The following is a 118,417-nucleotide window of genomic DNA, read 5'->3' as shown; positions in this document are numbered from 1 at the left end:
CAAAATGTTGTAAAGTGCATTTTTTACAAAAACGTAAACATGGACTATTTGATATCTTACTACCTTAATATTGCCCTGAAAACATCCTAAAGGATTTTAAACTTGGAAGTATAATATATTGACTTATTAAAAATGACTAACTGCATTGATGTTTATTTTCTTGCCAAGCAAAAGCGACTTCAATGGCCCTCCTGAACATTTTACGTTTTGTTAGTTGGTCACTTTCTCCTGTACGACTAAGATTTACCAAAAATTACAAAATACAATGAAAAAATCCAATTACACGTTTTACACGTAAAAGTAATCTAAAAAAACTGTCATGTACATAATGCTCACTCCTTTCAACAACGTCATATATAAAAAATCGTCAATTTTCAGTTGTGCATGTTTTCGGAATGCCCAGAAAATGTACTATATCCCAGCAAAAGCGGTATATTTTTTACTTAATATTTACCCGCTACAGGGCAGAAAGTGTTGTTTTTGCATTTTGAAGAAAATGTATTATTTAATTATTTTTTAAATATATTATTTACTTAATATTTTTCAAATGGAGAAAAAAACATTCAGGTTTTACATAAAAAGATCTGTTGCACAGTAAAAAGTTCAATAAGTGACGTGATATTATTTTTTTAATATTTTATTATATTCTTAAACTTTAAAAACGATCTCCTGAAAAATCAAGTTTTTTGATATTTGACATTGTTGAAAGGAGTGAGCGATATGAACTAGAGACTATGGCTCTGACAAAGAGAAATGCAGAAACGCTTAAGTGCACGTCGCGATCCATGGAAAGATCCATGCTTGGTTTAAGCCAATCAACTTCTAACACCTTATCCGCACCCCAATGGTGCATAGGGCACTGTATCATATAAACGCAATGTTATCTTGATCATTAACTCATGAACGAAAGGTGATCAGCCCTCCGTTTCAAGTACCAGTCCAGGGTAATATTAAATAAACAAATATTAGAGTGAAAAAATCACTTATATTTATTTGACCCCCCCTCCTGGGAATCGAACCTGATATCCGAAAAATGAAGATACAAAGAAAAAAACCACAGTAGAGGATATCATGGATCGCGTGGCAAAACTCAAATGGCCATGGGCAGGACATGTTGCACGACAGGACCCCACAAGATGGATGCCAAGAATTCTACGATGAAGAGCTTGGGAGAACAAAAATTAGGAGCGTTGGTCTGTATATTCCCGATAGTAACCTAAGACAGCGTCGACATAGATTGTTTCACATTCCTATACACATGACCAACCTGCCGATGGTTATGCCTGTAGGAAGAGCTACCGCTATGTTGAACAATATCACATTGGATATTGATCTGTTCCATGTGTCCGAAGGAGTCTTTCGAAGCGGGATTCTTCTACACATTTAACAAGAGTCTTCTTGCTTACTTTTTAATTTGTTTTTTTAATGTACCCGCCTTAAATGTTAGTTTGTAATGTATATATTAATTATTGAATAAATTGATATTGAAAATTGAAAAAAATTATGTTGGGAAACCGGGATATTTCGATGTATGATTGATAGATGTTAGAATAGTGAAATAAGGAAGGAATGCAAAGCTGAGATAAGCATTATCGATAAAATTGAGAAAGGTGTTTTGAGATGGTTTGGACATGTAGAACGAATGAGTGAGGCAAGAACGGTAAAACAAATTTATGAGGCGAATGTGAGAAAAACTTGGCACGATCAGGTATGCCAAATACTTGAAAGTGGTCAGGCTAGGAGTCGAAACAATCGGCGGGTATGTATGAGGAGATGCATGAACGTGGAAGAGGCGAAGAATGTTTGCTAGGACAGAGTGGTTTGGCGTTCTATTCTCTCTGCCTACCCCTGCGGAGAAGTGGCGTGATGGTTAGTTAGTTAGTTTTACCTAGATTTTCGGGGAATTCAGAAAAATGGCATTGGCAACGCTGATTACTAGGTTATTTTTTTTAAATCATTTTAAAGCAATTTCTCAAGCAATTTCAGCAAAACTTCAAATATTTGGCAATCAAACATTTCAATAAACTCCCTAAAGAAATAAAAAAAATAGATGATATAAAAATCCTCAAGAAAAAAATTAAAGCTCTATACATTTAAATCTTTAAAAAAATATATTAAAAAAACTATTATATCTTTTATTATATAACATTAAACCACGAGTGTAAGTCCCTTTCCAAGCACAAGAGCACAGACTCTTTTATGGAGAGGCACAGCGAATCGAAATATAAAAGTTCTACATATGTATAAATGATTCAAATGTTATTATGTTATAAATAAAAATGTAAATATATTAAATGAATAAAAAAATAAAAAAAAACATTTATACATATAAATCCCGAGATTTAGTATTTGCCGGGATTCGCCCGCCAAATACCAAAACTCGCATGGAAATGTCAGATTCTTCTTCTTCATATACCGTAGTCATACAGGAGAAAGTGACCAAGTGCATTTCTTACAAAAGCGTGATGATTGACTATTTGATATCTTACTAGCTTAATATTGCCCTAAAAACATCCCAAAGGATTTTAAACTTGGAAGTATAACATATTGACTTGGTAAAAATGACTAACTGCATTCATGTTTATTTTGTTGCCAAGCAAAAGTGACTTGAATGGCCTTCCTGAACATTTTACGTTTTGGTAGTTAGTCACTTTCTCCTGTACGAGTACGATATTTACGTTAATGTTCTGTTAAATTTCACATACTTAAATGAAATAAAATAACGGATGTTGTATTTATTGAATTCTGGCTAGTAAATACTTCAGAGTCTGACGTTATTCGGACGAAATCATTATTTATTTTTAAATGTTTTAGTATGTTATTTCACACGTTATAAAGATAAAGCCGGGATGACTCCAGATAACTTCGTAGCTTTTAAGTTCGCCGATATCAAATTTAGCGTGAGCAAAATGCAAAAAATACATTTTTTTCTTCATTCTATATTATTTCCTAGAACATGAAATTAATGTAAAATTACAATATTTTTCATTATTTTTTTGACATCTCAACATAGATGAAGAAGAGTATGGTTATATTAAATACTTGTATAACCATATTACTTTCTGACATCTCATCAAAGAGGAAGAAGAGTATGGAAGTCTGGGCATTTACGGGGCTTACGACTGTCATAGGCTTGTTTATATGACCTCTTTTTCACACGTGTAACATTCACCGATTCTAAGCATGATTGACAACCACACTACTCAAATCTCAAATCAAAATCAAATCTCAATCTCAACATAGATGAAGAAGGTTTGTGAACAAGTATTTAGACACACTCAGAATGTTGTAAATAAATTAACTCGTCAAATCATAAGCTAAAATAAAAAAAAGAAAAAGATATTTTACAGCGTTTCTTAAGTATGGGATTGTAATCCAGGATTTTGACCTCACATACAAATGAAAGAGTTTCCGCTTAGTAAAAAGCTTACCTCATCTCACCTTGTTGATGGGATGTAGATGGGGAGGTTGCTTTTAGTCTAAACCTTGCTTATTACGTACAAGTTTTATAGGTCATTAAGTGGATTTTTGTTTATTTTAGCAACATGTTTTATTTCAATGTTGGAAATATTAACAATATCGCCAATATTTCAATATATCAGATTATTTCAGATATTAACAAACTAAATAACCATTTCGCCGCTTCCCGCAGGGGTAGGCAGAGAGAATAGAACGCCACATCTGTCTTTGCAACGATCTTCACCTCTTTGACATTCATGCAGCCGTCGATTATTCCAACTCCTCATTTAACCACTTTGAAATACTTGAGCTTCCCTAGGTTTTCTTCTTCTGCTTCTATTACAAACTTCATTCGCCTTGTAATTTTATTTTACTATTCTTTCTTCACTCATTCGATTCATATGCCCAAACATCTCAAAACACCTTTTCTTAATTTTATCGATAATGCTTATCTCAGCCTTGCATTCTTTCCTTATATCACCATTGGGATATCTACCACACATGGTTTTGCGCAGCCGAGAAATCGCATTTCGACTGCATTTAGTCTACTTTCATTCTAGATATCGCTCACTCCTTTCAACAACGTCATATATCAAAAAACTTTATTATTCAGGAGATCGTTTTTAAAGTTTAAAAATATAATAAAATGTATTAAAAATAAATATCAAGCCACTCATTGAACTTCTTACTGTGCAACAGATCTTTTTAGGTAAAACCTGAAGGTTTTTTCTCCATTTGAAAAATATTTAGTGTATTAAAAATAAATTAAAAAATACTTTTTCTTAAAAATGCAAAAATAACACTTTCTGCCATGTAGCGGGTAAATATTTAGTTAAAATTAGTGTGACGATAGTAAAAAACTTAATTTTTAAACATAACGTGGTTTGGAAAACTCAAACAGATTCTGCAAAATAAGGAGATTCCAACCTATCTAAAAAAGTGAACGAATCCTGCCTACTGCCAGTGAACACATCGCTCATTCCTTTCAAGAACGTCATAAATCAAAAAACATTATTTTTCAGGAGAACTTTTTTAAAGTTTAAAAACATAATACAATGTGTTAAAAATAAATATCAAGCCACTAATTGAACTGTTTACTGTGCAACAGATCTATTTAGGTAAAACCTGAAGGTTATTTCTCCATTTGAAAAATATTTAGTATATTTTAAAAAATAATTAAACAATACCTTTTCTTCAAAATGCAAAAACAACATTTTCTGCCCTGTAACCGGTAAATATTAAGTTAAAAATATGCCTCTTTTGCTGGGATATAGAACATTTTCTGGGCATTCCGTACACATGCACAAGTGAAAATTGACAATTTTTTATTTATGACGTTCTTGAAAGGAGTGAGCGATGTGCACTAGCGACTATGGCTCTGACAAAGAGAAATACAGAGATGTTCAAGTGCACACAGCGATCCATGGAAAGATCCATGCTTGGTTTAAGCCTTATGGATAAAATGAAAAATGAAGATCCCAGGAAAAGAACCAAAGCAGAGGATATCAAGGATCGCGTGGCAAAACTCAAATAGCAACGGGCAGGACATGTTGCACGACAGACCCCCACAAGATGGACCGCTAAAGTTTTAAAATGGAGACCTTAGGAAGACAAAAGAGGTGTCAGAAGACCCCAAAAGAGATGGTCCGACGACATAGTCGCTGCGGGGGGTAGAAAGTGGATTTTTTTGGAAAGGAAGAACTTCGCAAAAGGTCTCATGGCCTCTCTTTAGCTGGCAGACTGCTTGGCGCTATGGGAGATAATTTGAAGTATTTTAAAGTAAGTCACTTACCGCGGAAACGCGCCAACAATATGTCCTAAGTGCCATTGTAGAAAAATTTTGATACGCGACACCCCTAATTTGAAAATCTTCACCCAAAAACTACCAGATGGTTGAAAAAATTCACAACACTCTTTGAAATTTTAACACTGAATAAATCACAACTATATCTGCTATTGCCTTTCCACTGTTTCACAATGATTTAAAGCGTGATTTTAAAATACAATTATTATTTAAATCACAGGATAATAGACAGGTAACGTATTTTATCGCACGATTTGGTGGTTTTGTCTATGGTTTTTGACGTCAAAATGGCGGTGGCAAGTGATTTGAATAGCTGTCAAAGTTGTACGGAGTTTCGCGCTTAAATTCGCGTCACAAGATGGCGGCGTTGCTCATGGCAGACTACTGTCACACGGAATGGACGAGCCAGACGGCGCGACAGCCTTATATAACACGCGGACATGTGCTTCGTCCGTGGCGATAAGAGGTAAACTCGGCTTTGAGAGACAAATATGTATGAAGTGTTCGGAATAAAAGCGAAAAAATACAAAATAAGTCAAAATAAATGTGGAGCGAATGGATAACGAGAGAATGACTAAGAAAACATATGTGGTAAATGTGAGAGGGAAAACAGAACGAGAACGGCCGAAAAAGACTTGGCACGATCAGATCAATCTGAACCTAAAATCTGGCGGTGTCAAAAGTCTACGTAATCGGAGGGCATATGTGACTAGATGTATGGGTGTAAAGGAGGCAAGTAGTGTATGTCAGGACAGAAGAGTGTGGCGTTCCATCCTTTCTGCCTACCCCTGCGGGGAAAAGGCGTGATGGTAGTGGTAGTAGTAGTAGTAGTAAAAATACAACCATTTCTTCATCAAACCCTCATTCGCTGGCCACAGCATCATATAATCGTAGTGTTATCTTGATCGTTAACACATGAAGGTGTGGAAAGGTGATCAGCCCTTCGCTTCGGGTGGCAGTCAATGGTTATATTAAATAAATAAAAGAGCGAAAAAAATTACTTCATATAATATATATTATATAGAACTTTTATATATTATATGAACCAATTTCATGAAATCTGTTCATATATATAGAACTTCCAAAAATTTGAGTAGTGTGGTTGTCAATAATGAGTAGAATTGGTGAATGTTACACGTGTGTAAACCAGCCTATGACCGTCGTCAGCCCCGTAAATGCCCAGTTTTCCATATTCTTCTTCATCTTTGATGAGATGTCAAAAAATGATAATAATTTTTTTTTCTCATGTATGTGATTATAATCCAGAATTCGGACCTCACATACTGACATAAGAGTTTCTGCTCAATGAAAAGCTTCTTTTCATCTCAACAATAGATGTCTCTAGTGAAGTTTTAGTGATCCAATAACAGTGTTTCTGAATTGGTTCATACATATAGAACTTCCAAGAATTTGAGTTGTGTGGTTGTCAATAATGGGTAGAATTGGTGAATGTTACACGTGTGTAAAGTGATCACTTAAACCAGCCTAGGACGGTCGTCAGCCCCGTAAATGCCCAGACTTCCATATTCTTCTTCATCTTTGATGAGTTATCTAATAAAAATAAAATGAAAATTAAGTCCTATACTTGGAGATAATCCAGATTCGTGAACAAGTATTTGGACATACTCAAAATGTTGTTAATAAAACTCAATAAAAAAAAACTACTTTAATTTCGGTTTGAAAAATTAAAGGTTTTTAAAAATATATTTTTCACGAAATATTTGTATATGTTGCCAGCTAATTAGCAGGAAGCGAATAGAATGACATTTTACACACTGAACACAATTTAAATTTTATATTTTTACATTTCTTTCACAGAGTTTAATTAAAATAATCCCCTCGAGTGGCATTACAGTGCTGTGTATGTTGAAAATAGCATTTTCACCGCTTTAAAATGAAAACATCTCGGAGCCGATAATTTAACCCATTGATTGCTGAGTACGCGACAGACGCACATACAAAAAATGATAATCATTTGTTTTTTCTCAAAATATGTACTTGACCCGCTTATCTCGTTAGCAGTTTACATGTAGTTAGCTTATTATGCGAAAAAGGAATATAAATAATCCGATGACAAATGACCGACTGTTGTTGTTTTCCCAATTATTATTAATTATTTCAATTAATTATCATATTAATTAGTTCAACCGTCTCGTCTGGAAATACATCCGCTTATCTTATACCTGGATATCCATAAAAAAAACATTATTTTATATCTCTACGTAAATGAAGAAGAATATGGAAGTCTGGGTATCACAGGGTTTTCGACTTCACATAGCGTTTGTGCACTACTCGGAATTTTACCGTACGGCAGTCCGGTTTTTTGAATAAAAGCGACTAGACAGTTCGGCTGTCCAAATTTAAAACACAGTAAGGGACATTTTTTTTTGCATTTTTGGAGTAAGTAGAATCTACTTAGTCCAAAAATGCAAAAAAAAACTACTACAAAAAAATGTCCCTTACTGTGTTTTAAATTTGGACAGCCGAGTTGAGCGTGATTGAATTTACGCGCACCAATCCGAAGAATGACGGCCCAAAGCGCAAGCCAATCCAAGCCAATAAATATGCTTTTTACCTTATGTTTTTTTTATATGCCTATTAGATATACCTGTTTATTGTTTTATATTTTGGCATGTATTAGTTTTGGTAATTTAAAAAAAAAATCTTTTTTGTAACTTTCTCATTTGAGTTCCAGTCTTGTTAACCTTAATCCCATGTCCCAAAATAAGAAATAGAAATTACTCATCGGGAATATTTTCATCTCACCAATAGATGTCTCTAGTGAAGTTCTTATGATTCAAGAACAAAGTTTCGAAATTGGTTCATTATATATATGACTTATGTATGTAATATGGTTTGAAATAAATATATTAATAATTGGCAGAATAGTGAACGTTACACAAGTGTATAAAGTGATCGCTTAAGCCAGCCAAATGCCAGGTCGTAAGCCCTGGGATGCTCAGACTTCTTCTTTCATATAATGAGGAACAGTAGATGTTTCATATCAAGTTAAAACACCTATAATATTGACATCTCATCCGTAGGGTGAATATTTCTGTGTCCGATATAAAAAAAAATAATATCGTAGTCATACAGGAGAAAGTGACCAAGTGCATTTTTTACAAAAACGTGATAATTGACTATTTGATATCTTACTAGCTTAATATTGCCCTGAAAAACTCCCAAAGGATTTTAAACTTTGAAGTATAATATATTGACTTGTTAAAAATGACTAACTGCATGGATTTGGCGTTTAATTTATAGAACTCCATTTTAATTTATGTATTAATTTTAAATCAAACACGGATTTTTTGAGTCTACTAAGTTGTATTTTATTAACAAAAACACATAATTAATTAATATTGTGACAATTGTTTCACCTAGTTATGTCATTTTCAAACGAATGTTAATAATTATTAGAAAATGCCATAACTAGGCGAAACAATTCGCTCACTCCTTTCAAGAACGTCATAAATCAAAAAACTTGATTTTTCAGGAGAACGTTTTTAAGTTTTAAAATATAATTCAATGTATTAAAAATAAATATCAAGCTATTTATTGAACTTTTTACCGTGCAACAGATATTTTTAGGTAAAACCTGAATGTTTTTTCTCCATTTAACGTTATTTCACTTCACTAGAGACATCTATTGGTGAGATGAAAAGAAGTTTTTTTTTTATATTTTCAATATTATTAATATTTAAAGCATTTACTTTGTGGTTTTTAATTTTAAGGTAAAACTTGAAGGTTGTTCCTCCATTGAAAAAATATTTCAAAAATACTTAAACAATGCATTTTCTTTAAAATGCTAAAACAACACTTTCTGCCCTGTAGCGGGTAAATATTAAGTTAAAAATATGCCTCTTTTGCTGGGATATAGTACATTTTCTGGGCATTCCGAAAACATGCACAACTGTATATTGACGATTTTTGATTTATGACGTTCTTGAAAGGAGTGAGCGAATTGTCACAATACTATTTTTTTATGTGTTTTTGGTAATAAAATGCAACTTAGTAGACTCAAAAAACCTGTGTTTGATTTAAAATTAATACATAAACTGCATTGATGTTTATTTTCTTGACAAGCAAAAGTTACAAATAAATTTACTAATTAACATATAAAAACACATAAATTCCAAAATATGATAATAAGGAGGGCAAAGGAAAAAGGGACTTTAAGGAGTTTAATTATCGTAAGAGTAAATGTTTTTGCCTAGAATTTTCACTCATGAATAACAAGAAATTATAGTAATTTCAAATAAAATATGCCACTTTTGCTGGGATATAGTACATTTTCTGGGAAAACATGCAAAACTGAAAATTGTCATTTTTTATATATCGCTCACTCCTTTCAAGAACGTCATAAATCAAAATTCGTCAATTTTCAGTTGTGCATGTTTTCGGAATGCCCAGAAAATGTACTATATCCTAGCAAAAGCGGCATATTTTAAACATAATAACAACCCGCTACAGGGCAGAAAGTATTGTTTTTGCATTTTGAAGAAAAGGTATTGTTTAATCATTTTTTCTAAATATAATAAATATTTTTCAAATGGAGAAAAAACCTTCAGGTTTCATCTCAAAAGATCTGTTGCACATTAAAAAGTTTAATAAGTGGCTTGATATTTATTTTTAATACATTGCATTATATTTTTAAACTTTGAAAACGTTCTCCAGAAAAATCAAGTTTTTTGATTTATGACGTTCTTGAAAGGAGTGAGCGATATGACGATGTTGAAAGGAGTGAGCGATGTAGACAGTGTTTTTGGCTAGAATTTTCACTCATGAATTACATGAAATTATAGTAACTTTAAACATAAAGAGTAAATCCACTCACGAGTAGGCATAGGCTATGAAACTTATGAAGTTGAAGCCTGAGTAGGGTCATGATAAGCGGTGTTGCATAAGCCGTAGCTAGATTTCAGAGTCACTTGTACATTAGGTAATTTAAAAAAAAAATTGTTACTTGGTCTCTTTCTCCTGTACGGCTACGATATTGTCAATCTAAAAATTCTTTGTAACTATTTGAAATATCATTATTATTCAATAGGCTTATTTAATATTTAATTGTTTGCTTATAAACAATTTAAACAATACGTTTATAATCGAAAGTAAATATTTTGAAGTGCGTCTTCAAACACAGGAAATGAATATTGACCGTACATCTCAGGGGTCGATGCGAGAGCGAATCTCATGACCGGTCCATGACCCGACCTGAGCACCCGGTATTTTCAATTGCGACCTGGCAACCATGGATACAGCGAGAATTGCACATCGGACCACATTAAAGGTCGCTTCACCTAGAGACCTCATGATTAAACAAATAATTCTTTTTTAATAAATTTTTTTAATTAGTAAATACCACTATTTCTTAAAAAAATTAATTGCGTTCTGGTGTGGAGACCGAGGAACCAGAGGCCTCAAGGACGTCCACCGATGAGATGGGTAGACGACATCAGGAAGTTTGCTGGAAGACAGTGGATGGGGACGGCGCAGGATCAGGAGGAGTGGAGGTGGAAGGGGGAGGCCTTTGTCCAGCAGTGGACCTCAACAGGCTGATATGATGATGATGACTATTTCTTAAAATCTTTTTTGACACGTTTTTCTATGCGGAATGCGCATCATTTTGTGAAAAGTTATCATTTAACCAAGTCTGTAACGGCTGTTAGCCTTGTAAATGCCTAGATTTTCATATTCTTCTTCATCTATGTTGAGATATAAAAAATTATATGAAAAAATAACTCCTGTAATTGGAGATGATCCAGATTTGAGAACAAGTATTTGGACAAACTCAAAATGTTGTTTATATTATAATGTTGGTATAAATAAAGTCGACAGTTTGAGTGTGTCCAAATACTTGTTCACAAATCTGGATTATCTCCAATTATAGAAGTTATTTTTCATATTATTTTTTGACATCTCATCAAAGATGAAGAAGAATATGGAAGTCTGGGCATTTACGGGGCTGACGACCGTCATAGGCTGGTTCAAGTGATCACTTTACAAACGTGTAACACTCATCAATTCTACCCATTATTGACAACCACACTACTCGAATTCTTGGAAGTTCTATATATGTGAACCAATTTTGAAACATGTTTTGAATCACTAAAACTTCACTAGAGACATCTATTGGTGAGATGAAAGGAAGCTTTTAATTGAGCAGAAACTCTCATATTAGTATGTGAGGTCCGAATCCTGGATTATAATCACACACATCGCTCACTCCTTTCAAGAACGTCATAAAACAAATAACTTGATTTTTCAGGAGAACTTAATAAAGTTTAAAAATATAATACAATGTATTAAAAATAAATATCAAGTCACTTATTGAACGTTTTACTGTGCAACAGATCTTTTTAGGTAAAACCTGATTGATTTTTCTCAATTTGTAAAATATTTAGTATATTTAAAAAAAATAATTAAACAATACCTTTTCTTCATAATGCAAAAACAACACATTCTGCCCTGTAGCGGGTAAATATTAAGTTTAAAAAATGCCTCTTTTGCTGGGATATAGTACATTTTCTAGGCATTCGGAAAACATGCACAACTGAAAATAGACGATTTTTGATATATGTGGAGGTCCTCATGAAAATTTTACATTTCCAATATTGCACAAAAATTCCTTTAAATGAAAATCTGTTCCGTTTGCTGTATTCTATCGAAATCTTAATTAAAGTTGCGACAAAACGTGACCAATCCTGTGTAAAACCAATATGAAACCATTAAATCGCACCAAAACGTAACAATTTTACAAGCCAGAATTCTTGATTACTTAAAATCATTCATAAAGGAAATGTAACGTTTTGTTTAGAACCTCCACATATGAACCTCAGAAGCTGATACACTTCACCTCAAGGTTTGAACCAAGTAAATAAATATACCAAAGTAGGTACATAACACACTATAATTTTAGATAATTTCATATAGTGTGTCATATCCTATATGTCATTATAAATATTAAAATAAAGATAAAAAATAATTAAATATGGTATTCTAATAGCTCCATATCTTGTTGACAGGCAATTAATGAGACGGAAAATTTTAAATCTAACCAACCAATATTCATGAATCTAAATTCATAGCTTTTTGCACAAATCCATAATATTTTAATTATTTATATATGTATTTATTTAAACTTCGTTTACAGAAAATAAATAAGTACCTACATTGGCGGGCTTATTGCTTAAAATAAATATCTTCCAACCAACCAAAAGCAGACTAGTGATACTGGTCAAAACGTTTGATACCATATATAGCTGTTTGCAATCAGAGGGTAGATAGTACTGGAACATTATAAAAACGTAAATTACAAATTGATGATAATAAGGAAGGCAAAGGAAGAAGGGAGTTTAGGGAAGGAGGTAGAGGGAGGAGGTTTGATGGACAGTTAGGATTCTAATGATAGATAGTAATGTCTCAGACGTTTCTTTAAAGTTATTAGAAAAGGTGCATTTGTTTACGCGGAGAGGTAATTCTTTCCATAGTCTGGCCGCTTGGACAGAGAAGGAATTACTGAATAATGATGTGTTATAGCGAGGAATGGAAAGTGTTTACGATGGAATATAATTGTATCGCCTTTTTTATGTTTTTCTGCTATATATATGAGGCGAATATGTTAAGTAGAAGAAGCATAAGAAGACTAGAGAAGACTTGGCATTATCAAGTGCTTAAAATAGGTCAGGAGTCAGAATAATCAGAGGATATGTATGTGGGTAAATAAATATTAGTGATTTTTTCACTCTAATATTTATTCAATATCACCCTGGACTGGTATTTGAAGCGGAGGGCTGATCACCTTTCTTTCATTTAATTGAAAATCTATAGGCAATCTGTAAGAATCGGCTCTCCAAAATTGATTGCACTACGGTGGAAAAGCTCATTTTGTCCATAATTCAAGTTTGGTTTCGAGACGAAAAAATGGTATCCACGCGCCAAAACCTTATAAAATAGACGCCAAGAAGAGTAAAATCTTTGATTGAGCTCAAATGAGATCATATTAAATATTAATTTGTGATATAACCAATGAACAAAAGATTTTACATAACTTTTTTACTAAAATACAACAACAAAAAGTTTTGTTTCAATTTATCTGTTCAATACTGTATATCGATTACTCCTTTCAAGAACGTCATAAATCAAAAATCGTCAATTTTCAGTTGTGCATGTTTTCGGAATGCTTAGAAAATGTACTATATCCCAGCAAAAGAGACATAATTTTAACTTAATATTTATCCGCTACAGGACAGAAAATATTGTTTTTGCATTTTGAAGAAAAGGCATTGTTGAATTTTTTTTTTAAATGTACCAAATATTTTTCAAATGGAGAAAAAACCTTCAGGCTTTACCTAAAAAAATCTGTTGCATTGTAAAAAGTTCAATAAGTGGCTTGATATTTATTTTTAATACATTGTGTTATACTTTTAAACTTTAAAAACGTTCTCCTGAAAAATCGAGTTTTTTTTATTTATGACGTTCTTGAAAGGAGTGAGCGATATATAACATAAAATAAATATTATTTTTTCAAAGCATAGATTATTATTTGAATAAGTACACGAAGTGCTCCAATCTTCTTTCATAAATATGAAAATAAAATATTTATTATAATTTGAAGAGAAAGATAACCTGTGGTACATTCGAGGTAATAAAAAAATGAGAAATATCTAGAAATACGAGTTGTGTTCTCATTAGCGTTAATTAAGATATTAAATTGGTTTTATCTTTCTTTTTATGTTAAACCAAGCCGGATCCAATGGGGGGATTTAAACTCCCCATATCATACATGATAAAACTAGTGAAGGACATTGGCACCATAAACGAAGGACCATCATCCACCATCGTCCTAGGACACAAAATGCCGAACCCTCTTCTAGTGGAATGCAAGACCTGTTGACGACAGTCAGCAGTCCGGCTTCTCCTGAGGAGTGCAACGTGGTTTCCTCCCAGCAATGAGCAAATGCTGACAAGTTCCTGACTGACCCACACTAGATTATCCCTCCTGTTCCCAACACAGATTCAAATAAAAACATATTTAATTAGCTAGAAGAAACAAAAACCCACTAAATGATCTATAAACCTTGTACTTAATAAATAAGCAAGGTATATAATAAATGCAATTCCCATCTAAGAAGAGAAGAAAAAAAACATGAATTTTAATTGAAAAATTTTAGTATGAGCTACTTACTCTTTATTTTTTGTAATCTTAAAGAAAATATCAAAGAAAATTTTCCAGTATTTAAAAAAAAATGTTAAATGTTGCAAAATATTGTTTTTTGTTAATATTAAAAGCACAATCAGTCTGTGCCGCGAGATCTACATACGTCCAAATACATATGTTATTTCGACTTGTTATTTCCAACATTTTAAATGTGTGTCCAAATACAATAGAAACCAGACCTCAACAAATAGAGCCGCCAATAATTTAGCAATATTACCAATATGAAAATAACTCCATCGTTTCTATGACGTCATTCATTACCAACTTACGAAAACAACGTATTTACGAAGTAATACGAATTTTCCACAAGAAAATGATGAATTAAAATATTGATTATATCGGCTGTTACAAATTCAAAACGAGTCTAATACAATCCTTTATAGGTTGAGTATGTTAAATTGGATATTCCAACATCTTGGTCAAGCTCCAGCCAAGAAGACGGCGGCTCCACATTCCTGCCTTCAGACTCAGCCGATTGATGACGTTTTTCATTCATATATATTTTAAATTTTCTCTTATTATCATTTTCATATCATAATCCATACCTGTATAAGCGCACTTGAGGTATTTTTTTTACGAAAATGGCGCTATATCAAAGATTATTATTATTATTCCTCGCGTCTGATAATGATCCATTGGCGCCGAGTTGGTACTGCGTACTACGATTTCCATACATGAACTGGGGTATTTTGTTACCCCTTCGGTTCACATGTAATTATTGGATGACAAGTTCAGGAAGGGTTAGGTGCTGTCGGATGAGGCGATCTCGCTAAAAAATATATGCAAAAGTGGAATTTGCTAAACAAAATAATGAAATATTTATTTTATCAAAAATTGCGTAATAGGCGATATTTAAAAATATTATTGTCACATGTTTTTTTCTGTTTTTATAGCTTCGTTTGTATGTTTTGCGCTATTTCGGCAGTTTTTGTATTATCTTGTGATTTTTTGTATTATCTTTTGAACTTTTTGTATTATCTGACATATTACATAGTTCTGAATCTTATTCATGTTTGAAAAACAAGTAAAGATCTTCTTAACACATTCATTTAAAGTTGTTTATTTTGAAGAAATTTTCGTATGGTCATATCGCTCACTCCTTTCAACAACGTCATATTTTAAAAATCGTCAATTTTCAGTTGTGTATGTTTTCGGAATGCCCAGAAAATGTACTATATCCCAGCAAAAGTGGCATATTTTAAACTTAATATTTACCCGCTTCAGGGCAGAAAGTGTTGTTTTTGCATTTTGAAGAAAACGTATTGCTTAATTATTTTTTTAAATAAACTAAATATTTTTTAAATGAAGAAAAAACATTCAGGTTTTTCCTAAAAAGATCTGTTGCACAGTAAAAAGTACAAAAAGTGGCTTGATATTTATTTTTAATACATTTTATTATATTTTTAAACTTTAAAAACTATCTCCTGAAAAATCAAGTTTTTTTTTATATATGACGTTGTTGAAAGGAGTGAGCGATATACATAATTATGCTGAATCTTTTACATTTTAAGATACAATCGAAGATCGTTTGACCGCTATTTGAATTATCATGTGATTTTAAAGTAATTTTTTTTGTCGTCATTAAAATCATTTTTCTGATTTTTTTATGTTAAGAAACGATCGAATATCGCTTGACTGATATTTGAATTATCGTATTACTAACGTTTTTTTTGTATTATCATAAACATTATTTTGCTGAATCTTTTTTATTTTGAGGAACAATGAAAAATATTTCTACGGCTGTTTGAATTATCGTGCGATTTTAAATAATTTATTGCATTATCATATTATATGTTCATGATTTATTTGAATCTTTTCCTGTAATTGTCATCAAAACTATAGTCGAAACGATTGTCCTGTAATCATCATCTAAATGAATGTCCCGTTATTATCATCGAAACCAATGTCCGATTATTATCATCGAAAAAATAATCCTGTAATAATCAATCTCTGCCTCCGTAGTGTAATGGTCAGCCTGCTCGGCTACCGTTCTGGAGGTCCCGGGTTCGATTCCCAGGGGGGGATCAAATAAATAAAAATGATTTTTTCACTCTAATATTTATTCGATATTACCCTGGACTGGTACCTGAGGCGGAGGGCTGATCACCTTTCCTTCATGTGTAAACGATTAAGATAATACTGCGTTTATATGACGCAGTGCCCTATGCACCATTGGGGTGCGGATAAGGGTTTTATTATATTATTAATAATCATTGAAACGATTGTCCTGTAATTATTATCAAAACGATTATCCTGTCATAATCTTCGAAATGAATGTCCCGTTATTATCATCGAAACGAATGTCCGGTATTTGTAGAATTATTCTGTAAAATTAATGTATTTGTGTATTTATATTAATAAATATTTAACAAATAAATAAAATACTTAAAAAATCATATCTATGTTTTTTTATTATTCACCTTAATTGACTTTAAATAGACCATCTCGTATAAGCGATACACATAAGTAAAGATTTGTCTCCCGTCACGCTGGCTAGAGACAAACCACGCCATATTGGCATGCACACATTCCAAAAATGGACTTTGGCATGGTAATTATTTACATTTTACTATATTTATTTATAAACTTGTTTGTAATATATCGCTTCATCTGCGCTCCCGGCAAAGATTTGTTAGCTTGTCAACAAATATGTACATCTAACTAATATTTCAGATGCAAACTCAACCTTCGTCTGACAGAACTTTAAATTGCAACTCGAGAGCTTGATGGGGTCTTTTCTTTCTTCTTCCCCAAACTTCAGTTCTTCACTGTTGGATATAGGACTCATCCGTATCCTTCCATTTTCTTCAGTCGATTGCTGCTTGCACCCAGTTTCTACCGCCCACAGCGACTATGTCGTCGGACCATCTCTTTTGGGGTCTTCCGACACCTTTTTTGTTCTCCCAAGGTCTCCATCGTAAAATTCTTAGGGTTCATATTATTGGGTCCTGTCTTGCAATATGTCCTGCACATTGCCACTTGAGTCTTCTTGCCACATGACCCATGATATCCTCTATTTTGGTTCTATTCCTGATTTCTTCATTTCTTACTTTATCCCTCAGGTTTAAATCAAGCATTAATCTTTTCATGAATGGCTGTATGCATTTGAGTGTCCGAAATGAAGACTTTAAAGAGCATTTCTGGCAAGAGTCTACGAGATAGAACAAGGAATACCAGGATAAGAGATATATGCGAGATCCAAGATGTCGTTAGGTGGGGAAGGCAACGAAGGAGACAATGGTATGCACATGTGAGGAGAATGGAACCATCCAGATTCCCCCACATTGTACTCCAAGGCAGAACACCAAAAAGATGGATTGACAGCTGGGAATCGACATCTCAGGAAGCTAATCCTTCTTAAAAACAGACCACAAGGCCTACACCAAGAAGAAAAAGAATTTTCACATAGCCATTTTCTAATTCTGAATTGATAAAATCACCAATAAATACAAATATCCGTTGTGTACTGCTTGTTTAGTTTTTGCTGTTAGGTTTTCATTTGCTACAATTGATTTTACTGCACCGTTCACTCTGTTCCCAGCATCCAATCTCTTTTCTATATCTTTATCAATCTCACCAGGATAGAATTTGATAACACACAAAAATACCCCTCTTAAGCCAACACTTGTTGAATCATATAATACGACACTAATGTTTAGTCTTCAACAAGATTAATCATTTTATTATTATTAGACATGGGGTCGTGCAAAAATGAAAGGTGATCAGTGCTTTGTTATTGGTAATCAGTCATGCACATCAGAAACTCAATTTCAAAGCAATACAATGGCCAGATTTACAATCCAAATAATATTTTACATATGTGGTATCGCAAAATATTGAAAATATATGATACTAATAAATAACTTATATACTTATAACTATATATATACATATATATATATATATATATATATATATATATATATATATATATATATATATATATATATATATATATATATATATATATATATATATATATATATATATATATATATATATATATATATATATATATATATATATATATATATACGAAACTACGAATGAGGGAGGAGAGAATGGTAAAACAAATTGATTTAAACGGTAGTCGAATGTAATTTGAAAAAAGAACAGAGGGAGACCGTGAAAAACTTGGCAAGATCAGGTATGCCAAACACTTGAAAGCGGTCAGGTTAGGAGTCGAAATAATCAGCGGGTATGTATGAGGAGATGCAATCACTTCTTAACATAGATGAAAATAATATAAAAGTCTGGGTATTTACAGGTATTAAGACCTTTCAAAGGCTGGTTTAATTGATTACTTTATACACGTCACATTCATCGTTCCACCCATGATTGAGAACCATACTTAGATTCTGGAACATTTTTTTTTTTTTTTTACAATGTAATTTTTTTTATCCTAAAATAAATTAATCTATATACTTATACTACAATTGATACGTTCTTTCATGTTTGTGTTCTAAGTTTCTGTTTGGGTAAGGGTTTTATTATTTATTAGTTATAAGTATATATATATATATATATATATATATATATATATATATATATATATATATATATATATATATATGTATATATATATATATATATATATATATATATATATATATATATATATATATATATATATATATGTATATGTATATATATATATATATATATATATATATATATATATATATATATATATATATATATATGTATATATATATATATATATATATATATATATATATATATATATATATATATATATATATATATATATATATATATATATATGTGTGTGTGTGTGTGTGTAAATCGGCCAAAAAACTTATTAGCCCATCACGCATATTCAAATAATCGATTAGGAATTAATCGCAATCACATCATCACCTCGCCAGAATCAAAATCAATAGAGAATTGTCAAAATATGATATCTTGTTTACGAAATCCGAAATAGTTTTATTACATGTTTAGTTTTAAAAGATAATATTGAAACCTTGACCGGTCGATAGGGGCGACCTCTTTACATTCTGAGTTTACGTAAATTATCCGAATAATCAACTTTTAATAGTACGTAACACATTTCCGTGTTTTTCGAAAACAATACCGGCTGATAGGGTAGATGAACTGCTCTCTGACATGTCCCTCTTGTCAAAATTAAACCATTCTCCGTCATATTTTCTAAATAAGATACCATTAGCAAGTACAGCAAAGTTTTAAAATACAAATAAATACAGAATAGAACAAATTAATTGAAACAAAACATTTTTTGTTGTATTATCGTAAATAAAAAATATATGAAATCTTTTGTTTATTAGTTACATCACAAATTAACATTTAATATAATGTCATGTAACGCTTTCCGGTCCCCCAAAATTAAAAAAAAATCTAGGTAGACAGTTACATTCATATTGGATTTTTTTGTCCTCTGCTCCACATACTGTTGTAATAGATACGAGTGACAAAAATGTAAGCTTGGAATTTAAATAAATAATACTAATGATGAAAAAAAGGTCGAATAACATCCGACATGGGACCTGAGAGCAAAAAATCTATGTCGAATGAGATTCGACATTGGACCAGTAAGGGTTAAGCTCAATCAAAGAAAAAGCTTAACCCTTACTGGTCCAATGTCGAATCTCATTCGACATCGATTTTTTGCTCTTAGGTCCCATGTCGGATGTTATACGACATTTTTTTCATCAAAAGTATTATTTATTTAAATTCCAAGCTTACATTTGTACTCTTACAAGAAGAGTAAAAACTCTTCTTGGCATCTATTTTGTAAGGTTTTGGCACGTAGATGCCATTTTTTCGTCTCGAATAATTCTCCATAATTCAAGTATGGTACCTGAATTATGTAGTGCATTAATTTCGGAGAGCCGTCTTACAGATTGCCTATAGATTTTCAATTATGGTTTATGTCTGGTAAAATTCTCAACCAATCCAAAATTTTCATAATTTTTTTGGATTTGTGACAAATCCTACTGAAATATTCTATTATTCCAAATATTCCATTCCACCTTCGTTTTTGTATCTCTGGTAGTATCTTTTCCAGTAGAATTGGGTGACACTTTTCGTTATTCATCATCTCAGTCACTGAAAGAAGCAGCCCTGGTCCATAATACGAGGAACATCCGAAAACATTTTTTAAGGTGTATTGAACATACGAAAAAAAAGTTTTGTTTCAATTATTCTGTTCGATAATGTACATTTATTTACTTATTATAACTGCAGACAGTTGGTAGAATTACACTTTGATTTTTTGGGTAATATATCCAAAATACACACTCAGATCGGCTGTCCAAACTCAAAACACAGTAAGGGACATTTTTTTTGTAGTACGTTTTTTTGCATTTTTGGACTAAGTAGATTCTAAGTCCAAAAATGCAACAACAAAAAAAGTACTACAATAAAATTGTCCTTTACTGTGTTTTAAATTTGGACAGCCGAGATGTGTTTGATAATGTCTAAATAAGACGGATCGCGTCACATATTATTATATATACATGTAAAAAAAAAGGAGAATTCAATTCAATAACCGCGTTTAATTTTGGATATATTACACAACATTTATTTGCATCTAAAACATGTATTCTTCTTAGAATTTTAACCTACCAATGGTTATGCAGATTGGGAGGACGAAATCTTTACTCGACAGCATCTCCTTAATCTCGCATTCATAGTTTATTCCAATAGATCTCTATAAAAACAATAGATAGAGGTTTTACTGAAGTAAGCTTTGCAAACACCCAGACTTCCATATTCTTCTTCATCTATGTTTTAAAAAAATATTTAGTAGTCGCCTAAGAACGTTCTCCTCGCCTATTATGTACAAGGATTTATAGCATATTCAGTTTATATATCCTAAAAATGATAGCGGATGTGTATTGTTCATAATAAATTAATAAAATTGATCCCTAAAAACAATACAATATAATATTCAACATCTTATATCAATCAAGATTTATCCCATAGTTCATTTATTTATATAATTCGGTCCGAATCCTGGCCCATATTCACATACTCGAGAAACGCTAGAAAATACCATTTTCATTTTTATTATTTAAGCTTATAATTTGACCAGTTAATTTATTTTCAGGTTTTATAATTAGTTTCGTTTACTTAATAATTAATTAATTTAATAACAATAAAACCCTTATCCGCACCCAATGGTGCATAGGGCACTGCATCATATAAACGCGGTGTTATCTTGATCGTTTACACATGAAGGAAAGGTGATCAGCCCTCCGCTTCAGGTACCAGTCCAGGGTACTATTGAATAAATATTACAGTGAAAAAAATCACTTGTATTTATTTTACCCCCCTTGGAAATCGAACCCGGGACCTCCAGAACGTGGTAGTCGAGCGTGCTGACCATTACACTACGGAGGCGGAATCTTTAATTTGACTGAACAATATCCGTTTAAATGCAGTCCATAAAATATCTTACTATAAATTGGTCATAGAGTGTCCAAAACTGGTTCATCTACACTACTCATTTCGCAAACGTATCAATTAATTGTTTTTTTTAGTTGTTGTTTTCTTCTGTCCTTCTAACAGACAGTACAGATAAGGAAAGCGGTAGTTAGTTTGAAATGTCTATCAAAATAACATCAAGATTTGACATTCAAAATGTATGTTGAAATTGGTAAACAATCTGTAAGTGTTCTGCGTATTACAGAGAATTGAATATTATACTAATATGTAAAGGCAACTAGCCGTAACTCAAGTTGCGGCTGTTCGGCGTAACATGGCTCAGAGCATTCTTATAACTGGCCTCTATCATATACAATCAAAGATTTTGCTCTATCTCTTACCTTTACCGAGATATTCTTTATCCAAATAGCCGCAAAATTGTATTAATTTGATACATGTTTTGACAAAAAGCATCATTTTAAGTAAACTATATTCTCGTTCAACTCAGAACTACTGTTTTTAACTTGCGGCTATTTAAGTAACTAACTAACCATCACGCCACTTCCCCACAGGGGTAGGCAGAGAGAATAGAGCGCCACACCACTCTGTCCTTGCAAACATTCTTCACCTCTTCAACGTTCATGCATCTATCTCCTCATACATACCCGCCGATTGTTACGACTCCTAACCTGACCACATTCAAGTATTTGGCATACCTGGTCGTGCCATGTTTTTCTCGGTCTTCCTCTGCTTCTTTTCCCACTAACATTCGCCTCATAAATTTGTTTTACCGTTCTTTCCTCACTCATTCGTTCTACATGTCCAAACCATCTCAACACACCTTTCTTAATTTTATCGATAATGCTTATCTCAGCATTGCATTCCTTCCTTATTTCACTATTCGCACATCTATCATACATCGTTTTGTCGCACATTCATGCAGCTATTTGCCTTTGCATATTAGTTTGTGAAAAGTTCAGATTGGGATGAATGGTCCTTTATAGGACGAAAGTCCTCATCGTCGAATGATTCGGGACTCTTACGAGAAACTCTTTAAAAGACTACAAGAAACTCTTTCAAAGTTTACGAGAAACTCTTTGAGAGTTTACACGAAACTGTTTAAGAGGTCACGACGAACTATTTAAAGGGACATTTAGGAAACTCGAAAAACTGATCTAAGCCGTAGATGTTCGGGAAATTAAAAAAACTAAGGCACTTTTACTGTGGTCATATTTTAATTTTTGGTGAGTCATAAGCTGGCCTTACACCCCTTAAAATGAATACGTTGGATTATGCGACACTGCATACTTATATACATATCGTTCACTCCTTTCAATAACGTCATAAATCCAAAAACTTGATTTTTTTTTATCGTTTTTAATGTTTAAAAATGTAATACAATGTTTTAAAAATAAATATCAAGCCACTTATTGAACTTTATACTGTGCAACAGATCTTTTAAGGTAAAACCTGAAGGTTTTTTCTCCATTCGAAAAAAAAATTGTACATTTAAAAAAATAATTAAACAATACCTTTTCTTAAAAACGCAAAAACAACACTTTCTGCCCTGTAGCGGGTATATATTAAGTTTAAAATATGTCGCTTTTGCTGGGATATAGTACATTTTCTGGGCATGACGAAAACATGCACAACTGAAATTTGACGATATTTGATATATCGCTCACTCCTTTCAAGAACGTCATAAATCAAAAATCGACAATTTTCAGTTGTGCATGTTTTCGGAATGCCCAGAAAATATACTATATCCCAGCAAAAGAGGCATATTTTTAATTTGATATTTACCCGCTACAGGGCAGAAAATGTTGTTTTTGCATTCTGAAGAAAAGGTATCGTTTAATTATTTTTTTTAAATAAACTAAATATTTTTCAAATGGAGTAAAAACCTTCAGGTTTTACCTAAAAAGATCTGTTGCACAGTAAAAAGTTTAATAAGTGGCTTGATATTTATTTTTAATACATTGTGTTATATTTTTAAACTTTAAAAACGTTCTCCTGAAAAATCAAGTTTTTTTATTTATGACGTTCTTGAAAGGAGTGAGCGATATGTTGTTGTTGAAAGGAGTGAGCGATATATAAATAAATATAAATTTTGTGCTTTGTATAAGGATTGTTCAAGCATGTAGCTGCTAACAACAAGCTTACAAGAAACATGTGCTTTCTCTTTTCTTTCTTTTCCATACGACTAGAGTGAGCCACAGCGATGCCTGGCCGGTTACAGCCAGTTTTCAATAAAACTAGTATGCCAATTCACCGTCGAATAGTTCCTAATTCCGCCTGGAAGTTTTCAAGTAAACACAATTGTGTTGATAGCTTTTGACTCCAAGATATATGTTTGTTTTAATCTCGTCTCGACCAAAGAGTATTTAGTATCTAAAAATTTGCAGGAATTTTATAAATGAAATCTGAAAACCACACCGGAAATAAATTGATACGAGCTTCTTCGAAACTCTTAAAGAGACTTTAAGAGAGGATACCTCTGTTTTTTTTTTAAATAGTTTATTAAAAATTCACCCCTTTTTTTGTTTTTTATTTTTTTTTATTATAATACGACGTTCTAACCTAAACTATCTTTACCCAACTTGTACTTGCTTTCCTTAATCTAACTTCACGTTACTTCACATAACTAATTCTAAAAAGGTATTAACTCTTAAAGAGACTGTAAGAGAGGATACCTATGAAAGAGTTCATTGGAATATCGCCTCTTTCCTATTTTTTTAAAATATTTTTTTATGGTACGCCTTCTTAAGCTAATCTAACTTAACTTACCTAACCTAACCTAACTTTACGTTACTTCACATAACTATTTCTAATAAATTGATATAAATAATAGGGCAAAAGACTGTGTGATCGGTAGCCTGTGAGGGAAGAGAGGGAGAGGAAGATCCCCACACGATGGATATTGTGATCATAAAACTAACAACATTTTGAGTGTGTCCAAATGCTTGTTCACAAATCTGGATTATCTCCAATTGTAGGAGTTATTTTTCATATTATTTTTTTAAATATCATCAAAGATTTTTTATATATTTTTTATTTCTAAATTAGCATATATTACAACTAATGTAAACTATTATTTACACTAAGTTTACATCATCTATATATATATATATATATATATATATATATATATATATATATATATATATATATATATATATATATATATATATATATATATACATATATATATATTTATATATATATATATATATATATATATATATATATATATATATATATATATATATATATATATATATATATATATATATAAATATATATTTAAATATTTACAGCTCTTTACAGTAAACAAAACATTTTTAAATTCTTTCAGATTCTTTTCATTCTTTATACATTCAGGCATCTCATCATACATTATACATTAAACAATTTAGCGACTCGGTATTTTTCAACAATGGCAGTCAAAGATGAAGAAGAATATGGAAGTCTGGGCATTTACGGGGCTGACGACCGTCATTGGCTGGTTTAAATCATCACTTTACACACGTGTAACATTCACCAATTCTACCCATTATTGACAACCACACTACTTAAATTCTTGGGAGTTCTATATATATGAACCAATTTAGAAACCTTGTTCTTGAATCAGTAGAACTTCTCTAGAGACATCTATTGGTGAGATGAAAAGAAGCTTTTTATTGAGCAGAAACTCTTATATTAGTATGTGAGGTCCGAATCCTGGATTATAATCACGAGAAACGCCAGAAATCATTTTTATTTTTATTATAGTAGCTTATAATTTGACCAGTTTATGACGGTCGTCAGCCCCGTAAATGCTCAGACTTCCATATTCTTCTTCATCTTTGATGAGATGTCAAAATAAATAACATAAAATTTTCATATAATTTTATATGAAAATTTTATGTTATTTATTTTGACTCGAACCTGGGACCTGAAGCAGAGTAATCAAACGCGTTAGCCATTATACAACGAGTATGAAGGCACATAAAACGGATTAATTGATACAAAATAAGCAGCATTTTTCAATCAAAGACCGAATTGATAAGTATAATAGAAGAAAACTGCTGATGAATATTTGTATAATAGGAGAGGAGATATTAATATATTATTAATTTAGTTTATATATTCTAAAAATGTATTGGAAATCAAGCCACAGATGGCAGTACTTGTACTATATTATATTTTAATGCGGGTTTTAGTCACCTGGGATTCCAGATTTGCGAACAAGTGAATATATACAGTGAAACATCTATCTATCGCTTTAAAAGGACCTAGTGAAATAAACTATGAATGCAGGATAAAGAAGTCAATACACAAGGAAATACGATGCAGTAAAGATACCGTCCTCCCAATCTGCATAACCATTAGTAGGTTGAAATTTTAAGAATACAAATTTTAGATGTAAATAAATGTATAAATTAAAAAAAAATACAATGTCGAACAGAACCCAAAGATCTTCAGACCTCTTCTGCTGTATCCATCACACAAGCTTTTGATAGTCTGTATCCCACACGTCGAAATATTGTCGTCGCATATAACAAAATTGAGAATATATATTTATATATATATATATATATATATATATATATATATATATATATATATATATATATATATATATATATATATATATATATATATATATATATATATATATATATATATATATATATATATAAATGACTAACTGCATTGATGTTTATTTTGTTGACAAGCAAAAGTGACTTAAATAGCCTGTTATTTGGTCACTTTCTGCTGTACGACTACGATATATATGTGTGTGTGTAAAAAATATGTACTCATTCATTCCACATGTCCAAACCACCTCAACACACCTCTCTTTAATTGAATCAATAACGCTTATCTCACCCTTGCATTAATTCCTTATATCACCATAAGAACATTTAAATATATCGCTCACTCCTTTCAAGAACGTCATAAATAAAAAATCGACAATTTTCAGTTGTGCATGTTTTCGGAATGCCCAGAAAATGTACTATATCCCAGCATAAGCGGCATATTTTTAACTTAATATTTACCCGCTACAGGGCAGAAAGTGTTGTTTTTGCATTTTGAAGAAAAGGTATTGTTTAGTTATTTTTTTATATATGGGTACTAAATATTTTTCAAACGGAGAAAAAACATTCAGATTTTACCTAAAAAGATCTGTTGCACAGTAAAAAGTTCAATAAGTGGCTTGATATTTATTTTTAATACGTTGTATCATATTTTTTACTTTAAAAACGTTCCCCTAAAAATCAAGTTTTTTTATTTATGACGTTGTTGAAAGGAGTGAGCGATATGTGTGTGTGTGTAAAGATGTACTCATACGTTCCATATGTCCAAACCACCTCATCATACCCCTCTTAATTTAATCAATAATGCTTATCTCACCCTAGCATTCATTCCTTATATCACCATTAGAACATTTTAATATATTTACTTATATAGATCACCTCAAGCATTTAAATATTGTACCTCATTCGATCTACATATGTTATCATTCACCATAAATCCCCTTTGACATCTATTTAAAAAAATAGTGCCATTTCCACATTGATAATAATTTTAAAATATTTTTAATATCATTACATGTTTACCAGACCATTAAATATTATTTTTCAAACATTTTTAAACTTGCCTAAATATGTACAACACAAACAAAATTTAATATCCATAATTATATTTCAACTTCTATCAGTAAAGATAAAATTATTATCTCTATAATATTTAGTAAACTGTGGGACGTAGAAAACAATTTTTTTTTTTTAAATCTACATATGTACTCGTATATTACTCGCTGTGCCCGGCCACGCGTTACTGTGGCACAGTCTGGCTCAGTCAAATGGAATAGAAATAGAAATAGAAAAGATCATATCGAGAGTATACTGGAAAAAAACGTTAACTCTAAACTCACTGTTATTTAAAGCTTTTAGCCTGAACAAAATACCCGGTAATATACATAAATATATATATTTATATACATATTACATGTAATTGGAAAAAGGAGCAGAGGAAGACCGAGAAAAAACTTGACATGATCAGGTATGCCAAATACTTGAAAGTGGTCAAGTTAGGAGTGGTCAAGCAAGTCGTAATAATCGTCGGGTAAATATGAGGAAATGCATGAACGTGGAAGAGGCGAAGAATGTTTGCAAAGACAGAGTTGTGTGTCGTTCTATTCCCTCTGCCTACCCCTGCGGGAGAGCGGCGTGATGGTGATATTAGTTTATCCGTTTGTAATGGTTAGCTTGTTAAGCTATCGTGCTGGGTGCCCGGGTTCGATTCCCAGAGGGAGGGAGGTGAAAATAAATTTTGGTGATTTTACACTATAAAATTTATTTAATATTCCCTCCAACTGGTCCCTGAAGCGCAAGAGTGATCACCTTTCCTTCATATAACACTTGACTCGTTCTCGATATTTCGAATCCAGTCAATTGAATTGGAAAACGCAGTTGGGGGAGTTTGGCACTGTCGCGACGATACACTCGTATTTGTCGATTTATTTGAGAAATCGTTAATTGCAATGCAAACAGCATTAGGTCATATCTGCGAAATGAAAAGTCAACACTGCGTTACATAAGGTGTGTCAACAGTATCCACAAATATATATATTTGTATTTTTTTAAGGAATAACCCACTGAGCTATATTTATATAAGAGGGTAATTTATTTGATATTTACTCAATACTTATAATACAGTAAAACCTCGATATAACGGACCTCTATTTAACTCATAATACAGTAAGGCTTCGGATACAACGGACGAAAAATCCCGTGAAATGTATTTTTTTTAACATCTTGTTAATATATTGCCTATACCCAATTTAACCAGCTGCCTGACATATCGCTCACTCCTTTCAACAATGTCATATATCATAAAACTTGATTTTTCAGGATATCGTTTTTATAGTTAAACAATATAATAAATGAATATCAAACCACTTATTGAACTTGTTACTGTGCAACAGTCCTTTTTAGGTAAAACCTGAAAGTTTTTTCTCCATTTGAAAAATATTAAGTTTTTATTGAAAAATACTTAAACAAAACCTTTTCTTCAAAATGCAAAAACAATTCTTTCTGCCCTGTAGCGGGTAAATATTAAGTTAAAAATATGCCGCTTTTACCGGGATATAGTACATTTTCTGGGCATTCCGAAAACAAGCACAGCTGAAAATTGACGATTTTTTTTATTTATGACGTTCTTGAAAGGAGTGAGCGATATATAAAATAAAACCCAGTCAGGGATCCAAAATGAATGAACTGAAAAAATACTTGGATATGTATTTCATAAGAAAAGATTTATGTGTTAGTGGTTCTCATTTTTTTCCTTAAACATGCTTCTTATCTTATGTTTTTTCATAAATTATATTCGTATTTACTCTTATACGGCTGCGAAACGTGGCACCTTACAAGGGCCCAGAGCAGCCGTGTACTGAGCTTCGAGAATAGGTGTTTGCGGAGAATTTTAGGCGTGCGGTGGTTTGACTTTGTGAGGAATGAAGAGATAAGGCGTAGGACGCAGCAAATCTTGGTCACAACTGTCGTCAAGAAAAGGCGATTCAGTTGGCTCGGCCATGTACTCCGCATGCCTCCTGAGAGCCGCCATCAAGCTTGCCTCTTTTACAAGGCATCAGGTTCGCGCCGCCCAGGACGACCACTGCTGACAATTCGTCGGCAGTTCTCGTCAGAACTTCGGGATCTGACTTGGGAGGATGCAAGGGAGCTGGCAGGCGACAGAAAAGCCTGGAGACAGTTTGTGGACTCCATATGCTCCACCTAGGGAGCGGATATGGTTTATTATTATTTCAATTTCATACTACTTCAGTGAACCTGTGCTGCTCATTATTAGAAATAGGTACCAAATTGTGGTACAGTGGGTTCGAACCGAGAAACTCTGACTCAAGAGTCCGCGACACTAACCACGGGACCACAACCCGACACATTTTCGAGTTAAAGTTTTTTGCCCGTACAGCCGCGATATTATTCTCACCGCGTATTAAAAGTAAATATTTTGACAAGCTGTGGTGATGACATAGCGCTGTCACTTTCCGTATATAAATCGCGGATTTCCCAAATTATCTACATTAGTGATTCGGTTACCCAGAGTTACAATGAAGCCCGTCATTACCCTGTCCTTGTGTACGTATACAAATACATATTACCGCTAGAGTTATTAACAGATAATTCATATTCATTTTCATCCACCCCACAGATAAATGACACAAAAATCACCAAGTAAACATCTCATGAAAGTCGGTATAGTATGGCCGCTTCTAATGATGTGCGATGTGATGACGAGGAATGGAAAGAGTTAAGATATATATATATATATATATATATATATATATATATATATATATATATATATATATATATATATATATATATATATATATATATATATATATATATATATATATATATATATATATATATATATATATATATATATATATATATATATATATATATATATATATATATATATATATATATATATATATATATAATATTTTTTTATCAGTTAAAATTCAAGGTTTATTTCATATTTCTAATGAATATGGAAGGGAATCAAGTTGGCAAAAGAGAGTTGAAAGAAGACTGAATGCATTGGCTGTTAATATTATATAAGTTTATTTATTTCAAACATATTGCACACATAAGTAACATATATATAGTAATATTCCCGATGAGTAATTTCCATATGTCATTTTGGGACATGTGATTAAGAACAAGACTGAAAAACAAATAAGAAAACGCATGGAAATATGACAAATTTGAAGCAATAAAAGGTACAGGAAATAAGAATAAGGTAAGAAGCATGTTCAAAGAAATAAAAAATGAAAAAATATAACCAATCGCTAACACAAATATCTTTCATTTATTGTTTCGGCATTTACTTTGTGGTAAGACACGATGGTAATATTAAAGAAAACACTGATTTTTTTACCACTTGAGTTTATTTTATGACATAAAATAAACTCAAGTGGTAAAAAAACAGTGTTTTCTTTAATAATATCAAACATCTTTCCATAAAGTATTTTTTCAGTTCATTAATTTTGGATCCCTAATTGGATTCATACATCGGTAATTTGGTGCAACGATGACGTAATCATTTTTTTTAAACAATTTAAATATGTTAAAATGTGCGGACAGACTATTTACATCGGGAGAAACATGGACAGAATTGATTTTGTGGCTAAATGCTGTGAGATGGCGCGAGTGTCATTGTAGAATTGAGTAAAATGGCGCCATTTCTGTTGCTACAACGCCTGAATGTCATCTCCTGAAATGTTTCAAAAAGTGTAATTAGGTACGCCATTGTTGCACCAAATGAGCGATATATCAGGCAGCTGGTTAATTTGGGTATAGACAAGGTATTACAAGGACCTTACTCCAAACTTGGTTGTGTTTATCAGCTCCAAATATAATTTATTATTGTTGAGTAATATATCCAAAATTAAACAAGGTTTATTGGATTGAATTCTACATTTATTTATGCTTATGTTAATACGTGACGCGTTTAGTCTTATAAAGACATTATCAACCACTCATTATTCAATATGGAATTCTACCAACTGTCTGCAGTTACAATAAATTAGTATTTTATTATGTTTTGTGTTTAGGTTTCCTGCTGGTGGCAGTGTTGGGAGTGACGTCAGCAGACGACGACTGCCCCAAGGTCTGCCCATTCCTGTATTCGCCCCAGTGCGCCTCAGACGACTCTGGTCACCAACAAGTCTTCAACAATCCCTGCGAGATGAAGAAGAACAACTGCGAGAACCCCGGCAGACGTGAGCTCTTCATTATCTTCTTCAATGTCTTCTTCTGTCTCTCTGTCCTCATCTTTGACCATAAAATAAGACCATAAATTCGTGGATGCTGCAGAAAGACAACATGATTCGAAGGCATGGCCTATATATATATATATATATATATATATATATATATATATATATATATATATATATATATATATATATATATATATATATATATATATATATATATATATATATATATATATATATATATATATATATATATATATATATATATATATATATATATATATATATATATATATATATATATATATATATATATATATATATATATATATATATATATATATATATATATATATATATATATATATATATATATATATATATATATATATATATATATATATATATATATATATATATATATATATATATATATATATATATATATATATATATATATATATATATATTTATATATATATATATATATATCGCTCACTCCTTTCAAGAACGTCATAAATCAAAAAACTTAATTTTTCATGAGAATGTTTTTAAAGTTTAAAAATATAATACAATGTATTAACAAATAAATATCAAGCCACTTATTGAACTTTTTACTGTGCAACAGATCGTTTTATGTAAAACCTGAAGGTTTTTTCTCCTTTTAAAAAATATTTAGTATATTGAAAAAAATAATTGAGCTGTTGGGATCAGCTCTCCTCGTCTTCAGGCCGTAGGTTGGCAATGCTCACATGGTTGCCAGGTTGCAATTCTGAAAATACCGGCTGATCAACCGTAAAAATTCTTGGTCGTAATAATTAACATTTCTCTTCTTTTTTTCAGAATTCAAACTCGTCAGTGATGGACCCTGTTAAATTTGGCAAAAATACTGTACAACTCAATCCTAACGTAATCTTTGGCTGAAATAATTAGAAAATAATAATAAAAGCTTGTTTTTTTGTTATTAAAACATTACTTATTTATGTTATTTTAATATCTCAAATACACCAATGGAAAAATCTTCAAATTAAATATAAAAATAAAGCACATAATACCACTTTTTTGAGTTTATTAATGTCAACACGACTTCTTTTAAGAACTACAGATGTTCTCATTACAAGTAAAAACACACCACTTTGTATTTTCCCCTGTGGATGAAAATCTACGTTTATTAATGTTTACACGACTAGTTTGGAGAACTAATGATGTTCTCATCAAAAATGAAAATACAAAACTTTGTATTTTGCCTTGTATATGAAAACCTACCTTTATTAATGTTAACACGACTAGTTTCGAGAAATACAAATGTTCTCTTCACAAGTAAAAAACCCAAAACTTTGTAGTTTCCCCTGTAGATGATAGTATAGTTCGTTATATATAATAAATGTTGTACCGTTCTCGATAGTATATGTTATAACTAGCGAGTGTTTTTGCCTAGAATTTTCACTCATGAATTACATGAAATTATAGTAACTTTAAACATAAAGAGTATATCCACTCACCAGTAGGCATAGGCTATGAAACTTATAAACTTGAAGCCTGAGTAGGGACATGATAAACGGTGTTGCATAAGTCGTAGCTAGATTTCAGAGTCACTTGGACGTTAAATAATTTTTTAAAAAATGTTATAACTAGTCGTGTTTACAATAAACTCGAAAAGTGTTCTTTGAACAAGTGATTTATTTTTATAAATATTTTTTAGTTTTTTTATCATTTATTCCACAAAGTTAATACAAAACCAATAAAAAATGGTATCTTCAATATCTTGTGCAGCGAATTATCATACTGAGAACTAAGTGTATTTTTTTGAAAGTGCTAATATTCTCAGGAGAGAACAACATCCATTCTAGCTTAAATAAAACTTTAAAAAAAAACAACTGACAACCGTTTACAAACCCTTACTATCTTTGCAATTAAATATCTTCCATTACATCATCCCTTGCTTTCTGCATTCTTTCCTCTCCTCACAACTCCTTTCCTGATCCTATTTGGTATATCTACCTCACACTATCAAGAGGTTTATATAATTTTCTGCCTAATTGTTCAAAAACTAATAAATTGCAAATCTAAAACATTTTTATTTTATTTACCCCTATCCACACATAATGGTACATAAGGCACCGCATTGAATTGATGCGGTGTTAAATTGATCGCTTATTTTATATTAGACCTGCACTGATGAAGACAGACGGGATAAAGAGGTTAGTATAAGGCACCACATTGAATTGATGCGGCGTTAAATTGATCATTAATTTTATCAGTCCTGCACTGATGAAGAAAGACGGGGTAAAGCGGTAAGTAAATGGCACTAAATTGAATTGATGCGGTGTTAAGTTGATCATTAATTTTATTAGTCCAGCATTGATGAAGACAGACGGGGTAAAGCGGTTAGTAAAAGGCACGACATTGAATTGATGCGGCGTTAAATAGATCATTAATTATATCAGTCCTGCACTGATGAGGACAGACGAGGTAAGAGAGAGGATGAAATATGTTTCTGCCATATGGGCATGGAAATGGAGAAGGCAAATATCATATCAGCAATTGCTAGGACACTTGGAGTTGAATACCTGGACTCGTATTAGCTTGTGGAAGTTGTTTACTTCTCATGAGTATGAATTCACAAAGGAATTAATCAAATTCTTCTTCTTCTTCTTCTATTCAATCGTGTACACTTATCACACTTTGAGTGCGTCCAAATACTTGTTCACAAATCTGTTTTTTTTCATTTAGGAGTTATTTTTATATATTTTTTAAAATCTCAACAAAGATGAAGAAGAATATGGAAGTTGGGACTGAGCAAATGCTGACAAGTTCCTGATTGGCCCACACTAGATAATCCCTCCTGTTCCCAACACAGATTCAAATAAAAACATATTTAATTAGTTACGAGAAACAAAATTTTACTTATTTTTTGATTTAGCGTTTAATTTGCAGAACTCCAGTTTAATTTATGTATTAATTGTTTAACTAATTACCGCCTCCGTGGTGTAATGGTCAGCATGCTCGCCTACCGTTCTGGAGGTCCTGGGTTCGATTCCCAGGGGGGTTTAATAAATACAAGTGATTTTTTCACTCTAATATTTATTCAATATTACACTGGACTGGTACCTGAAGTGGAGGGCTGATCACCTTTCCTTCATGTGTAATCGATCGAGATAACACTGCGTTTATATGATGCAGTGCCCTATGCACCATAGGAGTGCGGTAAGGGATTTATTATTATTATTTATTATTGTTAAATCGAATACAGATTTTTTCAGTCTACTAAGTTGTATTTTATCGTTTAAAAAAAACATTAGTTTGAAAATGCCATGACTAGGCGAAACAACAGTCAGAATTTTAATTTTTATGTGTTTTTTAACAATAAAATACAACTTAGTAGACTTAAAAAATCTCAAAAAATAATTTAACAATTCAAATATAAAAAAATAATTAATGATCTATAAACCTTGTACATAATAAGCAAAGTAAATAATAAATTCTATTCCCATCTAAAAAATAATAAAAAATATGGAGGTTTGGGTATTTTCAGGGGTTATGACCTGTCTAGGTTGGTTGGCTGTCTAAGTGATCACTTTACACACGCGCAACATTCACCATTCTCCCCATGATTGACGACCACACCACTCTTATTTTTGGAACCACCATACTAGAAATTTCATAAATTTCATGACCCTGTACATATCGCTCACTCCATTCAAGAACGTCATAAATCAAAAAACTAGATTTTTCAGGAGAACGTTTTTAAAGTTTAAAAATAAAACACAACGTATTAAAAATAAATATCAAGCCACTTATTGAACTTTTTACTGTGCAACAGATCTTTTTAGGTAAAACCTGGAGGTTTTTTCTCCATTTGAAAAATATTTGATATATTTAAAAAAAGAATTAAACAATACCTTTTCTTCAAAATGCAAAAACAACATTTTCTGCCCTGTAGCGGGTAAATATTAAGTTAAAAATATGCCTCTTTTGCTGGGATATAGTACATTTTCTGGGCATTTCGAAAACATACACAACTCAAAATTGACAATTTTTGATTTATGACGTTCTTGAAAGGAGTGAGCGATATGAGTTCACAAGAGCCATCTTTGTTGGATTTATAATGCTTTTTTTTTAAAAGAGAAATATTTGTGTTTTTATTATTTACACGAATATTTCAATTTCATACTATTTCTGTGAGCCTAAGCGGCTCATTATTAGAAATAGGAATCAAATTGTGGTAGAGTGGGTTTGAACCGAGAAACTTTGACTTAAGAATACGCGACACTTACCACTGGACCAAAACCCGACACGCATTTTATTCAGCAGAGACCCTTTTATTTAAATGTACGCAAGATCCAAACTCCGGATTATTTTTACATACTGGGAAATGCCTGAAAACTAGAGACATCTATTGGTGAGATGAAAAGAAGCTTTTTGAAGTTCTAGTGATTAAAAAAAAATGTTTCGAAATTGGTTCATATATATAGAACTCTAAGAATTATGGTAGAGTGATTGTCAATAATGGGTAGAATTGGCGAATGTTGCACGTGTGTAAAGTGATCACTTAAACCAGCCTATGACGGTCGTCAGCCCCGTAAATGCCCAGACTTCCATATTCTTCTTCATCTTTGATGAGATGTCAAAAAATAATATGAAAATAACTCCTGTAATCGGAGATAATCCAGATTTTGTGAACAAGTATTTGGACACACTCAAAATGTTTTCCTGATCTCCGTTTACACATTAGATTAATTTTGATTTTTAAAAATAAAGGGACTTTTTAATCCAGAATGTGTGCACAAAGTCTTGAACACTCTCAAAATGTGTCATTATTGACATAAGCAAAAATTTCTCAGAACACAAATGGATTCCATCGAATTTTGTCGAGAATTATATAAATTTCCATGCACTTTTGCTGATCAAATATTTAGATTTCATTATACTTCAGTTTAAAAACAAATACGTATTGCATATTGGGTAAACTGCCTTATTATTGACACCGTCAGTTATTGCCACTACTCCTAGTTGGAGATAATTCAGATTTGTGAACAAGTATTTGGACACACTCTAAAAGTTGTAAATAAATAAACTGGTCAAATTATAAGCTTAAATAATAATAATGAAAATCATATTTTCTGGCGTTTCTCAAGTATGTGAATATAATCCAGAATTCAGACTTCACGTAAAAATAAAAGATTTTCTGCTTAGTTAAACCTTCAATCTTCTTCAAACCCTTATCCGCTCCCATGGTGCATAGGGCACTGCATCGTAGCGACGCAGTGTTCTCTTGGAGTAACCCAGATTTGCGAACAAGGAATTGGACACACCATAAACGTTGTGAATATGAAGTCCTTAATTCGGTTTTTGACCCCCCATATTTAACCAATCTTTTTTTAAAATGACAATTACTGGGAACTTTACCCTATGTCACATATACGTATAAAAATACAATACATAGCTTTTATATACGTAAAAGTTTCTCAAATTACTGAGAAGAATTTAAGTATATATATATATATATATATATATATATATATATATATATATATATATATATATATATATATATATATATATATATATATATATATATATATATATATTTATATTTATATATATATATAAATATATATATATATATATATATATATATATATATATATATATATATATATATATATATATATATATATATATATATATATATATATATATATATATATATATATATATATATATATTTATATAAAATTATATATCGCCTCATTTCTAATTTATGTTTAAAATTCATCAAAGCGGCTCATGGTGTAGTTCTCTCTGTATCCATGTGTGCCAGGTTGCAATTATGAAAACATAAGCTGGCCGGTCATATGCGTTCGTGAAGTGTATAAAATTAAATATGAAAAATTTAATATGCTGATCTTTATACATAATTTTTTTAACGATAAATTACCAAAATATTTTAAGGATAAACTAGTTTAAAACAAAAATTGTCGTGAACATATTACTAGAAATAAGGATAAAATAAGACTGCCATTGTTGAAAAAAAACGAGTCGCAAAACTGTTTAATGTACAAGGGTTTGAAAATGTTTGATGAGATGCCTGAATTTATGAAGAATGAAAAGAGTCTGAAAGAATTTTAAAATAAATGTTTTGTTTACTGTAAACACATGCAAATACATATATAGATGATGTAAATTTAATGTAATTAATAGTTTATATTAGTTGTAATATAAGCTAAATTAAGAAAGTTAAAAAAAATATTAAAAAATACCGAGACAGTATTTTTCTCTGTTATTTTTACACAATCTAGAATCGTCAGTGATGGACCCTGCTAAGTTTGATAACAATACCTAATCAATCATTTTAATGTAATCTTTAGCTTAATTTTTTAAATAATGATTTCAACTTATTTAATTTTATGTAATAATTCAATATTATAATACAACAATGCAAAAATCTTTAATTCGACTAACTAACTAACTTACCATAACGCCGCTTCTCCGCAGGAATATGTAGAGTAGACAGAGAAAAAATAATACCACACGTCTCTGCAAACATTCATGCATCTCCTCATACATGTTAGCTTCACATGTTACCCAATGCTTTTGATAGTATAGATTTATTTAATATATTGTTATCCACCTTGAAGTCTGTACTTTCTCAGCATTTCTTCTCCATGTTATAATGGATAAATTTAAACGTTGTGTTTCACTCTCTCTCGCTGCTCGCTGACAGTGTGTGAAGGAGACGTGTATTTACCAGTGCTTACTATTTGTTATTTTATTATTATTTTATTTTTAAGACTTTTTGTTTCTCTATTAGTGTATTCATTACTGTATTTTTATATAAGATACTGTATATATGTATTATGTTAAAGGCTTTAGCCGTTCAATAAATAGATAAATAAATATGTACCCGCCAATACAAATCTGGATTGTCTCCAATTATATGAGTTATTTTTTCATCTCGCCAATAGATGTCTCTAGTGAAATTGTGGCGATTTAAGCACTGTGTTTCGAAGTTGAACCATTTATATAAAAGTTCCAAGTTCCAAGAATTTGAGTAGTGTGGTTGTCAATCATGGGTAGAATTGATAACGTTCACCAATTATAAGATTATAATCTAGGATTCAGACCTCACATACTAATAAAAGCGTTCTGCTCAATAAAAAGCTTCTTTTCATCTTAATAATGAAGTCTTAATGAAGTTCTAGTGATTCAATAACAATGTGTTAAAAATTGATTCATATATATATTGAACTTCCAAGAATTTTAGTTGTGTGGTTGTCAATCATGGGTAGAATTGGTGAATGTTACACGCGTGTAAAGTGATCACTTAAAGTAATCACCAGTCTATGACGGTCGTCAGCCCCGTGAATGACCAGACTTCCATTTCTTCTTTATCTACGTTGAGATATCAAAAAAGAATTTAAAAAAACTACCACACATTTTGAGAAACTGTGGTTATACACCTACATTTAATTGTATTATATTTACATTATATAATAGTATAGATATCGTATGATTTTAAGCGGATTTGTAATGTCTATATATAGTATGTGAAAAACCCATATTTTTCATACGTAGATAATCCTTCACACAATGAAGACTGTTCTATCATTTACGCTGTGTAAGTATATATATCATTTACTTCCTCGTCTTTCTGTAGATCACAGTGATCTGTCTATATTGAAGCCTGTCGCTCTTAGGATATTGACTGCCTGGTATCCTCTCTCCTTTTTTGGGAGTCTGCCTGGACGTCTACATCCTTGGGGGTTTCCTTGAAGAGCAATACGGAAAAGTCTGTCTTCTGACATTCTGTTTACAAGCTAATTTCTGTATCTCCCCATCTCACCATATCTGTCTTTATCACTTGCTCCTAATTTTAACATAATTTAATAAATGTATGTATGTATTCATTTGTGAAAATGTTTTATTATCATGTATTATTTTGTTATTTCAACATATAGTATTCACTATCTGTGTTTATTTAGCTTATCTGAAAACATCGTGTCAAAAATCAATAGATATTTATCTTTCACCTTTGTTAGCACCCAATTATGGCTCATGTCGCTCACTCCTTTCAAGAACGTCATAAATCAAAAATCGTCAATTTTCAGTTGTGCATGTTTTCGGAATGCCCAGAAAATGTACTATATCCCAGTAAAAGAGGCATATTTTTAACTTAATATTTACCCTCTACAGGGCAGAAAGTGTTGTTTTTGCATTTTGAAGAAAAGGCATTGTTTAAATATTTTTTTTAAATATTCTAAATTTTTTTCAAATGGAGAAAAAACCTTTAGGTTTTACCTTAAAAAAATCTGTTGCACAGTAAAAAGTTTAATTAGTGGCTTGATATTTATTTTTAATACATTGTGTTATATTTTAAAACTTTAAAAACGTTCTCCTGAAAAATCAAGTTTTTTCATTTATGACGTTCTTGAAAGGAGTGAGCGATATGTGTTATACTATTCCAACCATATCAGGACTGTTAATAAAAATAACAAACGGGAATAAAGTATGACAACATTAATATTATAGTAATTAAATTATTATTTATATAATTTAATTTTTATTTTCGGCTTTACTTGGTTAATACCACTATTTCTTACCATCAATTGTGGTCCTTATTTCGATGCAATACACATTATTTTCAAATATCGTATTTAAAAATAGTGCGGTGTTTGAAAAGCTGTTTGAAAATGATACACAATGCATTGAAACACGTATCACGAATAGATTTAATGAAATAGTGGTACATATTTACCAAGTAAAACTTAAATTAAAAATATATAAATATTACAACAAAGTGACTGCCAAATCAATCAATGAAATACTTCAAATTCCTTTTATATTTCATACTTTTTGGCATCTCTTCATTCATTTCAATCTAATTTGACAAACATAAATTGAAAAGCAAGTATATTTTTATAAATATCACGACATTTATAAAGTGTTTACTTGCTTCAAAATTTATTTGAAGAGCAAATTTGCAATCTCAACAGCATTTTTTAATAAAAATTGTAATTTGCAGTGGTCCCCCGCCAATTCCATAGATAAGTTTGTTGAAGTATATCATAGACAATGTGTTTTATTTTAAGGCTGTCTACTGGCTGCACTGGTGACGTCAGCAGTTGCCGAGGATGAACCTTGTCCAGTGATATGCAACTTGGCACACGCTCCTCTGTGCGCAGTGGACGCTGCTGGCAACCAGGAAGTATTCGGCAACGAGTGCTTCCTGAGAACCAGGAACTGCCAAGACCCTTCAAAAAGTAAGTGTATTTTGTATATTAAAAGCATTGATAACCTATCTAAAAGGATATCTATCTGGATCTAGAAGGGGGGGGTTGAAATCCCCCAAATACGAATTGTAATTCAATAACTTGAGTATTATAAAAGCTACATACTCCATATTATGTGTAATCATCAAAAAAATATTAAAGAATTATTTCCTCTTTTAATTTTTATAAGTTCAAAACCTTAAATGTTTCATAATATTGTTTTTGATGGAAAGCACAATTTGTCCTGATGAAGTAATATATGTACAAATCACTCATTATCTTCATTTGTTCCAGAATTCACTGTATTGAAAATGGGGGAGTGTTAAATACCATTCACAACATTTCTGGTCTCGTCGTAGACGCCACCGCTGTTAAAAAATAATGTATCTGTTATATATTTTATAAAATCTCTACAGAATAAAATAAAAAATACATGTTTTGTAACGCAATCCATATTGTTTTCGTTTATAATTATTGTATCTAATCATACTATTTTCCAAAAATGTATCTAACCTGAATGATTTTCTGTGGAAATTATGATCACTTTACAACAGACTTGAATGGCGATCAAGGAGACAGAAAAAGATAATTATCCAATCTCCACAGGGTACGATTTACTAATTGTCATCTTTTCACCTTCTTTTGTGCACATACCCAATGGACAGTCTATTTTAATCTCTTTTATTTATCTCTTTTCCTTTGTGACCTCTCTTATAGCTTATTCTGGGTGGAGTTTACGTATTAAGGCGACTATATATATAATTCAAAAAAGTAAAATAAGTGCTTTACCAGGTATAATATAGTAAAATCACTTGTAAACGAGTGAAGGCTGAATACATAAATTCAAATATTTGTAGGTAGGTACCAGTTAATATTTTTTTGGGGGTTGATACTTGATTGATGTTTTATTGTCTATGCTAACGCGTCATGGACGCCGTGCGCGTCGCTCGTTTCTCCTGTATAAAAATTATTTATTACAAAATATTTACTTCTCCTTACAGTTCGGAGTAAAGAATTTAGCGTTCACAAATATTTTTTGTGACTGAACCGCTCTTCAATAGTCAATCTTAGGTGCCATGTTGGATTAAAATTCTACAACAAATGGAGTTGTCAAAAATTAAATAAATCACACAATATAATATACAACTAACCCGGCTTCTTAAAATTGCTTGATACATTTTGGATCACAACCCATTTATTCACACGTAGAGTAAAAGCCCAGTTTGTAGACAAGAAGATGAAAAATATAAAAACTGAGCCGGGATATGTAGAAGGGGACAGGCTCCATACTACGAGAAGGGTGCTACTCAAGAAAGAAAGCGAATCTGCCATAAGGAACAGCCATATACCGCATCATAATGGAAAACTACCAGACTCCATTGTAAAAAATGAGTTTTTCTTCCCAGAAGTACCTTTTATCAAGCCCGAAACAGATGATTCGTATGATGTTAAATTTCGTGCAGGGAGAAATAAAGCAGACCCAGCTATTGGCAACACTGCACATTCCACTATGAAAGATGAGTTTAGCTACTCAAAGGTTCCTGAACCTGTAATTTTTGATGATTACAATGCTGAACTCCTTATTGGAGAGGGGACGCTGTGTCTTGATTCAGTCAAAAGAGAACCAGTGCCTACTATAGGCAGCAGTGAACCACTTTTCACGGTAAAAGAGGAAGTCACCTACTCGGAAGCTCCTAAACCTGTAACGTGTGTTGCATATAATGAGCATCTCCATATTGGGGAAGGAGCATCATATATCAATATTGTCAAGAGAGAAACAGAATCTTCTACAGGCAGCCCAGATATACCACGTTTCTTCGTAAAGCGATCCCATTCGATTGTTTATCCAGAAGCGCCCGTTTGCAAGATAGAAATAGAGACAAAAAATGATCTCCCCTCTGAACCGACCACCAGTACGAAACCAATATCTAGGGAAATACCTGAAATCGATATCTCTCATCCAGACATTAAACAACAATGCTTGGAATACTCCAACAGAACTGAAGTCGGCTCTAGTAAGTACCACATTATTTGTTCACTATAAAGGTGAAATATTTGGTCACTAAGGTGCGTCTCCAAACCACCTTACCATGTATCTCCTTTATATCCTCCTAGGTCAGTAGATCAGTCTAGCATTTTGATGTTCCACTTTGTAGACACAAATCGAAGAGTCATTTGCCCATAGTATGAGTGATGTTATTACGCATAATATACAAATTCATACGTAATTGTTTATAAAAATATAATTGTAATGACCATAATTCATAATTTTAACTTAGATTCTTGGTTCTTGACCTTACCGCCAACAGGGTAGTGGCTTTAAGGAATTTCTGAATTATTTCCAACTAGGTTTCACCGCAACTCGTAGCATTTCCAATGCATTTTTCTGCGTCCATGCGCTTTTGAAGCGATCTGTTTTTGAACTACTGAACCGTTGTAAACCAATAAGAAGATTTATTGGTAATTCGAATTGGTGGATAGAAAATGAAAATAAATAAATACTCTAATTTTCTTAAGTACTTTAAAATATAATAAGTATAAAATAAAAATAAATTTAAATCTAAGAAAAATATACAAAAATTAAAAAAATTGGAATATAATAATTTTTGCTTTATTTCAGATGTACAGAAGAGCGGAATAAAACCAACATATTTGAAAAGCGCTAAAGAATTACCTTCCAACAGCAAAATTAAAAATATATGTTGCACTAACTGTGAATTTACTTGCTTAAACCAAAGTAAACTTAAGTTGCACATGTTGACTCATACTGGGGAAAAACCATTCTCTTGTTCATCGTGCAAATTCAGATGTTCGCGCAAATCAAATTTAAAATCACACTTATTAATTCACACAAATGAAAAGCCATTCTCTTGTGAAGAGTGTCAATATAAATTTTCACGTAAATCCGATTTAAAATCACATATGAAAATTCATAGTGGCGATAAACCTTTTTTTTGCCCAAAGTGCCAATATAAGTGTTCACGTAAATCAGATTTAAAAGCACATGTTAAGACTCACACTGGTGACAAACCGTTTTCATGCTCAGATTGTGATTGGAAATGTTCCGATAAACGCAGTTTAAAAAGACACATGTTAATTCATAGTGGTGAGAAAACTTTTTCATGTTCGAATTGTGAATACAAATGTTCACGGAAAGGGAATTTAACAACACACATGGTAATTCATACTGGTGCGAAACCTTTCTCGTGCTCGGAGTGTCAATTCAAATTTTCACGTAGATATGATTTAACATCACACATGAAAATTCATACAGGTGAAAAGCCATTCTCTTGTTCACAGTGCCCATACAAGTGTTCACGTAAATGGGAATTAAAATCCCATATGAGAACTCATACTGGTGAGAAGCCCTTTTCTTGCTCAGAATGTCGAATTTCATTCTCACTCAAAAAAAGTTTGATCAGACACGTTTTAACTCATTAACCTGTCCCATACTGATCATCCAAAAATTACACGTGACCCGAAGAGGGGTACCAAAAGACCCTAGTTCATAAATGTGTGGATATCGTAGTACGCAGCTCGCACCAAGTACCAACTCGCCGGCAGCTGAGACATTGACTGGACATTAATTTATTGTTGTCTTTGTATAAATTATACTAAAATAAATATATGTAGGTTCATCCTGAAACGTTAAATTGTTTTTGTTCCATAAATCTTCTACCCTCATTCACACGAACCTATATGGTGCATAAAGTACCCTATCGCATGTTACAGTATCGTGGATTATACGAAGACAGTGTGAGATTACCCCTTCGGTCCTCATTTTTTATTTAAATTTAAGTTAATACAGTTGTACGCTCTATTATACCTTCACTCATAGTGAATTGTTGCAGATGTATAAAGAAATAATTACTAAGATTACCACCATACGTAAAATAACAATTAATCCGTATAGTTGTTGAATTTTCACCCGTTTCCCATCTCAGATTATATCAATATTGAAAAAATAGTCACTCATCTTTAGGTAGGGACTGACCGAAGTCATTTCGTCGTAACGTTACGATGCGAGCATTCGTATAGTCAGTAAAGCGAGCCGAGCTGCTCTCCGCTCGTTCCGATCGCTCCACCCGAAGTGGGATGCTCGCTACGAATGTTACGTTACGACGAAATGCTCTGGTCAGTCTCCACCTTTCATCACAATTCCAGAATAACAGGAAGGTATGATAAGAACCAATACTTTGGATCAATGTGATATAACAATAAAGCATGCGTACAGTAAGGAATATATTTTTTAAATAGATTCCTTACGTAATAATTATAAAATGGATTTTAAAAAAAAAGATATATGTTTATATATAATTTATTTATTTGAGAAGATTTCACTAAAAACGTACATATCGCTCACTCCTTTCAAGAACGTCATAAATCAAAAATCGTCAATTTTCAGTTGTACATGTTTTCGGAAAGACCAGAAAATGTACTACATCCCAGCAAAAGAGGCATATTTTTAACTTAATATTTACCCATTACAGGGCAGAAAATGTTGTTTTTACATTTTGAAGAAAAGGTATTGTTTAATTATTTTTTACTAAATATTTTTCAAATGGAGAAAAAACCTTCAGGTTTTACCTAAAAAGATATGTTGCACAGTAAAAAGTTCAATAAGTTGCTTGATATTTATTTTTAATACGTTGTGTTGTATTTTTAAACCTTAAAAACGTTCTCCTGAAAAATCAAGTTTTTTTTATTTATGACGTTCTTGAAAGGAGTGAGCGATATGCCACCGGGTCATCATGTCACATGATATATTCTATTATATCTTGTCTATGTTTTTTTAAGTCTTTAATTAGGATTTTTCTTCGCTCTACTCAAAACTGCTTTTTCCAGCTAACTCGTTTTCCATCACTCTTAAACACCACATCTCAAGCGTCACAAATATTTTTAGTATATCAGTCAATTAATTCATTGATGTTTTATCATATGTCTTTTAAAATTAACTTTCCGTAAACATGTATATTGACATTCTGAGCAAGAGAATGGTTTTACGCCAGTATGAGTTAAGACGTGCCTTTTTAAATCACCCTTTTGTGAGGAAGCAAATGTACACTCTGAACATGAAAAAGGTTTCTCACTAGTATGCGTAAACACGTGTCTTTTTAAAGTCTCTTTAAGAGAACATACAAACGAACACATCGAACATGAAAATGGTTTCTCCTTAGTATGCGTTTACATATGTTTTCCTAAATTACCCTTTTTTGAAGTAGTATATTCGCATTCAGAGCATGAGAAGGCCTTCTCGCCAGTATGAATTAACATATGTCTCTTTAAGGATCCTTTTTCTGTAAACGATAATTTGCATTCCACGCAAGAAAATGGTTTCTCTCCAGAGTGAATTCGACTATGTTTTCTCAAATTACTTAACACTGAACTTGTATATGTACACTTTGAACATGAATACGGTTTCTCGCCAGTGTGAGTTAACATGTGTGTTTTTAAATGCCACTTGTGTGAACATTTGAATTCACACTCTGAGCACGTGAACGATTTCTTACCAGTGTGAGTTAACGTGTGTCTCCTTAAATTACTTCTATCAGAACATTTCCATTCACAGTATGTGCAAGAAAATGGTTTCTCGCCAGAATGAGTCAACATATGTCTTTTTAGGTGCATATTACGTGTACATCGAAATTCACATTTCGAACATACAATTAGTTTCTGAATTGATTTTTTTCTTCTTTTACCTGAAATAATAAATAAATAAATGAATGTTTTCATTTTTTGTGAAAAAATAACTAGCCTCTTCACTGTAGGAGTAAGCAGAGAGAATAGGATGCCACATTAATCTATCTTTGCAAACAATCTTCGCCTCTTCCATATTCATTCATCTCCTGATACAAACCCGCCGATTATTCCTACTTCTGATCTGAGCACTTTTTCAAGTTTTCTTTGGTATAACTATGCTTTTATTGCCAACAACTTTCGCCTCATAAATTTGTTTCAATGTTCTTTCTTCACTTTCCTCATATCACCATTCGAACATCTATCATACATGGTTTTGCCGCATGTTTGTCTCAGAGATCGCATTTTGACCACATCAGTCCACTTTCATTCTTCTTCTACCAACTCCATGTTTCACTTCCATACGGGTTGGAACTAGGATTCCGTTGTGTACTGCCAGTTAAGCTTTTGCTGAAAGGTTTTTATTGTTATAACTAATTTTAGTACACCATTCACTATGCTCCTAGCATTCTCTATCCTTTCTATATCTTTATCAATCTTTACATCCTTATAAAACAGAAGAATTAATCACATGCTTGCAAGAATATGCAAAAATCAAAGTTGTTATATAAATATTGATGTTTCGATATTAAACGACAAAGGTAAAGAAGCATTGAACTACTTGTATACAGTGTAGAAGTAGTACTACTTACCAGAATCATTTTCAATTTTGCTCGAAGATTCCAAACATTCTTGTTTCAAATCAGGACATGAAATATCTATTCCAGGGTCGATCGTCTCACTTGAAACTTGCTCTCGCTTTAACCCAGTACTAGTCCCTTCACCAAAGTTATCCTTTCCTGGTTCATCTTTCTTATAGGAGGAATGTGCAAATCCATAGCTACTTGCATCAGACTGTTGCCTATCGAGACAAAGTTCGCTTTCAGCAGTGTAGAAATTGTCATTATATGACTCAAAGGTTACAGGTTCAAGAGCTTCTGAAGAGATGACCTCCTGCTTTGCAGTAGAGCACGGAACACATTTGCCTTCAGCAGAATCTGGTTCCTTCTTGAGAGAATCAAGACATCTTTCCGCTTTAATAGTATGAAGATTTTTTACAGTGGAATGAAGCCCAGAATTGCCTAAAGCAGATGCTTCGCCTTCAGTATAGAAGTCAACATCATCCGAATAATCTGTTACAGGTTCATGCTTGATAAAGGGTACTTTTGGGGAGAAAATCTTTGGGGTGAAAGGTGATAGTTCTCCACCACAGTGAGGCATATTGTTGCCCACAGCAGACTCTCTTTCTCTATCGACTACTGCATATTCTCCGGTATAGTGACTAGCCCCTTCTTCTTTACCAGTCCCTGATTCAATCTTAATATTCACCGAAGAGAACTCCATGTTACATTCAATCTGCTATGCAATCTAATCCATAAAACATATAAAAAGCATTAAAAACAATGTAGAGTAAAATATGAAATTACGATATTAAAACATGTAGTATGATGTATGATTGAACATTTTTCATTCATTCGACGAAAATAACGAATAGCTGTACGAGGTTGCAAAAAATAACAATGGCAGCGATTTTAACAGCCTTGTCTGCGGACAAAGCCCTTTCAAGCGCATATCATCTATTCATTTATTTATTAATCATCTAGTAATAAATTATTATATTTATGATTTGAAGACTTTGTGGTTTAAGTTTCACATGTTTCAACTTGCCTTGGTAATTATTTTATTTTATTTTTATGAGTTAAAATCATTTAACAATAACAGGAAAAAAAATTATGTCACACGGATTGAATACAGCTTTTCTCAAATAAAATTGGAAGTTAATGAATACAGTATTTTCATTCAAATTATGATTACACACAGTTGCTAGATGCACAATGAGACGTCAAAAGGACATACATAGACAATAATTTTAGTCATAAACAATAAATCAGTATTTATCTACGGGAGCACAGTAAAGCTTCTAAACAAAGCTCGTACCTATTCAAATATTTTCGTGAATACTTTTGGTGGGTCATCATATATATCTGTGATTTCCAATGCTGATGAAATACTTTGCCAGTCAGAACATTAACTTTAGTTATTTTATTATTGTTGATATCTCAACATAGATGAAGAAGAATATAGAGCATTTTTAGACACACTTAAAATGCTGTAAACTAGTTATTATGTTTATCGTCATTTACACAGTGACGTCATACCATCATTTCAGGACATCCTACATCGTTTTGCTGCGCATTCGTCTGAATTCAGTCTGATTTCATCCATTTTCTATCAACTCCATGTTTCATTTCCAATAGGGTTGGTACTAAGACTCCAAAAAACCAATCCGGTATTGTAATAAAAAGGACTCTATTATTTATTTAATGGAAAATCAACAGACATACGCAGCCCATAACATTTATTCATAAATATTTTTAAAGTCCAATTAGAGGCTTTCCTGTAGGTAATTAATTTCTGAAGTAAATATTAATAATATTGAGAATAGTTTCATAAGTTATGAATATAAATAAATAAATAAATATAAATATATTTTTTTAATATATAAAATAATTGTATAGCAGAATACAGAACACCAACAACAACTTTATACATACTTACATTTTAATGTTTTATTAAGATGATGATGAGATTCCGCACTCAAAGCAGAAACATGTAATTCGTTTTACATATATCGTTCTCAAATATATTAAAACAAAGATTATTGAAGTCTTTTAAAATTTTCAATGCAGATATTGCAGATTTCTCAGAGTCGTTTGAATTGTTCGACTGTACATTACTCATGTATCATACATTACACAATAAAATAACGTTTAACCTCTAAGCTGGTCGATTTCGAGTGTCAAACTTTCCGTCCCGTGCTGGATTATTTTACAATATTTTTGATAGAAAAAGCATATTTTTGCCTATTTTTTGTAGTGAAACTTTCGGATATCCATCATAGATGTTCACAGTACACAATACACTTTACTTATTATGTTTTCATGGTGTATTTACACAAAAATATTAACATTTACGGACTCGCAGCCTAAAGTATGGCGGCTGTATAGAAGACGCGGCTGTCGTATCTGCGGAGCACGAGCCGACCGGAAGTATTCACGATAAAGTTGACACTAAATTAAAATAATTTTGATATTTTATGACAATAAATCAAAGAGAACTAATGTATCCATGCCTCGAACCAAATTTAAGTGAAAAAAATTATCCATATGTGTTGATATAAGTACGTAAAGTTGAAAAACGACTATGCATCCGATCCGCAGTCAACGGTACTTCTATAAAAACGACAATAGATGCGATCCGCAGCTTACGGGTTAAACTTAAAAGAAATAAAAATGTTGCTTTTTTTAAAAGGAATAACCCGCAAAGAGTCTATTTTAGATGTTTGTCTGCAGGTATAGTAAGAATAGGAAAGGTTAAGGTGAAAAATATACCCAGACCAATTGAAAATAAATCTTTCTTGAGTTAATTTTGCAATTGACGGGAATCGAAATAGTCCGTTCAGTCCCCATCTTTATGTAACGGAAACAAGTCTAAACACGCGAGCGGTGCTCGTGTTGACGCTATACAATGCGTGCGCCATCTGCGAATACTGTTCGTTCAAAAGCATAAAATGATTTTGAATGATGACAAATTGTCTACGACTTTGCGTATTGTCTATGGTTCCCCAGGAATGATCACTCAAACCATTTATTTCAAATTATTTGTTCAGTTACTATGTATAAAAGTCGAACGATAAGTTCCTGAAAATGAATACATATTTCATTGAAGAAAATAATTATTTTGTTCGCTGTTGTTTAAATGAAATGATTCCCGCTCATGATGAAAACTTCAATAATAATTTTGGACAGTTAATAACGCCTTCGTTATTGGCACCTCAAAGGCAGTGATTATTTTTGACGAAATTATTTGGTTACAGGAGTAAGTAATTCTCCTGTCAAATTTTAAATCATACTAGTCTAGAAATTTCCACTCTTACGTCAAAAAGTGTTCTTATAATTGTATTACTCAAAAATGTCTATATACCAGTTATGATTCATTCAATTTAAAAGTTTTTAAAAAAAAACAATGTTAAATGAAAACTTCTAGTTTCAGAATAGCCAAAAGTGCTTGCATATCCAAGAAAGAAAGAAAAATAAGAATATTACTAAATTTATGAAGAAATAAACAGCTATGGTATCAGCATTGAATTAAAGGATTAAATCGTTTTAGATTATAAAAAAATATTTTTCGAGTGGCCATAGTTCGAGATCTATCCTGAGCCTTAGTGAGTATAGTTATGGTTGAGCTGTTCAGACTGTGTATAACGATAAGAACTTTTTTGAAAATCATCGACAAAAATAAAATTATTGAATTTATTATTTCCTAATACTATATAATTTGCAGTATAAGTCAATACATATCTAATCCTGTCTTGAGGATTGAATATAGATGGAGCTGTCTACAATTAGCATTAAGACGGAATCGTGGACTGTCGATGTTGACGGGGATAGTCTTCATTTTGGGGAAAGGGCTCTACTCGATAAAAAACCAGAGCTTGCTATAGGTAACAACGATATACCGCATTGTCATGAAGAACTATCACACTCCTCGAAGGAAAAGAAAGAGATTGTCTACCCAGAAGTACTTTTTATTAAGCCTGAGCCTGTAACAGAAAATTCGTTTGATGTTGAACTCCATACTAGCCATGGTGAAATACAGGCTACTATAGGCACAAGTGTGTTATTTTCCACTATAAAAAAGGAAGTCATCTTTGCGAAACCTGAAACGTATGATGCAGATGATGAGAATTTCCATACTAAGGAAGAGGCGCCGTGTTTCGATAACCTTAAGAGAGAAACAGAGTTTGCTTTAAGCACCAGTGAGCCGCACTTCACTGTAAAGGGAGAAGTCAACATCTCAGAACCTCCTGAGCCTGTTACCTATGATGCATACTACGCCAATCTCTATTCTGTGGAAGGAAACATGAGCGAGGACCCCGCTGAACCATGGACCAGTCCTAAACTGCAGTGCAAAAAAATACCTCACGATACAATCACCCACGCAGATGTAAATATTTTGTATCCTGATATTAAGGAAGAATGTATAGAATCCTTGAGCAAAACTAAAAATATGTTTTGTAAGTATCACGTGCAAGTAGCTCCTGTACTCATTGAACTGATTGTGAAATCAGCTTCTTTTCAATATTTATTGAAATATTATGTTAGTTAAATAAAAACTCCTTTTGTTTTTAGATTTGCGGAAGTCCATTCATTTCAAGAACCCTACAAAAACGTATTCTGAAGTATCCAAAAATAAAAATATATCATGTTCGAAGTGCCAATATACATGTTCAATGAAAACGAAGTTAAAATCACACATGTTAACTCATACTGATGAAAAACCATTTTCCTGCACAGACTGTCAATACAAATGTTCGCGGAAAGGGGATTTAAAGAAACACAGGCTAACTCATTCTAGTGAAAAATCTTTCTCTTGTATCGAGTGTCAATATAAATGTTCACAGAAGCAACGTTTAAAGCACCACATGTTAACTCATTCCGGTGAGAAACCATTCTCCTGCGCAGATTGCCAATATAAATGTTTACGAAAACGGGACTTGAAAAAACACATCTCAACTCATACAGGCGAAAAACCTTTCTATTGTACTGATTGTCAGTATAAATGTTCACGGAAATGGTATCTAAAACAACACCAGTTATCTCATACGTATGAGAAACCTTTCTCTTGCACAGAGTGTCAATATAAATGTACACAGAAAGAGCATTTAAAAAAACACATATTAACTCATACTGGTGAAAAACCATTCTCCTGCACAGAATGTCAATTTAAATGCTCACGAAAAGGGGATTTAAAGAATCACATGTTAACCCATACTGGTGAGAAACCATTCTCTTGCACCGATTGTCCATATAAATGTTCACAGAAAAAGCATTTAAAACAACACTTATTAACTCATAATCGTGAAAAATCATTCTCCTGCATGGAGTGTCAATTCAAGTCATTACGTAAAGGAGATTTAAAGAAACACATGCTTACTCATACTGGTGAGAAACCTTTCTCTTGTACAGAGTGTCATTACAAATGTTCGTTTAAAGGGCACTTAATACGACACATGTTGATTCATAAGGGTGAAAAACCCTTCTCATGCACAGAATGTCACGTCAAATTTTCATTTAAGGGGGATTTGAAAAAACACTCGTTAACTCATACTGGAGAGAAACCATTCTCATGCGCAGACTGTAATTATGCGTCTTCACGAAAATCCACATTGAGACGGCATATTTTTAATTTACACCGGTGATCCCAAAGTGGACGATAGTACTCCCGTTAGGTACTGAAGAAAGAGCTAGAGGCCCTGAAATGCGGATAAAAGTGAGCTATATATCTCACCCGATCTTGTATATTATGCCTAAACGAAATTCCAAGCAGTTGTAAATGGTTTCATATGACAATCCGTCAGTTATATTGACAGTGGTTTTGGATGTCATGTGCTCCACGCAAGAATACATGAGCGAAGATACTTTAAAAAAAATATAAAGAATTCATCTAAAGCATGACATAAAAAGTTTCTAGCTACAGAAACGATAAGAAATAGAAAAAAATAGTATCTATGTGAAGAAAAATATCGTAAATAGGACGAAAAAATTAATAATTTGATATTACGAACAAATATTAAATTTAATAAGACAAAAAAATAATGGAAAATTTAAATCTTTGCATAATTTAGAGATTTTAGAAATAGTAGAAAAACACAATAAATTTAAATTTAAATATTATTGATAACCCATTGAATTTACGTAGAAGCCCTGTCTTTTTTTAATATTTTCCCTATTCTTATTCCTAGAAATAATAATAAACGCTTCACACCCTCGTTCCTTCTCACTTCGAACCTCAATTAACCACTCCTTCATCCCACCAACTCTTGAATATTTCACAGTCGGTGAAGTACATGTCCATCCCTAAAGATGGCAAGGTTCTTGTCAAAACGGTTGGAGAAAGTACCAAAAATAAAAGTAGTTAGAAATAATAATTTTGTTTTAATTTATACAATGTGCCACATCTGAAAAAAAAAACCCCATTGGTCTTTTATTACAATGTATAATATTAAAACCATGTATAAATTCGTACACCAATAAAATGGCTATCGTTTAAAATTTTTGATACATGTATTCTGATCGAAATTATTGTACCTAGAGATTGCACATATAATTCTGAATATACCTATCTATGCTTTCTTACATATCTCTTGGGTAGGAACTTAATTATACCCGTCATTACGCCACATTGTCTATGGCCAATACTATTGTCTATGTAGTTTGACGCAACCTTAAATGTCAAATGATTTATTGTAATGCATAAAAGTAAAGCAAAAAAAAAATGATTATTCTTCATATCACATTTCAATAATATACTGTTTTGTCGGTGTGTGGTGGATGAAGATTAAGTTTTTTACATTTATAATGATGAATAAGTAAGGTTAGTAGTTTTGTTGTCAAAATTGCAACCATAAAATATGGGAAACTCATCTATGTTCTCCTAAAATCATTGGATTTTACTTTCATCCTTCTTCTGACCCTCATCCACACAGAATAGTCCGTATAAAATATATACTGTAAACTAGATCATTATTCTCATATTATAAAATAAATATTAAATCCATCGCAGCCAATATCTTCATGGACTTCTTTAACCATTTTTTTCGGAATCGCTTGACTTCGAAATGACTGAAATCTACCTACAGTTCATCGCTCATCATGTTCCTACTTTGGCTCTAACTGTATATATTTTAAAGCCTATTTCTCAGTGTGAGTGCTTTTACTGCTTAAGTTTAATGTCGCCATAATTTTATGTAATACTTGTCTGAAATTTTCTAGGGAAAATAACTTGCTGAACGAATAATAAATTCATGTAATCGGATAAAAAAATGTTTTTTTTTTTTATTTCTGTTAGTTAAACTTTGAAATTCTGTCAGTTAAACCTTGAAATTAACTTGCTTTATGAATGATAAATTCATGAAATCGGATAAAAATGCATTTTTTTTATTATTTCTTTAAGTTAAACTTTTTTATTGTACTACTATAAAAACTCCGTGATTTTATTTGCAAAGTTATTCATAATAGTAGTATCTGAAGAACCGAGACCAAAAATGATGGGTTCTTAATAATACTAAGTAAATATTTTTTTTTAGGGTAATGTATGTGTATGATTCAATAATAATAACCTTCAAATTTATGTTGAAAATAACATGATAGCGACCAACGCTTTAGGGTCCGAGTCAAAGACGATGTGACGTATTGTAATAAAACGTATTGTATATTTACAGGGTTTATCGATCAAAGCTTGCCAATAAATTCACCTAAAAGGTGGAAGATAAAATGGAGCTCGCTTCCATCAAAACTGAACCGAAGGCTGGGAATGTTGAAAAGGTTAGTCTCCATACTGGAGATGGAGAACTTAACTCTACTTTAGTCAATAGCAATAAACTGCATTGTGATAGAGAACTACCACACTTCTCAATAAAGAAAGAGATAACCCATCCAGAAATACATTTTATCAAACTTGAACCTGATATAGATGATTCTTATTGCGTTGAATTCCATACTGAGAACAGTGAAACTGAGTGTACCAGTGCTCCTTATTCCGCTGTCAAGAAAGAGGACATCTACTTAGATGTTACTACTATCAAGCCAGAACATGTTACATATAATGTATGTGATGAGGAAGTGCACACAGGTGAGGAGCCAGCTGAACCGGATACCAGTAAATACATCACTGAAATGGATATATCATACCCTAACGCGAAACAAGAATGTTTGGAACCCTCTAGTAAGTTATATTACTATTATATTTATTATTAATTAAAGTAAAATTATTCGAGATGGTTGCTAGTTATCTCATATGATATTATTTCCTGTTCTGACATAACTAGGTATTGAGATAATCAATGTTGTATTTTTTGTATCTTAGTCATTCTTCTAACTCAAGTACAGTTAATGTTGTTGAAATGCAAAAGTATTATCTGTACGAAATATCACAGTTATTCCATTAAGCCCTTACAGTGCATCATCTTTTCTTGAATCATTCCATTCTTCTAATAACCTTTTTCATATGTTTTTTGTTACAATCTTGTAATTCAAATATTCCAGAAGTGTATCTCTTTTCTACATCTCGCCCCGACTTTCTATGTAAAATATAAATTTTGCTCATTTACCCGTTTAATTTTCATATTTATTTCGATTGTGCTCATTTAAGAATAGCATCGTTGGTTGCTCTCATTGAAAGAGTTTACAAGGTTAAATGAAAATTGCTCATTATAAAAATGCACTTACGGCAATATAAATAAATTATCTTTACTTCATTTGTTTCCTTTTATAGGGCTTGTGAGATTATCGGAAATAAACCTTTGAAGTAACAAAGTGCTTCTTACACCTCTGTTCTTCTGTTTTTTATGGCAATAATAATTGATTCTATAAAATAATCTTAATATTTCTTTTCAGAAGCAGATTTGCAGAAGCCTACTTTTTTAAAGAACACGAAATTAAGTTCACTGAAATCGAAATTAAAATCACACGTGCTAATTCATTTTGATGAAAAGGCATTTTCTTGCACAGAATGTCAATATAAGTGTTCACAGAAAATACATTTGAATCGACACATGGTAACCCATATTCGGGGTAAACCGTTTTCTTGCACAGACTGTCAATATAAATGTTCACGTAAACAGCATTTAATACGTCACATGTTGATTCATAATGTCGGGAAACTAATTTCTTGCACTGAGTGTGAAATTAAATATTCGCGGACAAAGGATTTGAAACGACATATGTTAACTCATAGTGGCGAAAAAACATTTTCTTGTGCAGAGTGCCAATATAAGTGTTCACAGAAAAAACATTTAAACCGACACATATTAATCCATAGTGGCGAAAAACCATTTTCTTGCACAGACTGCTTATATAAATCTTCACGCAAAGAGCACTTAAAGCGTCATATGTTGACTCATACTGTTCCGAAACTTTTTTCTTGCACCGAGTGCGAAATTAAATATTCGCGAACAAAGGATTTGAAACGACATATGCTAACTCATGCTGGTGAAAAACCATTCTCCTGTGCAGAGTGTCAATATAAATGTTCGCAGAAGAAGCATTTAAAACAACACATATTGATTCATAGTGGCGAAAAACTATTCTCGTGCGCAGAGTGTCCGTTTAAAAGTTCACGAAAGGGAGATTTAAAGAAACACACCTTAATTCATACTGGTGAGAAACGTTTCACCTGCATAAATTGTTCATATAAATGTTCGCGACAAAAGGATTTAAAACGACACATGTTAACTCATTCTGTTGAGAAACCGTTCCGTTGCGTAGAATGCGAATCAAAATATTCACGGAAAGAGCATTTAAAAAGACACATGTTAACTCACATAGATGAAAAACCATTCAGCTGCTTAGAATGTCCATATAAATGTTCACAGAAAAAGCATTTAAAACAGCATGTTTTAACTCATACTAATGAGAAACCATTCTCCTGCACAGAGTGTCAGTATAAATGCTCACGCAAAGGAGATTTACAGAAACACATGTTAACTCATTCTGACGAAAAACCTTTTACTTGTACAGAATGTCAATTTAAATGCTCGCGGAAAGGGGATTTACAGAAGCACACGTTAATTCATTCTGATGAGAAACCTTTTTGTTGTTCAGAATGTCCATATAAATGTTCACGAAAAGAGCACTTGAAACGACACATGTTAACGCATACCGTTGAGAAGTTTTTTTCTTGCACAGAGTGTGAATCAAAATTTTCACGGATAGAGCATTTAAAACGGCACATGTTGTCGCACGGTGAGAAATTATTTTCCTGCTCAGAGTGCGAATTGAAATATTCCCGAATAGAAAATTTAAAACGTCATATGTTAACGCATACCGTTGAGAAATCATTTTCTTGCACAGAGTGCAAATTAAAATTTTCGCGGCTAGAGCATTTGAAACGACACATTTTGACTCATACTGGCAAACAACCTTTCTTTTGCATAGTGTGCGAGTATAAATCCTTTCATAAAGGAGACTTAAACAAACATATGTTGACGCATTCAAATGAGAAACCATTCTCTTGTTCAGAGTGTCAATATAAATGTTCTCAGAAAAAACATTTAAAACAACACATGTTCATTCATACTGGTGAGAAACCGTTCTCTTGCACGGAGTGTCAGTATAGGTGTTCCGATAAAAGTAATTTGAAAAAACATATGTTGACACATTCGGTCGAAAAACCATTTTCGTGTTCAAGTTGTGATTATAAATGTTCACGGAAACTCACCTTAACACAGCATATTTTTCGTTCACACAATTAAAAATATTTTTAGTACTACTCCATAGTACAGTATAAATTACGATATTTCAATTTAAATTGCAACCTTATGTAATTCGTGGCTGTAGATTTCAAGATATGTGTCGCAGCTAATTATTTTATAGGTCTAAGATCAACGTAAACAAGATGTCAAAAGACCTTGAGGGTTGCCAAAATAATACCTGTTAGCAGGCGATTATGAATGCGTTTACAAAATAAGAACATAAATATAAAATAAAAGTATGTAATATACTAGTCATATTCCGATTTACAAATGCTCATAGTGAAGTACTGAAATTAAGTTATTTAGTTATTATTTAGTAATTAGTATGGCTAATGACATGTCTGGCATGTTTAATGGAATGTGCGTTGAGTTGCCCACCAAACAAACTCATGAAATACACCGCGATTCTAATTTAATTTAAAATAACAAGATACTAGTGATTAGCAATACCATGTTTTTTTTTTTAATAGTATTAAGATAAAAAAATACATATAAAAGAAACCCATACGGTAAAAATGACAATTAAAATTTCGGACATGTGTAAAGGTAAAAATCGAAGTCAGAATTGTATCGTACTTTGTGAATGTAACGATCGTTATTTATAGTAAGTGTAGAGTTTATTCAGCGTCAGTGTTGAATTTTATAACTAAATAATAATGTATGGCAAGTTGGAATAAAAATCAATTAATTTTATTAATCGTCACAAAAATAACAATCATGTCTTTATGTGTAATTTATACAAAATTTATAAAAAATCAGCTGACATTTCCTATTTTTAAATGTTTTTATGTCGTTTGTGGTGATTTCTTAAGTCAGTCGTCGACTAACTTAGTTCTTTTAGGAAAAATAATAAAATTAGTCTCTACCTCCGTATAGCAGTGGTAAACGCGCTTGGCTAAGGTGCTGAAGGTTCCGAGGTCGATTCCCAGGTGGGTCAAAATATCTGATAATAATAATTTGACACTCGTTCACTGTAATCTTTATTTAATATTATACCTTCAGCACACCGAGCAACTTGCTTACAACTTAAACCCAAAAATAGCAGCGTAGTAACGCTAGTAAGTGTATCATCAATAATTCTTGCAATATAATGTTTCATAATCGTCGAAACATGAAGGTACAAATCGAAAGTACCTTTTAGTAGTGTTGAAGACTGAAAATCGTACCTAATTCTAATTGTAAAAAATATTTATTCAAACAATATGTCGCTGTATACGTGTAATGTGTGTTTTAGTATTCATAAGTATTAGTATTTTTAAGAAGAAAATGCTAATTTAGGTCCAACATTCGTTAAGTCGTATTTGTTCCACCGGAGAGGTCACTTGTCTGCTCACGGCCATTTTTTTTAAAGGAATGCATATTGGATTTTTTGTTTTTTAGAATATATATGGATAAAAAAAACTTCTTGCATTTCAACAACTCTTTTCTTTTAAAATCCATTTAATTATTTCGAAGAATAACTTATTTTAACAATGCAAAAACGGTGTTTTAATAAATAAAAAATCAATAAAGTAAAATGTTTCCTGGATTTAGAGAAAATTACAACATTTTGAGTGTGTCCAAATACTTGTTCACAAAATCTGGATTATCTCCAATTACAGGAATTATTTATATATATATATATATATATATATATATATATATATATATATATATATATATATATATATATATATATATATATATATATATATATATATATATATATATATATATATATATATATATATATATATATATATATATATATATATATATATATATATATATATATATATATATATATATATATATATATATTTTTGCATCTCATCAAAGATGAAGAAGAATATGGAAGTCTGGGCATTTACGTATTAACATACTAATATAAGAGTTTCTGCTTAATAAAAAAGCTTCTTTACATCTCACCAATTGATGTCTCTAGTGAAGTTCTAGTGATTCAAGAACAAGGTTTCTAAATTGGTTCATATATATAGAACTTCCAAGAATTTGAGTAGTGTGGTTGTCAATAATGGGTAGAATTGGTGAATGTTACACGTGTGTAAAGTGATCACTTAAACCAGCCTATGACGGTCGTCAGCCCCGTAAATGCCCAGACTTCCATATTCTTCTTCATCTTTGATGAGATGTCAAAAAATAATACAGAAAATCAAAGTGCGACTTAACGAATGCTAGGCCTTAATGTTTTTCCGTATTTTTACGACCATTCCCGGACATTTTAAGTATTTTCACGTAAAAATAGTTTTATTTTTATTATTTGGATGTAATATAAACTCACTTGAATTGTTTTCATAAATTTAAATATACCTAAATAAGGAATACTAAAACTGTTTTTTTCAACTATTATTAATTTTGATAAAACATTTAAGCATATTTATGTATACTATGAATTTTGTCTTCGGAAGACTGTACACCTTTTGTACTCAAGCAAGGGACAAGCACAAGTATTGTTATCCAACCCCGAGTGCACTACCCATTAGTGCTATTCGTCTTTTCTTCTCCTAAAGTAATAGTTTTAACTGTTTTTAGTTAATTTCCTTTCCTATATATGTATGCGTTATGTACTTCACTTAACACGTTGACTGCCAAAGCAATTTTAGAATTCCGGTGTACAAAGCCAATTTCATTTAATCATATACTATTAAAAACTTTAATTATAGTACCTACATAATTATATTTTCTGACCATTTATTAATAAATTTTCCGTTCGTGTAAGACAGCATTGATGTTTTGTTCTCTTCCCATGCGCCATCTATCCATATTAGCACGGATATACTAGGAATTTAACGTAACCGCACGAATATAGCAAGTAAACACAGTACGAGATAACTCGTAGTCGGTGTCCTAGCAAAAACACAAACAACGAGTTATCTCGTAGTTGGCACTCAATGTGTTAAACTTTATATCCTATTGACATTGCTACCCTTTTACTCAACATTGCACGTTCAAAGCTACTCGGAGTCTGATATGGTATAAGTACGAAAGGAATGATATTTAAGTAATCCGTTTAAGGTTCAAAATAACATTAATTTGTACTTATTTCAATATTTTATCATGCTTCGCGATCGTGGTATTTTCAGGTTGGCCATTGCCAACTTTGTTAGAAATAAGTAGCTCTCATAATGTCTTGCTTAAACCAAAAATAATTTTATTCTGTAATAATTGTTCGATTGTATTTTTTTTCAAGTAAATCTAAATAATTGTAATTGTTTGTTTTTTTCATACCATATTTACAACCCAAAAGTACGACACGTGAGCTCAATAAAAAAGTACGACAGTTTCGACAGATCTCCGGCAGAAACAAAGGGTTATATTCTACATTACCCCGTGTTGTCTATGACCAGTTATTGTTCGAGTAGTTATCTTGCGTAGCCTCACATGTCAAATGATTTATTGTTCCTAATTATTAAAGAAATCGAACTTGTTCATTAAAGAAAAGTATTCTCGTTATGTGCATTATTGATGTAACTGAAGAAATCTTGCACACGAAGGAACATGCTCAAATGCAAATTTAAGTTGATCCATTGGACCAGAAACGTCAGTTTCGTAAAACCATTAAACTTTACTTTTATCAATAATTAATTATCTACATTTAATATTTTTGTTCTTGTGATATATTTATATTTATAGTAAAATATTCACAGTGTATTATTTGTAGGTTATTTTAGTCAGATATGGTTACAGAAGAGCTATGATTTCGCTAATGTGTGTTTTCGATGCATCTTCGAAGTTTCTTCGAGCATTACAAGAATTAACAAAAATAAATAAATACTTTACATGCCATTACAAAATAAACACCTCTTACATTATTTCCGTCAAAATCATCGTACATGCCAAGCAATGTTATATTATATTATAAAAAATTAATTATTCTTCTGTTAGAAATAATATTGGTTTACCCTCATCAGAACACTATACTTTAAAAGTATGAAAAACGTGGAGGGTAAAATTCTGGTGGTCAGTAAAATGGCAATAAAAAATCCCAGTAGAGAATTTAAACCAAATTAAATAAGTTCAAAAACTCAATTCGTGAAATACTGTGTATTTCATAATTTTGAAGCTATCTTTAGAAATTTCAACAGTCTTTACTGCTCTTAGCTCTTTATAAACTGTCTATTGACTTATTATTGTCATTAAGTTACTTCCATTCACAAAGACAATTTTCAATTAAAATACTAAAAAAGATTATGTGATGATTCAATATTATATTTGCAGCGTAATTCAATCTCAGCTTTCAAAGTCTTGGAGATAATATGGAGTTCACTTCAGTCAAGATTGAGCCAGGAACTGATTATGTAAAAGAGGATATTCACCATCCCGAGGGATGGGTGATACTCAAGACAGAACCAGAGCCTGCTGTAGGCAACAGCAATATACCAAATTATGAAGGAGAACTATCACACTCCGCTGTAAAGGAGTTTATTTATTCAAAAGTACATATTATCAAGTCTGAACCTTTAACAAATGATTCGTGTGATATTGAATTCCATACTGAGGAATGTGAACGAAAGTATGTTACAGGCAATATTGGCCTTCAAGCCGTTATAAAGAATGAAATAAGCTACTCGGATATACCCATTTCTGGTCCTGAACTTGTGACAGATAGTTTGTATAGTGAATTCCATGAAGGTGATGAAAAGCCAAGTTTAGGTAATACTGGAGCGCACACCACTATAAAGGAGGAAGTCATACATATAGAAGTTCCTATTATCAAGCCTGAAATGGTAACCTTTGATACATATATCGGCGATCTCCATAGTCGTGATAAGACCACATCTCCAGAATCATTGAACAACATCAAACATAACTTTGGTAAGTTTCTGATAAATTAGTGTATTATATATGGGTTTTTTAGTACTTTCTCTTATTATTACCCTCTACATTTATTACACTTACCAACAGTAGGTAGGTTTAGTCTTGTAGGTTTTTTAAAAAATGTTTTTCTTATTAGCAAAGTTTCCTTAATTTTCTTTTCCATTATTAGATTAGAAACTTGAATCAAATCTTAAACAAAATTATCTAAGTATGATTTTATAATGTATGATTTCAACGCTAAGAAGTTTCGATTGTGTAAATATCCCTTTCTATTATATATGATTATTTTGTTATATTTTTGCAGTCTTAATAAATAGTGTTTTTTTCTGAAATACTAAAACTCAACAGTTAAATAATAAAATAATAATGTACTTATTTCATCTCTGTTCATTATTTAATCCACTACTTTTCACCGTAATAATTTTTCAATTTCATTTCAGGTTTAAGAAAACCCATTTGTTCCAATAACATCACATTATTGCCACCTAAAGTGCCCAAGGAAAAAAACATTTCATGTTCTAAATGTAAATATACGTGTTCTTCAAAAAAGATGCTACATTCACACGTGTTAATTCATACTACGAACAAACCTTTCTCTTGTTCAGAATGTCAATATAAATGTTCACGGAAAGGGGATTTAAACAAACACACTCTTACTCATACTGGTGAGAAACCATTCTCTTGTGCAGAGTGTCAATTAAAGTTTTCAAGGAAGGGAGATTTAAAAAAACATGCGATAACTCATACTGGCGAGAAACCATTCTCTTGTGCAGAGTGCCATTTCAAATGTTCGTGGAAAGGGGTTTTAAAAAAACACATGTTGACTCATACTGGAGAAAGACCATTTTCTTGCGCGGAGTGTCAATGTACATTTTCTCGAAAGTGTCATTTAAAACAACACATTTTTACTCATACTGGCGAGAAACCATTTTCCTGCACAGTGTGTCAATATAAATGTACGCTAAAATGGCATTTAAAATCGCACATGTTAACCCATACAAATAAAAAATCATTTTTCTGCTCAGAATGTCAGTTTAAATGTTTGCGTAAAGGAGATTTAAAGTTACACGCTTTAACGCATAGCGGTGTGAGACCGTTTGCTTGTTCAGCCTGTCAATTTAAATGTTTCCGGAAAGGAGATTTGAAGGAACACGCGTTAACACATACTGGTGAGAAACCGTTCTGTTGTACAGAGTGTCCATATAAAAGTGCACGAAAAGTGTATTTAAAAAAACACATGTTAACTCATTCTGGCGAGAAATTGTTCCCATGCTCAAATTGCAACAAAACATATTCAACGAAAACCACCTTGAAACGACACATAGTTCGTTTACACTCCAAAAGTAATGATATCGCGTAAAGTGTCAATAAAAATATAAATCGGTGTTATTTATTTAATATATTTCATTGTGTATCACGTGACTTTATGTATTCATTCTTCAAACCCTTATCCGCACCCCAATAGTGCATATGGCACTGTATCATAAAAACGCAGTCTTAATCATCTACTTTATGTGGAGTAGCTATATATATATATATATATATATATATATATATATATATATATATATATATATATATATATATATATATATATATATATATATATATATATATATATATGTATATATATATATATATATATATATATATATATATATATATATATATATATATATATATATATATATATATGTATGTATATATATATATGTATATTTATATATATTTATATATATATATATATATATATATATATATATATATATATATATATATATACATATACATATATATATATATATATATATATATATATATATATATATATATATATATATATATATATATATATATATATATATATATATATATATATATATATATATATATATATATATATATATATATATATATATATATATATATATATATATATGTATGTATATATATATATGTATATTTATATATATTTATATATATATATATATATATATATATATATATATATATATATATACATATATATATATATATATATATATATATATATATATATATATATATATATATATATATACATATATATATATATATACATATATATATATATATACATATATATATATATATATATATATATACATATATATATATATATATATATATATATATATATATATATATATATATACATATATATATATATATATATATATATATATATATATATATATATATATATATATATATATATATATATATATATATATATATATATATATTATATATATATATATATATATATATATATATATATATATATATATATATATATATATATATATATAAATATATATATATATATAATATATATATATATATATATATATATATATATATATATATATATATATATATATATATATATATATATATATATATATATATATATATATATATATATATATATATATATATATATATATATATATATGAGCCTATGCGGCTCATTATTAGAAATATGTACCGAATTGTGGTAGAGTGGATTCGAACCGAGTAACTCTGACTTTAGAGTCCGCTACACTAACCACGGCACCACAACCCGACACTTTGTATGTTATATCACATAATGCCAATTACAGTAGGCAACTGCTAAAAGACATCAAGATCCGTAAAATTTAATATCTGGGTCACATCCTGTGGGGAGAGAGGTAGGTAGTGTTTGCTTCAAACGATACTGATGAGTGAAATTGGAGGACAGCTTGGTCCTGGCAGAAGGCAAACATCTTAGCCGCGCAGTATAAGGGATTGGACCGGGATGACATTTGGGGAAGCTGTTCCGGGTCGCGCAAGACAGAGAAGCCTTCGCCAGAGTGATTGCCAACGTCGGGGGGACCTGACACGGCACAGGAAGAAGAAGTGATATACGCTTTTATAATCTTCAATACGCGATTAAAAAAACCGGCGTTCACAAGTCAATGTTAATCTTCGACAAACCTCATTTGATTTAGTGGAGGCACCTCAATTGGCATTTTTATACAAAAATGATTTTGAGCTTCGAAAAATTAGGCAAAAATGGATTTAAAAAAAAAAGTTACATCTTTTTTTAACCGTTCTTCAGATTAGTTTGAGGAATTTTGTGATTTCGTGATTTAATAATAATTTTGGATGATTTATATAGCGCCATTTTCGTAAAATACTACCTCAAGTATCACGAGTGTAATCACGAGTATTGTAAGAAAAAAATAAAAAGTGTAAATTAAAAAAAAACATGTTTTTGACTAAACTCTTGTTGGATGCTTTATTCGTATAAATCTAGTTTGGTGTGGTGTTCTATTCTCCCTGGATACCTCTGCGGATAGCGGCGTGATGGTCAGATATTTAGTTTTATTGATAGTTTGTACATATATGAAATGTAAACGTATTTTACGAATCTTTGCTTCAATTTTTTTTACTGTCGAGAAAATGTCGGAAATAGGAGTGATATCAAATAGATAGGTAGACAAATAAACGCAACGGGTATGTGGATACCATAGATGACTAGGTACCTACTTGTTTATTTGAAATAATATTTTTTTTCAATTTTTTTTGACGGTTTATTTTAGAGACGCCTGCGACATGGGCCAGAAAAAGCATAGTAGTAAACTGAAAAAAAGGAAAAAAATCAATATTATAAACAATAAAATACCATTTACAACATTTTGAGTGTGTCCAAATACTTGTTCACAAATCTGGATTATCTCCAATTATAGGAGTTATTTTTCATATAATTTTAATAATATGAAAAATAACTCCTTTAATTGGACACAATCCAGATTTGTGAACAAGTATTAGGACACAGTCAAAATGTTGTATATAAATTAACTGGTCAAATTATAAGGTAAATAATAAAAATGAAAATGATATTTTCTGGCGTTTCTCATGTATGTGATTATAATCCAGGATTCGGATCTCACATACTAAAATAAGAGTTTCTGCTCAAGAAAAAGCTTATTTTCATCTCACCAATAGATGTCTCTAGTGAAGTTCTAGTGATTCAAGAACAATGTTTCGAAATTGGTTCAAATATATAAAACTTCCAAGAATTTGAGTAGTGTGGTTGTCAATGACGGATAGAATTGGTGAATATTACACGTGTGTAAAGTGATACACTTAAACCAGCCTATGACGGTCGTCAGCCCCGTGGCTGACGACCGTCATAGGCTGGTTTAAGTCATAGGCTGGTTTAATTCATAGGCTGGTTCATTTACGGAAATGCCCAGACTTTCATATTCTTCTTCATCTTTGATGAGATGTCAAAAAATAATACGAAAATAACTCCTGTAATTGGAGATAATCCAGATTTTGTGAACAGCATTTGGACACACTCAAATGTTGTAAATAAACTATCTGGTCAAATTATAAGCTTAAATAATAAAAATGAAAGTGATGAAAATTGATTTCTAGGGGAAAAAATGTTTCGCTTTACGTGCAAAATGATAGAACGAATTATGAGAGGTTCCACTGTATGTATGTTTTTTTTTAATATAGAATGGCGTTGCAAATGAAATACATTGCTTTTGCCAATGTCAAGTCAATTGAATATTGTTCCTTATAAAATATGATTTATTTGTTAATTTATTCCATTCAATTTAAAAAAACAGCTAAAAGTCTGTACACAATTGGGTTCCTGCTCTCCAGGATGAGATGGATATCTGTAGGGAGGGGAATAAGCGGGGCCAGAGTTTAAAAATTTTTGGCATTTGGTCATTTATTGGGCAAACAAAGAATATGTGGTTAAGGTATTCCTCTTCAAAACGACACTCGCAAATGGGGGAGTCAAAAACACTGTATTTATGTTAATTATATATATATATATATATATTTTTTTGACATCTCATCAAAGATGAAGAAGAATATGGAAGTCTGGGCATTTACGGGAATGTTACACGTGTGTAAAGTGATCACTTAAACCAGCCTATGACGGTCGTAAGCCCCGTAAATGCCCAGACTTCCATATTCTTCTTCGTCTTTGATGAGATGTCAAAAAATAATATGAAAATAACTCCTGTAATTGGAGATAATCCAGATTTTGGACACACTCAAAATGTTGTAAATAAATTATCTGGTCAAATTATAAGCTTAATAATAAAAATTAAAATGGTATTTTCTGGCGTTTCTCATGTGTGTGATTATAATCCAGGATTCGGATCTCACATACTAATATAAGAGTTTCTGCTTAATAAAAAGCTTCTTTACATCTCACCAATAGATGTCTCTAGTGAAGTTCTAGTGATTCATGAACAAGGTTTCTAAATTGGTCCATATATATAGAACTTCCAAGAATTTGAGTAGTGTGGTTGTCAATAATGGGTAGAATTGGTGAATGTTACACGTGTGTAAAGTGATCACTTAAACCAGCCTATGACGGTCGTCAGCCCCGTGGCTGACGACCGTCATAGGCTGGTTTAATTCATAGGCTGGTTCATTTACGGAAATGCCCAGACTTCCATATTCTTCTTCATCTTTGATGAGATGTCAAAAATAATACGAAAATAACTCCTGTAATTGGAGATAATCCAGATTTTGTGAACAGCATTTGGACACACTCAAATGTTGTAAATAAATCTGGTCAAATTATAAGCTTAAATAATAAAAATGAAAATGATGATAATTGATTTCTAGGGGAAAAAAAGTTTCGCTTTACGAGTAAAATGATAGAACGAATTATGAGAGGTTCCACTGTATGTATGTTTTTTTTTTAAATATAGAATGGCGTTGCAAACGAAATACATTGCTTCTGCCAATGTCAAGTAAATTGAATATTGTTCCTTATAAAATATGATTTATTTGTTAATTTATTCCATTCAATTAAAAAAAAACAGCTAAAAGTCTACACAATTGGGTTCCTGCTCTCCAGGATGAGATGGATATCTGTAGGGAGGGGAATAAGCGGGGCCAGAGTTTAAAACATGTTGGGATTTGGTCATTTATTGGGCAAACAAAGAATATGTGGTTAAGGTCATCCTCTTCAAAACGACACTCGCAAATGGGGGAGTCAAAAACACTGTATTTATGTTAATTATTACTGAATAAATGGAATTGAATTGAATTGTGAAGTACTCACTATTATCGGTCAGGCAGTTGTTCCGCATCAGATAGCAATGGTTGTGAAATGTTTGGAAAATGTTCTCGTCTGCGTCGTTCCTTCCGCACACGGGCGAGTAGGTCCTCGGGCAAGAAGTGGGACATTCTGGACCAGCCCTGACGCCAGCCAGCATGGCTATCACCAGGAAACCTTACACCAAATAAAATTATAAGCATACACATGTGGAGGTCCTCACCAAAACGTTACATTTCCATTATTTATTTGATAAATTTAACAGATCATTTATATAAAGACAATAAAGAGTCACAAAAAAACCGGTAATGGATAAATATCACGATGTGTGATTATTGGCTAATAAATTAATTTGAAAAATCTCAAGACTATCGGTAGTATTCTTATTGAAATATGTAGAGAAATAAGAGATATATGAATATTTAAACTTAAGATATTTTTATAAAACAAACAACTTGCGTTCACATACGTCATCAAATTTCCGTCATCAAACGTTTTATGACGTCATATGGTTTATTGTCTATGGTTTATAGAGCTGTAAACTACTACTAGTAGTAGTAGATTGTTTGTTTACCACTACACTACCATTTGTGTTTTATAAATATGAGTGGAGGGGGGGGGGTGGGATGTTGGACCATAGACATTAACAAATAGAGCCGCCAATAATTTACCAATGTTACCAATATTAAAATAACTCCATCGTTTCTGTGACATCATTCATTGCCAACTTACGAAAATAACGTTTTATCGAAGGCGAATTTTCCAAAAGAAAATGATGAATGAGAATATTAATTGTAAATCGGCTGGTACAACGATATTTTCTAGCGTCTCTCATGTATGTGATTATAATCCAGGATTCGGACCTCACATACAAATGAAAGAGTTTTTGCTCAGTAAAAAAAGCTTCTTTCATCTCACCAATAAATATATTCATTTAATTATTTAAACTTTATTGCTAAAAAGCGATATATTCCTACCAACCAAAAACAGACTAGTGATATTGGTCAAAACGTTTGATACCATATACAGCTGTTTGCAATCTGAGGGTAGATAGTGCTTGCACATTTTAAACAACCATCGATTAAAGATTACTGCCGTATTAATTAAACTACTTTATATTCGATTAAATATATATGAAAATTACAAATTTATAATATTATTATTATCACAATCAAAAGAAGGCAAAGGAAAAAGCGCGGTTAAGGGAAGGAGGGAAAAACTATGAAACTACTAAACACAGAGAAAAACATCGAATAAATATGCAAAAAAGATGAAAAGCCAGCTGCCGTTATCCACAAAGTCATTAAATAACGAGACTAAGTATAAAAGAACTATTCACAAATGAATTATTGGATCTGAAATAAATCGCATCATTCGGTTATTTCGTATTCGATTACATTTAATAAATAATTTAAAATTTATGTCAGTAATTTATGTAATTTAAAACTAGTCTCTTAATGTACGTATAAAATCGTAAATCATTTAATAAATAAAATTATATAATTAGTTTTATCATTATAATTAAAAATTAATACTTACAGAATGCAAAAACACCATTCATTGTAGCGAATGAGTGTTTTCTTCATTCCAACTGATGATTTAAATAGCTCTTTCTAGTATTTGCTTTGACAGTCATTCCTTAACTTTACTTATTAACGATATTATTTTTTGACATCTCATCACAGATGAAGAGGAATATGGAAGTCTGGGCATTTACGGGGCTGACTCACTTTACACACGTGTAACATTCATCAATTCTGCCCATAATTGACAACCACACGACTCAAATTCTTGAAACTTCTATATATATGATCCAATTTCGAAACATTGCTCTTGAATCACTGACACTTCACTAGAGACATCTATTGGTGAGATGAAAAGAAGCTTTTTATTGAGCAGAAAGTCTTCAATTAGTATGTGAGGTCCGAATCCTGGATTATAATCACACACATGAGAAACGCCATGAAATATCATTTTAATTTTTATTATTTTAGCTTATAATTTGACCAGTTAATTTATTTACAACATTTTGAGTGTGTCCAAATACTTGTTCACAAATCTGGATTATCTCCAATTATAGGAGTTATTTTTCATATTATTTTTTGACATCTCATCAAAGATTAACATGTAGTTTTTTTCCACATTTATTTTATTTAATTAATGACCAGATTTCGTCGTTACCGATATCATTAGACCGGTGAGAGACTAGACAAAATTCATAATTCATTCAATGTTGTACACACAACAGGGCAAGGGATCAAAGCCATGATTTTTTAAAAATTTCTGACAAAATGAATTAAAAATGAATGATATATTATTTTGAGAAATAAAAAGACTTTGTTTTTTGATCCACTCACATTTTTATTAACAACCAACTAGTTTCGGCAACAACCTGTTGCCGAAACTAGTCACTTATGAGTCATAAATTAAACCCTGAAGAGGGCAACAGGTTGTTGCCGAAACCAGTTGGTTAATAAAAATGTGAGTGGATCAAAAAACACAGTCTTTTTATTTCTCAAAATAATATATCAATATGATCCACAAAGTTAATGCTTTCAATATTCAAAACATAAATTGAATGAATTCAAGTGGTGTATTATAAAATTACGCCTCGTATAATGTTCAGCACGCTCGGCTACCGTACTGGAGGTCCCGGGTTCGATTCCCAGCGGGAGGGGGGTCAAAAATATAAAAGCGAAAGATCACTTAAAACAACCTATGACGGTCGTAGGCCCCGTAAATGCCCAGACTTCTTTGTTAAAATGTCAAAAAAATGGCTTCGTTTTGTTGAAATTCTCAATCTTTAAAAAAATATATATTTTTTAGAAAGTTTGAGAATTCAATTTATTAAGCCAATATTTAAATATCTGTATATGTAACTATGTTTAAGTGTTTTTTGCAAATTGAACAGTAAATAACTAATCAAACATCTTTCAATTTTGTTTTTTTAATGATTCAAACACATTGAAGTCTCTTTTTACACGTTTTTATTAAAACAGTTTCGAAATAACACGGTGGAAAAAAAAAGAGAAAAAAAATGGAAATTAACTATATATTCATTACGCCGCAAAGCTCCACACCAATCTGTCTTTGCAAGCAATCTCCGCCTCTTTCACATTAATTGATGAGATGATAATCCAGATTTGTGACCTAGTATTTGGACACACTCAAAATGTTGTTAATCAGTTACAATTTATCTTCTTTCTCGTATTTCAAACCATACTTTACTATCGTGTTTACATTTTTTTCAATACTTCTTTCATTGTTGGGTAATATATCCAAAATTAAACACGGTTATTGGATTGAATTCTACTTTTATTTACATATATATAATAATATGTGACGCATTTCGTCTTATTGAGACATTATTAAACACCGACTGTAAATATTTACAAAATGTCCTTAAATTCTTCTAATCCAAATCCGCACCCAATGGTGCATAGGGCACTGCATCGTAGCGACGCAGTGTTATCTCGATCGTTGATTGCATGAAGGCAAGGTGATCAGCCCTGCGCATCTTGTACCAGTCCAGGGTGATATTAAATAAATATGAGAGTGAAAATCGGCCATATTTATTTTGACCCCCCTGGGAATCGAACCCGGGACCTCCAGCACGGTAGCCAAACGCGCTGACCACTGCGCTTGCTAATTGCCATTATTAAATATTATTAGGGCGGAAGTGACGAAACGCGTCACATATCATCATACATATGTAAATAAAATTAGAATGCAATCCAATAACCGTGTTTAATTTTGGATATATTACCCACTGTCTACTACTACTGACTGTCTGCAGAGCCAATATAATAATAATAATAAAACCCTTATCCGCATCCCAATGGTGCATAGGGCACTGCGTCATATAAACGCAGTGTTATCTTGATCATTTACACATGAAGGAAAGGTGATCAGCCCTACGTTTCAGGTACCAGTCCAGGGTAATATTGAATAAATATGACAGTGAAAAAATCACTTGTATTTATTTTACCCCCCTGGGAATCGAACCCGGGACCTCCGGAACGGTAGCCGAGCGTGCTGACCATTACACTACGGAGGCGGACATTACAATAAGTACTTATTTATTATTCTACGAGTATGTTGAAATTTCAAAAATTATTTTTAATTTATTATTAGATTAAAACCAATATTTTTAGCTTTTCCACTTTTTTATTTGACCAGCGACTGGGTTTCGTCGTTACCGACATCATCAGACTGGTATCAGTCTGATGATGTCGGTAACGACGAAACCCGGTCGCTGGTCAAATAAAAAAGTGGAAAAGCTAAAAATATTGGTTTTAATCTAATAATAAATTAAAAATGCAATTCCATCACGAAGTGTCAGTGGATAATATAAATCTATTAAAAATTATTTTATTATTTAACCATACTTTTAAGTAGGTAGGTATACTTTTTTTGAAAGAAATTGCTTGAAACGTATTTTTCGGGTATATTTGAGTTTAGTTTAGTGTGTGTTTAACACAGAAAAACACTTGTTAAGGTGTATACAAAAAAAAATATTTAGTCAGATTGAGTTCCAGAGAATTTTACAAGAGCAAAATTAGATCATCATTATAAATTAAAAATTTGTGTAAAACTAAATCCTACGCCAAATAATTTTGATGTACGAGCACCGTCTAAACTCTTAAAGAGACTTTAAGACACTTTACCTCTAAAAGAGTTTATTAAAAAACAACTTTTTTTTTCTTCCTTTCTTTTTTTTTTTGGTACGACTTTTTAAACTTAGCTACCTTTACTCAACTTGGACTCGCTTGACTTTATCTTACTCATCGTACCTTCACATAACTAATTCTAAGAAGGTACCAAGTCTAAAAGAGACTGTAAGTTTTGATGTATTATACATGTCGTCATTTTTGCTGTTACAAAATACTTACCAAATTAAAACGTATACTTTTATTCGGGCCAAATGGTGCATAGGGCACTGCATGTTTATATACAGGGGCGTGCCTTACATATAGGCAGAAAAGCAGTGCCTATCCTAACTTTTGTCCGCCTCCGTTGTGTAATGGTCAGCACGCCCAGATACCGTTCCGGAGCTCCCGTTTTCGATTCCCAGTGGGGGGGGGGGGGGGTCAAATACATATCGTTTTGTCCCACATTCTTCTGAGAGATCATTATACAATGTAAAATCACAAAGTTAGTGCTTCAAATATAAATTAGATAAAATGGTATTTTTCTTTTATTAAACTCGGTTAGATTCTAGATAGAATTTCCACGAAATTTCCAGCAACCCGTGTAGTCTTGTTTTTCCGACAAGCTCACAAAAGAATGACTGTTATTTTTATGGAAAATAACTGTTGATAATGTACCAATTGGAATGACGTTATACGATGTGGTTGATAGGCTCCCCGCTGCCATATTGCGTAGGGTTGATATTAATCTTCTTCGATATCTCTAGCGTCTCGTTAGTTCCCTATTCAATTGGCTAATTTCAGTGCTCAGTTAAAATCATACAATAAGAATAATAACATGTTTACGACTTGATTATGTATGAATTTATGCGTATTCAATTAATAATGCCTGCTTGCTTACATGGCCCTCCTAGGGCGTTATCGTATACAGTAGAACTTCTGTTATCCGGATACAGCCGTGGAAAAAAGCATGGCATTTCGAGATACTTTTTTCCACGTTATGTATCAAAAATCGTAAATTTTCAGTTGTGCATGTTTTTGTAATGCCCAGAAAATGTACTATATCCCAACAAAAGCAGAATATTTTTAACTTAATATTTACCCGCTACAGGGCAGAAAGTGTTGTTTTTTGCATTTTGAAGAAAATGTATTGTTTCATTATTTTTTTAAAAATATAAGTACTAAATATTTTTCAAAAGGAGAAAAAACCTTCAGGTTTTACCTAAAAAGATCTGTTGCACAGTAAAAAGTTCAATAAGTGGCTTGATATTTATTTTTAATACATTTCATTATATTCTTAAACTTTGAAAACGATCTCCTGAAAAATCAAGTTTTTTTTTTATATGACATTGTTGAAACGAGTGAGTGATATGTAGATGAAGAAGGATACGGAAGTCTGGGTATTTACAAGGCTTATGATCTGTCATAGGCTGGTTAAGTGATCGCTTTAAACACGTGCAGCATTTACTATTTTATGATTGACAACCACACTACTTAAATTTTTGGAACTTCTAGATATATTGATCAAACTCATGAAACATAACAAATAAGTTCACAACAGCCATCTTTGTTCACCAAGCCACAATCTGCAAGAAGAAATCACTTTCATCCATCCGAGGGACGATTCAATGCATTAAGAAAGAAACTTATTCATAACTCTTACGTATATAATTAATTTCATAACACTGTACAAGTGAGTTCAGTAGAGCCATCTATGTTGGATTAAGAAAACTTTTATTTAGGAAAAACCTTTTTTAAGTTTATGCAAAATCTTAACCGGATTATTTCACATACTGGAAAACACCTGAGAACATAATTTTAAATTTTATGCAGCTTATAATTAGACCGATTATTCACAAAATTTTGAGTGTATCCAAATCACAGTCTAAGTTTTCTTATGACATAGTACATATGAGTTCATAACATTCATCTACGTTGGATTGAGAATGATTTTATTTAGAAGAGACAGTTTTATTTGTATGCATACTGTGTAAGTGATTGATCATACATAAATATAGGAGTTCCAAAAATTTGATTTGTGTGGTTATAACTCAAAAATACTCGTTATGCTTTGAAAAAACGAAAAAACATTTTAAATTACCTAACTTATAAGTATTTCTCAAAATTGACGTAACGTCGCCATCTTGTTTTTCTCTGTCGCACTCTGTTTTACCGACAGAACATTTTTCTAATTGAAAAAATTGCGAGTGTTTTGGCTTAGAATTTTCACTCATGAATTATATGAAATTATAGTAACTTTAAACATAAAAAGTATATCCACTCACGAGTAGGCATAGGCTATGAAACTCATAAAGTTGAAGCCTGAGTAGGGACATGATAAGCGGTGTTGCATAAGCCGTAGCTAGATTTCAGAGTAACTTGGAAGTTAGGTAATCCAAAAAAAAAAAACAAAAATTAAAGGACTACATTTTTGACATTTAGCTTTGTCTACTGAATACATCCATAACTTCAATGACGCACGGCTCTTAGATTGACAATAGAAGCCGTAATCGAACAGCCTTTAGAAATAGAAAGCTACTCTAATTTGAGATGATTTAGGTAAAAGGAGGGATAACGTCACACTTGATGACGTCAGGAAATCCTCGTTTTTGGTTTTTTTCCCTTCTTTTGAACGGCCGTTATCCATGGAAAGGTCCATGCTTGGTTTTAGCCTGAGGGATAAAATAAAATATGAATACTTATACCAGGAAATGAACCAAGGAGAGGATATCATGGATCGCGTGGCAAAACTCGAATGGCAATGGGCAGGACATGTTGCACGACAGGACCCCACAAGATGGACCCCAAGAATTCTACGATGGAGACCTTGGGAGAACAAAAGAGGTGTCGGAAGACCCCAAAAGAGATGGTCCAACGACATAGTCGCTGTGGGGGGTAGAAACTGGCTGCAAGCAGCAACCGACCGGAAGAAATGGAAAGAAGAGGAAGAGGCCTATATACAGCAGTAGACAACAGATGACTCGTGAAGAAGAAGAAGATTAACGGCCGAAGCCAATTTGTACATAAAATATTTTTTAAAAAAAACAAAAGAATTAAAGTGAATTTAACACTTTTTTAATTAAAGTTTTACTTATTAAATACCACTATTTATTAAAATCTACTGTGACACGTGTTTCGATGCATTCCGCATCATTTTCAAACACCGTATGATGCGGAATGCATCGAAACACCTGTCACAGTAGACTTTAAGAAATAATGGTATTTACTATGTAAAACTTCAATTAAAAACGGATAGATTTAACCACGAAGTGACTGCCGAATCAATTAATGAATTTGTCACATTGAACTGATTTTCACCGCTATATGAATTTTATTTTTATGTAAATAAATGTTAAAATAAAATAAATTTATGTATTGTTCTTGCAATAAAAGGTACCTACGCGAGTTTGAGGTCTTTTTTGAAGTGGTGCGCAGAAAAAACTAATTGAGAACCACTGCTCCATATTCACTATAAACTCCCTACCCTTTAAATTGCCACCTGCCGACAGCTTCTAGGAATTTTAATCAACATAATACCATGCTTAAGGGTTTTTGATAATACCCTCTTACAAATGATAAGACGAGAAAGATAGGAGCTTTTAAAACAATTGGTCTAAGACTTCTTTCTGGGAAGTATGATAAAACATCTGTGGTGTTATCTATTTCTTTTTAAAAAGACCGCTAAATACTCTTATTATCTGTAGGTCAGGCGCGGTCCGTCCATACATACTGTGGATGCTCCGCGTGCCTTGCATTTTAGAGTAAAAAGATTTGGGCTTCTATCCGTAAACAGCAAAAATGTAATTTAAATATTTTGATATTTCTACAGCGACCTTAATTTGATTTTTTTTAAAAACGGATCTCGTTTGTAGCAAAACACATTTGTGAACTACACACCTGCAGTATACAAACGGATTGATAAAATGGGCACAAATCGCTCACTCCTTTCAACAATGTCATATACTCGTATAAAAAAAGATTTTTCAGGATTTTTCGTTTTTAAAGTTTAAAAATATTTTTTTTAAATGTATTAAAAATAAATACCATTGAAATTTTCACTACGCAACAGATCTTTTTAGGTAAAACCTGAATATTTTTTCTGCATTTGAAAAATATTTAGTATATTTAAAAAAAGTAATTAAACAATGCCTTCTCTTCAAAATGCAAAAACAACACTTTCTGCCCTGTAGCGGGTAAATATTAAGTTAAAAACATGCCGCTTTTGCTGGGATATAGTACATTTTTTGGGCATTCCGAAAACATGCACAACTGAAAATCGGCGATTTTTGATAAATGACGTTGTTGAATGGAGTGAGCGATACGTCAATGTACATATGTCGAGAGTATGTTTTGATTTGCTTACAATATGATATAAAAAAAATATGGTTCTTATTGCAATTAAACTCTGGTGGTTTTGGTCAAACGAAAAACGAGGATTTTCCAACGTCATATTCCGCTGTGTGACGTCATTTTTTTTTTTGACATTGACGATTTTTGATAAATGACGTTGAAAGGAGTGAGCGATATATTTGGATCGGGCAAATCAAAACCACCAAGTCGGAATACGATTTGCCCACAAACTCCTTGCCCGAGTCGCGTGAGGGATAAACTGACAAACTGGTCCATTTGTACCCCGCGAAGTGATGTGCGTCATATCTTGTTTATTTGCTTACAGATATAGAAATGATATTACAGTTTCTATTTTCGGTTTTTGATTTGTTGTGTTTTATTATTTTTATCAATGAACTTGATAACGTCCTACGTCTCGAGTCTATTCAGAGATTATTGAAGGTGACTTTGCTAAAAATCTCTTATTTATTTATATTTCAACATACACATAAATACAATTTACAAATTAAAATAATATTTTTGACATCACCAAGTAGATGAAGAAGTTTGAGCATTTTACAGGGTTTACACCCGTCATAGGCTGCATTTATTTAGAACAGATCAATATCCAATGAGATATTGTTCAACAAAGCAGTAGCTCTTCCTACCGCTATGTTCCTGAGCGGCTCATCATTAGAAATAGGTATCCAACTGTGTTACATTGGGTTCGAACCGAGAAACTCTGACTTAAGAGTCCGCGACACTAACCACGGGACCACAACCCTATACAACCGATTAAAATGAAATGAAATAAAAATTCATAAGGAACTGTCACGAGAGGTAGTATCATACATGATAAAACTAGTGAAGGACATTGGTAACATAAACCAAGCTAGGACACAACATGCCGAACCCTCTTCTAGTGGAACGGAAGGCCTGTTGACGACAGTCAGCAGTCCGGCTTCTCCTGAGGAGTGCAACGTGGTTTCCTCCCAGCAATGAGCAAATGCTGACAAGTTCCTGATTGGCCCACACTAGATTATCCCTCCTGTTCCCAACACAGATTCAAATAAAAACATATTGAATTAGCTAGAAGAAACAAAAATCCACTAAATGATCTATAAACCTTGTACATAATAATAATAATAATAAAACCCTTATCCGCACCCCAATGGTGCATAGGGCACTGTGTCATATAAACGCATTGTTATCTTAGAATCTTAGAATTCAATCCAATAACAGTGTTTAATTTTGGATATATTACCCAACTACCAACTGTCTGCAGTAACAATATAATAATAATAATAATAAAACCCTTATCCGCACCCCAATGGTGCATAGGGCACTGTCATATAAACGCAGTGTTATCTTGATCGTTTACACATGAAGGAAGGGTGGGTGATCAGCCCTCCGCTTCAGGTACCAGTCCATGGTAGTATTGAATAAATATTACCGTGAAAAAATCACTTGTATTTATTTTACCCCCCTTGGGAATCGAACCCGGAACCTCCAGAACGGTAGCCGAGCGTGCTGACCATTACACTGCAGAGGCGGACATTATAAGCAAGGTAAATAATAAATGCAATTCCCATCTAAAAAAAACGATTAAAATGTTGATATAAATAACTCACGAACTCAGAAATTGTGAACAAATATTTGGACAGAATCAAAATATTATAGACAATATTAATTTAGTAACTAAGTTACATTCATTATCACATTTTGTCTTATCGACGGTAAAGGGCAAGCCCTTCATCATATACTCGTAGGATAACCTCAGAACCTACGTACAATTACTGACTATATGACGTATTTTTTCTTCAAAACATTGCCCTTTGCTCGAATTGAATATATTTTTTTTATTTTATTTACATAATAATAATAAAACCCTTATCCGCACCTGAATGGTGCATAGGGCACTGCGTCATATAACGCAGTGTTATCTTTAATAATTAATAGATGTCTCTAGTGAAGTTCTAGTGATTCAAGAGAAATTGGTTCATATATATATATATCGAACTTCCAAGAATTTGAGTAGTGTGGTTGTCAATAATGGGTAGAATTGGTGAAAGTTACACGTATGTAAAATGATCACTTAAACCAGCCTATGACGGTCGTCAGCCCCGTAAATGCCCAGACTTCCATATTCATCTTTGATGAGATGTCAAAAAATAATATGAAAATAACTCCTGTAATTGGAGATAATCCAGATTTTTTGAACAAGTATTTGGACACACTCAAAATGTTGAAAATAAAAAGTGGTTGTTCGTTTTTGAAAGGAGTGAGCGAAATTTTCTTTCTATTAAATGTATACAATTCATGTAAGTCTGCCTCCGTAGTGTAATGGTCAGCACGCTCGGCTACCGTTCTGGAGGTCCCGGGTTCGATTCCCAGGGGGTTCAAATAAATATAAGTGATTTTCCACTGTAATATTTATTCAATATTACCCTGGACTGGTACCTGAAGCGGAGGGCTGATCACCTTTCCTTCATGTGTAAACGATCAAGATAACACTGTGTTTATATGAAGCAGTGCCCTATGCACCGTTGGGGTGCGGATAAGGGTTTAAAAAAAATATGGACATATCCAAAAATGTCGGTAATAAAACTGTATTCTCGCAGTCTTGCCCCTCGCGCAGCCGCTCGTTTACTGAATCGTGTTTTTGCTAGTACCCCTTAATTCTCTAAATGAGGTTATAAAAAACGTGGGTGTTAATATCGCTCTGTCTAAACGCTTTTGTGAAAAATATGGCGTGGAAATTTCTCTAGTTAAGTTGCGAGAGAATGTAATAATGCTTTTAAATTGCAATTTCTCTTAAATAAACCGCTTAGCGCGTTTAATAAACTTTTCTGTCCACAAAATATATATAAAAACCCTTACCGCACCCCAATGGTGCATAGGGTACTGCTTCATATAAACGCAGTGTTATCTCGATCGATTACACATGAAGGAAAGGTGATCAGCCCTCCACTTCAGGTACCAGTCCAGTGTAATATTGAATAAATATCAGAGTGAAAAAATCACTTATATTTACTAAATCCCCCTGGGAATCGAACCCGGGACCTCCAGAACGGTAGCTGAGCATGCTGACCATTACACTACTGAGGCGGACAAAATATGGAAGAAATTATTATCCTTGGTGCTACAACATACATCATTGTAATTACCGTAACAAGCTGCCGTATGGAAATGCTCGTAATCTCATATGGATGCCAAAAAAGTAGTAAAATATAATAGAGATTTTATTGCGGAGGCGTTATGGGTATTTTTTTTCCTTTTTCATATTGAATATGAGATTTTTAAAAATATATTGCTTAGTTGCCTTAAAAAATTGTCCTTGCATAATAATGTACAAAGATTTATAGCATATTTAGTTCAAGTCTTTAAAATGTTAGTAAATGTGAATAGTTCATATTATTTTTTTGACATCTCATCAAAGATGAAAAAGAGCATGGATGTCTGCGCATTTGCGGGGCTTAGGGCCGTCATAGGCTGGTTTAATTGATCACTTTACACACGTGTAACATTCACCAATTCTACCCATGGTTGACAACCACACTACTCAAATTCTTGGAAGTTCTAGATGTATTGATCAAACTCGAAACGTAGGGTTTGAATTGACTAGAATTTTACTAGAGACATCTATTGGTGAGATGAAGAAGTTTTTTTCACTGAGCAGAGACTCTTATATTAGTATGCGAGGTCCGAATCCTGGATTATAATCACATAAATGAGAAATGCCCGAAATACATACGACTATTTAAAAACTAACTAACTAACTAACAATCACGCCGCTTCCCAGCAAGGGTAGGCAGAGAGAATAGAGCGCCACACCACTTTGTCCTTGCAAACATTCTTCGCCTCTTCCACGTTCATGCATCTCCTCATACATACCCGCCGATTGTTACGACTCCTAACCTGACCACTTTCAAGTATTTGGCATACCTGATCGAGCCATGTTTTTCTCGGTCTTCCTCTGCTTCTTTTCCCACTAACATTCGCCTCATAAATTTGTTTTACCGTTCTTTCCTTAGTCATTCGTTCCACATGTCCAAACCATCTCAACACACCTTTCTTAATTTTATCGATAATGCTTATCTCAGCTTTGCATTCCTTCCTTATTTCACTATTCGCACATCTATCATACATCGTTTTGTCGCACATTCTTCTGAGAGATCGCATTTCGACTGCATTCAGTCTACATATATATTTATATATATTTATATGTATATATATTTATATATATATATATATATATATATATATATATATATATATATATATATATATATATATATATATATATATATATATATTTATATATATATATCTATATATATATATATATATATATATATATATATATATATATATATATATATATATATATATATATATATATATATATATATATATATATATATATATATATATATATATATATATATATATATATATATAAATTTTTGGTGCATTTTGTAATTTTACCTTAATATTTGGAAGTGAAGCATGGATTTGACAAAGATGAATGTAGACTTAATGCAGTGAGAATGCGATCACTCAGATGAATGCGTTGCGAAATGAGATTTGACAGATTTTCAAATGTTTATATGGATAAGGAATGAATGAAAAACTGATAAAAGCATTATTGATTGATTTCATATTGAAGTCGTGTTGAGATGGTTTGGGCACGTGGAACGAAAGAGTGTGGAAAGAATGGTAAAACAAATATATGAGGCGGATGAAGTTGGAACTATTATTGTATAAGCAGAGGTAAACCGAGGAAAACATGGCATGATCAAGTAATTAAAATGTTTGGGCTTGGTCAGATGGGGAAATGCAATTGTGGAAAAGCCACACCACTGTGTCATTCGCAATGACACAGTGGTGTGGCATTCTATTTTTTTGGACTTGCTTAAAATAAGTAAATGTCATAAAATAAATATTACAAATTAATTCCCGACTTTCCTCAATCATAGAATTTTTTAAATTTTATTTAAGTTTTACTTTGTAGGTACCCCTATTTCTTAAAAATTATTGTGACACGTTGTTTGAAAATGACGCGGAACGCATCGGAACGCGCGTCATAATATATTGTAAGAAATAGTGGTATTTACCAAGTAAATTTAAATAAAAAATGGATAAATATTCCCACAAAGTGACTGCCGAATCAATGCATGAAACCTTTTAACATTAGCTGTTTAAAAGTTTATAAAGTCAGAAGGTTATAATGAAACTACGACGATAAAAAAAACTTTCAAGTACTTTCTAAGGGTTTTTCTCGACATTTCTTATTTAGAAAGTATTTTTAAAGTAAAAATCAGGTACCCAGGTGGGAATTCAAAATGGCAGAATATTTTTACCGACGGAAGCTCTCTAAGTTTTCAAACTTGTTACTGTTATGTTTCATTCTACAAATATGCTCCCCATTTTTAGACAGGAGAGCTGGCAACTCCCAAGGTAAATCCCGTAACCAGAAACCCTATCATAATAATAGCAGGAGAAAAACCACGCAAGTTCCAGAATTTTCCTTAAATTCAATTTTGCCAAATATATGGTAGAATTGAAATAAATATCGATTCATAATGCTAAAACAATATATATATATATATATATATATATATATATATATATATATATATATATATATATATATATATATATATATATATATATATATATATATATATATATATATATATATATATATATATATATATATATATATATATATATATATATATATATATATATATATATATATATATATATATATATATATATATATACATTTTTAAATTACATTTTTCTTATTTACATAAATTGTGGACACTAATGTATGGAAGCGAAACATGGAACTGGCAAAGGAAGGATGAAAGCAGAGTGAACGCTGTTGAAATGCGCTCCCTCAGACGAATGTGTGGAAAATCATTGTATGACAGAATTAAAAACGACGATATAAGAAAGGAATGTAAGGCTGAACGAGGAATAATTGAAAAGATAGGGAAGAGTTCTTTGCGGTGGTATGGACATGTGGAGCGAATGGATAACGAGAGAATGACTAAGAAAACATATGTGGCGAATGTTAGAGGGAAAACAGAACGTGGACGACCGAAAAAGACTTGGCACGATCAGATCAATCAGAACCTGGCGGTGTCAAAAGTCTGCGTAATCGGAGGGCATGTATGACTAGATGTATGGATGTGAAGGAGGCGAGGAGTGTATGTCAGGACAGAAGAGTGTGGCGTTCCATCCTCTCTGCCTACCCCTGTAGTAGTAGTAGTAGTGTACATTTATTTAAAAAGATATTTTAATTATAAACATAATTAAAATATTTTTTGCAGAGACCCACCAAGCCACCTTGTGTCTTGTCGGTGGAGTTCTTTTTACATACGATTTTTTTATTGTTTTTAACGATTTTAACCTTAATATACACACAAAAAGAGAGAAAACTTAAGAATATCAACTTTTTTACAATTTTCATAGAATTAACTCTTGATCATTTACCCATTCCTTTATTTTGCCTTTTTTCCATATTTTATTTTGACTTCTAACCTCCGTTAACAGATTTGTATATTGCTTCATTAATTAATTATGGCAACGTTGGATGTTTTTAAATAATTGATTTTTAAGTAATTTTAAATGAAAACCATCGTACCATTTTGGCTGGAAATAATTTTTATTTTTAACACTTTCGATATCTCAACATATGTACATGAACAAGAATATTTAAGTCTGGGCATTTACAGGGCTTACGACCGTCATAGGCTAGTTTAAGAGAACTCTTTACACACGTGTAACATTCACCAATTCTACCCGTGATTGACGGCCACTCTATTCAAATTCTTGGAACTTCTGGATATATATTGATTCAAGTCGATACACTGTTCTTGAACTCGATAGACTACACGAGAGACATCTATGGTGGGATGAACCAGGCTTTTTATAATGCAGAATCACTTTTATTTGTATGCGAGGTCCGAATCCTAGATCAAAATTATAGGCTTAAATAAAAAAAATTAAAGGTATTTTTGGCATTTCTTAGTATGTGAATATAGCCCAGGATTTTTTAGGATGTTTTACTTGTAATTTATATCGACTTTTTTTATAGGAATAACCCGCGAAGCGTCTGTTTTAGATGCTTGTCTGCAGGTAGGATAGTAAGGATAGGGAAGGTAAATGTGAAAAATACATCCCAGACTGATTGAAAATAAATCTTTTTTTGGCTGGAATCGATCGCGCGACGCCAGTTTCGCAGTCGAGCGCCTACTCAACTACGCCACGGCGCCCGTCCTAATCTCTGTTCATCCTTAAAAAATCTTATAATGTCGATATTCTCGCAGATAAAATTGTTATCTTATATACCTCTCAGATCATGGTCTATCAGCTCGTTCTTCCCAAGAAAGAACACTTTCCATTCCTCGCCATAACACATCATTCTTCAATAATTCCTTCTCTGTCCAAGCGGCCAGACTATGGAATGAATTACCTCTCCGCGTAAACAAATGCACCTTCTCTAATAACTTTTAAGAAACGTCTGAGACATTACTATTTATTATTAGAATCCTAACTGTCCATCAAACCTCCTTCCTTAGTTTTTCCCTCTACCTCCTTCCCTAAACTCAATTTTTCCTTTGCCCTCCTTATTATCATATTTTGTAATTTATGTTTTTTTAAATGTCAATTTGTAATTTATGTATTTTTAAATGTTCAAGTACTATCTACCCTCTGATTGCAGATATATGGTATCAACAGCTATATATGGTATCAAACGTTTTGATCAATATCACTAGTCTGTTTTTGGTTGGTCGGAGATATTTCTTTTTGTCAATAAGCCCGTCTATGTACTCATTTCTTTTTTGTGCATAAAATTAAAATAAATGAAGAAATAAATAAATAATCTTGATATACGTGGTACAAACCACTTGTTGTCGGGAGAATTAGAGAATATTCCTTCATTAAGGCTCGTTAGGATGACAAATTACCCCCTCGAAGGCTGTAGGATGGGTGATCCAGCCTCTAAGGGGTGGTCCGTATATATATAAGGGGTGGAAATCGCTGAAAGCGTCCCAGTTTGGCTCCAAGCGCTCGCGAAGAGACTAGCGCTGAAAGTTCATGAAAGGATTCCTGAAGGGTGAGTTTGATCATTTTATTTTTAATTTTTTTTTTAAATATTTGCAAACATTTATTTAAATCACAATTTATACATATTTAGAACCTTTTTTTGCAGAGACTCACCAAGCCACCTTGTGTGTCTTGTCGGTGGAGATCTTTTTTAATATATTTTTTATTGTTTTTAACGATTTTAACCTAATATACACACAAAAAAGAGTAAAAAATTAAGAGATATAAATTATACGCTTAAATTATTACACTCTATCACAAATAAAGGTCAAGACATGAATAATTTAGAAAATTTAGAAATACATAAAAATTTTAATTCAGATAAAACAATAATTAATAATATATTGTTTCAAAATACGTCACCATTATTATCAATGTTTCCTTTTACAAAAAATCTTGTTCCTTAACCCCCCTCCCTATATTTATTAACCTATATATACCCCTAAATATATTGTTCGTTAGTTTTAATTTGTACCAGAAGATGAAAACATCTGTCGTTTTCGAAACTAGTCAATAAAATAAAACTAATTAAAGTGATATATTCAAGTGTTTAATTTTAATAAAATAGAGATATAAACATTTTACAATTTTCATAAAATTGACTCTTTTTTGTCTTTGTTCCATATTTTATTTTGACCTCTAACATCCGTCGGCAACAAATTAAAAATGTTCGGAATGATATATTGCAGTGTTCGACTCCCATATTTACTGTTCATTCTTGGGGAGATTCTTAAATGAAGGTTTTGGGGAATGAAAATAAATTATTAATATATATTATATACTCATAATATATTACTAAAAGTGCTTATTTATTAAATATATATTGTTTTAAAAATCACGTGATTACTCACGTATGATGTAAAAATGAAAATATTTATATTAAATTTATTTTTTCGGCATTCTCTTTGTGGTAAGATATGGTGTTAAAAGAAACACACTTGTTTTATACCAATTGACTTTATTTAATTATGACTAGTTTCGGAAACTATGCTACCATCTTCAGGTCAAATTATAAACTGATATAGTTTATATTTAGACCTGAAGACGTAAGCATTATTTTATATAATAAATAAACTTAATAGTATTTTTTGACATCTCATCAAAGATGAAGAAGAATATGGAAGTCTGGGCATTTACGCGCCTGACGACCGTCATAGACTGGTTTAAGTGGTCACTTTACACACGTGTAACATTCACCAATTCTACGCATTATTGACAACCACACTACTCAAATTCCTGGAAGTTCTATTTAAGCAATTTTGAAACATTTTTCTTGAATAATGTTTCACTAGAACTTCACTAGAGACATCTGTTGGTGAGATGAAAAGAAGCTTTTTTATTGAGCAGAAACTCTTTTATTAGTATGTGAGGTCCGAATCCTGACCCGTAGGCTGACGACCGTCATAGGCTGGTTTAAATAATCACTTTACACACGTGTAACATTCACCGATTCTACCCATTATTGAATATGTATGAACCATTTACAACATTTTGGGTGTGACCAAATATTTGTTAACGAATCTGGCTTACGTTCAATAAATGGCGCTGCCATTGCAATAAAAAATCTTTGTAACATCATGTTTTTACCTGTCGCAGATATGATTTAAACACACCTGTGTCAATAAAAGGGTTTTTTCTTTACAATTCCACTATCGGCTTTGCAACATACAGGTCCGTACAAGTCGCGTACTTGGGTGATATTTACATAGATTACTCACTAACCGTAGGCGTATAGGACAGAACGCCACACTATCTGACAGACAACTTCGCCTCTTCCACTTTCGTGCATCTTCTCATGCATACACGTCGTTTATTCCGACTCCTGATCTGAGCACTTACAGGTATTTAAAATACTTAACTATGCTATGATTTTCTCGGTCTAATATATATATATATATATATATATATATATATATATATATATATATATATATATATATATATATATATATATATATATATATATATATATATATATATATATATATATATATATATATATATATATATATATATATATATATATATATATATATATATATATATATATATATATATATATATATATATATATATATATATATATATATATACATATATATATATCGCTCATTACTTTCAACAACGTCATATATCAAAAAAATAGATTTTTCAGGAGATCGTTTTTAAAGTTTAAAAATATAATAAAATGTATTAAAAATAAATATCAAGCCACATATTGGACTTTTTACTATGCAACAGATCTTTTTAGGTAAAACCTAAATGTTTTTTCTCCATTTGAAAAATATTTAGTATATTCAAAAAAATAATTCAACAATACCTTTTCTTCAAAATGCAAAAACAATATTTTTAGCCCTGTAGCGGGTAAATATGAGGTTTATAATAAAACGCTTTTGCTGGGATATAGTACATTTTCTGGGCATTCCGAAAACATGTACAACTGAAAATTGACGATTTTTGAAATATGACGTTGTTGAAAGGAGTGAGCGATTTTATATATATATATATATATATATATATATATATATATATATATATATATATATATATATATATATATATATATATATATATATATATATATATATATATATATATATATATATATATATATATATATATATATATATATATATATATATATATATATATATATATATATATATATATATATATATATATATATATATATATATATATATATATATATATATATATATATATATATATATATATATATATATATATATATATATATAAATATATATATATATATATATATATATATATATATATATTGTATATAAATATATATTATATATATATATATATATATATATATATATATATATATATATATATATATATATATATATATATATATATATATATAGGTGCATGACCTCAGTAAAAGTGCCTTAGTTTTCCAGATATTTCCACTTTTATGAATTTCCCGAACATCTACGTCTTAGATCATTTTTTCGAGTGCCATTTTTTCAATTTTTCATATTTAAAGATTCTAATTTTTATTTCATAATACTGAATAAGTATTCTGTTGATCACAGTGCAAAATATTACCAATACTGGCTTGTCTAGGCTGAAAAAAAATATTAATGCCCGGTTAATGATTTAAAAATGAATCTTTAGGTAACTTTGACTCTTCACCCTGAAGAAAATATACACCACGCCAACCTGGCAAGTTTATTCAATTTATGTCATTTACTGAGGTCATATTTTCATTTTATAGCAAGTCATGAGCTAACCACGCTCAAGTGTTTGAATTGCTTGATAATAACAAGATTTCCTCGGTCTTCTTCGACATCTATTACCAACCACATTCGCCTCATAAATTTGTTTTACCTACTGTTTTTTCTTCACACATTCGAGTCACATGCACAAACCATCTCAACATGCTTTTCTTAATTCAATTGATAATACTTATCTCAGCCTTGGATTATCTCCATATTACACCGTTCGGACATCTATGTATCATACATCGTTTTACCGCACACTCGTCTGAGAGATTCCATTTCGACAGCATTCAGTCTTTTTCCATACAAATATTTGTAATAATATTTGTAATACTTGATCATGCCAAATTTTCTTCGGTGTTCGTCTGCTTCTATCACCAACCACATTCACCTCATAGATCACCATCTATCGTACATCTATTTGCCTCATATTATTTTTAATATCGGATGTAAAATTTTACATATTACATACAATTATGAATACATTTCAAAACCGGATATCCGTGGTCGTGATAACCATGAATAAATACCCCCATTGTAATATTGTACAATGTACGTACAGCATAACCTCGATATAACGGACCTCTATTTAACGAACTTCGAATATAACGGAAAGAAATTTGGTCAATACAAAAAAAAAAAAAGAACGTCCTGTTTATATTAAACATGCTTAAATTCAAGTGTCGCCGCGTGTAAATAATTCTTAGCTGCCATGATAATCACGTCATACGTCAATATGTAATAGCTGTAACAGGAGAAAGTGACCAACTAACAAAACGTAAAATATAATATAATAAAAATGTAACTTTTTTTTAATTCACTATAAACTTTATTACTTATAACCCTTATCCGCACCCAATGGTGCATAGGGCACTGCATCGAATTGATGCAGTGTCATCTTGATCATTACTTACATGATGACAAGGTGATCACTCTTGCGCTTCAGGAACCAGTCCAGGGTAATATAAAATAAGTATTACAGTGTAAAATCACTAATATTTATTTTCACCCCTCCTGGGAATCGAACCCGGGACCTCCAGCACGGTAGCTAAACATGCTGACCATTACACCACGGAGGCGGACAACTTAAACTTTAAATAAATATATAAATAAATAAACTTTATAGTGATTTTAAAACAAAGTTAGATTTTAATTCAAAATGGAAAATCACAAAGTTTGTGCTTCAAATACAAATTATAAAACGTAAAATGTTCAGGAGGGCCATTTATGTCACTTTTGCTTGGCAAGAAAATAAACATCAATGCAGTTAGTCATTTTTAACAAGTCAATATGTTATATTATACTTTCAAGTTTGAAATCCTGGATTTTTTTCAGGCCAATATTAAGCTAGTAAGATATCAAATAGTCAATGATCACGTTTGTGTAAAAAAATGCACTTGGTCACTTTCTCCTGTATGACTACGATATATAACTATTTTATACGCATTTTCGTAATTAAAGAGAGTTTCTTACAAAATCAGTAAACTTTAAAAGTGTAAACAAAACTTGATTACTTTTCCTAAGCAGGATTACCGAAAGCAAGCGCGTCGATATCAAATTGCAACGTCACTTCACGACGAGTGTCCCAAGATAATAAATAGAATTTTGATTGTGACTTGTATTGTTTATTTACCTATACCTAATATACATATCGCTCACTCCTTTCATCCACTTCATATATCAAAAATCGTCATTTTTCAGTAGTGCATATTTTCGGAATGCCCAGAAAATGATCTATACCCCAGCAAAAGCGGCATATTTTAACTTAATATTTACCCGCTACAGGGCAGAAAGTATTGTTTTTGCATTTTGAAGAAAAGGTATTGTTTAACAATTTTTTGAAATATACTAAACATTTTTCAAATGGAGAAACAACCTTCAGGTTTTACCTAAAGAGATCTGTTGCACAGTAAAAAGTTCAATAAGTGGCTTGATATTTACTTTCTTTTAATACATTATATTACGTTTGACAATGCCCTAACAAGGCGAAACAATTGTGACAGTATAATTTTTTATGTGTTTTTGTTAATAAAATACAACTTAGTAGACTCAAAAAATCTGTGTTTGATTAAAAATTAATACATAAATTAAAATGGAGTTCTACAAATTAAACGCCAAATCAATAAATATCCAGATTGTACCCAAAAAGATCTGTTGCACAGTAAAAATTTCAAAAAGTAGCTTGATATTTATTTTTAATACATTTTTATATTTATTTTAATCTTTTAAAAAAATCTCCTTACAAATCATGTTTTTTATACTCGTATTTAGCGTTGTTGAAAGGAGTGAGCGATATATATGTATATAATTCATATTTTCTAAAAGTTTTTTGATTAATTTTAAACCTAGTTTTTTATAACGGACTTTCAGTTTCAACGTAAACCTCCTCCTCCAATCAGTGCGTTATATCGAGGTTTCACTGTATGTATGTTTTGCGTCGAGTTGCATCAGAAAGGTGATGTATGTTGCGTCACCTTTTGAGAAGGATTACGTCAGACTAAGCCGAAGATCACGGACTAAACAAATTCAGATCACCGCTTATCTTTTTATCAAAAGCAAACAGAAGAAACACGTGGTTTTACCGGTTTTTGGAACCAAACGTCGGATGTAGCTACTCATCTTTTCCGTTATTATTACCACGAATAAGGTTGCCATCTTTACTTTAGAAGGAGATCATACAATTCAGTAAGCGCTAGACAGAGTGAAGAAACGATAGTTAAACAAAGGAGATGTTTTAGAATTAGTACATAAACCCTGAGGACGACAAGGTTCTTGTCGAAACCGGTTGGAAAAAGTGTACCAATAAAAAGTGGTTAAAACAAAGTTGTTTACTTGAATGTTTTCCGCAGATACTTTGTGGCACATTTTATAAACTTTATAAAATGAAATAATTTTGTTATAACCTTTTTTATCAATACAATTTAACCTACCGGTTTCAACAAGAACCTTGACATCAACAGGGTTTATATTAATTCAAAAACATGAAAACCATTTAAAAACTATGTCATTAGGATTATGTATGTATTTAGGATTTTTCGGAGTGTGTATTTTTTTGGAGAGAGTATTTTAATGTTTTTGAACTAATATAAACCCTGATGACGACAAGGTTCTTGTTGAAACCTTATTATTATAACCCTTATCCGCACCCAATGGTGCATAGGGCACTGCATCGAAATGACGCAGTGTTATCTTGATCATTACTTACATGAAGGCAAGGTGATCACTCTTGCGCTTCAGGAACCAGTCCAGGGTTAAATAAATATTACAGTGTAAAATCACTAATATTTATTTTCACCCCCCTCTGGGAATCGAACACGCTGACAACGCGCAACATAGATGAAGAAGAATATTCCGTCCTAGTCCAAGCATTTATGAACAAAGAAATCTGAAATTAGCGTGCTAATTATATTTGGGACACCCTGTATTCATTTATAATTGGTCTCATTAAACGTTAATTACGTATTAGATGTTAAATTTGTTAAATAAGGAAACTGTCAATCTTTAAATTTGAACAGACTAATTAATACTCCGCCTCCGTAGTGTAACGGTCAGCACGCTTGGCTACCGTTCTGGAGGTCCCGGGTTCGATTCCCAAGGGGGGTAAAATATATATTAGTGATTTTTTCACTGTAATATTTATTCAATATTACCATGGGCTGGTACCTGAAGCGGAGGGCTGATCACCTTTCCTTCATGTGTAAACGATCAAGATAACACTGCGTTAATATGACACAGTGCCCTATGCACCATTGGGGTGCGGATAAGGGTTTTTTTTTTTTAAACACGAGACACAAACGTCATCTTAATTTTTGACTTATCCCCGTCATCTTAATCTTAATTTTTGACTTATCCCCGTCATCTTAATCTTAATTTTTTACTTATCCCCGTCATCTTAATCTTAATTTTTGACTTATCCCTGTCATCTTGATCTTAATTTTAGACTTATCCCCGTCATCTTAATCTTAATTTTTGACTTATCCCTGTCATCTTAATCTTAATTTTTGACTTATCCCTGTCATCTTGATCTTAATTTTAGACTTATCCCCGCTCTCTGATATGGGTCAAAAGGCAAGGTTCATTAATATAGCTCAGTTAGAAATATAAGGCTGTTTTTAAGTATTTTTTGGCAGGTTTTTAAGTATATAAATATTTTAAACAATAAAACCCACAATTGGCATTCCGATAGAGTATTTATTTTAAAATATTAAATTATAAAATTCGATCTGGCGGATTTTGAAAGTAGGAGACACAATTCTCCCAGCCTTCTAGAAGTTCTTCGTGAAATTTAAGAGTCTGAATATATTAAAATATCCTAGAATACAGTTCAGTTAGCACAAATTTGGCTTCCTTAATGACTGACTTCCCAGAAAGATAATAATACAAGCCGACAGACAATACGTGACAAATATTTCATCATGCTAGACCACTTAACGAACTTCTTAGACTAGCTTTCGGGAAATAATGATACTAAGGAGTGAGGAGTGGGTCAACTTTTTAATGTTTTTATAATATATAAGGCAGAAAGTGTTGTTTTTGCTAGATTTATATTATCCACTGACACTTCGTGATGGAATTGCAATTTTAATTTATTATTAGATTAAAACCAATATTTTTAGCTTTTCCACTTTTTTTATTTGATCAGCGACCGGGTTTCGTCGTTACCGACATCATCAGACTGGTCTGATGGTCATCCAGTCTGATGATGTCGGTAACGACGAAACCCGGTCGCTGGTCAAATAAAAAAAGTGGAAAAGCTAAAAATATTGGTTTTAATCTAATAATAAATGTTGTTTTTGCATTTTTAAGAAACGTTTTTGTTTATTTTTTTTTTAATATACTAAATATTTTTCAAATGGAGAAAAAACCTTTAGGTTTTACCTAAAAAGATCTGTTGCACAGTAAAAAGTTCAGTAACTGGCTTGATATTTATTTTTAATACATTGTATTATAATTACATATTTTTAATCTTTAAAAACGTTCTCCTGGAAAATCAAGTTTTTATTTTATTTATGACGTTCTTGAAAGAAGTGAGCGATATGTAAAAACAATTTTTTATAGGGGGGGGGTAGGGATAGTACCTAAAGGGCGAACCGGTTCTTCAAAATTTTGAATCCCATCACCGGATGTACCTGCAGTCGCTAGAAGCTTACCATAGATCCATGTGGTGAAATGTGCTTCAGTAATAAATCATACTAACTGAGAAAGATAAATTTCTTGGAATGTGAAGCTTCTAGATTAATATTTCTGAAAAATTATAAAAAATAAAACAGGTCAAACAGTGTTTTAATTAAAATGAAATGTGTCGGAAAAATCTAAGGAATGTTTCATAAGCGATAAAGCGTGTATTACTACTACGCACATTCATAACCTCTTCAGTCCAGGACAACTCATTTTCAGGACACCATGTTTATTTTTAAATAATCTTTTATTGATTCGGCAGTCACTTTGTGGTAAAATCAATCCATTTTTAAGTTTCACTTGGTAAATACCACAAATTCTTAAAATCCGCTGTGACACGTGTTTCGATGCATTCCGCATCATTTTACTGTGTTTGAAAATGTTGCGGCATACATTTCCGAGGGGGGCTCAAATAAATATAAGTAATTTTTTCACTGTAATATGTATTCAATATTACCCTGGCCTGGTACCTGAAGCAGAGGGCTGATCACCTTTCCTTCGTGTGTTAACGATCAAGGTAACACTGCGTTTGCATGATGCAGTGCCCTATGCACCATCGGGTGCGGGTGAGGGTTTCAATAAAATGTTAACATTTAATTATTTCAAAGGGAAATATTTGTGTTTTTATTATTTATAGAAATACTTCAATTTCTAACTATTTCTGTGAGCCTAAGCGGCTCATTATTACAAATAGGTATCAAATTGTGGTAGAGCGGGTTCGAACCAAGAAACTCTTAGAAACTCTTAAACTCTTACTCAAGAGTCCGCGACACGGAAACACACCCCGACAAGAAATTACTTTATTAGTTTTCGAAACTAGTCGTGTGTAATGAAATAAAACTCATTAAGTGGTTATTCAAGTTACAACATTTTGAGTGTGTCCAAATACTTGTTCTCAAAATCTGGATTATCTCCAATTACAGGAGTTATTTTCATATTACTTTTCGACATCTCATCAAGGATGAAGAAGAATATATTGAATATAAGAAGAATATTGGTTGTCAATAATGGGTAGAATTGGTGAATGTTACACGTGTGTAAACCAGCCTATGACGGTCGTCGGCCCCGTAAATGCCCAGACTTCCATATTCTTCTTCATCTTTGATGAGATGACGAAAAGTAATGTGCTTATACAAGTATGTAATTATAAAAAATGGAATAAAATAATCATCATGTCGTTCCACTTAATGGCGAAGTTAATGCCGAATCAATAAATTAATAAAAATAACTTATTATTTTTTGATATCTCATCAAAGATGAAGAAGAATATGGAAGTCTGGGCATTTACGGGGCTTACGACCGTCATAGGCTGGTTTGAGTGATCACTTTACACACGTGTAACATTCACCAATTCTACCCATTATGGACAACCACACCACTCAAATTCTTGGAAGTTCTATATATATGAACCAATTTAGAAACCTTGTTCATGAATCACTAGAACTTCACTAGAGACATCTATTGGTGAGATGTAAAGAAGCTTTTTATTAAGCAGAAACTCTTATAATCTCACCAATAGATGTCTCTAGTGAAGTTCTAGTGATTCATGAACAAGGTTTCTAAATTGGTTCATATATATAGAACTTCCAAGAATTTGAGTGGTGTGGTTGTCCATAATGGGTAGAATTGGTGAATGTTACACGTGTGTAAAGTGATCACTCAAACCAGCCTATGACGGTCGTAAGCCCCGTAAATGCCCAGACTTCCATATTCTTCTTCATCTTTGATGAGATATCAAAAAATAATATGAAAATAACTCCTGTAATTGGAGATAATCCAGATTTTGTGAACAAGTATTTGGACACACTCAAAATGTTGTAAATAAAAATAACTTAATTGTTTTCATAGCTTGGCCTCAGTGGGTCATTACAACTTATGAGAATTACCGACAAAAAAAAAGATTTATGACTTGTATAATGACTTTTTTATCTCACAAATTTGGAGTTAGCGATAATTTGTTTGAATTGATTTATGCTTTGAGCGATTACACACTATTATATTCGGTTTCTCGGTAATGAATGTGTGTGGCAGGGAGTGGGAGAGTGAATAGGTTATACTCTGCGATAGATAAGTCCGTCCGCAGATGCCCGAGGAATCCGTGAGACATTCGGCCGCCGCTTCTCAAACTGTCGGTAATTAGACTGATTACATTTATTTTTTGACATCTCAACATGAATGACAAAGAACATGGTACCGTAGAACGGGGCTACTTGAATTTTGATGTGTTACTTGAGCCCAGTACAAAGAAAATCTGTATTTGGTCTACAATAATGAACGTATGAGTGTCACCTGTCAGGGAAACAATGAATCATGTCGATATGTTCATTATTGTAGACCAAATACAGATCTAAACATTTTTTTATACTGGGCTCAAGTAACATATAAAAGTTCAAGTAGCCCCGTTCTACGGTAGTCTGAAGGAATTTATAATTAAAATGTTACTTTGTTTTAAAATTACTATAAATATTTTATGATAACTTAATTATAATGTCTACCGGATTCCAAGCTAACCACTTCTTAATCAAGACTGATTAAAAGTATTAATCAGTCTTGATAAAGAAGCGGTTAGCTTGGAAACCGGTATACATTATAATTAAGTTATAATAAAATATTTATGGTGATTTTAAAACAAAGTTACATTTCAATTATAAAATGGAAAATCACAAAGTTAATGCTTCAAATATAAATTTATTCATTTGTTTGAACATATTTACATAAGTCAAAGATATAATATTTAGTTATTTCCATTTTTCATTTTGGGATATGGGATTAACGTTAACAAGACTGAAAAATAGTTAAGATATAACAAATAAGAAAACACATGGCAGAATGTAAAAAAGAAGCAATAAAAAGTACATTTAATTGGCATTTAAAAAAACATAAGGTAAGAAGCGTGTTTAAAGGAAAAAATTATAAAATATAACTAATCACTTACACAAATCGCTCACTCCTTTCAAGAACGTCATAAATCAAAATACTTGATTTTTCAGGAGAACGATTTTAAAGCTTAAAAATATAATACAATGTTTAAAAAATATATATCAAGCCACTTACTGAACTTTTTACTGTGAAACAGATCTTTTTAGGTAAAATCTGAAGTTTTTTTCTCCATTAGAAAAATATTTAGTTTATTGAAAAAAATAATTAAACAATACATTTTCTTGAAAATGAAAAAACAACACTTTGTGCCCTGTAGCGGGTAAATATTAAATTAAAAATATGCCGCTTTTGCTGGGATATAGTACATTTTCTGGGCATTCCGAAAATACGCACAACTGAAAATTGACGATTTTTGATTTATGACGTTAGTGAGCGATATTTGCAATCTCATATTTTGAGTGTCAAAAGGTATGTTAGTGCTGAAATAAATGGCTTTTACATGAGTGGTGTACGGTAATCTGAGGAAGAAGTCTAGGTATTTACAGGGCTTATGACCTATCATAGGGTGGTTGAGTGATCACTTAACATTCTTCATAATTGACAACCTTTTTCATTTTCTTATTCTTCTACATCTTGTGTAAGCCTTGTGGCCTGTTTTTAAGAGAGATTAGCTTCCTGCGATGTGTAAATTGTGATAATAATATCGTCCATATTTTTGCTGATGGAAAATTTTGGGGGACCCTGGAAGAAATACATCAACGTGCAATTGGACTGAGTTCTCACTAGGGGAGTGCTACTAACGGGCCCCACGTGTTGCACACTTGGTGAAACTGTGGAGCACATACGTGACAACCTAGCGCTAACTGCTAGTGACTGTCGGTTACGCTGTTTCCCCTTATCGCCTGCTTTATCTCTGCGCTCTGTCCGCCCCACCTATAGAGATCTGGCAACCTCTAGAACCGGGTACCGGGCACTGCAAACTGGCTGTGAAACTAGATCTTTTTCACGATCCGTTCGTGAAATTTTAAAAACTAACTAACTAACTAACCATCACGCCGCTTCCCCGCAAGGGTAGGCAGAGGGAATAGAGCACCACACCACTCTGTCCTTGCTAACATTCTTCGCCTCTTCCACGTTCATGCATCTCCTCATACATACCCGCCGATTGTTACGACTCCTAACCTGACCACTTTCAAGTATTTGGCATACGTGAGCGTGCCATGTTTTTCTCGGTCTTCCTCTGCCTCTTTTCCCAATAACATTCGCCTCATAAATTTGTTTTACCGTTCTTTCCTGAGTCATTCGTTCTACATGTCCAAACTATCTCAACACACCTTTTTTAATTTTATCGATAATGCTTATCTCAGCTTTGCATTCCTTCCTTATTTCACTATTCGCACATCGATCATTCATTGTTTTGTCGCACATTCTTCTGAGAGATCGCATTTTGACTGCATTCAGTCTACTTTCATCCTTCTTTTGCCAACTCCATGTTTCACTTCCATACATTAGAGTTGGAAACAGGACTCCGTTGAAATTTTATATCCAAAATAACGCATTCTACATATAAGCTGGTTCGCAAAGTAGGTTATTGGATTTTGTGAAATGCGAAGGCTGGCCTTTCTCTGTAAATGTCTTTGCACTGTTCCGTGTCTATCTGCTGTGCTGGTCGGGGTTGTGGGCGTCTGTGTACCGGCCAGCGTCGGGTCGGAATCGGATCTAGCTGACTAACTGAATTAAATACTAATCCCTTTCACTGCCTACACCGGGGTACTTCTAGAAAATTTGGTGGATTTACAAACCTGTATTTATTTAGATTGGCAGTGACAGGTATATTGAAAGCTTTTAAATGTAAATTCACAGTAAAATTGGGATACAATTTTATTTTGTTTCACATTTTCAATAAATTTCGCAAAAACCAGCCAACTTGGCTCCAGCCAACGACAGGTCGTAAGCCCTTTTAATGCTCAGACTTCCTTACTCCTAGTTCTATTACTTATTATTAATGTATGATATATAAGTTAAGTAACGACATTTATTTGTAATAAATCAACAACTTTATACTTTTTTCCACTATTATTTTACTAGACCATCAGGTAGGTTTCGCCTGATGATGTCGGTTACGACGAAACCCGGTCACTGGTCAAATAAAATAAAAGTGGCAAAAACTAAATAATAGTTGGCCTCCGTAGTGTAATGGTCAGCCTGCTCGGCTACCGTACTGAAGGTCCCAGGTTCGAATTCCAGTGGGGGTCAAAAAGATACAAGTTATTTTTCACTCCAATATTTATTCAATATTACCCCAGACTGGTACAGAATTGATCACCTTTCCTTCATGTGTTAAGGATCAAGATAACGCTGCGTTTATATGATGCAGTACCCTATGCACCACTGAGTGCTGATAAGGGTTTAATTTTTTTTAAGAAGCCGAGGAATACCGAGAAAAACTTGGTATGATCAAGTATTTCGAATACTTGGGCGTGGTTTAGGTCAGAAGTCGAAATAATCGTCGGGTATGTAAGAGGAGATGCATGAATGTGGAAGAAGCGAAGATTGTTTGGAAAGATAGATTGGTGTGGCGTTCTGTCCTCTGTGCCTACCCCTGCGGGAAAGCGGCGTGACAGTAAGTTAGTTAGTAAGAGTTAGATAAAATTAGATAAAAGTGTCTATACTATACGAGTACAGGAATCGATTCACAAAATGAATGAATCATTTCTAAAATAACGAACCGGTTCCTTTCTTCGAAGAAACTATCCGTTACCCAAAACGCGTCGTTCATAAACTTGGCGCGCAAGATGAAAATGAAATCAGTTTAACAGCAGAAGCGAAGACAAGACAACCACTATAGAAAATACATCTGCGTTTCGTATCGAATATTCACCAAAAAACTCGTATTCTCTGTTTCTTGCTACAAGTTAAAATATAAACAATTTTCTTTACCGTCTTTTTGCCAAAATCGCATCTGGCAGATTCGAATCATCTTGAATCTTTGGTTTATTGTCTTCTTCGATCTTTACCAGTTTTATTCATACACAGTTAATTTAAAGATCTGCAATAATGTCGGCTTTTTGATTTGCTGAATCGCCCGCGTGCACTATTGAATCTCGTCGACCGCAGGAGAAGAACTAGTAAAAATTTACCTCAAGATGTCGGTAAATAATCGGAAAAATATCTTCTACTACTGTACTATAAAATAACGCGAGAAGTATTTTTTAACATCGCTTTTGTCAACTCCGTTCTTCAATATAAAATCGTTCAATTCTTTAAAATACAAAGTGAATCTATCAATTTTCATAGAAAAAATATCATAAAAAAGATCCGAGTACTTCATTAGTTCTTCGAACAACTGAACAGTTTTGGTAAGTCCTTCCTTATGTTTTATTTATTTTATTTCATTTTATTTATTATGTCCGCAAATAAATAGTTATTGCTACACACCCACATATCGCTCACTCCTTTCAACAACGTCATATATCAAAAAACTTGATTTTTCAGGAGATCGTTTTTAAAGTTTAAGAATACAATGATTAAAAATAAATATCAAGCCACTTATTGAACTTTTTACTAACAGATCTTTTTAGGTAAAACCTGAAGGTTTTATCTCCATTTGAAAAATATTTAGTTTATTCAAATATATATTATATATATATATATATATATATATATATATATATATATATATATATATATATATATATATATATATATATATATATATATATATATATATATATATATATATATATATATATATATATATATATATATATATATATATATATATATATATATATATATATATATATATATATATATATATATATATATATATATATATATATATATATATATATATATATATATATATATATATATATATATATATATATATATATATATATATATATATATATATATATATATATATATATATAAGAGGAATTCTGGAAAGAAATACAACACAAATTTCCTTTAAAAAATCTGTTCGTGCAATATTTACACTGTCAATATTTAGCGATTTAATTTTTAATATTGATCGAAATGTGGAACTGGCAAAAATTTAATTCAGAAAGCTCCCGGCCGCGCGAGCCTATTTATTCAATACAAAAACGCTGTATTATGCAAAAAATTAAATAACGTTAAATGTTACCTGGGTTTAGAAAACGGCTATCGAATGTGCTGTATTTTAAGCGATAATTTTCAAATGAAGTGTCATCGCACCATAAGGGTGAGCGGAGAGGATGGAACGCCACACACATTCCTGCCTCCCTCAGCCGACATAAACTAATCGCACACGCTATCCGGTTATGCAGACTCCAGACATGACGATTACCGTTAATTTGTAGGATTTTGATTAATATAGTCATGTCATAGTAGACGACTAGGTACTTAAATATAAATACTTTAAATATAAAACTGAGATAAAAATTCAAACAGATTCTACAAAATAAAGAGATTCTGACCTGTTGAAGAAAAGTTTATGAATCCTGCATACTATCAGTGAGCACATATCGCTCACTCCTTTCAACAACGTCATATATCAAAAACTTAATATTTCAGGAGATCGTTTTTATAGTTTAAAAATATAATAAAATGTATTAAAAATAAATATCAAGCCACTTATTGAACTTTTTACTGTGCAACAGATCTTTTTAGGTAAAACCTGAATGTTTTTTTTTCCATTTGAAAAATATTTAGTATGCATATTTAAAAAAATAATTAAACAATACATTTTCTTCAAAATGCAAAAACAACACTTTCTGCCCTGTAGCGGGTAAATATTGAATTAAAAATATGCCGCTTTTGCTGGGATATAGTACATTTTCTGGTCATTTTGAATACATGCATAACTGAAAATACACATTTTTTTTAATATATGACGTAATTGAAAGGAGTGAGCGATATGTTAATGCATCAAAAAAGGTGTCACAATAGATATTATGAAATAGTGGTATTTATTAAGATATTTACCACCACAAACTCACGACAGAATTAATCAATGAAATTTTCTTCTATCATATTTTTTTAAAACATAATATAATGATAAAACCCTTTTCCGCACCCCAATGGTGCATAGGGCACTGCTTCATATACACGCAGTGTTTTTTCGATCGTTTACACATAAGAAAAGGTGATCAGCCCTCCGCTTCAGGTACCAGTCCAGGGTAATATTGAATAAATATTACAGTGAAAAAAATCACTTATATTTATTTGACCCCCCTTCGGAATCGAACCCGGGACCTCCAGAACGGTAGCCGAGCGTGCTGACCATTACACTACGCAGGCGGACAAAATGTTTTATTTTATTATAAAAAATAAAAATAACATAATATTATTTATCAAATAAAACATAAAAATAATAAAATTATTCGAAGATAATAATAAATTTGAACAGGCACATTTAATTTGGGTACAAACCATAAAATGAAAATGATATTTTCTGGCGTTTCTCATGTGTGTGATTATAATCCAGGATTCGGACCTCACATACTAATAAAAACAGTTTCTGCTCAATAAAAAGCTTCTTTTCATCTCACCAATAGATATCTCTAGTGAAGTTCTAGTGATTGAACAAAGTTTCGAAATTGGTTCATATATATATATATATATATATATATATATATATATATATATATATATATATATATATATATATATATATATATATATATATATATATATATATATATAGAACTTCCAAGAATTTGAGTAGTGTGGTTATCAATAATGGGTAGAATTGGTGAATGTTACACTTGTGTAAAGTGATCACTTGAACCAGCCTATGACGGTCGTCAGCCCCGTAAATGCCCAGACTTCCATATTCTTCTTCAGCTTTGATGAGATGTCAAAAAATTATATTTTAATATAGATTTTTTTAGGTAAAAAGTGACTGCATGCTTTGACTTCATAATTATCAATGTTTTTTTTATGTATAAAAATTAATAAATCTTGTGGTATTTATAAACTACACATCTCTTCATCAAACCGGAAGTGATAAAAATGATATAAATTATAAAACATTGATAAGTAATCCACTTATATTTATCCAGTTATCACCAGTCTGTACAAGAAATGAACATTTTAAATATCTGGATTTAGAAATACCATAGATTGTAATATCACTAAGATCATTAGTAAATATTTATTCGATTTTTTAAAATAAAATAAAACACTTGTTTTATACCACTTATTGAGTTTATTCATGTAAACACGACTAGTTTCGAGAACTACTGATGTTCTCAATAGGTGAAAATACAAACTGCAGATAAAGGTAAGGTGAATATATATATATATATATATATATATATATATATATATATATATATATATATATATATATATATATATATATATATATATATATATATATATATATATATATATATATATATATATATATATATATATATATATATATATATATATATATATATATATGTTGTCCGCCTCCGTAGTGTAATGGTCAGCACGCTCGGCTACCGTTCTGGAGGTCCCGGGTTCGATTCCCAAGGGGGGTCAAATAAATATAAGTGATTTTTTCACTGTAATATTTATTCAATATTACCCTGGACTGGTACCTGAAGCGGAGGGCTGATCAAGTTTCCTTCATGTGTAAACGATCAAGATAACACTGCGTTTATATGACGCAGTGCCCTATGCACCATTGGGGTGCGAATAAGGGTTTTATTATTTTTTATTATATATATACATATATATATATATGTATATATATATATATATATATATATATATATATATATATATATATATATATATTATATATATATATATATATATATATATATATATATATATATATATATATATATATATATATATATATATATATATATATATATATATATATATATATATATAGAACGCCAGATTTAAGGTTGTTAAGGGTGCCAATTCTTTTTCGGTCGTCCTCGTTGTGAAAGGGAAAACGGTTTCCCTCTCACATTCGCCACATACATTTTCTTGGTCATTCTCTCGCTATCCATTCACTCCACATATATATATATATATATATATATATATATATATATATATATATATATATATATATATATATATATATATATATATATATATATATATATATATATATATATGTATATATATATATATGTATATATATATATATATATATATATATGTATATATATATATATATATATATACATATATATATATATATATATATATATATATATATATATATATATATATATATATATATATATATATATATTTATATACATAAATGTATGTATGTATATATAAACACATTTCAGTATCCTCACTTACCGTAATTGGTAAAAGAGAAAAAAATCTGTGAAATATTTATCATATTTCATTCCGATATTATTTTTTTGTATTCGTGGGCAAAAAAAATACAAAAACCAATTATGATATGGAAACCATACAAATAATATCCATTTAAAAGAAACAATTAATTTTGAAGAAACTGGTAATATGAAGGGCTCAAAACAACATCAGTATAAGTCATATTTTTACACGTTAAATATTTTTTTGAGTAAAAAATATCAGCGGTATAGATCACAAATTCCCAACCATTTTCGGTCAATCTCGGTGCAGGACTGATCACCTTGCCTTATTGTGATCAACTATCAAGTTATACGAGGGTTTTTTTAAAGTTTTTTTTACAAAAAGTGTAATAGAAACGAAGAAGTTAGTAAGAAAGTGTTTTATTGTTTTTCGAAATATTCATCTTTATGGCCCAACATGCGATTCGGTATTGATCAAAACGTTTGATACCATATATAGCTGTTTACAATCAGAGGGTGGATAGTACTTGAACATTTAAAAAAAACATAAATTACAAATTGACATTTAAAAAAACTTAAATTACAAAATATGATAATAAGTAAGAAAAAAGGAAGTTTAAGGAAGGAGGTAGATATGTTTGCATCTCCTCATACCTGTATATACACATTGAGATATCCTAAAAAACTCCTTAGTAGAGATAAACATAGAATTTGTCTTCTTCTTCTTCATCTTGTTGTTGGCCTTGTGGCCTGTTTTTAAGAGGGATTAGCTTACTGCAATGTCGATTCCCAGCTATCGACCCATCTCTTTGGTGGTTTGCCCGGACCATGGGGTTGGCCGTACAGTGCGATGTGGGGGATTCTGTATCAATCCATTCTCCTCACATGCGCATACCATTGTCTCCTTCGTTGCCGTTGAATTAAGAATTTGTGAACAAAGATTTAGATAAACTCAAAATACTGCTCATTATATGTGTTTCGTCTTTTTGGACTTGCACTGATTGTCCAATGAACCCTTCGTGTTCCATTTTAGCTTAGAAAATATATTATACGGTATGATTGTGGTATAATAATATAATAATAAGCTCTTACATAAAGGTTTCCAAGGAAATCAATTGAACATGATTGCTTTGAGACTTTTACAATTCCTTTCAAAAATAAATATTTTATAGAAATCTCTGAATTTAAAAGGCTTCAATACTTTAACTCTCAAATATGAATACCCTCATTAAAAACGCGTTTTCTGTATTACGCCTTAAAAAGACGTTTTAACTAATACTCGAATATGAATAGTTAAAATATTATTTTTTATTTTATTCATTTATATTTTAAAAGTAAATTGTTTTAAAAAAAGAGAAACATATTACGTTTTTGCTATTTAAAGAATATAATAATAAAACCCTTATCCGCACCCCAATGGTGCATAGGGCACTGCTTCATATAAACGCAGTGTTATCTCGATCGATTACACATGAAGGAAAGGTGATCAGCCCTCCACTTCAGGTACCAGTCCAGTGTAATATTGAATAAATATTAGAGTGAAAAAATCACTTATATTTACTAAGCCCCATTAATTGATTTTAATAAATCACCTTATAAAGTCTAAGTGACTCTGAAACCTTGCTACGGCTTATACAATACCGCTTTTCATGACCCTACTTAGGTTCGAACTGAGTTTGCAAAAAATACAGCCAAAAAAATATGAAAGTTTGGGAATTTACGGGACTTACGAACCGTCATAAGCTGATTTGAGTGATCACTTCATACACGTGAAACATTCACCATTCTACCCATGATTGGCAGCCCAACTAGTTTTGTGGAACTCGCATATAAATGTATCATATAATTGACAAGTCCTTTCATGTGTGAGTTCTCGGTAACATCTACGGTTGGTTTGAGTAAGCTTTTTATTTGGCAAAAACCTTTTATTTAGATGTATGCAAGATCCTAACCGGATTATTTTACATACTAGGAAACGCCTGAAAACATTTGATTTAATGTTTTTCTGTTGACCACTTATTTCATTCACAACGTTTCAGGTGAGTCCAAATTATTCATATCGATTTAAAAAAGGATTTTGAAACACTCAAAATTTACTTATTTATTTCTAAACCCTTATTTGCACCCTATGGTGCATAGGGCACTGCAAAGTTTTCTTCATTGTTACTTCGATGAAGGCAAGGTGATAGACCAGTCCAGGGTAATTTTTTATTTTTTTTTATTTATTTATGTAATATAATTACATTTTTAAGTACAGCATAATACATTTTCTAAACATTTATACATATGGCAAACTTTTAGTCTTAGATTCGCTGTGTCTCTCCAAAAAAGAGGCTGAGCTCTTGTGCTTGGAGAGGGACTTACACTCAAGGTTTAATGTTTTATATAATTAATTGTATAATAGTCTTTTTTATATATTTTTTTCAAGTTTTATATGTAATGGGCATTAATTTTTATATCTTCTATTTTTTAATTTCTTTAGGGAGTTTATTGAAATATTTAATTCCCAAATATTTGAAGTTTTGTTGGAATTGCTAAGTATTGCATTTTGGAGTTGAAAAATCTTTTGAGAATCTCGAAGATATTTTTTTTTTAAATTCAAATATTTGTCAACTTTTAGTATTTGAAAATTTTTTAATATTAAATAAATTTAATTTAAAAATTCAATTAAAAAGCGAAAAGTGGTTTTATTTTTACATTTAATAAAATGTACCTACGTTACTTTCAGTCGTCCCGTATATAAATATTTGAATTTGATAGTACAGCTCGTGTAGCGCTGGTTTTGAATTTTAAATCTTCAGAAATGGTGCATATTGATGATATTCGCGAATCCGTCTCTTAACATGCAATTTGAATATGGATCGCGTTCTAGAAACTATTTAAACCGTTCCCCGCTCAAATAGTCCAGTTTCGGTTCATTTCCGCCGCCGGCCGCCGTATTTGGCGGGAGTTTCATTTTCAAACTTCGAATACGCGCTCTTACCACATATCAATTTTGAATATTTCAAATTTCGAGAACTCGTTTGGAACGGGTATTCAAATTTGAACTGTTAAATTCAAATATCGAGAATTCTCCGTTATAGGAATATTCAAATTTGAACTATTATAATCAAATATCGAGAATTTTTCGTTATTGGAATTGTGATTCTGAAAATTAGAATTGTGATTTTGATATTGAAAAATAGATACAAATTGAACGGTGCAAGTGAGTAGCTTGTTTTAAAAGGTTTTTTTTAACGGGTTTCTACTCTAAGACAGCGAAATTTACATATTATGTTTATTGAAAGAACCTAAAATCTGGTGGTGTCAAAAGTCTGCGTAATCGGAGGGCATGTATGACCACTACATGTATGGCTTTGAAGGAAACGAGGAGTGTGTGTCAGGACAGTGTGGCGTTCCATCCTCTCTGCCTACCCCTGTGGTAGACAAGGCAACGAAGGAGACAATGGTATGGCATGTGAGGAGAATGGAACCAACCAGACTTCCCCACATTGTACTGTACGACCAATCCCAAGGTAGACCACCAAAGAGATGGATTGACAGCTGGGAATCGACATCGCAGGAGGCTAATCCCTCTTAAAAACAGGCCACAAGGCCTACACTAAGAAGAAGATTTATAAAATTGACTATTTTAACTAACATTTTGAGTGTGTCCAAAAACTTGTTCACAAATCTGGATTATCTCGATTATGGGAGTTATTTATCTTTTTTTGACATCTCAACATAGATGAAGAATATGGAGGTCTAGGCACTTACGGGCCATACGACCGTCATACCGAATACAAATATAAAAGTTTTTGCTCAATAAAAAAGCTTCTTCGTCTCACCAATAGATGTCACTAGCCAAAATTAGTGATTCTTGTGCAATGTTTCGAATTCCAATAATATATAGAAGTTCCAAGAATTTGAGATGTATGGTTTTCAACAATGGGTAGAATTGGTGAATGTTATACGTGTGACTATGACTGATTATACGCCCTGTAAATGCCCAGACTTCCATATTTTTCTTCATCTATGTTGAGATGTCAAAAAATAATAATAATACTCTCAATATTGTTAATATTTAAATCATTTACTTTGTGGATAGTCATTTTTAGTTTTATATTTTTTTACAAAAAATATAAAACTAAAAATAATATTAGTATATAACCACTCACCGAGATTTTCATGTCTACCGGTTTCGAGACGTACTCTTCATCAGGACAATCACTAACACAGCATGCAAACAGTACTACCCTTCACCACCATAGCACTATTTACACACTTAAAACTACACAAAATTTTTAACACATTTTTCCGACCCGACGACCAACATGCACTAGGGGTTGCAGCACAAACATGCATTAAGAGCCGAGGTCAAACATACACACATAAAGGTGGAGACTGACCGGAGCATTTCGTCGTAACATAACGTCGTAACATCGCTCGCGGCGAGCATCAGCGAGCATCCGAAACTATGGATGGAGCGCTCGGCTCGCTGTGCTGACTGCCTGAATGCTCGCATCGTAACGTGTTACGTTACGACGAAATGCTCCGGTCAGTCTCCACCTTAATAAATGCAAAAATAATAGTAATAACACTATTTTGATTAATGTTTTGCAATTTTTTTTCAGTTTTCATATTCCGTTTGTTCTTCCGTTGCTCTCCGCCCTGCTCCAAGATGGGGTACATGCACGCCACCCTTCTGCTGGCCCTAGCCAGCACGACCTTCGCTGCCAACTTGCCCATGTATCAACCCACCCAGGAAGACCTAGGAGAGAATTCCTTAGCACCAAACTGTAAGTCAAAAAATATTGAAGATATTGGAAATGATTTAGCAAATGATTTAGCATTTTTTTCATTTTATTTTAAAGTCAGTCAAGCATTCTTTGTATTTTATATTAACACTATTATTTTACTTCTACTTATAAACCTATACCCTTTACTATGACTAAATTATATTGTATACCCACACACAGGCCATGCCTTTGTGGGATCTATTTTGTATTCATTTTTATACATCTTTTTTGTATTTTAATATATTTTATTTTATTGGAAGGAAAAACAACAGTTACAATATATGATAAATCAGACTACAAAAAAATCATGAGTACCAATTACAGTTCTTCACACCTATGCATAAGAAAAGTCTATATACAAGAAGAGACATGAGACAAGGATGGGATAAAGAGAAAAGGAAAAATGTAATGTTTTTAATGTTATGTTTTTGTATTGCAAAAGAATTTAAAATGAAGAAAAAAAAAAACAGGGACCAGTCCAGGGTTATATTAAATACACATAAGAGTGTAAAATCACTAATACCCCCCCCCCTGGGAATCGAACCCGTAGTACAGTAGCTAAACACGCCAACCGGAGGCGAAATCTTTACAATACATTTATTTTTAGAAAAAATGTGACTTAGAACGTTTTTGAAGCACAGAATTGATGTATACATATGCATATAGCTCACTCCTTTCAAGAACGTCATAAATATCGTCAATTTTCAGTTGTGAATGTTTTCATAATGCCCAGAAGATGTACTATATCCCAGCAAAAGAGGCTTATTTTTAACATAATATTTACCCGCTACAGGGCAGAAAGTGTTATTTTTGCATTTTGAAGGAAAGGTATTGTTTAATTATTTTTGTAAATATACGTACGAAATATTTTTCAAATGGAAATAAACCTTCAGGCTTTACCTAAAAATATCTGTTGCACAGTAAAAAGTTCAGTGAGTGGCTTCATATTTATTTTTAATACATTGTATTTAATTTTTAAACTTTAAAAACGTTCTCCTGGAAAATCAAGTTTTTTATTTATGACGTTCTTGAAAGGAGTGAGCGACATGTGTATTCCCGTTCCATATTTTTTTTTAGTTACCTAACGTCCAAGTGACTCTGAAATCTAGCTACGGCTTATGCAACACCGTTTATCATGTCCCTACTCAGGCTTCAACTTTATAAGTTTCATAGCCTATGCCTACTTGTGAGTGGATTTACTCTTTATGTTTAAAGTTACTATAATTTCATGTAATTCATGAGTGAAAATTCCAGGCAAAAACACTCGCTTCCCGTTCCATACTTAGCACGTGTGTGTATATATACAACAGGCATAAGACCATAGACAAAGTGATTCATGATGACAGCGTTCAGATAATCTGATCGCTAACGATTGAATAATAATGAATAATATAATTAAACATGTGCATTATTTCATATATTACCACTTTTATGATGTAAATTCTAAAATAAACGTAGTATTGAAGTCAAATTTCGAATAAACGGGACAATTTTATGTCGTAATAACGCAAATTTAAATAGAGCATGATAAGATATTGACCCAAGGTAGAAGTTCATAACCTTTGTAAGTCCAATGCCCCCTAGATTTTGTATTCTTCGGTTGCTCACTTTTAGATAATAGCAATAATTAATACTAATAATTTTTGATAATTTATACAGCGCCATTTTCGTAGAATACTACCTCAAAGGCGCTTCAATTCAATTTAATATCGAATAAAAAAATTTTAAATATAAAATTAATTATAAAATTCTCCTTGCCTATTACGTACAAGGATTTAAAGCATATTTAAATTATTTGTCCTTTAAAAATGATAGTGGAAAGTTCATAATAAGTGAATAAGGTTGATCCCCTGCGTAGGTACAATGGATTCAATATCTTATATCAATCAATATTTGTCACTTAGTTCATTTATTTTCTAAATAAGACACCACTAAATCCGATAGATCCTTATGTCCTATTGCTTCATTAATTTTTGTCAACTGCACACCTTCTTTTGCATATTCTGTTTCCTATTTAAATCTTTCTTTTTCTAAAATTTTTGCTTTTCAAAACGTATTGTAATTACAAGTACAAAAAATATATAATATTAATACAAAAAAAGATCCCACAAAGGCATGGCATGTGTGTGGGTATACAATATATTTTAGGTTATAGTAAAGGGCACTGACAAGAATACAATATATATCAGAAATAAAAATAGGCTAAAAGTACTAAAATAAACTTTAAATATTTGATTTTGACAGAAAACAAAAAAACAAAAAGGTGAAAATGAAAAAAGGTTAGCAAATATGTACATACTATATGAATTATACGTTTAGAAAAAGAAGAAGAAAGAAAGAAGTATATTAAGATGTGATTTTAGACAAAGATGCTATTAACAACAGGTAAGAGTTAAAGGAGTATTATGTATATGCTGATGACACCGATTGTCACAAAGCCACGCTGAGATAATGAAAAGCCTCAGTTCATTCGATTCCTTTGGGAATTCTTATAATGGCTACTTTATACAGCGTAATTCAAGGGCTAATTATAACAAAGTCCTTTCATTATCTCAAATTATCTTAGCAGTCCACTTATTAAATAGATAATTTAAAAAGAAGCAAGTATTCTTTTACCTTTTTTCCACGCTCATTCATTCCGCACACCCAAACCGTCTCAAAATACCTTACAGTCTTCCTTTGTTTGTTTTTCCTACTACATTCGTCTGATTAACTTGTTTTATTCGCGCCACATGTCCAAACCATCTCAACAAATCTTTTTCAATTTAATCGATAATGCTTATCTCAGCCTTGCATTCTTTTCTCATTTTATCATTCGAACATTTCTAATACATGGTTTTGCCGTACTGAGAGATCGCATTCCTGCATTCAGTCTACTTTAATCCTTCAATTGCCAACTCCATGCCTTACTTAATAAAAATAATGATATTTTTAGATAATTTATACAGCGCAATTTTCGTAAAATACTACCTCAAAGGTTCCATACATTAGGGTCGGAACTAGGACTCCGTAGTGTACTGCCAGTTTAGCTTTCGCCAAAGGTTTTTATTTGGTATGACTGATTTCAGTGCATCATTCACTTGTTTCCCAGCATTCACTATCCTCTCTATATCTAAATTTACAAGGCGAATGTAGTTGAAAAAAGAAACAGAGGAAGATCGAAGGAAACTTAACATGATCAAATATTTTAAATACTTGAATCGGCGTGTGTGTGTATGGGGAGTTACATGAATGTGGAAGAGAACAAGAATATGTGCGAAGATGGATTGGTGTGGTGTTCTATTATTTCTGCCCACCCTGTTAATTAGTTAGTTGCAAACGGCCATGTACCAAAACTGTCTAGTTCAGAACGGTCGCATACCAGAACTGCCTTGTTCAAAACTGCCCTGTGCCAAAATTGCCTTATTCAAAACGGCCTCGCGCCCAAACTGCTTACCCCAAAACGACCTCGCGCCAAAACACGTTTCAACTTTGTTTTTTTATAATTTAGCTGGAGTCGGTTTCGAGCCCCCCCGCGCCAACTGGGTGAAGATCACCGAGGACCTGCCTCCCATAACGCGCCGAGCCGCCGGCACCAAGGTGGAGCTGGACTGCGAGGCGTCAGGATCACCAGCTCCCATCATCACCTGGCTGAGAGACGATGTTCCCATCACTGAGGTAAATGCTGCATCACCAGCTTCTCCTTCTTATTCAGGTACTCTGAGTCTATGTGCTGTGCCGGTCGAGACTGTCTGATGTGCTGTTGATATTGACACACAGTATTGGTGCTTATGAAAACTATGTATCTAGAACAATGGTTCTGAACCTTTTAAAAGTAAAATAGCACTTTTGATCATAAGGAAAAGTCGCGGTACACCAAAACTATAGATCCAAAAAACATACAAACATAACCTTTATTGAAAATAAAACTGTTTTTTTACATTACAGACAAGTTACAAATTACATCAATTGAAAAAATACATAAAGACATAAGTACTTCAATGAAACTTTTTGCGGCGAAAATTATTTAATGACACCAGAGCTTGTCGGCTTTTACAAGTTTCAGCGATATTAGGTCTAATATTTGTTAAAGATACTATCATTTCTTCATCCAAAGTGCTTAGCCAAGATTAACAAATGAATGGTCACAAATCGTTTTAATTAACCTAGCGTTGATGGAGCACGGTCTATACAAATTCCTACACATAACTCCCAAGATATTTCCAATTGTTCCAAGTATGGATGATATAGAATCAAAGATATATTGATCGCTGTTACGAAGTACATTTGGAAGGTACTTGGAAGCACGGGGCGCAGAACGACGCGAATACTGTTTTTTTTTTCAGGAATCGTCATTTTGGCGTCGTAAGTTTTACTTAATTTTAGTATCTTCTTCTTTGGTCTCAATCCTGCGGATTGGTCTGTAGCAACAGATGACATCACTTTCGCCATTCTCGCCTATTTTCGGAAGTCCTCTTCAGCTCTTCATACGTCGAGCAGACGTAATTTTAGTAGACAAGGGTTAAATAGCGATATGAGATTCAAAAAAATTTAAATAAAAGTTTTTTAATGGATCGGTCCGAATGGAAATCAAGAGTTTCGCTATCGGACCTGGTAATATGGCGGGAGCCTTCAAATCCTTTCATCTGAAGAAACATTCAACTGATTTTCCAGGCCGAAGACTACGAGAACAACGCTGTGATCGAAGGTTCAGACACTCTGGTGGCGACGGCTCATTCCAGACTGATCATCAACAACATCATACCTCTGGACAAGGTGACATACACCTGCCTGGCCACCGCCGGCCTCAAGTCTGCCTTCTCTTCCACGGTCGTCCACACCATTCACCGTAAGATCAGCTATATATTCTTATCTCATATAGTCATTAACTCGTAGTAGTAGATGATCAACTGTTGACTCTTTCGACAACTCCATTTCACTGATCCGAAAGCACTCATAAGAGTAAAAGTCCTTGACTAGTTTTCTAGTATATTCGGACGCAATAATATTGTTGTGAAATCAATAATAACCTATTAGCGTTTCGTGGTATCAATCGGGTGTTTAGTCTAACGAACACATTTGGATTTTTTCGCTATTTGACTCCTCTTTTAATTTCTCAAACTAATAAATCGGTGTAAGTAATATTTTTTTATTAGGACTTACTTTATTAACACATTGACTGCCTATGTCAGCCAGCGGCGGCCGACACATGGCAATTAAATTGCGTCTCTTCAGCCACCGGATGGTGACACCTTGTACCTTATGGGTATACGAGATGCAAATTGAAATACCTTGTTTCGGCCACCGGTGACTGACATTGACAGTCAATGGGCGTTTACGCACAACGTGTTCACCACCAATCCGAAGAAAGATGGACAAAAGCACAAACTAATCCAAGCCAATCATCGTTTTAAAAGGCTAACTGACGTGCCGGACGGTAAAATTACGTATTATTCCGTGTAGTGTACAAACGCTCAATGTGTTAAATATTTTTTTAAAAAAAACAAGTCAATCACAATGTAAATGCATATTTTTACACAGTATTATTGAACTTTGTCGACAACCAACATGTAATCGTTTTGCATTTTTATAGATGGACAGTCCAAACCCAAAAGCCTCAGGGAATACCTCATGCTGAACCACCAGGCAATGGCGGCTCCCTCGAAGCCGAGGATCGTGTCATTCTACCAGACCGTGCTGGAGAATTCCGGAAACACTCTCGTCATGCCCTGCAAGTCCATGGGAAACCCCAAGCCTGAGATCTACTGGATGGACAGCGACGATGTGGTCATCTCCAACCAAGATCCGAGAGTCAAGGTTGGTGAAATTGGTTATGAAGCATCTCCCTTCTTCTTCTTTAGTTAGGACTGTGTCCTGTTTTCTCAGAGACCGTTCCTGGCAGGTAGATGACCAGGTTTTTTAAGATGGGAATTGCATTAATTATTTACCTTGCTTATTATGCACAAGGTTTATAGATCATTGAGTAGATTTTCGTTTCTTCTAACCAAATAAAGATGTTTTATTTGGATCAGTGTTGGGAACAGGAGGGATAATCTAGGGTGGGTTAATCAAAAACTTGTCAGCATTTGCTCATTGCTGAGAGGAAACCACTTAGAACTCCTCAGGAGAAGCCGGACGGTTGACTATCATCAACACCCCTTCCGTTCCACTGGAAGAGGGTTCGGCATTTTGTGTCCTAGCTTGGTTTATGGTACCAACGTCTTTCACTGATGACAATCTTTAAGTGCATTTTTGTTTCTTCTAACTAAATAAAGATATTTTATTTAAATCTATGTTGGGAACAGGAGAGATAATCTAGTGTGGGCCAATCAGGAAGTTGTCAGCATTGGTTCATTGCTGGGAGGAAACCATGTAAAACTTCTCAGGAAAAGCCAGACTATTGACTGTCACCGTCCGTTCCACTGGAAGAGGGTTCGGCATTTTGTGTCCTAGCTTGGTTTATGTTACCAATGTCCTTCACTAGTTTTATCACAGCACGTCTAAAATTAATGTTGATATTTTTATAATTATGTCCTTTTCTTGGTCACAGGTTATGGACTCCGGAGAAATCATCATCGAAGGTCTGACGTGGTCGGACATGGGTCTGTACACGTGTGTGGCCAGAAACGCTCTAGGGAAAGATGCTATCAGCACTTTCCTATACCCTGTGTTGGTAAGGAAATTTCTTCTTCTTCTTCTTGGTGTAGGCCTTGTGACCTGTTTTTTATCGCCATTGCCGGTCCCAAGCCCGGATGAGAAAGTAAAATAATAAAAATGAGAACGATATTTTCTGGCGATTCTCATGTATGTGATTATAATCCAGGATTTGGACCTCACATACTAATATAAGAGTTTCTGCTCAGTAAAAATCTTATTTTCACCTCATTAATAGAAGTCTCTAGTAAAGTTCTAGCGATTCAAGAACAAGGTTTCTAAATTGGTTCATATATATATAGAGCTTCCAAGATTTGAGTAGTCTGGTTGTCAATAATGGGTAGAATTGGTGAATGTTACACTTGTGTAAAGTGATCACTTAAACCAGCCTATGACGATCGTCAGCCCCGTAAATAACCAGACTTCCATATTCTTCTTCATCTTTGATGAGATGTCAAAAAATAATATGAACTTACTTTCTTTATATTTGTCCTACATAGAAGACGATGAGCAAAAGCTCAGGAGTGTCATGTCATGGTCTCCTGGGACGTCCACGACTTAATTTGAATCGAAAAATTACCTTTACAAAATATATTTATACAAAAATACGTTCTAACTGGTTTTCCTGATTTCGAAACGACCTAATTTTATTTTTTCTTCTTTTTCAGAACTAAAGATGACCTTGTTATGGACTGAACTTCGCCATTGGATGATATATTTAAAAATTACTACAAATAAGTATTCTTTACAAAAATAATAAATTCATTTAAATCATTTTTAATCGAATAAATAAATAAAATATAAAAAAACTTAAAATATAATTATAGATTAAACCTTTAAAACGTAATTATTCTTTTAAAAAAAACTAGATGTTATTGGTATCAATTAAAAAAATTAACGAAGAATGAGATTACTCATTTTAAAAGACAATTAATTTTTTAGTAGTTTCACTTTTTGTATTGCCTAGTTTTACTAAAAATCAAACGGATATGCGTAAAATTCAAATTAAAATCGTCATTAACTATTTTTTACTTGTTTATAACAATTGTATGGCAAATACTTTGATACGCGAAACTTGGTAAAAACAAGTCGGCTGACATCGATATGTCTCTCACTCCTTTCAAGAACGTCATAAATATAAAAGCTTGATTTTTCAGGAGAAAGTTTTTAAAGTTTAAAAATATAACACAATGTATTAAAAATAAATATCAAGCCACTTATTGAACTTTTTACTGTGCGACAGATCTTTTTAAATAAAACCTGAAGGTTTTTTCTCCATTTGAAAAATATTTAGTATATTTAAAAAAAACATGATTTAACAATACCTTTTCTTCAAAATGCAAAAACAACATTTTCTGCCATGTAGTGGGTAAATATTATGTTAAAAATATGCCTTCTTTGCTGGGATTTAGTCAATTTTCTGGGCATTACGAAAACATGCACAACTGAAAATTGACGATTTTGATTTATGGCGTTCTTGAAAGGAGTGAGCGATGTATGAATCGAGAGATTCAGGGATCGAAATGTAGTTTTCCATAGATAAAGTATACCATAAACATTATGTGTTAATTGCTAAATCAAATACAGATTTTTGAGTCTACTCAGATGTATTTCATTGTTAAAAAAACATATAAAAATGAACATTGTGATAATCGTTTCGCCTAGTCGTGGCATTTTCAAACGAACATTCGTTTGAAAATGCCATAACTAGGCGAAACAACTGTCACAATATTAATTTTTATGTGTTTTTTTAACAATAAAATACAACTGAGTAGACTCAAAAATATGTGATTGATTTTACAATTAATACATAAATTAAAATGGCGTTCTACAAATTAAACGCAAAATCAATAAATATGACATAAACCCTTTATTTAAAGGTGACACCTATAAAAATTCTTTTGTTTCTAAATACGTACATTTTTATCATATTATCGTGATCTTTCATGAACATTCTTAAAAAACAATAATTTTTACTTCCAAATATTTTCATATTGGAAATATTAACTTTGAAAATAAAAATTAAAGATTTTTAACAGTAGTACGATCATGAAATTTTATTCACCGTCATTTAATTCTGTATGCATTTTTCTCGGTCTGGTTTTTAACAATATATTATTCGTAAGAAAGGAAATTATGGTATAATAAATATTTATAAATAAACGAGGTTTTGCTTTGATGGCAGCCATCTTTGTTTGAACCGGTCATATCGTGTTATCGCGATTGGTGTAAAAAAACGTTAAACTTGTGCAATACTCAATCATATACTTACGTAATATATCGCCAAAAAGATAACCCCTCACATGTGACATGCGATGTGTGGAAAGGAAGGCTTTGCATAGTTGAAAACTGAGCATAGACAATAACGACATAG

General features: G+C 32.0%; 8 protein-coding genes and 2 long non-coding RNA genes across 13 annotated transcripts in view; 7 read left to right on the top strand and 3 right to left on the bottom strand.

The window, feature by feature from the left end:
- The window catches only part of LOC148302177 (uncharacterized), a 19,779-nt gene extending 14,136 nt beyond the window's left edge, over positions 1-5,643 (bottom strand). Inside the window, exon 1 of the mRNA XM_088272129.1 lies at positions 5,252-5,643. Coding sequence (XP_088128255.1) covers positions 5,252-5,287 — 36 coding nt within the window. The 5' untranslated portion in view covers positions 5,288-5,643. The remainder of the gene's footprint in view (positions 1-5,251) is intronic.
- Positions 5,644-29,979: 24,336 nt separating this feature from the next.
- LOC148302176 (vasotab-TY2-like) lies at positions 29,980-32,749 on the top strand. Its single transcript, XM_088272134.1, has 3 exons — positions 29,980-30,037; positions 31,525-31,692; positions 32,533-32,749. Exons 1-3 carry the CDS (start codon positions 30,010-30,012, stop codon positions 32,562-32,564), a joined length of 228 nt encoding a protein of 75 aa, XP_088128260.1. The 5' UTR covers positions 29,980-30,009; the 3' UTR covers positions 32,565-32,749.
- A 6,442-nt stretch (positions 32,750-39,191) lies between these two features.
- On the top strand, positions 39,192-41,416 carry LOC148302175 (vasotab-TY1-like). The gene is made up of 3 exons (XM_088272132.1): positions 39,192-39,310; positions 40,782-40,952; positions 41,256-41,416. Exons 1-3 carry the CDS (start codon positions 39,283-39,285, stop codon positions 41,285-41,287), a joined length of 231 nt encoding a protein of 76 aa, XP_088128258.1. The 5' UTR covers positions 39,192-39,282; the 3' UTR covers positions 41,288-41,416.
- Positions 41,417-41,871: 455 nt separating this feature from the next.
- LOC148302174 (uncharacterized) lies at positions 41,872-44,590 on the top strand. Its single transcript, XM_088272112.1, has 2 exons — positions 41,872-42,976; positions 43,582-44,590. Exons 1-2 carry the CDS (start codon positions 42,199-42,201, stop codon positions 44,400-44,402), a joined length of 1,599 nt encoding a protein of 532 aa, XP_088128238.1. The 5' UTR covers positions 41,872-42,198; the 3' UTR covers positions 44,403-44,590.
- Positions 44,591-45,265: 675 nt separating this feature from the next.
- On the bottom strand, positions 45,266-49,481 carry LOC148302173 (uncharacterized). 2 transcript variants are annotated; one of them, XM_088272117.1, is made up of 3 exons: positions 49,257-49,481; positions 47,351-48,065; positions 45,266-46,660 (listed from the first exon to the last, which is right to left on the bottom strand). In XM_088272117.1, exons 2-3 carry the CDS (start codon positions 48,039-48,041, stop codon positions 46,146-46,148), a joined length of 1,206 nt encoding a protein of 401 aa, XP_088128243.1. In that variant the 5' UTR covers positions 48,042-48,065; positions 49,257-49,481; the 3' UTR covers positions 45,266-46,145. The 2 variants fall into 2 exon arrangements, with proteins under 2 accessions (XP_088128243.1, XP_088128242.1); XM_088272116.1 differs by lacking the exon at positions 49,257-49,481 and adding an exon at positions 48,366-48,542.
- Positions 49,482-50,305: 824 nt separating this feature from the next.
- On the top strand, positions 50,306-53,620 carry LOC148302172 (uncharacterized). Of its 2 annotated transcripts, XR_015838691.1 has the most exons (4): positions 50,306-50,576; positions 50,745-50,922; positions 51,042-51,774; positions 51,890-53,619. It is a non-coding gene; the product is annotated as an uncharacterized LOC148302172 (long non-coding RNA). The 2 variants fall into 2 exon arrangements; XR_015838690.1 differs by having other exon boundaries at positions 50,745-51,774; positions 51,890-53,620.
- A 356-nt stretch (positions 53,621-53,976) lies between these two features.
- LOC148302171 (uncharacterized) lies at positions 53,977-58,491 on the top strand. Its single transcript, XM_088272025.1, has 3 exons — positions 53,977-54,134; positions 54,982-55,484; positions 56,156-58,491. The coding sequence occupies exons 2-3, from the start codon at positions 55,034-55,036 to the stop codon at positions 58,009-58,011; spliced, it is 2,307 nt and encodes a 768-aa protein (XP_088128151.1). The 5' UTR covers positions 53,977-54,134; positions 54,982-55,033; the 3' UTR covers positions 58,012-58,491.
- Positions 58,492-61,338: 2,847 nt separating this feature from the next.
- On the top strand, positions 61,339-64,248 carry LOC148302170 (uncharacterized). The gene is made up of 3 exons (XR_015838694.1): positions 61,339-61,548; positions 62,227-62,823; positions 63,267-64,248. It is a non-coding gene; the product is annotated as an uncharacterized LOC148302170 (long non-coding RNA).
- Positions 64,249-66,349: 2,101 nt separating this feature from the next.
- On the bottom strand, positions 66,350-70,504 carry LOC148302169 (vasotab-like). Its single transcript, XM_088272055.1, has 3 exons — positions 70,469-70,504; positions 68,936-69,106; positions 66,350-66,474 (listed from the first exon to the last, which is right to left on the bottom strand). The coding sequence occupies exons 1-3, from the start codon at positions 70,488-70,490 to the stop codon at positions 66,431-66,433; spliced, it is 237 nt and encodes a 78-aa protein (XP_088128181.1). The 5' UTR covers positions 70,491-70,504; the 3' UTR covers positions 66,350-66,430.
- A 15,467-nt stretch (positions 70,505-85,971) lies between these two features.
- On the top strand, positions 85,972-116,859 carry ImpL2 (Ecdysone-inducible gene L2). 2 transcript variants are annotated; one of them, XM_088272056.1, is made up of 7 exons: positions 85,972-86,041; positions 109,246-109,410; positions 112,901-113,067; positions 114,064-114,238; positions 114,983-115,206; positions 115,940-116,062; positions 116,712-116,859. In XM_088272056.1, the coding sequence occupies exons 1-7, from the start codon at positions 86,023-86,025 to the stop codon at positions 116,715-116,717; spliced, it is 879 nt and encodes a 292-aa protein (XP_088128182.1). In that variant the 5' UTR covers positions 85,972-86,022; the 3' UTR covers positions 116,718-116,859. The 2 variants fall into 2 exon arrangements, with proteins under 2 accessions (XP_088128182.1, XP_088128183.1); XM_088272057.1 differs by lacking the exon at positions 85,972-86,041 and adding an exon at positions 100,133-100,699 and having other exon boundaries at positions 116,712-116,852.
- The last annotated feature ends 1,558 nt before the right edge of the window (positions 116,860-118,417 follow it).

Source organism: Brachycentrus maculatus, unplaced genomic scaffold, assembly GCF_059751285.1.
Source record: "Brachycentrus maculatus isolate JH-2025_06_01 unplaced genomic scaffold, ASM5975128v1 h1tg000475l, whole genome shotgun sequence".
In the NCBI taxonomy this organism is placed as follows: domain Eukaryota; kingdom Metazoa; phylum Arthropoda; class Insecta; order Trichoptera; family Brachycentridae; genus Brachycentrus; species Brachycentrus maculatus.
Note: the sequence above shows the minus strand (reverse complement) of the source record. Positions and strands in the feature narration are given on the sequence as shown.

Coding starts and splice junctions, on each gene's coding strand:
- LOC148302169 (XM_088272055.1), bottom strand. CDS start 70,490: ATGAATGGTGTTTTTGCATTCT. Junction 69,107..70,468: donor GAATGGTGTTTTTGCATTCT/GTAAGTATTAAT, acceptor ATTTGGTGTAAG/GTTTCCTGGTGATAGCCATG. Junction 66,475..68,935: donor CAACTGCCTGACCGATAATA/GTGAGTACTTCA, acceptor CCTTTTTTTCAG/TTTACTACTATGCTTTTTCT.
- LOC148302175 (XM_088272132.1), top strand. CDS start 39,283: ATGAAGACTGTTCTATCATTTACGCTGT. Junction 39,311..40,781: donor TGTTCTATCATTTACGCTGT/GTAAGTATATAT, acceptor TTTTATTTTAAG/GCTGTCTACTGGCTGCACTG. Junction 40,953..41,255: donor CTGCCAAGACCCTTCAAAAA/GTAAGTGTATTT, acceptor CATTTGTTCCAG/AATTCACTGTATTGAAAATG.
- ImpL2 (XM_088272056.1), top strand. Junction 109,411..112,900: donor GAATTCCTTAGCACCAAACT/GTAAGTCAAAAA, acceptor TTTATAATTTAG/CTGGAGTCGGTTTCGAGCCC. Junction 113,068..114,063: donor ACGATGTTCCCATCACTGAG/GTAAATGCTGCA, acceptor CTGATTTTCCAG/GCCGAAGACTACGAGAACAA.
- LOC148302176 (XM_088272134.1), top strand. CDS start 30,010: ATGAAGCCCGTCATTACCCTGTCCTTGT. Junction 30,038..31,524: donor CGTCATTACCCTGTCCTTGT/GTACGTATACAA, acceptor TTTTGTGTTTAG/GTTTCCTGCTGGTGGCAGTG. Junction 31,693..32,532: donor CTGCGAGAACCCCGGCAGAC/GTGAGCTCTTCA, acceptor TCTTTTTTTCAG/AATTCAAACTCGTCAGTGAT.
- LOC148302173 (XM_088272117.1), bottom strand. CDS start 48,041: ATGGAGTTCTCTTCGGTGAATATTAAGATTGAATCAGGGACTGGTAAA. Junction 46,661..47,350: donor CAAAATTGAAAATGATTCTG/GTAAGTAGTACT, acceptor TTATTATTTCAG/GTAAAAGAAGAAAAAAATCA.
- LOC148302171 (XM_088272025.1), top strand. CDS start 55,034: ATGGAGCTCGCTTCCATCAAAACTGAACCGAAGGCTGGGAATGTTGAA. Junction 55,485..56,155: donor AGAATGTTTGGAACCCTCTA/GTAAGTTATATT, acceptor ATTTCTTTTCAG/AAGCAGATTTGCAGAAGCCT.
- LOC148302174 (XM_088272112.1), top strand. CDS start 42,199: ATGAAAAATATAAAAACTGAGCCGGGATATGTAGAAGGGGACAGGCTC. Junction 42,977..43,581: donor CAGAACTGAAGTCGGCTCTA/GTAAGTACCACA, acceptor GCTTTATTTCAG/ATGTACAGAAGAGCGGAATA.